This window comes from Malus sylvestris, chromosome 10 (assembly GCF_916048215.2).
Source record: "Malus sylvestris chromosome 10, drMalSylv7.2, whole genome shotgun sequence".
Lineage (NCBI taxonomy): Eukaryota > Viridiplantae > Streptophyta > Magnoliopsida > Rosales > Rosaceae > Malus > Malus sylvestris.
The window spans coordinates 20,862,920-21,006,661 of NC_062269.1; the positions used below are offsets into that span (position 1 = coordinate 20,862,920).

The following is a 143,742-nucleotide window of genomic DNA, read 5'->3' on the forward strand; positions in this document are numbered from 1 at the left end:
AAAATTTTAACCGTAACTCTTATTTCGGTTCTACTTGCACCCATGCGTTCGTAGTGACAAGTACTACGACAATTTGCTAAGAGAATGGTTCATACGTGTTACGAAATAATGATCAACGAAAGTCAACAATCTTGCCTCTCGAGGCATTCTCGTCAAATCACTCTTTTAAAATTAATAAAGTCGTAAAAATTAGGGACGGGTTGTTACAAATTATATTCATACAAAAATAAAATTGTGGACACATTATTGTTAAATAAGAATAGGGAAATTTTTATCCTAAAATTTGAACAATAAATAAATTATTTTTGTACATACATTATTTTTTGTATATTAGCTTCACAAATTATACACAGTAGGTAATTCATTTTTGCTAAAACTAAACAATAAATAAATTATTTTTGAAGATACATTAGTGTTGTAAAAATTAAATAATAGGTACATTATCTTTTCACAAATTTTATGGTATAAAATTATAGGTACATTATTTTATTGATAAATAATTTAAAAGATACACTATTTCACTAAAAATTATATATATTTAAATTGAAAATTGTTGTTAAGATTAAGAAAACTTTACAATATCAATTAGAAGTAGATTTTATGGAGTAACAGAAAAGATATCCGACACATCATTCAGCCAAATTAATTACAAACCGTGGAAATCCTAAATTCTCATATAACATGCAATTTAGAGTATTAGTGCCATTTTTTTTTTTTTGTAAAATTATTAATCCTCCTTAAAATTTGTATATGTTTAATTGTGCACATTAAACATGCAAAAAGGGGTACTTTATGTGTGACAACTCGTCCCGAATGTATATATTAGTTTGTCCTCGATAGCGTGGAAATGACGATTTTGCCCTTGAGCGTTGAGTTATGTGTGTGTAAATGGGCTATGGATTTTTTGACCAATTCATTTTCTTCCTAAGTAATTGGACCCAATTAGATTTTAGTTTTACTTGTTTTTGTTGGTAGCCCAAAGCTGGAACACACACAAACTTACCCTTGCGACTTTCATCCATATTCTGTACAATTGTACGGACAACTCTCAAACTTACCCTTGCGTGCACGGATCGACGTCGAGAAGGTTGTCTTTGTGTTCCCTGTGAGCCCAGGAGCTCATCCATATAGTTAGTTCGACGTGAAGACTTCAATTACTTGAGAACCAGAAAACCCCGATGAGGTGCATTGTTCATCGATCGTGATCGAGGAGGTTTTGTCGAGTTTAGAGGTGTTAGAGAGCCTTATAACTTCTTCACGAAGCTTGAGGAAGGATTTTGAAAGGTTTTGGACGTCGGGAAGTCCAAGTTCGTGGAGTTGCAGAGGTGGCTAGAGTATCGAAGTTTTCCCAGCGAGATTCCGTTAGTTTTAGGTCCCCAAAGTGGTAAGGAAGTGTTCCTCTAGTCCTAAGCTTCATTTTGATATAAATTTCATGGATTTTGGAGTTAAAATGAGTGAGAGATGATGGTTTGAAGTTTTTCCCAGTTTTTGGCGACGGCGACGGAATCCGGTGACTCACCGGAGAATAAGATGAATATTCCGTCAACTTTGACGGAATATTCCTAACAGTGATTAACGGCATCAGGTAAAAATAACGGCATATGCTTTTATTTAATAGAATATTCCCTAACGCTGTTAGGGAATCCGTTAGTGTGCCAGGCACGTGCTTGCGCGTGGGTGGCGCGTATGGCAGTGCCTTGGTCGGCACATGAGGGCGTCTGGGACGTCGAAATTTTTTTCTAAAAATATGGGGATGTTCGTGGGGTTGAGTAGGCCACGATGGTATATTCAAATACCTCAATTGAGCAATGTATGAGAAGTTATTAGCTAGTTTTGTTTATGTACTTAAAAATAACGTTTAAATAGTTGTTTCGCATATAGGTGAGACCTATCCTGAGGATGAGCGCAGTCAAGTAAGGCTCGGGGGTTATGACGCTTCCACATATTAGTGAGTGGGCTTTTGGTTTTCCGTATATATATTTGGTATTTTTCCCAGAAAAATTAATTAAATGGTTTGATACTTTGAAATGCCATGTCAAATGCCCTCTATGTTTAATTGTGTATTATTATGGTTATATATATATATATATATATATATATATATATATATATATATATATATATATTGTTGCTCGACGCTGTGGACGCTCAGGTAAGCTTCAGGTGAGTATATTGATGGTAGTGATGATAGTGAGTACATTAGTGCTAAGATATATTTCTAGCTTATTATTCTGCACCTCGGTGTTAGTGCTCTGCTTGAGGATAGGGCCTAGCCTTCACGTGATCGTTCACCTCCCTTACCACACGCTCACTTTGGATCCAAGGTAGGTGCCAGCCTGTCGTACAGACCACTTTAGGTGGTTCCGACTCGTAGGTAACTTGCGATACTTCGCATAGCCTTCACGTGACCGTAGCACTTAAGCGTATTTATTTACACCCAGCCTTTCGTACAGACCACTTTAGGTGGTTCCAACTTATGTGCAGAGAACTAGTTGATAAGTTATAAATCCAGCCATACAGGTCATGTTAGGTGACTCCAGCTGGCTTACCATTTCATATTAGTTTATTTCACCTGGCTTACTTATTTCTTGTTGAGATTTGACATGGTATATTTGTGGAATTGTTATTTCGAATTTGGTTTTGACATGGTTTTGAAAAGTTTTGTTTTTGCCCACTCACACTTTCTGTTTTACGCCCCTGCAGGTTTTAGGTAGGAATGCTCGTTGGTGGCTCACAAGGAATTGACAGTGGTTCTGACAGATCATCGCAAATGTAGGACCATCTTTGGTATTGTATAATTAGTATTCGTCTTGCTGGACTGCTTTTAGGCTACCTACGCTCTGGTTATGTGTAGTCACACTTATCTTATCTTATCTTATCTAGTGCTCTAGTTGGTTTGGCTTTTATTTATTCATATTTCTTTATATCTTATTCTTCCGCACTGCGCACATGGCTACGTCACCCTCACGTGACGACCGGCACGCCTTGATTTAGGTTGGGGTGTGTCAGTTTGGTATCAGAGCCTAGGTTTGGCGGTCCTGTATATCTTGTGAATATTTTAATTATCTTGGTGTCTTCTGTCAGAACTATGCCGCCTCGTAGAGAGCCACGTCATTCAACTGAGCCGTGTATAATCTGAAGTTGAATCATTTCATGGGTAATGAAGGATATGAAGGAGCAGAGTGGTGGCTCAATCATATTGAGAAGACTTTCCGAGTGATGCAGAGTCAGGGAAATCTTCCGAATGATAGGTGGGTTGAGACGACTACCTGGTTTTTAGGTCCGGAACCTGCATCTGGATGGAGACATGAGTTTTATCAGTTATCACCAGAGGAAGCTACTAATTGGGAAGTTTTTAAGCAGTTATTTCAGAAGAGATTCATTCCTCCAGAGTATATAGATCGCAAGAAGCAAGAATTCACGGACCTAAAACAGGGAAAAATGACAACTAATGAGTACTACAGAAGGTTTACTGATTTGTCTCGCTGTGATATGGAGGTAGCTGCTATCCGGTTAAGAGGCTTCGTTGTTTCAGGTTGGGTACTCAGAAGAAATGGCGTTTTATGGCCACCACGACTCCTTATGCTACTTACCAGGAGTTTTCTAAGATTTTATTACGGATTGAAGATTCAGAAAATATGCCTAGTGAGAGCGAGGAGGAAGAAGATAACCAGAAGAAGAAAGATGATAAAGATAAGGGTCAATCATCTCAGGGACCTCGTAAGACTCAAAGTTTTAAGAAGAGTGGCGCTAGTTCTAATTCTTCTAGCGGGGATATGAGTTCCACTGGTCAAATGAGAGGTGGTAGATTTTCTGGAGGTCCTCATTTTCAGAGACAGAGAGATTCTGGTGGTTTTGGTGGTTCTGGTAGTCCGTTTTGTCGTAGATGTAATAGTCGACATTTTGGGGAGTGCAGGCAGGGTAGTAGAGGATGTTTTACTTGTGGTCAATTGGGGCATCGGGCTATACATTGTCCTAAGAACCAGAAGAGGCCCCAGCAGCCTTCTTTATCACCACCAGTGCCAATCCAGCAAATTTCAGGACCTAGTGGTTATGCCCAGGTGGGCCGCGGAGGTTCTTATCATTACCAGGGCGATGTAGCTCCTTATTCTGCACGGCAGTATCAGTATCCGCAGGACCCATATCAGCAGAGTAGTTACTCTCAGTATCCTGGAGGTTATATGTCGTATCCTCTCTATTCAGCTGGTGGATCTCAATGGTATCCTGGAGGACAATCCCAGCACGTGGAGGTTTCTTCTAGTAGTGCAGGATCATCGAGGCAGCCTAATCAGCCAGGCCAGGGGCGTAATGTGCAAGGTCGTAGTGGTCAGACTAGCAGAGGTCGTGGAGGACGACAGCAGGCTCAGGGACGTATTCACCACATGACACTACAGGATGCTCAGACTAATCCTGATTTGATCATGGGTACGTTGAATATTCTTGGTCACTTTGCTAGAGTATTAATTGATTGTGGTGCTACACATTATGTTATTTCTCATATGTTCGCTCAAATGACACAACCTCATCCAACACCTTTTAGGTATGATTTAGAGTTTGTGATGCCTAGAGGGGAGAGATGTTATGTTTGTTATGTTTATCCATGATGTCCCGTGTTAGTGGAGGATGTTGTTATGCCAGCTAACCTCATCCCATTAGATATTGTAGATTTTGATGTGATTTTGGGCACAAATTGGTTACATTATAATCATGCCAATATAGATTGCTACATGAAGTTAGTTACTTTCCATATTCTTGGATTACCTGAGGTTACATTTGTGGGCGAGCGTAGTGGAGTGAGACATGGTATTATTTCTGCCATAAAGGCTAAAAGGTTGTTAGAGAAAGGTTGTCAGGGATATTTGGGTCATGTAGTGTTGAATGATAATGTTCCTAGCAGTGTGGAGAATGTTCGAGTGATCAGGCATTTCCCTGATGTATTCCCTGATGATTTACCTGGATTGCTGGCAGACCGAGACGTGGAGTTCACTATTGATTTACTTCCAGGTATTGATCCTATATCTCTAACTCCTTATCGAATGACTCCTGCTGAATTGAGGGAATTGAAGATTCAATTGCAGGAATTAGTTGATAAGGGTTTTATTCAGCCTAGAACTTCACCTTGGGGAGCTCCAGTTTTATTTGTGAGGAAGAAAGACAGGACTTTGAGGCTATGTATTGATTATAGGCAATTAAATAGGGTAACAATTAAAAACTGTTATCCATTGCCGCGTATAGATGATTTATTTGATCAGCTTCGAGGTGCCTGTGTGTTTTCTAAGATTGATTTGAGGTCTGGTTATTATCAATTGAAAATTAAAAGTGAGGATGTCCCTAAGACAACTTTTAGGACTCGATATGGTCATTATAAGTTTCTTGTGATGCCATTCAGGTTAACTAATGCACCTGCAGCTTTTATGGATTTGATGAATCGAGTATTCCAGCAATATTTAGACAGGTTTTTCATTGTTTTCATTGATGATATTCTGGTGTACTCTAAGTCTAAATTAGAGCATGTTCGACATCTCACTTTGGTGTTGAAGAAATTGAGGGAACACGAGTTGTATGCTAAGTTTAGCAAGTGCGAATTTTGGCTAGATCAAGTGGCATTTTTGGGACATGTTATATCTGCTCAAGGTATTCTCGTGGATCCTCAAAAGCTAGTAGCCTTTGAGAATTGGGAGCAACCACGAATCGTCACTGAGGTACGGAGTTTTCTTGGCGTAGCTGGTTATTATTGACGGTTTGTTAAAGATTTTTCAGTTATTGCTTTACTGCTGACAAAATTGACTAGAAAGGATGTTAAATTTGAGTGAGATGATAATTGTGAGTAGAGTTTTCAGCAGTTGAAATATTGTCTCACTCATGCACCTGTTTAGACGCTTCCTGATTATAGTGGTAATTTTGAGATCTACAGTGATGCTTCCTTGAATAGTCTGGGATGTGTTGATGCAGCATGGTAGGGTGATTGCTTATGCGTCACGATAGTTGAAGCCTTATGAGACAAATTATCCTACTCATGATCTTGAGTTAGCAACTATCGTCTTTTTTTTTTGAAGATTTGGAAACATTATCTTTATGGTGAAAAATGTAAGATCTTTACGGATCATAAAAGTCTTCAATATCTTTTTACTCAGAGGGATCTTAATCTTCAACAACGAATGCGGATTGAATTGCTCAGTGATTATGATTGCACAATTGATGATCACCCTGGTTGTGCAAATGTGGTGGCGAATGCACTTAGTAGGAAGCCTCAAGCGAGACTTAATGCTTTGTACGCTTGTCATGTTCCTCTTCTTGCGGATTTGAGGTCCACTTGAGTGAAGTTAGGGGTGGAAGATAGAGATGAAGCCTTACTTGCTAATTTTCAGGTCAGGCCAATATTAATTGATCGTGTGCTCGAGGCTCAGATGAATGATGAGGAAACCCCAAGAGTTAATTCAGGCAAGAAACGATGGGAAAAAGAAATATCTAAGGATTAAAGAATCGGACGACATGCTTATGAATGAGGGAAAAATGTATGTGTCGAACAATGCAGAGTTAAAGAAATAAATTTTGGATGGAGCGCACTGTTCAGCTTATGCAATGCATCCTAGAAGTACTAAAATGTATCATACCATTTGACCATTTTATTATTGGCCGGGTATGAAAAGAGAAATTGCTGAGTATGTGAGTAGGTGTGTTATTTGTCAGCAGGTCAAAGCTGAGAGGAAAAAGCTATTTGGATTGATGCAGCCATTTCCTATTCCATAATGGAAGTGGGAAGATATTACTATGGATTTTGTGAACAAGCTTCCTCGTACACAAAATGGTTATGATGGCATTTGGGTGATAGTTGATCGGCTTACTAAGTCAGCACATTTTATTCCAGTGAGGGAGAAATATTCTTTAAGCCGATTAGCTGAATTGTTCATATCGAATATTGTTAAGTATCATGGGGTTCCAGTTAGTATTATCTCGGATCGGGATCCCAGATTCACTTCTAAGTTCTAGGTAGCATTTCAAGAGGCCCTTGGTTCAAGGTTACTTTATAGTACGACATATCATCCTCAGACAGATGGGCAATCAGAGAGGACTATTCAGACGTTGGAGGATATGATGAGATCTTCTGTCTTACAGTTTGGCGACGCCTGGCAGTAACGGTTAGATTTAATGGAGTTTGCATATAATAACAATTATCATTCGAGTATTGGTATGTCACAATTTGAGGCACTTTATGGCAAGTCTTGTCGTACACCTTTGTGTTGGTCAGAGGTTGGTGAAAGAGTTTTAGTGGGCCCTGAGATTGTAAATGAGACTACTCAGAATATTCATGTAATTAAATCTAACCTGAAAGCGGTCCAGGATCGTCAAAAGAATCTAGCAGACAAGCATGCCACTGGCCTAGTGTATAAAATTGGTGATTAGGTGTTTTTTAAGTTATCACCGTGGAAAGATGTAGTGTGGTTCGGGTAAAAGGGTATGCTAAGTCCTAGGTACATCGGACTGTATCAGATCACCGAACGAGTCGGTGAAGTTGCTTCAGGCTTGAGTTGCCTCCAGAGTTATCTAAAGTGCACGATGTTTTTCATGTCTCTATGCTTCGTCATTATATCTTTGATCCATCACATGTGATACCTTCTCAACCATTGGAAATTAATCCAGATTTGACTTATGATGAGGAGCCAGTGACAATTTTGGATTGGAAAGATAAGGTTCTGAGGAATAAGATCGTGCGCTTAGTGAAAGTTTTGTGGAGGAATCACTCAGTGGAGGAAGCTACCTGGGAGACGGAAGAGCGTATGAAAGAGATGTATCCATGCTTATTTTGTGGTTATTAGTTGTTTGTATGTTAATGTGTGAAATTTCGAGGACGAAATTTTCTTAAAGGGGGTAGGTTGTGATAGCTCATCCCGAATGTATATATTAGTTTGTCCTCGATAGCGTGGAAATGACGATTTTGCCCTTAAGCATTGAGTTGTGTGTGTGTAAATGGGCTATGGATTTGGACCAATCCATTTTCTTCCTAAGTAATTGGACCCAATTAGATTTTAGTTTTACTTGTTTTTGTTGGTAGCCGTTGACTCTCTCTTTCTCTCTCTTCTCTCTTGGCTTTCATCCATATTCTGTACAACTGTATGGACAACTCTCAAACTTACCTTTGCATGCACGGATCGATGTCAAGAAGGTTGTCTTTGTGTTCCTTGTGAGCCCAGGAGCTCATCCATATAGTTAGTTCGACGTGAAGACTTCAATTACTCGAGAACCAGAAAACCCCGATGAGGTGCATTGTTCATCCATCGTGATTAATGAGGTTTTGTCGAGTTTGGAGGTGTTACAGAGCCTTAGAACTTCTTCACGAAGCTTAGGGAAGGATTTTGAAAGGTTTTGGACGTCGGGAAGTCCAAGTTCGTGGAGTTGTAGAGCTGGCCAGAGTATCAAAGTTTTCCCGGCGAGATTCTGTTGGTTTTAGGTCCCCAAAGTGGTAAGGAAGTGTTCCTCTAGTCCTAATCTTCATTTTGATATAAATTTCATGGATTTTGGTTTTAAAATGAGTGAGAAATGATTGTTTGAAGTTTTTCCCAGTTTCAGGCGACGACGACGGAATCCGGTGACTCACCGGAGAAGAAGATGAATATTCCGTCAACTTTAACGGAATATCCTAACGGTGTCAAGTAAAAATAACGGCATATGCTTTTATTTAATGGAATATTCCCTAATGCCGTTAGGGAATCTGTCAGTGTGCCAGGCACGTGCCTGCGCGTGGGCTGCGCATCTGGCGGTGCCTTGGCCAGCGTGTGACGGCGCGTGGGACGTCGAAATTTTTTTCTAAAAATATAGGGATGTTCGTGGGGTTGAGTAGGCCATGATGGTATATTCAAATACCCCAATTGAGCAATGTATGAGAAGTTATTAGCTAGTTTTGTTTATGTGCTTAAAAATAACGTTTAAATAGTTGTTTCGCATATAAGTGAGACCTATCTAGAGGACGAGCGCAGTTAAGCAAGGCTCGGGGGTTACGACCCTTCCACATATCATTGAGTGGGATTTTGGTTTTCAGTATATACATACATATATATATATATATATATTTGGTATTTTTCCCAGAAAAATTAATTAAATGGTTTGATACTTTGAAATGCCATGTCAAATGCTCTCTATGTTTAATTGTATATATATATATATATATATATATATATATAGTTGCTCGACGCTGTGGACGCTCATATAAGCTTCAGGTGAGTATATTGATGGTAGTGATGATAGTAAGTACATTAGTGCTGAGATATATTTCTAGCTTATTATCCTGCACCCCAGTGTTAGTGTCCGCCCGAGAACAGGGCCTAGCCTTCACGTGATCGTTCACCTCCAACACCACACACTCACCTTGGATCCAAGGCAGGTGTTAGCCTGTCGTACAGACCACTTTAGGTGGTTTTGACTCGTAGGTGACATGCGATACTTCGCATAGTAGTGTACTAGTTTATGAGTTATAAATCTAGCCGTATAGGTCATGTTAGGTGACTCCGGCTGGCTTACCATTTCATATTAGTTTATTTCATCTGGCTTACTTTTTTCTTGTTGAGATTTGACATGGTATATTTGTGGAATTATTATTTTGAATTTGGTTTTGAGATATAAACATGTATGCTATTTTCTGGGAATTATACAGGTTTTACGACGAGGGGTTACTACTTTTGATAAGTGAAATGGTTTTGAAAAGCTTTGTTTTGCCCACTCACACTTTCTGTTTTGCGCCCCTCCAGGATTTAGGTAGTAGTGCTCGTTGGTGGCTCACGAGGAATTAACGGTGGTTATGACAAATCATCGCAAATGTAAGACCATCTTTGGTATTGTATAATTAGTATTCGTCTTGCTAGACTGCACTTAGGCTACCTACGCTCTGGTTATGTGTAGTCACACTTATCTTATCTTATATAGTGCTCTAGTTGGTTTGGTTTTTATTTATTCGTATTTCTTTATATCTTATTCTTCTGCATTGCGCACATGGCTACGTCACCCTCACGTGACTGCCAGAACGCTTCGATTTAGGTTAGGGTGTGTCATTATGTCACATCCCAGTCCACATAGCAAGATATTGTCAGCTTTGGGTCACGCCCTCACGAATTTGTTCTTGGGTTTCGGCACAAGAACTTCCCAAGAGGTCACCCATCTTAGGATTGCTCTCACCCAAACTCATTTAACTTTGGAGTTCTTATGGGATCCGGAGCCAGTGAATTCCCAAAACGCGTCTTGCAAATGGGAGGTGAGCATGTACCTATAAGGCATAGAGGATCATCTCCCCTAGGTGATGTGGGATCTCACAATCCACCCCCCTTAGGGGCCCGACGTCTTTGTCAGCACATTTCCGGCCAAGGATTGGCTCTGATACCAAATTGTCACATCCCAATCCGCATAGCAAGATATTGTCCGCTTTGGGCCACGCCCTCACGGATTTGTTCTTAGGTTTCGGCACGAGAACTTCCTAGGGGGTCACCCATCCTAGGATTTCTCTTGCCCAAACTCGCTTAACTTCGAAGTTCTTATGGGATCCAGAGCCAGTGAGTTCCCAAAACGCGTCTTGCAAATGGGAAGTGGATGTGGGATTTCACACTTTAGGTATTTGGAAAATGAAAATGTGTAAAGTCAAATATAATTAATGAATTTTCTTATGTGGAGTCTAGTTATTGAGTTTTATTCAAGTAAAAAACTTATGTCGGGTTTTATATGAAAAAAGTTGAGTTTGAAGGGTTAAAGTTATATTTTCAGTTCTTTTTATTCTTGAATAAAATCCAGTTTTCTCTAAAAAATTGTAACTTTTATTTTGTAGCAGTCTGTATTCCGTTAGGAGTGTGATTGTGTAAATCCTACTAGATTGTGTGTAAGATTCTATGAGATCTTTAGATGTTTCTTTATTTGTGTTACTTAGATAACAAGATTCTCTCTTCCTTATCACTGTAAATAAAGATACAAATATGTGAGAAATCAAACCATAGAATTCTCAAACTTTCTCCTCTCTCTCTCTCTCTCCCACCAGCCCTCTCCCATTTTTTACCCTTAGTAAAATAGGCTTAGAATGCATTATCAACACACTTTCGTTACTGTGCTAAGGAACTAAAGAATTTTGGACAACAATCTTCAACGTCATTCAACGACTTTTATTGTTTCCATCCAATTCAGGTTCTTCTAAAGAACATAGTTGATATTTTATGAGCATAGCTTGAAAACATTCACCATGATAAAACCCCAAATTTGTTTTTGCTTTATATATTGCATGTGAGACCATGATTTTCGATGGTCGGAGCAAAGTGGATCGAAATATGAATACCTCAGAAGTCAGGTCATGGACTCAACAGCCTCCGCTACAAAGCTGAATAAATTCTATCCATGATCCAGTGGGCGAGACTTCACTGAGATTGACCATGCTTCTGCAAGATACGAAAACCTAATCCAGCAAGCAATCAACGAGTTTCCTATATTTTGGAGTCCTTATAATCTAAGGATTGGCATGCCAAGTAATCACACTCCTAAGAGAATGCAAATTCTATCCCTGATACCCTCTGGATTCTCCAGGTTTAATAAGGATTATACTATCCTAAAAGGTCATCTCCTAGACTGGTATAAATACATCATTCTAGGGTTCATCTCCGGCAATGCAATTATCCCATATTTATTTTCTTGCCTATTGCTTGAGTCTTATATTGCTTACTAACTTGACCTTCAAGAGAGCCTTTAACTGGCATAACCCTTTCCCTGGTTTTTGGCTTACTAAAAAAATCAATTATTATTTACTCTTTTACAGTTTACTTGAATTTGTGCATATTTAAACATAATTAAGGATATAAAATGAAGTTAGCGCTAACAAAATTATAATTAATTTTTCAAATCACATGGCATCAACCCAACATTCTTTGGGGATGCTCAGATCTGTCTTAACGTCGATTATTTGATATTACAATTGTTTCTTATATCCTTATTTCTGTTAACTACAGTGAAACAAGTGACGGAGATGAAACAGAGATGGATGAAGAAAAATGTGTAGTATGATATAACATATGAGTTTAGATAACAAAAAGTTGGCACTTTGTTTGTTGTTTTCATTTTTATTAATTATTTTATCGTCACCTATAAATGATCACGTGCTAGTTCCGTAAAAGGATGTTGTAAGAGTTGGAATGTAATTTTCATACACCTGTTAGATTTTAGGGAACTTTAACGAAAAGCTCCCGGTATTATTTACTTTAACAAAAAATCATATTTTTACATTAAAAAGTCAATATGGTACTATTCACTTTACCCTTTATTTTGTCCTTATTGTTAAAACTCAAAGTTTTCAAACCTTTTTTATTAGTTTTTCTTATATTTTAATCGTCTCCCATCTCATTCCCTTTTTATTTTTCTAATTTCCCAAAAAAAATAGAGGGAAAAAAAAACACAGCCCCCCCCCCTCAAAAAAAAAATTAACGGGGCCAAGTGTAGGTGTGTGTATATATGTATATATGCAGTGTCCAGTAGGGATGCTCATCCTCCGGTTGGTACATGGGATCGTTGCTGTAAACGACATAGTTTTGCCCATTATTAGCACCTTGAAACACAACATCCGACCTCGGTGGTTTTGCCCCAGATCATAGCGACGTAGTGACCACACTCCTCTTTGACACATTTGTTTAATAAATGTGGAATATGACATCATTCTCTTTTATTATCTACAGTTTAAATTACAAAAATACCCTTAAATCTAATGACCATTTTTTCTTTCTAAAATACTAAAACATACAGAAATCAATATGCAAATAAACAAACTGTCATTCGAAAAACAGATTCAGTAATTGGTTTCCTGGTTTCAACAAATATGCCTAACGTGGAAAGACTCGCACATTCTTAGTGCCATAATTCTTCTCTCTCTCTCTCTCTCTCTCTCTCGTTGTGTGTCTGTTTTTCTTAAAAGACATCGGCTGGGATATGTCAGTTTATTTTGATTGTTTAGCAACAAACCTTATCCCAAATTTGAAATACAAAGACCCAGATTAACTTGTTTTTTTTTATTTTTTAGTTATTATTTCATGAATCTCTTAGGTGAGCAAGAATTTATGTCGGCACTATCGCCTCCCAGTTTATAACATAAAATCTTGCATAGCTAAGATAGATTAAAGAAAACTTAGGAAAGGACCAAGAATTTGTAGATTAAGAATTTACTCTGCACTTTCTGTCAAACTGCATACATTTTGGGGGTTTAATGATAAAATTCTCGTTATGGTAGTTAATGATGAGGACAACAAAGATGTGCTTGCGTTATTGTATATAGCTTGAGAGTGTGCTCCAAATGAGAGGGATTTCAAGGAAGTAGGAAGTACTCGAAGAAACATTCCATATTTTATTTGGTTTTGACTTGACCAAATGATACGCAAGCATATAGTTTTTTGGGACATTTTTACCCATACTTCTGAAGTGTTGTGGTGTTCTTGGAGATAGTTCTCCATCTTCAAGATTTTTTTTTTTTTTTTTTTTTTGAGGTTGAATTGATTGAATTTTAAATTTGATGTATAGGTTCTTCACATCTTCATTCCGTAATAGAGAAACCGTTATCCTTTATGTGGAATGAATGATATATGCATATACAAGTTGAAGTCATTTTCCTCTTAAAGCACCTTAAGTGGTTAAAGAGCCTTAGGGTTGGTCTGGATTTTTGGTGCTTTTAAAAAAAATAGTTTATTAAAAATTTTGGAATATTAAATGTATTTGGTAAAACAAAAAAAAAAACGTTTTTTTTTTTCAAAACATAGTAATCAATGCTCATTTAATGAAATTTCCAAGTGACAAGTATACCCTCACATGCTTTACAAAATTACAACTTTTGCCCCTACATTATTGTCTTTGACAATTATTATGTCACATTAAATATCATATATGTTTTAGTCATTTAATATATTCAAGGTAATTTATATAAAAGTTTACCAAACACTCAGACACTACTTTTTATTATTATTATTAAAAGCACTTTTACAACAAAAAAAAAGTTTACCAAACGCTCAATAACTTTATTTTACAGCTATTTATTCTTACATCACAGCAAAAATAATTTTTTATAAAAAAAAACACAACAATACCAAACTATCCCTTAGTAGAAAAATAAATGTTTAACCACTTGCTATAATAACGGGTAAAATGGCACCAGCACGTGAGTTTATCGCTACTTTCAAGAAAAAAGACTCAATGTACCATATGTTTGATAGAAACACAATGAGAATCAAGGAACCTTCCCCTTGACATTGTTCCCTCCCCAAATCATGTCGGTACTATGTTGTTATAAATTGATTCTATTAAAAATTCTACTAAAAAAGTATACAAAACTGATTTTACATGTATTTGAAACTGATTCTGCAAAAAATGTCGAAAATGAGTTAAACTGATTCTGCAAAAATGGTCAATGATTGATTGAACTGATTCTACAAAAATGGTCGAAGACGGGGTTGGCCTAATTCTGCAAAAAATGGTCGATGAAAGGTTGAATTGATTCTACAAAAATGGTCGAGGACTGATTCTGCAAAAATGGTCAAGGACGGGTTGAACTAATTATGCAAAAATGGTCCACGATGGGTTGAATTGATTCTGCAAAATGATCGAGGAAATGGTCGACGACGGATTGAACTAGTTCTGCAAAAATGGTCGATGACGGGTTGAACTAATTCTGTAAAAATGGTTAAAGACGGGTTGAACTGATTCTGCAAAACTAATCTATGACTGGTTAATTTGATTCTGCAAAAATTGTCGAAAACTGATTGAACTGATTCTGCAAAAGTGATCGATGACGTGTTTGTCACTAAGGCATGAAAAAGAGCTTAACATAGATCTAACATCTCTAAGGCACAATCTCTTTGGTAAAGAAGTCAAATCACTGCAAGCAAGTTACTTAAAACCAAGGTATTAAATATCGGTAATATCGGAAATATCGGTAGTCCGAAAACACGGAAATATCGATGGAAATATCGGGATAATATTGATATCGATAAAAATTACATGGAAACCACGGAAATTGTAAGAAAAACTTGGAAATTTTTATTGAAACTTTGCAGGATGTTTATTTAGTCAATCATCTATTAGTTTATCACAAAAAATTGGAAGGAAATGCATTGCATGATGGATTTAACATTATCAAGTTGATTATATAGCGAGCTGACAAACATTGTGAGTGTAGAAAATATGTAGTAATTAATGAAAGAAGTTTAAACACACCATAATTATTTATATATAATGAATTAGTACAATAGTTTACACTTTATACATTGCATGGTAAGATACATGAGTGACTTAGTACCACATAGAGTTCCTATGAGGTTCAAAATTTTCACTATCTTCATCATCTCTATGTGTAGAATGAGTGTATTGTGAAGAGTAGTTATCAAATGATAAATCCCCAAAATAGTTTTGCATGTAATTGTTAACATGCCACCCATATGGATCCGAGATTGGTTGACATTGTCCATAAGCAAAATCATTTGAAGATTGAGTCTCGGATTGTTTCCATGAGTTGCTCGATTCCATCCCAACAGGAATGGGATATGAAGGGTAGGGAAATGGTTGGTTATGAGTATTACCATAGTTACTACTTCCCACTTAATTACTTAAAAAAATTAACATGTAATTGTTAACATTACTTAATTACTTAAAAAAATTAACATGCAAGTATTAATTACTTAAAAAAATTAACATACGAGTCCACACAAATTTATTTGTTGTTGTATAAATTACAATAATATAAATATAAGTTTGTAAACTTACCTTAAATATGGAACCCTTTGTGTTCAAGCTTTGGAATTGATCTGGAATGGCTTTGAAAGGGGTAAGGGAAGAAGAAGAAACGAAAATACTCTGAATGGCTCTGATACTCCACCTCTGAGAATGTGAAAGAATAGAATAATTATACAACATTACTTAATTACTTAAAAAAATTAACATGTAATTGTTAACATTACTTAATTACTTACAAAAATTAACATGCAAGTATTAATTACTTAAAAAAATTAACATACGAGTCCACACAAATTTATTTGTTGTTGTATAAATTACAATAATATAAATATAAGTTTGTAAACTTACCTTAAATATGGAACCCTTTGTGTTCAAGCTTTGGAATGGATTTGGAATGGCTTTGAAAATGGTAAAGGAAGAAGAAGAAACGAAAATGCTCTGAATGCCTCTGATACTCCACCTCTAATAAGGTGAAAGAATATAACAGACAATGGCACACTGTTTTGCATGTGAAAGAATATCACAGACTCACAGTGGCATACGGTTTCATTATGAAAGCACTATTATTTGTTGTCCATGGTCTGAAATTGTAAAAAGTTATTGTAAAATCAGTCAGGTGAGTCAGATGAGATGACCCAACCACACACACACACAGACATGCCACCACACACGCACACTTACCTCATACGCCATACAGTCTCTCTCTCTCGAACCTTCTCTCTTCTAAGTCTTCTCTGAGCTCCCTTCTCCCCCTTCTCCATTCTCTCACACACACAGATCTCCCACACACACGCACAGAAACCCAAGGTCTCTCGATCCTTCTCCCACACACACACACACACAGACCCAAGGTTTCTCGATCATTCTCCCACACACACGCACAGAGACCCACATCGCCTTCTGCTTCTCCCTTGTCGGCGCCGTCTCTCTCCTTTCTCTCTGCACCGAGGGTCCGAGACCCACATACACACACGCACACCCATCATCATCATCATCAGCAACCTCGTCTTTCTCCCTCTCTTTCTCGTCTTTGCACCGAGGGTCTAAGACCCACATACACACACGCACACCCATCATCATCATCAGCAACCTCGTCTTTCTCCCTTTCCCTCTCCTTATATGTGAAATTTAAGTTCAAAATCGTGTTTTTGCAAGGTTTTTGGGACGAAATCGGCTCGGGAATAGGCACACCCATCTCCAGCCAGGCCGTGGGTGTCGACGAAGTTTCCGAACACCTCCGACCGTTTCACGGCAAACGGAATATATAAAAACGTTCATCTCGTCTTCTATTTCATTTTCATACCTAGATCGAAGTCTAAGGTCCTGTTTTACAGTCGGCCCGAGCTGTAGAAGCTCCGGCGTTCTTCTCCAAGTGCCCAGTTCCAAATCTATCGCGATAATTTCGAAAATATCGCGATATTATCACGAAAACCATTTGGATAGTTAAAAAAATATCGGTACCCTTAAAAACCGATAATATCGGCGATATATCGCCGATATTATCGGCATTTTGTTCCTTGCTTAAAACAAACAAATCAATTAATTAAGTATGTTGGTACGGTCAACAATGGCACACCTGAAACACCACACACTAATTTAAGATGGACTCAAGGACTGCACAAGGCCCCTTAAAGGCCGCGTTAAACTGACACCAAGTCTACTACTGTGGATGCAAATTTCCGCCTTCTTCTTCTTGGACAAAATTGCACCTGCAAAACAATTAACACCTTAGGTCAAGGCCAATAGCCTCATGCGCCCACAATGAATGGGGGGGGCTTTGGCCGAAGAACCTCCGATGCCAAAGTTAGAATTTAGAGAGAAAGAGTATTTAGAGAATTTTGGGATTTTTGCCAAAGTGTTGGAATTGATTTTTGGTGAGAATAGGTGCCTATTTATAGGGTTAGGCCTTGCCCAATTTTGAATAAAGGTAACCGGCCACTAAAGGGTTTTTTTGGGGTTCAATTTCATGTTTAATTAGCCAATTTATTGGCTAATTAAATATGAAATGAATAAAAGGGTGGTTATAAAAATAAATGACTATTTTAATAAGGACAATGAGAAAGGTGAGGATGGGAATGGTGGCCAGCTTTGACTATTAATTTGGGTGATTTTATTGACTATTAAGGATGATTTTAGGAGATATGGTAGGTATATATTATTTAGCTAATTGATTAGCTAAATAATGAAATAGAAAATACTAGGTTTTGGGAAATACCTTATAGAAAGGATTTGATGAAAGAGGTTTTTAATTGTTACCTTTTTTGGGCACTTTTGACTTGATTGAAAGATGATTGCCCACTGCTCGCGCGTAGGAATCCCGGTATGCCTCAAGGGTATTTTTGTCCTCCTTTGTCCAAAAAACCACGTGGCGCCTAGTGAATATTTTTGGCTCCACAAATGCCCCCACACCTGTTGGGCTGCTCGTAGAAAAGGGCAGCAGGTGTAGAGATCTTCTTGCTTTAAGAAACTTAGGACTGCTTCCTATTTTGATGTAGATTCTCTCTTTAATAGGAAATTAGATCCTTATAGGAAAGGGAAATAAATTTCTCTCAAAGCCTATTTAAGTCCACCTTAAGTGGGTTATTAAATCAACTTTGGAGAGTGATTTATTCTACCCTACAAGAGAGAGATAGCTTAGAGGATATTTGTTCCCCCTCCTCTAGCAGTCTTCTACATCTTGCCCATGCAAAGGACCGTCTTTCGTTGCTTTCTTCGTCTTCTTCGTGCCGCACTGAGGTAAGAAAAAATTAATTTTCCTTGTCTTCTTCTTGGATGGTGCTACCGCGGGGCAGCCGTCGGGGTGGTGCAGCACGTCGGCTAGCATAGGCCAGGAGTCGGCTCGGCATGGGCCGATGAGGTATTGTGGCAGGGACCACTGCTTTAAGATGCTTGACTTGGCTAGAACCAATGGCAGTTTATGTGGCTGGGGCCGCAGATTATGGCGCTGGGGCGCAGTACTAGGTGAGTCACATGGCTCATGTCCTTTTAGGCTTTTGGACATGACGCGAGCTAGGCAGGTGATTGAAAGAAATGAAAAGGTTGCGAGCCTCATGAGCTGCTGGAATGTTGGGTTGAACTCCCTTGCTGGGTACCACGAATGGCGTTGGCTACTTTAGCTCTCTTCGTCAGGAGAAACATGGGCTGCTCTCAAAATAAGAGGTGAATAGGATCAAGGCGGATGCATTGGCTCGTCCAATCACCGTTGTGGATCCTGCTGCAAGTGAAGGTGGGAAAAGGGATCTTCCCTGCCTGCTCAAGAGATGCCGGCTGAGAAAAAACCAAAGACTTCTTTCGCTGTTTATGCAAAGGATGAAAAGTTGATTGCTGCTTATAATCAAGGGATCCACTTCAAGAGAATCGTCGATAGGCTTGAACCCCAAGTGTTAGAACTTCAAAGTGTACTGAAGATCAACGAAAGTTTGAAGAAAGAAGTAGATGAGCTGCAACGCGTCCATGTTGGTATTGGTGAAGTAGTTGGAGAAGTTGGTGCCCAGGCTGGAGCAGTCTAGGGTGATGCCGCTACTAAGAGCTTCGTGGCTGCTGAAGGTGTGGCGACCGAATAGTCGTGGGATGTCCAGGCTGCTAAAGTGTAGTCATCTAGGTAGCCTTTAAGATTTTCTTTGTTTTTCCTTGTAGCTCTTGTTTTGCTTGAACTCCTTCGGCCTTTGCTAGTTGTTTATAAACATGTTTTCCTTAACCTTTCTTCATTTTTGCTTCTTTTGTTCATGCCCTAACCTTTAGACTTGATAGACCAGTGTCAAACATGCTACTTTTTTATAAGCAGACAAACTCGCGTAGCCTATGCAGCCGTAGGTGTTGGTGTAGAACTTTGCAAAGTTGTTAGCCATTGGGTTGGCAGCCGGATGCCTTACTTATAGAAGCAGACAAGTCCTCGTAACCACTAAGTTGTTAACCTTGACTTTCTCCAATTCTGTAGGTTGCGTAGCAAGTATCACAACACTTTAGAACTTGGTGTAGGTTGATATGCGCTTGGCAGAGGTGAAGTTTATCGACTACGTAGCATGTTGGCAGTGGATAAAACTTCGTATATGCGTGCTAGCTTGTTTAACCTTTCACAAGAATGTGCTCTTGTATAAGTCTAGTGCGGTTTTACTGCTCGAAGGGCAAGCCGTAGGCAGTCTTCCGGAATCCGTAGGCTACCTTAGTGCACTCGGTAGCAGCTTTAAGATTTCAGGGCAGCCGTCCATCGGATGTACTGCGTAATGTGCCATCTCCGTCTTTAGGGCCCGGTTCCCCACGGATTAAGCCAAGAGACCCAAAATCCTTCAGTTAGCTAAGCCTTGAAAAAGACCATTGCGGCTACTTCTAGGAATCCCGGCGCAAGCCATCGTGCATCTAGTTATACTAAGACAGCCCGGCTCATCCACGTTTGGATATTCGGAGTGTAAGAGTTTATCCTCCCGTTCTTGGAGAGCTGACCCATATGGGTGTCGGGGAATTGGTTTACCCTCTCGCGTTGGAGAGCAATTAGTTTACCCTCTCTCACTAGAGAGCATGGTTGGTCCCTCGGGGGGCGCAATTCCTGTTGTAAGTCCCTAAGAAGGGAGCGGTCTTCTTTTGAAGTGCAGAAGTGATCAGTTGTTGTAAGCATGCAGCCAAGCCAAGTCGTGATTACTTCTGAATTCCTCATTGAAAAACGAGTTAAACGAACGAGAACTTAGATGTAAGGTAATAACTGCATAACAACTGGATAATCCTCGGCTGGTGAGGTAGTGCCTGTCGAGCTGCTTAAGTCTTCTGGCAGTGATGAAGGTTTTTCTTATGACCAGATCTCCAGGCTGGAACTGCCGGATCTTGGCCCTTTTGTTGTAGCTGGAGAGGAGCTGATGTTGGTAGGCTGCGATGCGAGTGATAGTCTGTTCGCACCTCTCTTCTTCCAGATCTAAGCTTATGGCCATCTCTTTTCGGTTGCTCGTCTTTTGGTTGTGTGATATGCCCATAAACATCCTTGAAGTTCGTCTGGCCATTTTCTTTTCTTATTGGTGAAGTAGTCGGTTGCCACGATCATCATGCCTTTGCCCCTAGTAGTCTGGCTGGTGATTAGCTAGGACTCAGAATGAATTGAAAGCTTTTTCACCACCAAGTCTTTTGTCATTCGAAGGCTTGCTAGTGGGGCTTCGTACTCTGCTTTGTTATTAGATGCTTTGAAGCTTAGAGTGATTGCCTGCTTGAGCATTGAAACGTTTGGGGTGGCAAGAACCACGGCTGCTCACGAGCCTTCGTAGTTGGATGCGCCGTCGACATGCAAACGCCAGAAATCTCCACTGAGGGAGCAAGTGTGGCTAAAGTGTGCTCGGCTACCTTCGGGGCGTCGTTGGGCCGAGTTGTTTCGTTCGTCAGAAAACTTGCATCTGCCAGGGTCTACGCCTTTATCGTTGCTGGTTTGGATTCGGCGGAATAGTGCGTCATGATGATGACTGCTTGCGTTTGAAGGTAAAACTTGTGCTTCCGGGTTGCAACAATTATCGCCAAAGTTAGCTTTTGAATTTTTAATAGCATCGAGAAGAGCTTTTGAACTGTCGAATACAGGTAGTCGGGCCCCCATCTCTTCTCGTATGATGGTAGAGCTTATTGCTACTTTAGATACCGTCAAACATGTGAATAAGTCCTCCGCTGCTTCTAGGGAGGTGATGTCGGGTACTTCTTCAAGTCCTTAAATGTGCATTGGTGAGCCTCATCCCAAAGTGCATGCTTCTCTGCCAAAGTAAAAGAGTCTGCCAGAGTTAGATCTTCTTTCATGATCAATTTTTCGAATAGCGGGTGGTCTGCTAGAAGTCCTTTTTGGAAGGCTGCTCTAGTTATCGAGTCGTTGCATCCGACTATTTTTGCCTTATCTACTTTGAATCTCCTCACATAGTCGCAAAACAACTCCTTTGGGTTCTTCTTGACGTCGAACAAATGGTCAGACTTCTTTTTTATCGAGCGATAGGATGAATATTCTTTGGTGAAAACCAAAGAAAGTTCGTAGAAATTCCGGATGGATTGTGGCGGCAGGGTGTAGAACCAATCTTGCGCCTCACCTTGTAGAGTGGTGGCGAATATCTTGCACATGAGATCATCGTTGTTTCGATAAAGGATCATTGAGCTTCGGTATCGTTTTATGTGTCTCTCCGGGTCTTCATCCCCTTTGAAAGATATGAAATGTGGCATGCTGAACTCGCGTGGAGGCTCCTCCTGCTCGATCTCGTCCGTGAAGGGTGACCTGCTTATGTTGGTCATGTTCCGTCGTAGTGCCTCGTCAGTGACCTCGTTGCGTTGTAAATCATGCAATCGCTTGGTCAAGAGTCTCTCTACTTCTTCCTGAATTTTCCTTTGTTGGGGTAGCTGAGCTCTCGGCTGCCCCTAGCCATGACTTGCTGGTCTAGGCTTCTCTTCCATGTGTTTGGCTCGTCTATGCCGCGGATGCAATGCATGTGGTGCGTTCCTAGCAGGTGAGCGAGTTCTTCGCAGGCTGCTGGTTGAACTTGAGCTGGATTGAGTGACTGCTTCTCTCCGTCCGTCGTGCTGCTTACTCTGATGTGAGGTGGAGGATGCTCCTTGTGGGCTTAGCCGCGAATGGATACTTTGCCCGGAAGGTTGCTTATGTTGATTATCAGAGTATGACCCCAACCGTGAATGTATGCTCATCCGTGGGCCTAGTCGAGAGTGCATGCTCCTCCGCGCGCTAAGACGGGAATGTACACTGGCCAAACGTTCGGCTCATGGCTGGTCGAGTGGCTGCTTACCGGGACGCTGCTGGAAAGGTCCGTCTGCCCTTGTCCTATTTCGGGATACCTCATCCAGGGCACGTTGGATCCCGATGCGTTGCAAAAGTTGATTCACCAAGGTTGTCTGTTGTGCAAGGGTGCTCGTCAACTCTATGACTTGTTGAGACAAGTGTTGTTCGCCATTTGGATTTGAAGAGCTTGGAATGAATGCGCCTCCTTGGACAGTGGAAGGGTGGTAGACTCCGAGCGCGAGATTTGAGTTGGGAAATGTCAAATCCGCGAAAAAATGTGGTGAGAATGCCCCCGACTCGATGGTAGGTCAGGATGGTTGAGATAGTCTTGGGCCGACTTGGGTTGCTTGGAAAGCCACGGGAGCAGGCTGGGCCACGAGAGCAGGCTGGGCCGTGAGAGTGGGCTGCTCGACTGGAGCTGGCTGGGCCACGAGAGTGGGCTGCTCGTCGGGAGCAGGCTGGGTCACGAAAGCAGGCTGCTCGGCAGGAGCAGGTTGGGCCGTGAGAGTAAGCTGCTCGACAGGAGCAGACTGGGCCACGGGAGTGGGATGCTCGACTGAAGCAGGCTGGACCACGGGAGTGGGCTGCTCGTCGAGAGCAGGATTGTCATGAGAGCAGGCTGCTTGGCAGGAGAAGGCCGGGCCGCGATAGCAGGTTGCTTGGAGGGAGCAGGCTGGGCCACGGGAGTGGGCTGCTCAACGGAAGCAGGCTGCTTAGTATGTGATGCATGCGAATGCGAGGCTTGGGCCCGGGCCCGTGCAAACTTGGATGGCACGACTTGGGCCGTGGCCTTGGTGCCGTAAGCCTTGGACGGCATGGCTCGAGCTGTGGTGAAGGCACCATGGACCTCGCCATGGGTGGCTGCCGAGGTAGCCACCGTGGTGGTTCCCATGGTGGAAACTCGTGGTGGTGGTGCTGCTCCACTTATTGTCGCATTTAGCCTCACGGATCTCCGCAATCTCATTTCTTGAACATTAGAATTTTCACTTGTGGAATTTTCTAAATTTCTAACCATTATATTTTGCTTATACGTTTTATCAAAGAACCTTTGCAAGTAAAAAATTCTAATAATAAGAACGTATGAAAAATATTCAAATGGACTAGAAAATAAAGAAAAAACCTTTTTGTGCGAGAGTCTTCTACGAGTATGGATTTCAACTCTCAATGAAAGCACCAATTTGTGGATGCAAATTTCCGCCTTCTTCTTCTTGGACAAAATTGCACCTACAAAACAATTAACACCTTAGGTCAAGGCCAAGAGCCTCACACGCCCACAATGAATGGGGGGGCTTTGGCCGAAGAACCTTCGATGCCAAAGTTAGAATTTAGAGAGAAAGAGTATTTAGAGAATTTTGGGATTTTTGCCAAAGTGTTGGAATTGATTTTTGGTGAGAATAGGTGCCTATTTATAGGGTTAGGCCTTGCCCAATTTTGAATAAAGGTAACCGGCCACTAAAGGGTTTTTTTGGGGTTCAATTTCATGTTTAATTAGCCAATTTATTGGCTAATTAAATATGAAAAGAATAAATGGGTGGTTATAAAAATAAATGACTATTTTAATAAGGAAAATGGGAAAGGTGAGGATGGGAATGGTGGCCGGCTTTGACTGTTAATTTGGGTGATTTTATTGACTATTAAGGATGATTTTAGGAGATATGGTAGGTATATATTATTTAGCTAATTGATTAGCTAAATAATGAAATAAATACTAGGTTTTGGGAAATACCTTATAGAAAGGATTTGATGAAAGAGGTTTTTAATTGTTACCTTTTTTGGGCACTTTTGATTTGATTGAAAGATGATTGCCCACTGCTCGCGCGTAGGAATTCCGGTATGCCTCAAGGGTATTTTTGTCCTCTTTTGTCCAAAAAACCACGTGGCGCCTAGTGAATATTTTTGGCTCCACAACTACCACGATCGCAGGGAGAATTATAACGCCAACAAAGATGAATTAAGTTAACAGTAATAGTGGATGTGTTGAATAATTTGCGTGTTCTATAATTTACAAGACAACAACAACAAAAATTTCTCCAATTCTTATGAATATTAGTGGGTAAATTACACAAATTTCCGTAATTACTCTATGAACTTAAATCACTGTCAATTTGTCTCTAAACTATTTTTTTTTTAAATTTTGAAACTTTGAACTTTTTAATTAACCAATTTATCCCTCATTTACAAATTTCTACACATTTCATCTAACAATTTACGTGTTGGTCACATTTTATCAAATTTATCGTATAGTATGTGTCTCAACCAGTCAAGGCGCGATTTTCTATTCCACAATCTCTATACCCTTATTAGAGATTTTTTTTTTCGTCCAAGCGATATTGGATGTGAAATGCCTCTAGAAGTGGCCCAGTGGCTAAGGACAAATTCCACGTCTGTATTCTACGGGATCCATCTTGAGTTCGATTTCTGACGTTGGTAAATCACACAATAGTGGTCAGGAGAGAGGATTGCTGTGACAAGGCCACCATCAGATAAATGACCCTTATTAGAGTAAATACCTACCTATCAATTCAAAGCTAGCCAATGAGTCAGATTTCATAAGATCATAAGAACATCTATAAATTAATCTTTTTATGAAAACACACCATATTCCCTTTCATATTTTTTTTCTTTATTCACGACCTTTCATATAAACAATCTAGTAAGGACGCTCCCCAATCCAGTTTCCAGGAGGATCATAGCTACAAATAACAAAAATCATACCATTCTTACACTTAGCCCTAGCACATCCAACACGAGTTGAATTGCGCCAAACCACTTGGGTATAATGCCCACACACCTTCCCAGCAGTGCATGAGTTAGAGTCGTAATCATAGTCGGGCTTCTCAGTCACCCAAAATTTCACAGCTTGTCCGCCTGTCATTTCTGATCCCCAGCCTTCAGCCAAGTTCTCACCGTAAGGCCCTTGCGAATGCACCATTTCACACGTCTCAATCTTCGAATCAGCGTACTTTTGGGCATAGGCCGCAACGGTTTCGTTCCATTTGATCGGACCAACACCAACCTCTGCCCTAGCTTTGTTGTGCTCGTCTATGAAGTCTTGGTGGGGTTCTTTGGCTGGTCTGGCTTGAGAGACATAGGTAGTACTTAAGATTAGTACTATGGAGCTTATGCGTAGGAAAAGCTTGATAATCCCCATTGTTTCTATCACTTTGTAAGGCTCAGATGTTTTCGAGATTAATTGAGTATGTGAATACAACATGTGGGACATGGAAATTGTGCATATTTATAGCTAGAGAGATCATAGGGCTAAAATTTCTTAATTAAATGGTGTTAAAAAGGCATAACAACATCTCCAGCGGATAGATGTAAATTTGAGAATGTAAATGGGGTGTTCTACTCTATTGGGAGAGAAGTAAATTTGAAATCCAATTTAATTTTCTCTTTTGATTTGCGGGAAACACCAAAAAAAATGTAATAAAATATGTATACATAGATTTTTATTTATATTTTTTGACCATATGTATATTTTGCATCTCTCCATTGTAGAATTTTAAGGCCAACCAAAAATACAAATACACATTTAAAAGTATTTTGCATCTTCTAGTGGATATGCCCTAATAAATGGTAAGGAACAGAATCTCAACATTCAATGCTGTTTATGATATTCCTTAGATTTGGTCAAAAATAATGAAACGAAAGCAATTTCATGCCTAATATTAGGGGATTTTTGGGTTCAATTTGAATCCGGTGTCTCATTATTTTCTTTTTGTCATTGAGAATCAAATTTGTTTCTTTTAAGTAATTTAATACAGTAAAATGATAACTAAAAAGAATGAGGTGAGTAAAAGGGATAAATGGGAATAGGGCCACTTTTCTGAAAGAAAAAAAAAATATGCTAGTTGCCTTTCTCTCGTCTTTTTCTTTGTACCTTCCCCGCTCACTGTTTGTCACTTGGACTTTACCTTCCACAATAAAAAATTGCCAAAGGTCCCTAAACCCTAGTTAATTAGTTGGCCTTAGTTCTAATTAATAACATGAGATGGATCGTAGACCTTATAATATATAGATCGTTTAATTAGCCTATATACATATATCTTTTATTGTAATACTCTTAGACATGTTTCCCAAGAGGCTAATGCATGGTTTGAAGATGTGATGATATATATATACATATACATATACATATACATATATAATATATGTGTGCGTGTGTGCGTGTGTGTGTATTGTGATGAGTCGATATTATACTATATATTTTACCCTAATCTTAGTTATAGTTTATTAGTTATAGTTTATTAGTTATTTTGGTAGAATTTTGATACTTTGTTATATATTTTCAATGTAGGACATTCGACTTCCTCTTGAGCAAAAAGTAACCAAACAGATGAATTTTGGAGTGATTCCAACTGAAAGATGTTCGTGAGTCTTTCAAGATGATCGTGTCAAAATTTCATATTTTTCTACTTAGCCGTTTGACCGTGGCAAAGAAATGAATGCCCAGCGTGCAGCTTTCCCATATTGACGTTTCTAGACGTTTTGGGTATTTTGAAGGTCAAGATGGCATATTTGTAGGGACGTCTTCAGCTTTCAAAAGAGACATTTTGGGACCAAATCAGAGTAGGAGTTGATGACCTTTTCTAGTAAGGATTTTATTTTGTAGTAGTATAAATAAGGCTTTTTAGCCATAAGGGAGAGGAGGGGGAGAACGCACGCATTTTGGCTTTAGAGAGCTTTTGAAGATTCAAGTTTATTTTCAAGATGTTTTCTATCCATGTTTTTAATAATATTTTCTTTTAAGGTTGTTAGTAACTAGTTTCGTTTGCTAGGGCGAGGCCACGAGCCTTAGCAAGAATAGGTAGATTCTTTTCAATTTGCTTATGATATTATGCATGCAAGTTTTGAATTATTAATCACCGTGTTAAAACTATCTAATTGTCTTGATGATTGGCCACCATTAGGATATTTAGAAAAGTAATTTGATGCAATTTTGGCGGAGGGTTGTCCCTGGAATTGGCGCTGACTTCTTGTGGTTAATATGTGTAACTTCTTAGAGAGTTGTCACATCATTCCAACCTGAATTGCATTTGTGCATACAGTGGGATATCTCTGCGACAACCAAGCTGTTAACGAAAATCAGCTGACCGGGGACAAAGGCACATTGAGTGGGTGATATAATCTGGGAAAGAATGAATTTCAATCTATTTGTCAAAACCTTTGCAACGATTTTGTACAAAACATTGCAGAGGCTTATAGGACGTAACTGAGACATCTCTATAGGGTCCTTCACTTTAAGGATAAGAGTAACGTGGGTGAAATTAATCTTACGCAAAATACATCCAGAATGTAGCATAGATCGAATACCATTGCATACATCTGAACCCACCACATCCCAGTGATTCTAATAGAACCTCGGGGACATGTCATCTGGCCCCGGGGCCTTGGTTGAGTGCATTTGAAAGACCGCCGATTTTATCTCCTCATCATATACCGAACGTATTAAATCCTCATTCATCTCCTCGGAAACCACTGGTAGTATATTAGTCAGGACCTCTTCCATGCCATCCCCTCCCTGAGACTCAAACAACTTTGAAGAATAATCCACCACTACTCTCTCCATCCCACTTTTGGACTATTGTCGCACTCCATGTTCATCATTGAGACCAAATAACCAGTTCCTCCACTGCCTACGGTTAGCACGTTGGTGAAAATACTTCATGTTTCTATCACCAAGTTTTAACCAATTAGCCCTTGCACATTGACACCAAAACAATTCCTCTTGTTCCAGGAGCATGTTAAGCTTGGACATGAGAGCTTTTTTCTGCCCAATTATCTCATCCGTAAACGGTAAGCCCAAAAAGCTCGTTAATTTATCTTCAATTTCCTTAATTTCTTGAAGACCATGACGCACATTTTGTTTTGCCCATTTCGAAAGCAACATTCTCGTCGCTTTTATCTTCTCAGTAACTTGGAATAATGGTAATCCCGAAACCTCAATAGCCCACCCTTGAGCCACTACATCTCGACACCCTTCCACGTAATTCCATCCGTCCTCATAACGAAACTACTTCTTCCAACTATGCTTGTGTTTACAGTCCCAAATTATTAAAATAGGAACATGGTCAAAGGTAGATTTGTTCAGATGCGAGACCATATGATTTCTGAATAAATCCATCCATGATTGAGTTGCTAGGGCTCTATCCAATCGGACCTTGATTCCACCATCCTTTGTTGTGAACCATGTAAATTTATTGCCACTGAAACCTAGATCCCGAAACTAACACCAAGTAACCACCTCTCGAAACCCATCCATTTGTCTCTCACTGCACACATTACCTCCTTCCTGCTCAGTTGCTAAGAGGATTTCATTAAAGTCTCCCAAGCAAAGCCAAGGGCCATCTGACACCCCACATAACCGATCAAGAAGCTACCACGACTTATAGCGATCTTGAACCCCTGGAAAACCATAAAAACACGTCAAACGCCAATAACCATTCTCACTAATGCCACCCACATCTAGGTCGATGTAATTATTAGAGTATGAACGAAGTCCTAGATTAGCCTCTTCCTTCCAAAAGACACACAAACCTCCGGACGTGCCCCAACTAGCAACTGAAAAACTTTTAACAAATTGAAACTTAGCTCTTAGCCTTTCCATACAAACTACACTACTCTTAGTTTCGCAAAGAAAAACAATCTTGGGATCTTTATTAAAAATTAGACACTGAAGCACCTGAACTGCACGGGAGTTCCCCAAGTCCCCTGCAGTTCCAACTCAAGCAACTCATTGATGACGACAGGACTGATCCTCATCCATTGCCGCCGATAACATAGATGAAACTTCATTGGGAACCATTCTACGTCGAGATAATGGTCCCTCACTAACATTCTCGTCTTCACGGATACATCTCTTGCCCAAAAGGGTATTAGCACTACCGTTTGAAGACGTCTCTCTACTCACACCAACCCTCGTATTTTCACTTCGTCTCTTGCATGCACAACGCTGCTTCTTTTTTCGCCTTGAATTTTGTTCAATAATAGGCAACAAACTAAATGGATCCGAGCCTAAGGGACTAGCTTCCATAATTCTGTTAGGCACCAAAATACTCGGCCCACTTGCTTGTTGGTTTGTAGGATTTTGGCCAAAGTTCAGCTGGGAAGCATTGGTTGGTCCCCCCAAGGAAATCTCCCCATTAACTAAATAATTATAGGCACTAACATCCCCACTAATATGCTGAGAGTGACGGACGTTCATCCCAAAATTGGTGGAGTCGTTGACCATTGGGACGCCAAATAAATGAGGCACATGTGAGGGTGTTGACCCCTGCCCATCTAAACCACATCCTCACTTCTGCGCACACAAATCTGAAGTCTTCATTCTGGGTGAATCAATACCTAGATTAAAGTAATTGGGGGGCTTAGTCAATCCTTTTAAATCCCGCTCGGAATCCTCAGTGTCAACTATCTCATTCAAATCGGGCAAATTGAATCTTTCATTATTTCTTGCCATACTAGCTTCACCATCGATTCCACCGTCATCCATCACAGACCTCTATCCTTCGTCGTTCTCTGTCTCCAACGTAGACAATGTGATTGGTACCTTCGGTGATTCATTGCCTTCCGCAAACAGGGGAGCATTCATTGGCCACCGCTGAGGAGAATCTAACCCAAATCGTTTACCTTTTAGCTTTCGATAATATGCACTTAACACATCCTCTTGAAACCAACGACCATAGGGTTTTGCCAAATCGTCATCATTCTTCCCTTTAAACCTAGCACATCGATCCTCTGTGTGATCCACCATGCCACAGAGGAAGCAAGTACATGGTAGTTTCTCGTAACGCACCCCCACTTCCAACACTTGATCTTCTATCATCAACCTTAAGCTACGACGTAATGGCTTGAAGATGTCAATTGCAATACAAACCTACAAGATACTCCCAGTCACCTCTCCTCTCCTACTCTATTCAGTCACCACGTAGGTCCCCAAACTATTCCCTATTAGTTGACCCATTTGCCGAGACATATACTGGAAGGGCAAACCCTTAATATGCACCCAAAACTCTTGGTAGCTTAACGGAATCATTGAGGGATGAGTAAGATCATCGGCTTCAACCAGCACCAAAATGGCTCCATCGAATAACCATGGCCCTCCCCGTAGCACCGTTGTTCTATCTCGTACATTGTCGAACCCAAAGGAGAGTAGATCTTGCTCCAATTCTACAATCGTAACCATCACCTTCAGTCTCTACAGAAATTGCATCTATTTTTTAAATCTCTCTTTGTTATAGTATTTCTGCATTGGAACTCTTCCAACTAAGAACACTTTGGAAGAACATAACAACAGACCAACAATAGTCAATTTCTGCAATCAAATCAGAAACCTGGAACCCTCACCGCCTTTGGCCACCTATAGAAATCTCTCTCCTAGAGCAAGCCCTAGAGAAAAAAAAATTAATATCCCTAATTGATTTAAATAGGAATTACTTACTTGAATAGAGTCAATCTTCAATTGGGAATGTATTAAAAGTAGGATTTGGGTAATTAATCCTTATCTTTAATGCTTTGACTTTTACTTATCATGGGTAGGTGAGCTGTGGGCATTCATATTCAGCTGCTTGGACCTTCAAGGTGTTGAGCTGCGCGTGGGAATATATGAGAAATCTGCCCATTTAATGAGGCAAATCTTGTTTTTTTCAAGTAAAAGTTCATGTGTCGTCTCTAGACTTTCTGGAATTCTTTTAGGCTCCACAAAGAGTTGTTTATTTTCTGAACAATATAATGGCCATTAGATTGAATTACATACATGATCAAAGGCCATTATTTAACTACCAAAAAGTACCAATTTGGGATACATCTTTCTGCATAAGTTCTAATCGGTGGCAGCCAAATAAACCAAGTGATGGCTGCCAATTATTCAAACGGTGCTGCAACTTGAATTTCAAATTCAACGGTTACCAACGTAACCATCTCACCATTCCAGTTTCGTTCCTCCCCAATTTTAATCATGTTTCGAAAAACATTCCTACAAGAAAAACTTTAATAGTGCATAACTTGCCACTAAACCATGATAAGTAGCACTAACACTTAAAACTTATCATATGCTAGGCTTCAAGTATAATTTTCTGCCATAAATTTATATTCAAAGTTCTTATAGTTAATATACACCATTAGATTCATTTAGCGGCCTATGTTTTTCCTCTTTTTCTCCGACTCCTTTTCCTCTATGATTTCACCTATTACTCCCAAGTGTTGGTCGGGACCATTTGTAGGTGAAGTAGACAGGATCAAGAGCAGGTAGTGACAGTAGCACGGAAGGAATGAGAAAGGAGTATGGGAGAAGCAGAAGTGTAGGATTTAGGATTACGTTTTCTAGCTAGGTTTTCTTTTCCTTTTCGGTTTTTTAATCCCTTCAATTGAATAAAAATTTCTTAAGCGTTGAATTGATCATGTGGTTGTCCAACACCTTAACTGCCACATGATATAATTGGTATAAGAATAATTGTGATATGCACCCTAGTGCGGGTTTAATCTCCACCGATTTCGCTCATTCTTTATGTTATTTAACAATTTAACCTACTAACATTAAGATAAAATTGTAATACAAATGATTAGGTGCTTGATTAATTTGATAACTTTAACGTTGTGGTTTTCCATCCAAAAGGACATGTTGATAAGGCGTGATTATGTGAATTGTCCCAAAAGAATAGAGTGAGATGGCCTCACCCTAGCTATATTTGTGGGAAACGTTCACATGACTGACAAATGTATTAAATTTCCTTTATCACAAAAATTCTTAGGTGTTTTGAAGTACCGGATATTCTGAGTGTTTTAACCATTAAATCTTTATTTTATTTTTTTTAAACAAAAATCTAACAATTATAACACTCAAAGTATCACACTCAGAAGCACCTAAGAAAGTCCCATGGCAATGGCAAAATGGTTGGCACCATCAGAAATGGCATCAAATCATTCAAAAAGTTTCTCCAAAACAAGAAAGTAAAAAAAACTAAAAACTAAAAACTAGCAAAACCATTTTGGAAATGCAAGTTGTCACCTCTGGTGCTGGAAATTCTTACATGTCAGTGATGTTACTATATGTATATCAGACAAGGATTGTCTGCCCTCCACTTTCGGTGTCTTCTCTGTGCCCTTCTGTTTGTGTGGTCACGGTTAAACCACGTCAACATTTTATATTACTATTTATTTTTGTCTTATTATATCTATAAAAAATAATATAAAATGTTGACGTGGCTTAACCGTAACCACACAAAACAGGAGGACACCGAAAATGGAAGGCAGACAATCCTTGTCCATGTATATCCACATGTGCGTATAGAAAGATGATTCTTAAATACGTGATGTACTTACTCTGCCGATTTTGACATCTTTCAATAGAAAGAAAACTAATTTCACGCCCGATGAGATGCCAACATTGTGGTCGATACTCGATAGACTAGTTCAATTAGCCATTTATTTCGAGCACGATGTATTTTGGTTCGAGAAACTACCGGATCTCGTTCGGACGCCTTACTTGTAAATTTTAATATTTTATTAGTAATAAAATGCTACCGTTTTTGCTTAAAAATAGAAATAAATCTAATTTTTCTTCGTTAATACTTTAAAGAATGGTTCTCATAGAATATTCAGCTGTACATGACCATCAACAAAAATCAATGCTCAACCAAAAATTCATCAAAAATAATTAATAAATTGGAGGCAGATTATCTGCCCTCCCACTTCTCATACCCTCCTGTTTTGTGTGATCACGGTTAAACCACGTCAACATTTTATATTATTTTTTTTATAAAGATAATAAGAAAAAAAGAAATAGTAATATAAAATATTAACGTAGCTTAACCGTGATCACACAAACAAGAGGGCACGGAAGTGGGAGGGCAGAGAATCTGCCTCCTAATAAATTAAACACATTTGCCAACCAATAATTGACACTGCATGAACAAAAGAACGAACCAAGATTCTCTCCTGAGCATTTCCCTAGGGATCCCGCAATCTTGTCCGTTCATTTTATATCGTGCGGTCAGTTTTCGTTAGGTACTATTCATTTAAATTTTAAATGATTTCTGACCGCATGATACACGATGAACGGACATGATTGCGGGATCCCTAGGATTCCTAGGGAATGCTCAGGAGAGAATCCTGGTTCCAAAAGAACTACGTACTCCACATGTATAACAAAATCAGCATTCTTGCGCTTTGAGCATTATCTCGGATTATCCCATTCTCTCCATCTCCTCCCCAAGTTTTGGTACTAGTTTCCAGTTTCTGTACGAATCATGCAATCTCTCTCTCTCTCTCTCTCTCTCTCTCTCTCTCTCTCTCTCTCTCTCTCTCTACATACATACATACATACATATATATATATATCCTTTTTGAGAACTGTTTATTCATTTTTTTTCCAGAAGTTCATTTTTCTGAATGTACATTTTTATTATTTCGTTTGGAAAAAATTATATTATTTTCCTCATCATTACTTCGCATTTGGAGGAGGAATGATCATATTCATATACAGTTGATTTCTACTTAAAAAAATTTCTTCTTCTTTTTAAAAATTTTAGGGAAGACTTGCGGTCTAAAACAGTGCATTAATTTGTCAATTAATTAAGAATATAAACTGTTAGGTAAGTGAGGAACCAGAGGATGTCAACTACAAATTATATCTTAATCTTCTGTGATTATTTCCATGTTCCTTCATGAGATTCCTAGGGCAATTCATACAATTCGCCCTAAATTATGACTGAATGCAAATACCAATATCAACTTCATTTCTATAAATTGTTGCAGCAGATTGTTAAGATCTCACTCCACATTAATTTCAAGACGAAACTTAGTAGCTATGCCTCCTTCTTTGCAAAAGATTTCTCAATCTGTCGAAAGGTAATTTACTGGTTCTTAATTATTTGTTATGGCTTAATTAATTTTATGAGATATTATTTTTTTTCTTAATTTCCTTTTTCGTTTTCTCGATGAAAATGTAGTCGCAGTGCGGATGAAAAGTACGCTGATGTGAACTGAAATGTTCCAATGGAGGTGAATTCTCACAAGGCCATCTCACTCCCTATCGAAACATTGAGCTCAGCCCATCTGCTGGAGTCTTGAATTATGGACAGGTAACAATGGTACATTTTGCATGCTTTGTTGCTAGCTAGGTAGCTTATTCAGCCAAATTCCTTTATTATCGTGGAGAAATGTTATCTTGTTAAACTGTGAATATTGACCATTCGTTAAGTAGATTCTTGCCAACATGCCTCACTCAGATTCACTTTGCGACAACATAATATTATTAGACCATCTCCAAATGAGATGTTAAATCCTAAGTGAAGTGTCACACAATCAAATGTGAAAGTAGGAAGAAATTTCAACCGATATGGATTGACATATAAACCTTTTGATGTCAACTTTGACATATGAAAAAGTTGATGTCAATTAATTTTTTTTAATTATTTTATTGTGTGGGTCTTATAAATCCACCAATTGCAAATCTTGAAAAAGTTCAACATTGCCACCAGCCATTAATTAACATTTGACATTTGTTTTTTTTTGACATCTCCATTGAAAATGCTCTTATGTTATTATGCTATGGAACTTTTGGTGACATAAATATGTACATTGCGGTTTTGTCAGGGTTTATTCGAAGGTCTTAAGGCGTACAGGACAGAAGATGATCGATTTCTGCTCTTTAGGCCTGAAGAGAATGCTTTAAGAATGCAGATGGGAGCAGAGAGAATGTTAATGCCATCACCATCTACTCAACAATTCCTGGATGCTGTGAAGCAAACAGTCCTTGCCAATAAGCGTTGGGTATTCACGTTTTCACTTTAGACCTTACACTCTTGAATTCACAACTCGACTAGTTTACATGTTCAACATAATTACAAAGAAGTATTCCCAATGCTGAAATCTGTTCTTGATCACTCGGATATGTACATGTATAGATACCACCTCTAGGGAAAGGAACGCTGTATGTTAGGCCGTTGCTCATTGGAAGCGGACCTGTTCTTGGCGTGGCACCGGCAGCAGAATACACATTCCTCGTATTTGCTGCTCCAGTCGGTATTTATCACAAGGTGTGAGTTGAGCAAAACTAGCTAGAACTGACTAATTGCATACACAATCATGATAAAGGGTACTCAGTTTTTTGGTTTCTGTGCATTCGATAGGGCCCGGCAGGCCTGAACTTGTATGTCGAGGATCAACTGCATAGAGCTACTCCTGGTGGAACTGGAGGTGTCAAGTCCATCACCAACTATTCGCCGGTAAGCATAACTTCTTTGTTTTCTTGGTCAAAATATAAAAAATTTCGATGTTTCAAGCGCAGCAGCATGTACCAAAGCAAGTCACAGCTTGCAAGTAATATATCATCCACACATAGAACTAAAATAATGAATTTGCTCCCACTAATCTTGAGGTATACGCATTCATGAGCAACATTTTCCTCAAAACCACAAGAGGTGATTACATTGTCAAACTTCAAATAACATTGGCGGGATGTCTGCTTTATTGTCAAAGAAACCTTCTGGTTGTTCATGTATACCTCCACTTCAAGATCTCCATTTAAAAATGTTGTTTTCACATCCATATGATGTACTGTAGATCAAAATGAGCAAATAAAGCCATGACTATTCTCGATGAATCCTTCTTTGAAATCGGAGAGAAGGTCTCATGGTAATCAATGCATTCCTTTTTAAACCCTTAGCTACAAGTCTAACTTTATATCGTTTAATACTACCTGATGCATTTCTTTTAGTCTTATAGACTCATTTATATCCAACAGTTGAATGTTCATTAGGTAGTTAAACGAGCAGTAGATATCCTTTTTTCGTACAAGACTCATTGGACTCATTAGTTTCCTCAGTTTATATATTAGAAGCAAATTCACTCCCACTGAGCTCATGATCCACAACAAATATAGCATTTCTAGCTTCAATAATCCTAAGATGGAGGGAGACTTGAATTTCTGATCATGCTCCTTATCATGTCCATAAGTGTGTGGTTCCGTCTTTCGGCTACACCAGTTTGTTGTGGTGTGCCAGGCATTGTATATTATGCAATAACACCTTCTGCTTCAAGGAACTTAGCAAATTGACCCTGCATTTGTCCCCTTTCTGTGTACCTTCCATAAAATAGGGTACAAGTTGATTGTGTTCAAACTGTTTGCTTTTGGGGTTTGTTCTGTAGGCTTACCTAGCACAACAACAAGCAAGGGCCAAAGGGTTTTCTGATGTCCTATTCCTGGATTCCGTGACCGGAAAATACATAGAGGAGCTGACAGCATGTAATATTTTCATTCTGAAGGTAATGTTAATGAATGTTACTGCGCTTTTCCTCCACAATTCCAATTCGAAGGCGTAAAACTGCTTTGTTGTTGCAGGGTAATGTTCTTGCAACTCCAGCAGTTCATGGAACTATTCTTCCTGGAATCACTCGTAAAAGCATCATCGCCATTGCCCTCGATTTTGGATACCAGGTTATATTATGACTCTTCATTCTTCATCAAGAAAGCCTATCGATAAGCTCTTCATTCGTATAGTGTTTGTATAACAAGATTTAATAAGAGTATGCATGGTTTTCTTGAATCAGGTAGAGGAACGTGTAATTCCGGTGGAGGATTTGCTTGAAGCTGACGAAGCTTTCTGCACAGGAACTGCTGTTGTTGTCACCCCAATTGGTGCTGCAACTTATCAAGGCAAAAGGTAGAGAGATAATTGAACTTCTTTCTCTCTTTTCTCTTGTTTTTTGGTTTTCTGGTTTAATGTCCGGATGCCACGTCGTTGCGTTTGCAGGGTTGAGTACAACACAGGAAAAGGAACACTCTTTCACAAACTGCGTGAAACCCTAACAGGAATCCAAACAGGGCGTCTGGAAGACAAGAAGGGATGGACCATGGAGATCAATTGAGTTTTCTCCTCCGTCTAGAGATCCAGCGTTCCAAATCCGAAAAGTTAATTTGCTCTTCTTTTCATTTATTCAAATTTTTTGCTTGGTTCAACCTTGTTGAATAATTTGATGGTGCAAGCAGAACTAAACTTTGCTCATCCTGCCCCTATTTTAATAAAATTCCGGAAAAGACTAGCTTTGCATCATCTCATCGTAATAATCCGGCAAACGGAGCACGTCCAAAGCGGGCTTAATGGGATGGAATAACTTTCGGGTGGTTAGAAAGACTTCTTAAAACAGAATATATAAGACAAGCAAATATAGAAAATTACCCTTTATTTATAGGAGGAGATTTAAATGGACACGTGGGCAGGGAGACAGGCAACTATGGAGGTTTTCATGGTGGCCATGGTTTTGGGGAGAGAAACGAGGATGGGGAAACTATCTTGGATTTTGCAATGGCATATGATCTTTTCTTAGCCAACACCTTCTTTAAGAAGAGAGAAGAACATGTGATCACCTACAAGAGTGGGTCGTCAAAAACACAAATAGATTTTCTTCTAATGAGGAAAGGGGATCGTATAACTTGTAAGGATTGCAAAGTTATACCGGGAGAGAGCTTGGCTAATCAACATCGCTTGTTGGTGATGGATGTACATATCAAAAGAGTGAGAAAAAAGAACAAGACTTGGAAGTGCCCAAGGACTAGATGGTGGAATCTAAAAGAAGAAAAACAAGCCATTTTCAAAGAGAAAGTAATCACCCAGTGTGTGTGGGATAGAGAGGGGGAAGCTAGCCAAAGGTGGGATTCTATGGCTAGTTGTATCCGAAAAGTAGCAAAAGAGGTATTAGGAGAGTCCAAGGGCTTTGCTCCACACCAAAAGGAATCTTGGTGGTGGAATGAGGAGGTACAAACAAAGGTGAAGGCTAAGAATGAATGTTGTAAAGCCTTATACAAGGATAGGACCGATGAAAATGGTGAAAGGTATAGAAAAGCGAAGCAAGAGGCGAATAAAGTTGTGAGAGAAGCTAAGTTAGCGGCTTATGACGATATGTATAAGCGACTAGATACCAAAGAAGGAGAGTTGGATATCTATAAACTAGCTAGAGCAAGGGAAAAGAAGACAAGGGACCTAAACCAAGTGAGGTGCATCAAGGATGAGGATGGAAAGGTTCTTGCTACAGAGAACGCGGTCAAAGACAGATGGAGAGGTTATTTTCATAATCTTTTCAATGAAGGACATGAAAGGAGTGCTTCTTTAGGGGAGTTGAGTAACTCAGAAGAGTGTAGAAACTACTCCTTTTATCGTCGAATCCGGAAGGAAGAAGTGGTTGTAGTTTTGAAGAAGATGAAGCATAGAAAAGCAGTAGGCCCAGACGATATACCGATCGAAGTGTGGAAAGTTTTGGGAGAGACATGTATAACATGGCTCACTGACCTTTTCAATAGGATTTTGAAAACGAAGAAGATGCCATATGAGTGGCGAACGAGCACTTTGGTGCCTATCTACAAGAATAAGGGCGACGTACAAAATTGCATGAACTATAGGGGTATTAAGCTAATGGGTCATACAATGAAGCTCTGGGAAAGAGTCATTGAGCATAGATTGAGGCAAGAGACACGGGTTTCGGACAACCAATTCGGGTTCATGCCAGGGCGCTCAACCATGGAGGCAATCTATCTCTTACGAAGATTGATGGAAAGATATAGAGATGGAAAAAAGGATTTACACATGGTCTTTATAGATTTGGAAAAAGCGTATGATAGGGTCCCAAGAGACATTCTTTGGAGGATTTTAGAGAATAAAGGAGTACGAGTAGTATATATCCAAGCTATAAAAGATATGTATGAATGAGCAAAGACTGCCGTAAGAACTCATGAAGGACAAACCAAAAGCTTTCCCATAACTGTAGGATTACATCAAGGCTCATCCTTAAGTCCTAACCTTTTTGCGTTGGTAATGGATGAGTTAATAGGACATATTCAAGATGATATTCCTTGGTGTATGCTTTTCGCAGACGATATAGTGTTGATAGATGAAACTCAAGAAGGGGTAAATGCAAAGCTTAACCTTTGGAGAGAAGTGTTGGAATCTAAAGGTCTTCGCCTAAGCCGATCAAAGACAGAGTATATGGAGTGTAAGTTCAGTGCAAATGGAGGCCAAAACGAGTTAGGGGTGAGGATCGGAGATCAAGAAATACCAAAGAGCGACCGTTTTCTTTACCTAGGATCTATCTTGCAAAAGAACGGAGAATTAGATGGAGATCTCAACCATATAATACAAGCTGGATGGATGAAGTGGAAGAGTGCATCCGGCGTGTTGTGTGACCGCCGTATGCCACTGAAGCTCAAGGGAAAATTTTATAGGACGACAATAAGGCTGGCGATGCTGTATGACACAAAATGTTGGGCGGTGAAGCATCAACACGTACACAAAATGGGTGTAGCGGAGATGAGGATGCTTCGTTAGATGTGTGGGCACACGAAAAATGATAAGATTAGGAATGAGGATATCCGGGGTAAAGTAGAAGTAGCCGAAATTGAAGAAAAGATGAGAGAAAATCAGTTACGGTGGTTTGGACATGTGCAAAGAATGCCTACTGACGCTCCGATTAGAAAATGCGACTATGGGACAGAGGTTCAGGGCCGAATGGGTAGAGGAAGACCTAGAAAAACTTTAGAAGAGACTCTAAGAAAAGACTTAGAGTACTTGGATCTAACAGAGGACATGACACAGGACCGAGCACAATGGCGTTCTAAGATTCATATAGCCGACCCCACTCAGTGACTTGGATTTTCCAAGTTTCCAACCGAGAAGTTTTCCTCACTCGGGAAATTAAGGGAACACTACCTCAACCTACATGCTCCACTCACAAAGCTTCAACATACAAGCTTCAACAAAAGAAAAATTCAAAGAACTTAGCGAAGAAGGCTTTGGTGTATTTAACACAATACGTTGAAATGAAGCAAAGCTTATTTATTGATATCCCCGATAAGTTACAAATATGTACATATACATGAGTCAAAATAAACAAACAAGAGGGAGCCTTCACAAAGGTTGCTTAGGAGAAGTCTCAGCAGTCGGTAGAGCCCCAAAAAGAGAAGGCACCGGAGAGGGATCATTCGGAGCCTCAGTACTGGACAGAACCCTAGAAGGATGAGGCATCAGAGGTTGATCATTTGGAGCTTCATTACGCGGTACAGCCCCAGAAGACGAAGACAATAAATGCCTTTGGAACAAACCCACAAACCTCTGATGATCAAGTAAAACCTGACCATCAGATTCCTTCATCTGGTCAAGCTTCCTCTTCATGTTTGTAGCATAGTCATGTGCGAGCCGGTGCAACTGTTTATTCTCATGCTTGAGCCCTCTAATCTCCTGTTTGAGACTCATCACTTCAGCCGCCAATGATTCAACTTGGCGGGTTCGAGCAAATAGGCGTTGGGCCATATTAGACACAGAACCTGCACACTGAACACTGAGAGCCAGAGAATCTTTAACAGCCAACTCATCAGACCGTTTGGAAAGTAGTCTATTATCTTTGGGAGTGAGAAGGTTCCTGGCCACCACCGCAGCGGTCATATCATTCTTCATCACGGAATCCCCAATGGTAAGAGGACCAGTAGGGGAGACGAAGGATGGGCGCCATATGTTGTCTGGAGAAGGCGTGGTTGCCTCTTCAACAAGGTTCAAGTCAAAACGACGGTCGGAGGGGCCAGACATTTTCAAAGGTGTTGAAGAGAGAAGAGGTCGGACAAATCAAGATCTTAGAAGTGCAAGAATGGAGCTTCTACGGGTGGAGATTCAAGTGTGCTTTGGAACTTAATGCCAGCCTCTATAAAAATCTGCACTCGACGGAGCTTCAAAAATCGAAGAGGCGCCTGCTCAGAAATCGAAGAGGCGTTTGCTTTCTCAAAAGCTGGGCTGCTCAAAGACCACGAAGGCCGATCTCAGAAATCGAAGAGGCGTTTGCTTTTTCAAAAGCTGGGCTACTCAGAGACCACGAGGGCCGATATCAGAAATCAAAGAGGCACCTACTTTTTCAGCCTTGTCAGCATCTGTCACACGCACACTCAGCTTTGCGAAAATTATGGGCATTCTATCGAAAATTTCTGGTGAAGTAGAAAGCATATGAATCTTACTGTTCAATCACCCACTTTCCACACGCAACATTAGCTCATGGGTACCACAGATAACTTTGCCAAAGTTCTCTGACAAAGTTGAGACACGTGAAACTTGCAGCTCCCACTACATCGCTCTGACCAAGAAGGGTAAAAGAATAGCAAAGAAACAGCACTAACAAAGTTTAGACACATAAATTTTGAAGGTCTAGCTACCATATTATTACCCACAAGGGTAAATGAACAGTACCACTGCTGGATAATTGGAAAGTCCCTGTGTGTCAACCTCTTTGCTCCGTGGCAAGGTAGACTAGCAAACATGCCCAACCTTTACCCACATTCGAGAAAACACTCCCAACAAGATTGCTTGCTCCAAAATCGAAGAGGCACCGCCCTCCGAATCTCGAGAGCCAGACTCCCAACATGATTACTTTCTCAAAAATCGAAGAGACACCGCTCTCCAAATCTCGAGAGCCAGATCCCCAGCAGGATTGCTTTCTCAAAAATCGAAGAGGCATCGTTCTCCGAATCTCGAGAGCCAGATCCCCGACAGGATTGCTTGTTCGAAAACCGAAGAGGCACCACTTTCTCAACTTCGAGAGCCAGACCTCCTTGGATAAAGCTTGTCTGTAATTTTCACACGCAAAATCAGCTTTCCAGATACCACAGACCACTTTTTCAAAGTGCTCTGACAGAGTTAAAACATGTGAAGCTGGCAGCTCCCACTACCGTGCTATGACCAAGCAGGGTAAAGTAATAGCATTACTACTTGTTGTTAGGGAGACTCCTATATATGTCAACCTCCATCCCTAACGAACAGGCAGACCTGCAAAAATGCTCAACCCTTCCTCATATCTGAGAGGGCACTCCCAACAAAGCCTTTCGAAATATTCAGCTTTCTTTCCCCCCGATAATACCTCTGCAAACAAGCTATACTAGAGCAAGAATATCTCATATCATCAGGGTTAAAAGCAAGAGTATCTCATATCATGCTTTTTCCCTATCTTTTCCTTTGGCCTTATTCTTACCTACAAGACAAGGAGAAAGAGAGCAATCAGTCAGCACTTGGAATCAAGCTTCCAGTCAGGAACTGACTGCCTGGAACCCCTTACCTGATTACTTACCTGGCATTGCTCTTGAGTACTCATCTTCAACATCTTATGCTTCCAGGGAAGATACCGCATCTGCCTGAGGAACAGATAGGGCAAGTAAGAAGGATACAAGGAAGCATGTGGAGACAAGCGTGACAGCACACGTGCCGATACATCCACTACTTTGTCAAAAGCAAAAGTATCCCATATCAGCAGGGTCGAACGTACTCTAGATTTGATGGACTTGTTTTGACCCTCAAATTCTTCAGTCGGCCTTATACTCTGGAGGAAACCAGAAAACCCTCCAGCCCAGTTCAAGAATCAGCCTGTGGAAAGTTACTTCTTCAAAAGCAAAAGTATCTCATATCATCTCTTCTCATTTTTCTTCTCTTTATCCTTCATGCTGCCTGCAAGATAGGGAGAATGAGAACAATCAGCCGGAACTTGAAATCAAACTTCTGATCTGGGACTGATTGCTTGGAGCTCTGATTGCTTACCTTGTCTGTCGTCTCATTCAGCAGATCCCCTAGCTCGGCGACTTGGGGCACTCCTACTACATGGTTTATATCGCGCTTGACCAAGCCTGAAACTACAAGTAAGCTTCAAGTGAAATTGATACATTACCTTGTGCATCTCCACCAGTTAAAGATACCACCCCTGGATGGAGGAAGAGTACTTCCAGAGAAGATGCCACATCTACCTATGAGACAGATAAGGCAAGTGAAGACGATACCACACTTCGGTACTTAGAAGTTTCGTGATTACGATATCATTCTCCCACAATATTTCCTAATGTCATTTGTACTAAATCATTCACTTGTACTCACTAAAGGAGAGCTTGAACCTATGTACTTGTGTAAACCCTTCGCAATTAATGAGAACTCCTATATTCCGTAGACGTAGCCAATCTGGGTGAAGCACGTACATCTTGTGTTTGCTTTCCTGTCTCTATCCATTTATATACTTATCCACACTAATGACCGGAGCAATCTAGCCAAGATCACAAAAAGCGACCGTTTTCGCTACCTAGGATTTATCTTGCAAAAGAACGGAGAATTAGATGGAGATCTCAACCATAGAATACAAGCTGGATGGATGAAGTGGAAGAGTCCATCCGGCGTGTTGTGGGACCGTCGTAGGCCACTGAAGCTCAAGGGAAAATTTTATAGGACGGCAATAAGGCCAGCGATGCTGTATGGCACAGAATGTTGGGCGGTGAAGCATCAACACGTACACAAAATTGGTGTAGCGGAGATGAGGATGCTTCGTGGGATGTGTGGGCACACGAGAAAGGATAAGATTGGGAATGAGGATATCCAAGGTAAAGTAGGAGTAGCCGAAATTGACGGAAAGATGAGAGAAAATCGGTTACGGTGGTTTGGACATGTGCAAAGAATGCCTACTAACGCTCCGGTTCGAATATGTGACTACGGGACAGAGGTTCAGGGCCGAAAGGGTAGAGGAAGACCTAGGAAAACTTTGGAAGAGACCCTAAGAAAAGACTTAGAGTACTTGGATCTAACGGAGGACATGACACAAAACCGAGCGCAATGGCGTTCTAGGATTCATATAGCCGACCCCACTGAGTGGGAAAAGGCTTTGTTGTTGTTGTTATTGTTGTACCCTTTACTCCCACTCTCGCGCTTTGGGTGGCAAAGCCATCAAAGCCATGGCCGGAATTTTCCTCGTGTTCTAACCAAAGTTGCCTCCTGTGGATGCAACATTATGTGGTTTTCAAAAAGGTAGCATTGAGAATAAGATGGGATTGTGCTCTCAAAGTTGAAATTTCAGATGAAAAATAAGAGAAAAATCTCAACATGAAAATAATTCATTAATTTCTACTTCTAATGATGTTTAGCTGCTCTATAAATAAGTCATTCCAAGTATCTGTTAATCCTGGCAAGCACCAGTGCATGCAATCGTCGTGCTTCTTTCCACCGGCAGTGGATGGATGGGCATCTGCTCTGAACTCGCTCATGTGGGTTATGTCCAAAATCTGGAAACTTGATCCTTTAAGGGCCTTGTAGAGGTGTTGATTCACCAAGCGTGCCTCCACGTTTGTACCATTATTCTTCACTGAGAAGAGTTCTTCAGCCTGGAAAAAACCATAATGTTATACAAGAGCTTAATTGAAACAACACAAAGAAAGTAGAAGGGGTTTGTGCTAGGGTACAAATCATAACATTCATTTTGCTCAAAAGTAAATACAGACATAAGATCCATTCGGGTGATTATAGCATCATGCAACTCACCTGCTCTACCGATAAAGGCTTTAGCCGGTTACAAGAGCCACCTTGGTCCCAGTCACCCCCTTCAAAATGTCTAGGTGATTGAGTACGAAACAATTTGACTGCACCTGGTTTCGTTCTGTTCTCCACAAGCATTACCTACAATGAACGAATCCATCAAAAACATGATCACCAGAATACTCCTCTATATTTCTCATGGAACATAAAATTAAACAAATTATGAAGCTTTTATCTTAAAAAAAAATTGTGTACCATGTGGTTCAAAACCATATCAAGGCCAACATTAGGGAGCACTGGAGGAACCACAGGCTGACCCTTTTCAAAAAAAAGCATGGGCGACTTTGTCGGGTCAAACTTTGAAGGAGCCCACCACCTGTTTATTCATAAGAACCAAAAAATCAAATGAATAGTCAGCAAACTTAATGACTAACTTTTCACATTTAGAATTTTACTGCTTCTGGTATTTAAATGGCTGCTTTTTATAGTCCTCTTGAAGACAGACAAATTAGGGTTGGTTTCTGTTCCTGTTGTGCTTGGTGTTTACTTGGAGAATCAATTAGATCATAGAAATTTTAATTCCTGATCACCTCGTGGGAAAATCAACAGGCTTCACGGAATATTTCAAATTGCTTGATCTCTTCTATCTTAGTAATGTTTTCCTACATCAAAATTCTTCTCACTCGCCATCGATATAAGTAAATTGTATCATGATTATCAATACCAGGCTAAATGATACACATTACTTACTGTAATCACATTATGAAATTAAAAAGAAGTAATTTTAATCACGTAGTAAATGTATCCGCCACATTTACAAAAATCTTGAATAAAAAAAAAAGAAGAAGAATAAAAAGAATTACCAGTGCCCTGTGTTAAAGATCAGAATGTCATGAAAGCTTAGAGCTTCTGCCCATGTCCCATCTGGAATGTCAACATCAACTCTATAGCCCTCCTTATATCCAAGAGATTCCAGCTCCCCACCGTTAGCATCGGCTGACCACCTGCATCAAACAAAAGCATAAATAGCCGAAGTGCACAAATAAACAGACAAACATCAGAGCTTCACATGTGTGAGACGTCATTCAGTTCCCCATCGATTCATCTAATTAAACAAACGCTTAACCATCACATAGTTGCAGACGTAGCTTACCTACCATAATGTGCCAAAAGATTTGTTCGATGGTATGCAAGGGTGAGATTATACTGAAGAAATGTAAACCCGCGATCAGCACCAGCTGGCCGCCACTTCTTTACTTCACTTGACACTCGTTTCAGAGAACAGAAAAGCGAAACAAACATATTGCGGTTCAATGAATCACCAACGAACCCTGCACTGTAGAACATCCATAAGGTTTCCATACATACAACCTAGGATTCAATATATATATATATATATAGCTCTACCACAAAGTCCTTCAAATCATCCTATCTATCGCATTTGATGCGGCGTTTAAACTAAGTACCAAATGCCGGTCTATCAGATATCCAAAAAAAACTAAAACTTTGGGTCCATTAGAATCAAGCAGCTAAGAAAACAGAGGCCTGCATTCAATCAAGTAATGTAAATTTCAAAATTCAGGATTTCAGTTTGTTTATCTCTTGCCCTAGCTTCAAATGCCAGATTTCTCACTCTTTCTCAACAACCAAACAGACAATAACTTCACATGACAACTAAATAACTTGAAACATATATAAATAAGAGAGAGATGGAGAGAGAGAGAGAGAGAGAGAGAGAGTACCAATGCTGGTGTGTCTGTACATCTTCAGAAACCTAACCGGATCGAACGGCGGTAGATCACAACCCTTGGGCTTCCATCTCCACTTGAGTAGTTCCCGACCGTTGGATTTGCCGCTGGAAATGCAATTCCATCCCTTGAATATCTCCTTGCAGGTATTGTCGTACCTCGGAGGGGAATCCGGGTCGTGGATCCATTTTCCGTCGGAGTAGTCACACGACCCGCCCCGACGACTCGGGTCGGATCCGTCAGTCTTTTGGAATTCGAAGCTCGCGTTATGGGGCCGCGGAGGAACGGAGGTGTTTCGAATGGAGGAGAGGACGAGGAAGATGGAGACAAAGCAGACGAGGGAGAGGAGAGGGAAGAGTGGGACTTTCCTCGTCTGGTTTTGCTGTTGAGAGTGTTGCTCTCTGGAGGCCATGCTTTCACTCTCGTGGATGATTTTTGGCGGAGGTTTTTAGCCCCAACTGCAACTTATAAAATCACTTCTCAAGCAAGAAAGACAACATTATAAAAGCACTTTGTTGTTCGGTTTTTTCTTGGCCGGCTTCTTGCAAAAGCACTTTTGCTTACACTTCGAAGCACTTCTATTAAAATGTTTGTAGTGCTTTAAAAAAAGACACTTAGAAATACTTCTTGTAATGTCGCAAGCAATTTTGAAGGTCTGAAAGCGTTTTTAATTATTTTAAAATCATTCTAAATCCTCGTAAAAGAAATGTCAAACAATCCTTTATTGACGATTTTACATTACTTTTTTTTTTTTGGTGCCAAAAATGGGGTAAAAAAAATAAGACGAATTGGGAGTTATATGAATGAAAATTTTAATTTTCAAAGGTAAAGTACAACTAAGTTTTATTTTAGACAGCAAATGAATAACTAGGTTAAAAAGATAAACTGACTCGATTGTTAAAAATAAAAAGACAAATCCGTACGCTAATAAGTTTTAAGGTATTACCATTTATACACCTATTTTTACTTCCCACATACCTTTCTCAATTTTCGACCGTCAAATTGAATGAATTGAAAATCAAAAGAGTATAAATAAAAATTAGTGGGTGAATAACACTATTCTAAGTTTTATTCACCAAATAATATGGTAGTTTCTCAAAGTGAAATGATTTTCACACCCTTTCTCAACCCCTGCACGATGCTCTTAATTTCTGTTCCTTGATTATCCTTTGATTTATTCAATCCAAATGTGTAGATATATATGCCCTCTTCAAATTTAAGTAGAGTCTGGATGTGGTGAATCTGGACATGAGTTTTTTTGGAAAATCATTGGATGCCATTCATTCATGAAACATTAAATTGATCACGAAGAGATTAGTCTGTGTTTTATAAATGTGATCTAGAGTACTAACATATCTTTTATTGCAACAACAAGAAGGAGCAGCATTGTTGAGGAAAATAAATACATCATGTCAAAGAATACATAGTGAGGATGAAAGCCAACGCATGTGAACTCACTTCCCCGACACAGATCGATCGGAAGGTCATGTGTCATACCCGAGCGCACAATTTGGCTCTGTACTTCCATTCAATATAAACTTACCCTTCGGGCGCTGAAGACGTTTCGTACTCGGTGTTTTTACCAAGTGGCTGATAGAGCAAAGATGCAATTTTGTGATTCTTAACGGTATGACTTGAGGTGGAAAACTTGGCACGTCGGTGTGTAAGACCTCTTTAGTGAAGCCTGTTCAAACTTCTTTGAGGCTACTTCGTTCTCTTCTAAGCTTGTTTGAACAAAGTACCTTATCCACCATGACGAGCTTCGCAATTTCGCCTTTAAAACAAAATCGTTGCGTCATTCTACTAGATTTAAGTTTTGTATGAAAGGAGGTTAAACTTGCCACAACCATACAGTGATACAACAAAAGCAAGAAAATGAAATTGAGAATCACAAAAGGTGTTGCACCAACAATTGTCATCAACGTGTATGAGAAGTCGCAATATTATTAAACAAAAATAACTTACTGGACGGCCAAATTTGGATGGCTCTGCAACTTTAGCTTTATGCTGACTTGGATAACCTATAAAAGGAAATGACACGTATGTAAAAAATCAAAGAGAACAATAACTGTCATGTATAATTTTGCATAATCGATCAAGGGCCGGGCCAACTAAAACATTATGTTTAGATTTTGGTCAGGAAGACAATACTCATGCACCTCTATCAATTAAGTTGAAGTATTAGCTTCTACTAATTGATTGTGAATAGCGATCCAGACAGGCACCATCATTATATCTCATTTGGGGTGTGGTGGGGGTTCAGTGAGAAATTTTTACCCGTAAATATAACAATACCATCAGCAGATACCCTCGCCAACTCTGGAAGAGTTCTGTTGAGGTACTTCGGAGACAAGTAATCTAATGCATCCGATGCAATTACAAGAGAAAACGATTTTGGCCGGTATGGCAAAGGAAACTTTATATCAGCAGCGCGCACAATGCCTTTGCTCACGAGACTCTTGCAACCTGCATCAGCATCTTCTAAGTCATATGGCTCCACACCCCAGGCTTCAGTATCCTCCTCTTTCAGTAATTTAGATACCACTGAACAGGTTTCAGGGCCCACATGCAACACCTTACGCATGCTATCACCATATGCTTTCTTTAGTATAGGTATTGCTCTCTGAACTTCAAACGTACACGAAACACCACCTGCATGTAAATATAGAGATTTTCAGAATGTAAAATAGTTTTTCTATCTGGAAAAATATGCTAACAGTACAACACAAAAATTCAGAGAACTAACTCTCACAGCAAAGACTTTCTAGTACTTACAAAAATAAATAAAAAAGAAAAACAGTAAGAATTTCTCGTGCATAACATTTACATAGTCTGAAACAACTGAGATTGTGAATGCAATTTGTCTGAACGATTCAAAAGATTAATTCTGTACAGCCTTGTGCCTGTAGGAGCAAAACCTAATACAGGAATCTAAGGAATTATATCTAGAATACCACAGCATTGGATATGCTCGATAATAACACAGTTCAAAGACGTTTTCTGCGAAAGTTTTTTTGAGTGATGGAAGGTAGACAAAAGAATGGATCATAAAATATACCTTCAAGTTTAATTACAGCCTCCTTAGTGCTCCGGCCACCTGTCATTCAAAACCATAATTATTGAGAACAAAATGGAATGTAAAAAGTACAGGGTTGGTTTCTCTCAGACTGACTTAGTCAATTGAGCTGAGCTTTTTTAGAAGGAAAAGGAAATTGCTTTTTCAATAAACCTTACTTACAAGTAGAAGTCAAAACAACTACTAACCTGACCCGCTAAAAGTGTAGAAGACGAGAAGAATTGCACCCTGAAATTTAAAAGTTAGTCAGTATTTTAGTAAGAAACTAGACCTGTTTGTGTAATTGGGTTTAGTGACAGTATTACTACTAGGATTCAAAGATGCGTGGACACATTTTAGTCATCTGTTTGTGAATGTTTTTTCTGGATATGCTAGGATTACACCATGGTCTTAAAAACTAAGATGAACTGAAAGAACAATGGTGATAGAAAGTACCACAAGCACAAGTCCTATGGACAGTAGAGGTGAAGAGCGTGCTTTGGATTGCACCGCACCCACAAATGGTATACTTCCACCGTCACCAATGCGTCTAGAAGGATTTACTGGCCTCCTCGACATGACTTTGAAAACTTTAGACTAAAAATCCTGCAAAAGGTTGCAAAATTTGAAACAAAACTTTCATTAGCAGTGTTTCCAAATGCCTTCTGCCGAAACATTTTTCTAACCGTTTTCTACTCATTGATCTCAACTTATTCACATAATCCAACTAAACGGGCACAATAAGATCTACTGGCTTCCATATTATCCACAACCCATTACTCAATTCAGTATTATCAATCAAATAGTTGCATAATTTTAGCAAAATTCCACAGAAACATGCATGTTTCAGCTCAAATACTTGCAAATAACACCAACCATTAATCCAATCAGCTACGAAATTAGCAAGAACTCAAAAACACAACATAATAATGCAATCTTCAACCCAAATAACAAAAAACAATTCAATTTCGATCGAATAAGCAATGAATTAAGCTACTCTGTGGATGAAATCAGTCGGTTGCATTCAAAGAAACGGATCTAGAATCCGAAAAAGAAAAGCAAAAAGCAATGATGCGAGAAGTAAATGGAGAGAAACCTGGGGAAAATTCAGCCGGAAAATCTGGATTAGGAGATCTAGAGCGCGATTCAGATCTGAGAGCTGGTTTTTTCTCTCTTAAGCTTGCAGGGACCTACACACTGCAAGTCCATCTCCACTAAATAAAAGTAAATTTAATGGACGAAAATAAAAGTAATTTAATAAACACCGACGCTATTTGTGCAAGTGGAATTGCATTTTATTCTCAGTTTGCCTTTAATTTTTGCTATAACAAAGTGATATTTATTTGTACAAATATTAATTAAATAATCTATTTTTTATTTATTGAATTTCAAGGAGGAATGAAAAGGAGTAACACAAAATAAGCATTTCATATTGAAGGGAGGTTTTCAACCGGTGTTTAAAATATTGGTATAAGTGGAAATATTGATAAACAAATTTGTGGAAATATCGATGGATATTGTGTAAACAATAAGTATGTGATATGTGAAATGAAAAACTTCCTTATAATGACTAGTAATAAAATAAAGCATTTCACTAGAAACAATAATTAATTGAAATTTTTGTCATAAAAGCAGAACAAGTTTTATTGGAGTAAATTGATACCATAAAGAAAGAAATTAAAACATAAAGAATGCATAGGCTCATGGATATTTCCTACAAACTTTTTGCAAATTGACTGCAAACAATGGATGTTTCCTAAAAATATAAAAAAAAAATCAAGGAAATTGACTAACTTCCGAAAATATCGTGAATATGAGGTAAAGTTACTTCACCCCCTCTTTCCATATCGTTCCCTAAATTTTTGGATATTTCCATGAAAATATCGAGTATATCCAGAATATTTCAAACACTGTTTCCAACTAGGTTACCTTAGTTGAAGCTAGCGATTTTTTACCAAGCATGCCTTCAGTAATTGAACATGCGTGTGTTTGTAACGTCACAATATGTTATGTATAGTTTTATTACCCAGAGTAATTTTTAAGGAAAACTAATAAAAATGATTTGAAAACTTTGAGTTTTAACGATAAGGACAAAATAAATAGTAAAGTGAATAGTATCGAGAGTTTTTTTGTTAAAGTTTCCTAATTTTTATTGTGCGAATTTTGAATTAGGGAACTTTAACAATTCAATTTTAATTCAAAATTCAAAATTCCTTTTTCATAATAAAAATTCGCACAATACTTTTTAAAATTCCTTTTTAAAAGAAAAAGGAATTTTGAATTGTTCCCTAATTTAAATAATCTTTAGATTAATTTTAATACTTTTTTTTAATTCCTTTTTCTTTTTCATAATTTTTAATCTAATTTCTGTTAAAGTTAAAACCTTTTCTTTTTCTTTTAATTCCTTTTTCTTTTTCATAATTTTTAGATTAATTTTAATACTTTTTTTTCTGAATAATGTGAATGAATAATGAAAACTAATGAGGGCAAGGTTAAAAGTTTTAAAGTAAGTAATAAAACAATAAAAGAAAAGAAAAATTAATGATAAGAGCTTTAAAATTTTGAATTTTAACGAAAAATTATGTAATAACTTTCAATCAACATCGTCCCAACCAAAATAACCTAATGAGTTTCCAGTTTTATTCTTGGCAATTTTTAATTGTTCCGTTTGTTAGTCTTCCATTTTTGCTGCTGCAATGGAATCTTCACCATAAAAGAAATAAATTTATCTTCTTCTTTTTTCGTCAAAAGATCTAGAGAGGGCTCAAAATTGAAATTTGTTCCCTTTGTAAGTTTTCAATTCATCTTCTTCTTTTTCATTTGAAAAAGGAAAAAAATTGTTCTGCTCGGACTTCGAAGGAATCGTCTAGGTCGCCTGAGACGAGCAATGGCCTACTCCTCCCCCTCCTCCTTATGGGTTTCTTACTTTTGGCTTATACTTTGGTGGTGTTTCAGATAACTCTCAACCTCTTGGGAATGATGGTTCTTGTCAGCTAATTGAATTTAGGAATTAATTTATTCAAACAAAGAACCTCAGATCAAATTTGTTTCTCATAATTGATACTAGCATAACTGAACTTTAGCAAACAAAATAATTTTGGACAGATTTTCAAATTTATAGAGATGAGAGAGAGAGAGAGAGAGAGAGAGAGTTTAATGCCATTGTTGGACTGAGTTAAAGTTCTTGGCTTATTATTTCAATCACAAAATAAAAAGCCACGTGGTTGATTTTAATTTATTACGAACATCACCAGTAATTGTGAGGTGTGTGTTCTCTCCTCTTAATCTCTCCCCTTATTTTCTCTCTTATTTAAATGGTTACGATTAAATCATGTCAACATAATTTAATTTATATACTAATTTTGAAAATGAACCAAAATAACCCACATTATTTCTGGAAGGGAACAAAATAAACAATATTTCTGAAACTACAACAAAATAACGAACACTATTTCTCAAACTGAACCAAAAGAACCCACACTATTTCTTGAACTACAGCAAAATTACGCACTATTTCTGAAAACTAAACTAAAATAGCAGACACTATTTCTAGAAGGGAACAAAATAAACACTATTTCTGGAACTATAGCAAAATAATCATACTATTTCTTAAACGGAACCAATATAATCACACTATTTCTGGAAATTAAGCAAAATAACCACACTATTTTTTAAACTACAACAAAATAACCCACAATATTTCTGAAATTGAACCAAAATAGCCCACACTATTTTTTAAACTAAAACAAAATAATCGACACTATTTTTGGAACTACAATAGTGATAATATCAATGATTGGTTTAAAAAATAGTCACTGTTTAGTTCTACAAATAGTTAGTGTTTAATTATAAAAATAGTGGTTGTGCCAGTGCTCAGTTCTAAAAATAGTGGTTGTGTTCAGTTTTAGAAATAATGTTCAGTTTGAAGATTTTACATTTTAGAGACTTTTCATTTGTTTATAATTGATAACTTTGTTTCTTTATGAAAATATTTTAGCTATTTGATCTTTTCTTTTTTTTTCCCCTTGAAAAATTCTCAAGGTATCAAATTTGTATAGTTAACCCAAGAAAAGTAAAGGTGACAAAAGTTGAAGGGGTTACTTATAGTTTAGAGAAAAGTGTACTAGGTACAAAAACATAGAGAATAAAAAAGAATTAAATTCAAACAAAAGTCAAAACACATTGGGAAAAAAAAAAAAGAAAAAGAAGTTAGGCATTGTCCCCAACCATGACTAAACAAGTGCGTTCGCTTCCAAAAACTTCCATTATAAGTAGTATTTGAATAAGTAATATTTTTAGTTTTTGGAAATTGTGTAGAGGAAAATGGGAATGGTGGATGTCTTCCAAAAACTTCCATTATAAGTAATATTTGAAAAAGTAATATTTTTAGTTTTTGGAAATTGTGTAGAGGAAAAATGAAAGTGAGAATGGTGGATGTCAGAGAAAGAAAATAGAAGTGGGGAGGGTGGACACTAATTCATCACTTTCATGTTTAATAAGGTAACGGGTTTGGCTAGTTTTCGTTGGGGTAAGTTTGGAAAAAAAAATATTTATTGTGTTGGGCTTTTAATTCAACCCGTGAGTATTTATGTTTGTATGGCCTATTATATAAATAGTTTTGTCCTAATGATTAATTTTTAAGCTTTTTTGGGTAAATAATAGTTTAGGGTGGTTTTTGATTAAATTAAAGTTAGTCCAAGCTCTTTTCATTAAAACTCCCTAAAAGAAATAATTGCCTCATTGTTATTTTTTTTATCACAAACGATATTTTACATTAATTTACATTAATAGGAAGAAAAAAGGTTTGAACCTAAGACGCAATGAGTTAAAAAGAAAGACATTAATCATTAAGGCAATTAGCTAATTGCACCACCTATGTTTATCTTTTTGCCACTTAATAGTATGGTTCAGTGATATTTTTCTTCACTTGTAAGTGAGAGATCTTAGGTTCAAATCTTGTAGATGCTGAGTTCAAAATAAATTTTCTCATCCTTTAGTGTAAATATATCATTGTATAAAAAAATAAGCCCAAAAATAAACCTTGATAAGCATAAAGATAATAGGCCATTCAAAAATCATTTTTACAAAAGTATTAAGAAGAATGTCAATGACAATTCCCTATTTGCCTTTTTCACTCATTGAGATTGAGGGCATGTTTACATACCTGTAACCGGAACCAAAGGACGGAGTTCAGGGCCGGTCCTGAGAATTTGGGGGCCCTAGGCGATTTTTCGAAATGGGGCCCTAATATTCTTTGATTTCCGGTTCTTTGTACAATGATATGTATAAAAAAAGAATTCGCTAAATACATAAATATTCTATTTCCATATCCAATATCATTAAAAATTAATATAAAAAGAAGATAAATATACAAACATTACTTAAACATTAAACGGCTCATGTTTTTAGACTCAAATGTACTAAATGTTTGTAGTCAAGAGTCTAAGATTGTGAGTGAAGAACAATAAAACTTGATGATCAAGGGAGTAAAGAACAATAAAACTTGATTGATGAGTATAATAAATTCAACAACGCCAATTGCTTCTCTTGTGCTTTTTTGGTAAAATCAACATCACACTAACGAATCGAATATTAAAACAATCCATTGAATAAAAAATTATTGAAAAGAAAAATATAAATTCAAAGTTTTGATTACCTTAAAGTACAATCTTTAAGACCATGTGATAGTTGGTCTAAAAATTCAATAGAAATGGGGAGATTGGGAAGTTGAAGAAAAACAGATTGCAAAGGGACTCGAGTTTTTGTTTGGACCCAAATCTACACCATAGGCCCGTGTAATCAAAGTCGTTGAGTAAGCATAGTTCTCAACCGTCGGATGGAAGAGTGGAGATAATTTTTGTTATTGTTAAAGGATAATATTATGGTTTTTATCATAATAATTATCTTTTAATATGAATTATCTTGGCATATTCTTAAACAGGATGGATATGATGCAAATTATATCCCCAAGCAAGCGGTACAGTTCAAATTGATTTGGGATATTTGGTGTGTGGTGTTGGTGACAGATTGACAAGTAGTCAGAAATGAATTTAAAATGGTTTGAAATTCATTAAATGGGATCAGGATGCATGGATGGGCGATGGAATTATGACAAGAAAAGAAAGTCTAGCTAGGCTAGGCTTTTAATTACGATGGGATAAGTCAAGATGGGCTTTTATTATCTTTGAAGAATCGGCCATCTGAAGATAGGCTTTAGCACCTATGTCGCGGATCAGTCATTTTTACGAGTTTGAGTTTCAGTCGGTTTCTGCTTATTATCCAGGCCGTGCCAAACAGAAAATACGTTCCTATAAATAAAAACGCCGTGCAACAGAAAAGAAGTCTCCAACTCAACACACAAACTGCCCTGTGTAAACCCTCGCTTTACGCGAAACCTCTCAACAACCTTGAGATTTTTATTTTTTTTTTCCGCCGACACATCTTCAGTTTGGATAAACAGCACTGTGAAGGCAACCGGTGACATCTTTAGTTTGGATAAACAGCACTGCATCGAGGCCAACTAGTTATCTATCCAAGTCTTGGGCGAGAAGGATTTTTGAATCCTTATTGGTAGAGGTCATCTCATTAGCCTTCTCGGCGAAATGAGGTGTTACAGGTTATTCATTCGGCATATTGAAAGCCGAATTTGATATTGAACTTCACATAACTAGCAACCTTGTCTTCAGGCTCTAGAACCCGAAGGCCGAGACGTGTTCATTCCTCAGTTGTAATCGTGAGATCAAGAAGTCAACAGAGCGCTCAACACAACATCCACATATTTTACTTACCGGCCAAGCTTGGCCGTCGAGTTAGCATGCCCCGCACATAACCGAAAGGCGTATTTAGCTTATTAATTACTCGGCATGTGCACCACGTAGGCTTGGTAGTTTTTAGGGTCAACATTTTGGCACGACCAGTGGGACACATTGTTAAAACTACGAAGTTCACATGATATATCAAGATCACAATTATGATGAGATTCGGTGCCTATTCAAGAAAATTGTAGAGTAACAAAAACTCCTTGACCGGATCCTTGAAGCAAATGAAGAAAGGCAAAAATCTTTCTCTTAAATGATAAAGGTGAAGGTTCATCACAGCTTACAAGATCAATGGTTAAATGAAGATAGAGCTCGATTTTATGAGTGGCTCGATAAAAAAATGCCATTTGGATTCAAACCAATTTCATTTGAAGAATGGTTGGATCAAAAGGTCGGGGGACAAGTTTTCGCTCCAACCATAACCAACATTCGACCTAAGAAGATTGTCGAGACGGCCGAAGAAGAACCTAGGCCACCTGTTTTTTCGATTGAGATTGAAATTGTGGTAGGCCTAGAAACAAAAGTTTAAGTTTCTAAACCACAAATTGACTTAGAAAATGATTCATCAGAAGAGTGTTCCAATGATGAACAAGGCCGATACACAGCTTCGAACAAAAAAGCCTCATCAATTGATATGGTAATTGGAGACATGGTCTTAGATGCTGAAACCATGCCAATTGAAATGGTTATTGGTGATAAAGCCAATATAGAGAAATCTTATTCGGCTAAGTTGTTCGAGTTAAGAGCCGAAATTGGCGAAGTTATTATGCCTGGGGGCATAATAATTGTTCAACACATTTAATGGCTGAAAATAAAAAAAATTTCGCCATGTCAAAAGTATTTGGAGATTATTCTTTATTCGGCCTAAAGCGAAATCAAATTGAAAATTTTAATATGAAAAGATCTCAACTAGGAACAAAACATCATTGGCCTCCTCTTTCTCATGGATCGGCCACTTTATTCCCATATATTAGATTTCAGTTTTCTTTTTATATATTCTTATCCATCTGGCTGTTTGAGCCGATGATGCATAAGAAAATAGGGGGCAACAAGCATCCTGACCTCGTAGCTCGTACTAAAAAAAAAAAGCTTTCGGCTGTCGAGGCTGAGGGGTAAGCAAACAAGCAAGGTGGTGGGTTTCAAAGGCTGAGAATCAAGGAGTTGTTATGGTCTAGTGATGTTTTTTGCAATTTGGCTGGAATCCCCACTTCTAGATTGGCCGAATAGACGATTGGCAGATTGAGGTCAGCTTTGAAGTCCATACCCTTAAAATATTGTCTTGGTGGTAAAAACTTGGTAGTTCAGCTGTCAAATTGAAGAATCAGGGTATTTAATTGAAGATAGACTCCGGTGGAATATATAAAAAAAGGGCCTTGGTTTTAACATTTGTTGGCATTTGTTTGAAATTTCAAGTCAAACAATGTCATTTCAAACCTTGGTTTTAACAAAGTCATTTGTTAAAAGGAAAAAGACCATCCTTATTAGATGGTAGGCCTTCACGTGGCTCTATTAATATATATATACACAGCAGTATCATATCAGGCAGTCAGGCTACCTATATATATATATTTATTTATAGTAGAATCACATCAGGCAACTTTGTTACCAAATTTAAATTTCCAAGGAATGGATGGCTGAATGACTTGTCGAATGGTTGTCCCTTTTCTGACTGCAAGTTCTGAGTACCATGAGAACCGAAGGGCGAGAGTCCCCGAGCCTTTGACCCCATTTGGTTTGTCTCGACTAAGATTTTCTCGGTGTCATTTGCAAGTTCTGAGTCTTTTGACCATGTGAGTTGGATAGTCGAAGTGTTTACAAGGTTATTTATTAAAGTTGCCGAGCCTTGTTCAAAATTTTGGTATCCGAAAAAGACCACAGCATTGGCGAAACAAAGATGTTATTACTGAGGAACAAAGTCTCTTTTCCAGCGACATGACAAGATTTTGTTGGCTATGACACCATTAATTTTCTTAACCATTTGGCTTATAAGTCAATGCCAAGAAAATAGTAAAAGGGTGCCGCTGTCGATGGTCGCATGCTACGGTTAGGATGTGGGTACAAGCTCCAAAAACATTTAATCAAGAAGATGCTAGTGAGTCGTGGTGATTTTTTTTTTGGGATGTCGACTGGAATCCTCACAATGGAAATTTGGCCAAATAAGTCATGATTGCTGGTTTGGGGCTTAACATATATATACATATATATATATAGGCAGGCCGAGCTGCCAGGAAAGACTTTTCTCGACCCGACCTCAATGTTTCCCAATCCCAATTCTTCCCGACCTCATCCCACTTTACCCTTGACCCCAATCCCATTTTTTCTCGACCTTGATTCATGATTGTTTATCACTTCTCTTCGACCATGGGTTGTTCTTTGGTCAAAAGAAGCCGTGACCATGTTCCCTCGGCAAGTTACTAAGAATCAAGTGAACAGTGGCAGGGAATGTCGGTTGAAGTACTTCTGATTAGCTGGAGAGACTTAATTTCCTTAACCATTTGGGTTATGAGCTGAAGTTCAAGGAAACTGGGGGACAATGTTTGAACCTAAATTTACACCATCGGCCCGTGTCATCAAAGCCGTTGAGTCAGCATAGTTCTCAACCATCGGATGGAAAAATGGAGATAATTTTTGTTATTGTTAAAGGATAATATTATGGTTTTTATCATAATAATTATCTTTTAATATGAATTATCTTGGCATATTCTTAAAATGGATAGGATGCAAATTATATCCCCAAGCAAGTGGTACAATTCAAATTGATTTGGGATATCTGGCATGTGGTGGTGGTGACAGATTGACAAGTAGTCAGAAATGAATTTAAAATGGTTTGAAATTCATTAAATGGGATCAGGATGGTTGGATAGGTGATGGAATTATGACAAGAAAAGAAAGCCTAGCTAGGCTAGGCTTTTAATTACGATGGGATAAGTCAAGATGGGCTTTTATTATCTTTGAAGAATCAGCCATCTGAAGATAGGCTTTAGCACCTATGTCATGGATCAGTCATTTTTATGAGTTTGAGTTTCAGTCGGTTTTTGCTTATTATCCCGGCCGTGCCAAACAGAAAATATGTTCCTATAAATACAAATGCCGTGCAACGGAAAAGAAGTCTCCAACTCAACAAACAAACTGTTATGCGCAAACCCTCGCTTTACGCGAAACCTCTCAACAACCTTGAGATTTTTGTTTTCTTTTTCCACCGACACATCTTCAGTGTGGATAAACAGCACTGTGAAGGCAACCGGTGACATCTTCAGTTTGGATAAATATCACTGTTGCAGTAGAATCAGCCGACCGCAGAGCACCTTCAGTTTGGATAAACAGCATTGTATCGAGGCTAACCGGTTATCTATCCAAGTCTCGGTTGAGAAGGATTTTTTAATCCTTATGGGCAGAGGTCATCTCATTAGCCTTCTTGGCAAAGTGAGGTGTTACATGTTATTACATTTAGCATATTGAAAGCCGAATTTGATATTGAACTTCCCAGAACTAGCAGCCTTATCTTCAGGCTCTATAACTCGAAGGCCGAAACGTGTTCCTTCCTCGGCCGTAGTCTCGAGGTCAAGAAGTCAGCAAAGTGCTCAACGCCACATCCACATATTTTACTCACTAGCCGAACTTGGCCGTCGAGTTGGCACGCCCCGCACATAATCGAAGGACGTAGTTAACTTATTAATTACTCGGCCTGTGCACCACGTAGGTTTGGTAGTTTTTAAGGTCAACATTTTTATAACTTTATATATATTTGGACAAAAGGATTGACTGTAAATTTGAAAAACAAGAAAATTTTAGTGACTAAAAAAGGCATCTCTGTGTTTTGAACTCAACACTCCAAAGAAAAAGAAAGTCGAACATTTCCACTGCACCAACAAATGAATTATGATATCTCTTACTTTTTTTGTATTTATATGTTATTTACAGGATATAAAAAAAATTTGGGGGCCCCTTCGAAGTGGGGGCCCTAGGCGGGTGCCTACTTGGGCTACCCTTAGGGCCGGCCCTGACGGAGTTGGATTTTGATTACGAAGATCACGATTACAAGTTACTATTTTGTTTACTAAACATTAGGGAATAAAAAAAGGGAAATAAACAAAAATGGGCCACTTTCTTGTTCTTGGGACCAAAATAAGACAAACTGGCCATGCACACTTAGGGAATAAAAAAAGGGAAATAAACAAAAATGGGCCATTTTCTTGTTCTTGGGACCAAAATAGGACAAACTGGTCATGCACACTTCATGCACACCATGCACACCATGCACACCATGCACAAAAGTGAAATGATAAAAATACCCATAATTAAATAGTAAAAACTTACAGCTAATGGCGTTATTTCTCTTAGCATATTTATAGAGAGGGATGTCGGGAGAGAGTTTTGAGCTTTAGGTTTTTGGGTTGAGCATATGTGTGAACTTTGATTTCAAAGAGGGGGAATCGAGGGAGAGCTGAGAAGAGTGAGCTCTGGATTTTTGGGTTGAGCTCAAAACTATGAGCTCTGATTTTGAACACAGGGATGTCCAAAGCGAGCTAAGAAGAGTGAGGTCGGAGTTTTGGGGTTTGAGCTTAGATCTGTGAGTTATGTGTGTTATTCTTCCATAACCAAACACAACAAAGTCTTTCATACTTAAAGATAACACGTTTGTATTGTATTTCCCAATTTGGCCGAAAAGTTTCCATTTTTTCCAACCATTAAAGTTACGACATATATATTTCGACACCCCATGTATCGGCTCAGTTTGGGAGGCTACTAAGGTAGGGTGTTTAATTCCAAGTTCCTGTACCAAGTTTAATGGAATATATGAGTTGTTTATAACATTGAATTAATATCTAGAAGTTTAATAAGAGTTTGTGTTTCATGTTAGGGGCTATAGGTTGTGGAAAAAGCTTGATTTTTGACGTGGTAAAATACTGGGTATGTTCCAACTTCTGTTTCAAGTGTCCAATTCCAGAAATTTGGAGAAAAAAAAAACTCCGTTATGTGCAAATGGTGTGCATGGGTGTAACTTAATATGACAAGCGGGAATGTTCACAAGTTTTGATGCACGTATCTTATATATAATTTCAAGTTTGTGCAACATAACATGGGAGAAGTACATTTAATGATTTGTCACAGTGGGAGGTGGGTTACATACGATAATAAAAAGGAGTACGTAGGCGGTGAAGAGAAAGGAGTTGCCAGAAGCTTGGTGACGAGCGACCTTGCAGGGAACTTGTTGCAATCCCTGAGACCACATGATTTTTCCGATGTAGTGGTAATTTTTTATTAAAGTTAATTATGATATGTGATCGTTGGGGATTGTGTTCTAATTGTACATGTGCTTGTTATGGATTATGTTCTAATTGTATATGTGATCGTTGTGGATTAGGTATCTCATCTTTGTGGATTATGTTATAATTTTATATGTGACCACATGATCCTTTTGATGTCATGATAATTATTCACATGTATCCAACCGTCACTCTAACCTTATATATTTCATCATTGTGGATTATGCTGTACCATGGTGAGCGTCGATGATACCTCAAATGATGAGAGTCGGAGAGATAAGAAGGAAATGTGTCATATAGTTGATCATACCAGTGCCTTCCTTCTTTTCCTGAATGTGAAATAAACAAATTGGCAAATTAACCAAATTATTGGCATGTATAGTGAACTATAAATGAATAAGAATATCATAACCCACACAAAAGCCTTTGAATTTGTAGAAGATCCTTCTTGGAAAGCTGAAATTGCATCTTCAATGCGGTGTATCACATTCAACAAAGAAAAATTAAATTGAATCAATAGCATGTAGATTAATTCAATAAAATAAAATTAATCATAAAAGGAATGATTAAAATAGTAGTACTCCCCTAATTGGAGACCAAATTCTCTTTAGCGCAACGTTAAGAGTATGTTGATAATATATTGTAGGCCTAATTTATTGAACAATTATAGATGACATAGAGGGGGATGGTCGGCAGTATAGAGAGAGAATAGAGAGATGCGTAACTATGAGGTGTGTAAATTCCTTAACCTTATAGGATTACAACTCTAATATGATAATATCTAGTCTAAGAGATATGGTAGAATCACATAAGGATATCCTAGATATGTTAGGATTTACACAATCACATTACTAATCTAACAGGACTGCAACAATGACATATTTCGTAATAAATTATTATTATTGAAGGGAAGGGAAGAATTTGAAACTATTACAATTATTTAGGAGAAAATTTCGAACCTAGGACGTGGAAACCCAACACCTTATGTACTAGGATATTGAAACACATTAAACTATATAATTAATTTACTTAAAAAATACAAATCCGCCTAGTCCGCCTAAGACCTAGGCGTTAGGACTCAACCTGTCGCTTGATTAGAGCCTAGCATCGTTTAGAATTTTGCAAGATTGTGACAACAATGAATATAAGACTCCAAATCAAGGCTGCATGTTTGAGCATCTCCTCCATGAATGATGGTGCATGTTTATCATTAATTTATACTGAAAATATGAGTATATCCCTTGGAATTCAATTTTCATTAACTAAAACCCCCAATTGTAAAATTTTCTAATAAAAACCCAATGACCAGGCTCCAACTAAGCAATATCCATAATTAAGTATGACTTGGCAAAATTGGTATTTTTGGATGTCTAAATTACCCCTAATATTATTGACTTTGGGCTTATTACTTGTTATCTAGATTTATTTTAGCAGTTTTTGAACTTTAATCCCTCAAGAAGATTAAAATTTAAAAAAAAACCTAGTGTTAGATTAAATATTGATTTTAGTCCCTAATGTTCCCTTAATTCAAAATAATTAATGTGCATTTTATTTAATGTCTCCCATTAAATATTTAAATGTTTTGAAATGTTTTGAAATATTTATGCAGATTTGGAAAAGAAAAATTTGAGTGTCATGATTTCAATGCATATTAATAACAAAAATTACATGACATTAGAGTTTTGTTTCCTTATATAGTTGTTTTCATATTTATGTAAAAATAAGTATTTTTTTCCTTTTCAAGTAATTGTAACAAGTAAATTAGCATTTTTTTTACAAATATACAAATGTTATTTTATTCAAAATTACCAATATTTTACATATATAAAATAACAATATAAGTTCCAGGTAAAATAATACATGCAAAATAATTTACCTACGTAATAAATAAATAAATACTGTTTGATTCAAAAGTTATTTAAGCTATTTGCACACACACACACACACACACACACACACACACACACACACACACACATATATATATATATATATAATATCAAAATGTGCCTATGACACACCCCGATCCTAGAATCAAGGCGTGCTGGCCGTCACATGAGTGTGACGTAACCAAAGGTGCGATGCGGAAGCAAAAGATAAGAGAAATACAAATAAACAAAAATCAAATACTAGCAATAATATCCAACTGGCATGCTAGAGTGAGTTTAAGTGTAAAACACACAAATTCAGAGCATAAGTACTAGATGCAGTCAAGTAGGACCATAACTAAGACCTAGTTTGGGAGTGAGGTGCTTAAAAAAAAAACACCCATGAAAAAAAGCTGTGAGGGTTTTAGGTGTTTGGTAAACTGAAAAAAAGGGCTTATTTTGGAAGCTGCTGTGAGAATAAGCTGAAATCAAAGGAAAAAGCTGAAGCTGCTATTTGCAGCTTTGGAAAACTGGCTTTTTTTCAAAGTACACGGAGCTACAGTGCTTTTTTAATGAAAATACCTACTATTAGACTGCTTTTTTTTTTTCAAAAGTAATTTTACAAAAAAGTTTACCAAACACTCTGCTGATTTATTTCACAGCCGCTTATTCTCACAGCACATCCGCTTATTCTCACAACAGTTTTTTTTCAAAGCACAGCAATATCAAACCAGCCCTAAGTTACAACACCCGCATGTGAGTCCTACATTTATGTAGTCTGTCAGTACGCCATGGGAATCCTCGTGGGCCACCAACGCTGCTATCTAGAACTTGGAGGGGCGCAAAACAAAATTGAGTGGGTCAGTAAAACCAAAGTTTTCCAAGACATTTCAGTTAAAACATTTCTAACCCCTCACTGTAAAACCTATATACTTTCCCAGAAAATAACATGACACACCCCGTCCCGAAGGAGGGCATGCTGGCCGTCACGTGAGAGTGACGTAACCATTTACACAGTTCGGAAGCTTTAAAGATACCATCAATATCCATAAAACAACCTGAAACACATCGGACCTTATGTGATCACTGAGAGTTGGTGAAGTTACTTACAGGCTTGAGTTGCTTCCAGAGTTGTCGAAAGGGCACACCCCAATCCTAGAATCAAGGCGTGCTGGCCGTCGCGCCTTGATTCTAGGATCGGGGTGTGTCAGCCTAACTTATGTAATAATACATGCAAAATAATTTACCTACAAAATAAATGAATGTTGATTGATTGCAAACAACACATAATAATAACAAATGTGCCTAGTATATGTAATAATACATGCAAAATTATTTACCTACAAAATAAAATGATGTTTTTAGCCAATTGATTCAAAGTTAATTAATTACCTTTATTCTACTTAAAAATATAGGTAATTTATTTTACACAGATATAATAACAACAAAATGTGCCTAACGTATACATGCAAAATAATTTACCTAAAATGATTGTCAAACAAATAAAAGAAACAGAACAGATGATAGTAAGACAAGTATAAAGTAGATACTTTTGTAATAATAAAGCACTTATTTGCTATAATTATGGTGGTAATTAAATCCATCAACATAATTAGGTGTTGTGGCACAATTGTAAATATTTTGAAAATAATAGGTATTTATTTGTTTACATGGCAATTTATTTCAAATTTGGGTTTTATTTGGATGTTTAAAATGAGATGGGTTTTTGTTAAAGAAATAAGTGTTGTATGAGTTTATATCTAAAGAACCCTAATTTATATCATGATTGCATTGTTTAATTATTTCACGTATTGTACGATTTAAGCGCTGAGAAAGCATATGATTATGAGTTTCATTCTTGCTAACGTTCTCTCTCTAGATGGAATATTTAACACGTCAGCTACAACAGAGAATGTGGGGTCATTGTTGTCACATTATTCGAGATTGTTTTTTGTTGGGAAGCAATTTACCCTAGTACCCCGTTTATCACAAATTCCTGCCTCTGTAATAGAATAAATAAAAGGTGTTTGGAATATTCTCATTATAAACTAAGCGGGGCTGATGTTTTTACAAGAAATCTCTAGCTAACCAACCTCCTTGTGAAATATTCTCATATACATACGGCTCTAAAAAGGTCATTTTTTCGTAACACAAGGTTCCTTTTGGTATGCAGACGGGACGAAACGGAATGAGATGAGACAGGACGAGATAGAACGAAGAGGGAGCAAAGATGTTCTCGGATGGAAACAAGGAGGAAAAAGAAGGAGACGGAGATGTTATAATTTTGTGTTTCACAAATGTGGAATGAGTAGTTTTAGGGGGTGAGGTGGAACGAAAATTCACCCAAAACTCGTCTTGTGGAACAGCACGTTCCACCCGTTTTAGGCGCACCAAACATGGACGGAACACCTCGTCCCACGTACCAAATAGTACCTTTAATACTGTTTCTAGGTTAATTTACTGAAGGCGGCAACAAACTTACAATAATGTTAAATTAGATAAGACTAGCATATAATTATTTTTATCTTATTGTGAGTATGTAGTCCCACATACAGTCGTACTCAAGATTTTCTCGGATTCCTTTGTATTTATTTAATATTAAAATGAATAAAAACAAAGTGGAAAAGAGACGGGAGATTGAATCATGTTTAGGTTGTCCCATTAATTAACAATTTAATCCCCATTAATCTTTAAGAGCCAGCAACATCAAACATGTGATTAGCGTAAGACACCAAAAAGAATGACGATGCTTCTCTCTCTCTCTCTCTCTCTCTCTCTCTCAGCCAGCAGCTGCATGCAGGTTTTGCTTACGTGGACCCACCAAATAGACGACGAAGAAATGAAGATGATAACGACGCAAATCTGCTGAGAAGTTGAGACTTGAGATCAAGGCCGCATATTCCGTATCAAATATGGTATGTATAAGATTCGAATCTAAATCCTAAATCCTCACTTATATATAAGCAAACAAGGATATGTCATTAACTCGGAGGACTAATAAGAATTCCACGACCGAAGGGCTCTTAATGGCACGCTTTATCAATCAAATGCCTAATTGATTTCATAGGCGGGGCAACAAGTCTCAACCTCATCAATAAGAGAATGTTATATGTATCACAACCAGCTACGATCACATTCAACTCTACTAGCATAAAAGAACACGCCGTTCTTGAATTCTCATTCATCTTCTAATTATAATTCATACATCAAATTACTTAACATGTTGATTCATTCGTCTTCTAGCACTTGACTCACACCAAATTGGTGTGACAAACCTAACATGTCAATTCATTCTTGCTTGCAGAGTCATCAAAATAATTCTCATCCCCACGCCCTCTTTTACTATATATTTTTCTTTTAGCATTTCAATTACAGAAGAGCATTTTAGACATAACCGTTTAACCTAAAATAAGAAATATATTTAATAAAATACCTTTATGCAATGAGTCAACTTTAGATATAACCGGCTCTTTTTTTTCTTACAAAAAATCTAAATAAGGAAAATTTGAGTCAAACTTTAACCTCAAGTGTAGGAGTAAAATGCTTTCAACCATCGGAGCTGCAAGCCTACAATCCACACCCAAACCACCTGAAAAACCATTATCCTCAATTTCTTGTTTAAACTGTTGCTTGTTATTTTTATGTAAATTAATTAATAGTTATTTGATAAAAGTAAAATAAAATACAAAACGTGAAAAGAAAAGAAAAAAATTATCAAAGTGGATGAAAATGGTGACGCTAAGACTGTAGTGGTATATATTCCCTGTTCCCACTGTTTTTCTGGAAACTCCTCTCTCTCTCTCTCTCTCTTCTTTCTCTCTCTAAATTGTTGAGTCCGCTTTCGGTCGAAGAAACTCTAGCAATTGGCAATGGAGGTTCTTCTCTGAGAGGGAGCGATATCGGAGCTCTGTTTTTTCCAAATTCGGAAGCTTTGGAGGAGGAGGAGGTAGCTCTTGAATCGGTTGATTGCGAGCTGAGGAAGAAGAAAAGCTTGCAGCTTTAATGGCGGTGGAGTACGAGTGCTGCACCAGCGGATTCTTCATTCACATAGTGGTCATCGTGCTGCTGGTGCTGTTCGCGGGGCTAATGTCCGGCCTCACCTTGGGCCTCATGTCCATGAGCCTCGTCGATCTCGAGGTCCTCGCCAAGTCCGGGACGCCGAAGGATCGCAACCACGCCGGTATGGCTTTTGATTTTCATTTTGTCTTGAGTTTTTGTTATGTTTCGTTTGGAATTCTCTGCTCTGTTTGGCTGCTGGGAAAGTGCCAGAAAAGGAGGAAAGAAAATGGTGTGGGACCCTATTTGATGTTGATTTCTACTAGTTTTAGAATAATCTGGATTGGTGTTTTTGTTCGATTTCGATTCGAGGTTAAGTTGATTGTAAGGAGCTGCAAATGATTGTTTTGAATTGGATTGTTCCGCTGTGGAAGTATTTTGCCCAATAATGTTTTGGTAATTCCACTTCCACTTGTTGAAATATGAAACTTGCGTTCTCCATTTGCATGAAAAGTGGTGTTTTGAGAGGAGAAAGGGCGTGTCAGTGTTGGAATTAATGAATGAAAAGTGTTTTGGTGAGAACTAGGGCCCGTTTAGGATTGTTTCTCGCAGGGGTAAAAGCGCTTTCTGACGGCCGAAAGTGCCATCCCTCATGATGATTAATACTGGGGTTCTTTTTTGTTTAATGTCTTGGCTTTTCATGACTCTGAAATTTAGTCGAAAGATAAGCATGCACCTACGGGAAAAGAACGATTTTGTGCGAGGGGTTTTAACTTTGTAAATATAAATTCCGTTGTACTAGCTTCGTTTGACATTGATGTGTACAATGCGGTTTAACTAATCATTTCGTCTCTCTATGTATTTTGTTTGTAATTGCAGCGAAGATATTACCAGTTGTCAAAAAACAGCATCTGTTGCTTTGCACCCTGCTGATTTGCAATGCTGCTGCGATGGAGGTACATGTTATTGATGTTTATTGGAAAAGATACGAATTTTGGTAAAATAATAATGAAAGGAAAGACGATATTGTAATCTCTGTTCCTTCTCTCAGGCACTCCCCATTTTTCTTGATGGTTTGGTGACAGCTTGGGGTGCAATCCTCATTTCGGTGACACTGATTCTTCTGTTTGGTGAGGTAAGTGATATATGCCATTTTGTTTGTATCGTAGGATGGCCTATAACATAGATAGTTATTTATTTATGATCTGAACTAACTGGCTCTTTGAGGCAACACTGAGAGGGCATATTCACAACCCTAGATTGATGTTCATTGGTCTGATCGAGAAAAATTACTTTGAGAACACAAAGTTACCTTTAATATCCCTGTGTTGATATACCATGTTACATTTATTTCTGAAGTCAGCGATGATATCAAACATGGCACGTGCGTGCCACTAACTTCTGTTCATCTGTGTCTGCAGATTATACCACAATCTGTTTGTTCCCGATATGGTTTGGCTATTGGTGCAACAGTGGCACCATTTGTCCGTGTTCTTGTTTGGGTCTGCTTTCCGGTTGCATATCCTATTAGCAAGGTATGATAGATTTAGCACTTACTTTTTTCTCTGCAATTTCTTATGCCACGGCATGAGTTCAACTCTTTGACTATTATGTTCTATGTGGTTTCCAGCTATTAGACTATCTGTTGGGCCATGGACATGTAGCTCTATTTCGCAGAGCTGAGTTGAAAACGCTTGTAGATATGCATGGTAATGAGGTACGTCTGACAGCTCTCTTAAATTGAATTGTCAACCGTCACATAACTTCATCATTCTTCAGTAATTCTTTCGTTGGGTTTGTTCTTCTCACTTCTGTTATTAGAGTACTTACTACCTGCCTCATAACCATATATGACTGTATTGCTCTAGGCTGGAAAAGGTGGAGAGTTGACACATGATGAAACAACCATTATTGCCGGAGCACTTGAACTCTCTGAGAAAACAGCTAGAGATGCCATGACTCCCATAGCTGAAACTTTTGCAATCGATATCAATGCCAAGCTTGACAGGTTTATTATGCTTTACACATTATAGCAGAAAAGTCAACTTTCGTTGGTAGTATAACAATGTTTTGATTTGCAACCCTAAATGCTGCTTATCACACAGGAATTTGATGAATCTAATATTGGAGAAAGGGCATAGCAGAGTACCGGTTTATTATGAGGAGCCTACGAATATTATTGGACTCATCCTGGTAAATTTTTAACCATGCCCTTTTCTATACCTCCCAAGTTCCCAACTTGCTGGTTAAAACCAGTGTAAATCAGAACTTACTTGGCTTAATTATCTCTGTCAACTTTGAGTTTGAAATTCTCTGCGCATAGGCAATTTCTAGGACATGTTGAAAAGCTGTGCTATGAAACTTAAAACAGGTTACTAAATTAATTGTAATCCAAATTCATGTTGAGTTAATTAGTGCTTAAATTTTGAGCATGATAAACAAGTTAATGTATCTTGTTTTCTGCTTTCATTCCATTTGATTTATCTTGGTATTAGGTCGCTATATTTTTCTTTGTAACATACTTCTCTTAACTATTTAAATTCAAAATTTAGGTAAAAAATTTGTTAACGGTGAACCCAGAAGATGAAGTGCCTGTAAAGAATGTCACTATACGCAAGATTCCAAGGTATTTTGCGTTGGTTGAGGTCATTTTTGTTGTAATATTAATTGCGGTACAAATTTACGATGATTTACATAAATGGGTGTTGTACTCTCATTTGTTTGATAGGGTTCCAGAAACGTTGCCCTTATATGACATATTGAACGAGTTCCAGAAAGGTCACAGTCACATGGCTATTGTTGTAAGAAGGTGCAATAAGAACACGGAGCAGACTAATGGCAATCCGGATGACAGTAAGTACCTGCTTCCTACTGTAGAATGCCTTGGAAAAAATTTCCATTGGCAAAAATTTTCCACCTGACACCTTTAGACTCTATGATTGGACTTTATTTTTTTATTTTTTGTGAGAGACTGATTATAACCGTTCTCTGTATCTCTCTCAATAGATCCAGTGAAAGAAGTGAAAGTCGACATTGACGGTGAAAAGCCTCTTCATGAGAAGTTGAAGAGCAAAAGATCACTACAGAAGTGGAAGAGCTTTACAAATACAAACAGTGCAAATAATTCATACAGGAGTGGGTCCAGAAGCAAGAAATGGACAAAGGAGATATATTCAGACATTCTGCAGATTGATAGTGAGCCACTCCCCAAGCTCCCTGAAGAGGAAGAGGCTGTTGGCATCATAACAATGGAAGATGTTATCGAAGAACTTTTACAGGTACTAGCTCTCGCTTTAAGCACCATTAGGAGAGTCCAAGGGCTTTGCCCCACACCAAAAGGAATCTTGGTGGTGGAATGAGGAGGTACAAACAAAGGTGAAGGCTAAGAAGGAATGTTGTAAAGACTTATACAAGGAGAGGACCGATGAAAATGGTGAAAGGTATAGAAAAGCGAAGCAAGAGGCGAAGAAAGCTGTCAGAGAAGCTAAGTTAGCGGCTTACGACGATATGTATAAACGACTAGATACCAAAGAAGGAGAGTTGGATATCTATAAACTATCTAGAGCAAGGGAAAAGAAGACAAGGGACCTAAACCAAGTGAGGTGCATCAAGGATGAGGATGGAAAGGTTCTTGCTACAGAGAACGCGGTTAAAGACAGATGGAGAGGTTATTTTCATAATCTTTTCAATGAAGGACATGAAATGAGTGCTTCTTTAGGGGAGTTGAGTAACTCAGAAGAGTGTAGAAACTACTCTTTTTATCGTCGAATCCGGAAGGAAGAAGTGGTTGTAGCTTTGAAGAAGATGAAGCATAAAAAAGCAATAGGCCCAGACAATATACCAATCGAAGTGTGGAAACTTTTGGGAGAGACAGGTATAACATGGCTCACTGACCTTTTCAATAGGATTTTGAAAACGAAGAAGATGCCAAATGAGTGGCGAACGAGCACTTTGGTGCCTATCTACAAGAATAAGGGCGACGTACAAAATTGCATAAACTATAGGGGTATTAAGCTAATGAGTCATACAATGAAGCTCTGGGAGAGAGTCATTGAGCATAGATTGAGGCAAGAGACACGGGTTTCGGACAACCAATTCGGGTTCATGCCAGGGCGCTCAACCATGGAGGCAATCTATCTCTTACGAAGATTGATGGAAAGATATAGAGATGGGAAAAAGGATTTACACATGGTCTTTATAGATTTGGAAAAAGCGTATGATAGGGTCCCAAGAGACATTCTTTGGAGGATTTTAGAGAAGAAAGAAGTACGAGTAGCATATATCCAAGCTATAAAGGATATGTATGAAGGAGCAAAGACTGCCGTAAGAACTCATGAAGGACAAACCGAAAGCTTTCCCATAACTGTAGGATTACATCAAGGCTCATCCTTAAGTCCTTACCTTTTTGCGTTGGTAATGGATGAGTTAACAAGACATATTCAAGATGATATTCCTTGGTGTATGCTTTTCGCAGACGATATAGTGTTGATAGATGAAACTCAGGAAGGGGTAAATGCAAAGCTTAACCTTTGGAGAGAAGTGTTGGAATCTAAAGGTCTTCGCCTAAGCCGATCAAAGACAGAATATATGGAGTGCAAGTTCAGTGCAAATGGAGGCCAAAACGAGTTAGGGGTGAGGATCGGAGATCAAGAAATACCAAAGAGCGACCGTTTTCGTTACCTAGGATCTATCTTGCAAAAGAACGGAGAATTAGATGGAGATCTCAACCATAGAATACAAGCTGGATGGATGAAGTGGAAGAGTGCATCCGGCGTGTTGTGTGACCGCCGTATGCCACTGAAGCTCAAGGGAAAATTTTATAGGACGGCAATAAGGCCGGCGATGCTGTATGGCACAGAATGTTGGGCGGTGAAACATCAACACGTACACAAAATGAGTGTAGCGGAGATGAGGATGCTTCGTTGGATGTGTGGGCACACGAGAAAGGATAAGATTAGGAATGAGGATATCCGGGGTAAAGTAGGAGTAGCCGAAATTGAAGGAAAGATGAGAGAAAATCGGTTACGGTGGTTTGGACATGTGCAAAGAAGGCCTACTGATGCTCCGATTAGAAGATGCGACTATGGGACAGAGGTTCAGGGCCGAAGGGGTAGAGGAAGACCTAGGAAAACTTTGGAAGAGACTCTAAGAAAAGACTTAGAGTACTTGGATCTAACGAAGGACATGACACAGGATCGAGCACAATGGCGTTCTAAGATTCATATAGCCGATCCCACTCAGTGACTTGGATTTTCCAAGTCTCCAACCGAGAAGTTTTCCTCACTCGGGAAATTAAGGGAACACTACCCCAACCTACATGCTCCACTCAGAAAGCTTCAACATACAAGCTTCAACAAAAGAAAATTCAAAGACCTTAGCGAAGAAGGCTTTGGTGTATTTAACACAATACGTTGAAATGAAGGAAAGCTTATTTATTGATATCCCCGATAAGCTACAAATATGTACATATACATGAGTCAAAATAAACACACAAGAGGGAGCCTTCACAAAGGTTGCTTAGGAGAAGTCTCAGCAGTCGGTAGAGCCCCAGAAAGAGAAGGCACCGGAGGGGGATCATTTGGAGCCTCAGTACTGGACACAACCCTAGAAGGAGGAGGCATCAGAGGTTGATCATTCGGAGCTTCATTACGCGGTACAGCCCCAGAAGACGAAGGCAATAAATGCCTTTGGAACAAACCCACAAATCTCTGATGATCAAGTAAAACCTGACCATCAGTTTCCTTCATTTGGTCAAGCTTCCTCTTCATGTTTGTAGCATAGTCATGTGCGAGCCGGTGCAACTGTTTATTCTCATGCTTGAGCCCTCTAATCTCCTGTTTGAGACTCATCACTTCAGCCGCCAATGATTCAACTTGGCGGGTTCGAGCAAATAGGCGTTGGGCCATATTAGACACAGAACCTGCACACTGAACACTGAGAGCCAGCGAATCCTTAACAGCTAACTCATCAGATCGTTTGGAAAATAGTCTGTTATCTTTGGGAGTGAGAAGGTTCCTGGCCACCACCGCAGCGGTCATATCATTCTTCATCACGGAATCCCCAACGGTAAGAGGACCAGTAGGGGAGACGAAGGATGGGCGCCATATGTTGTCTGGAGAAGGCGGGGCTACCTCTTCAACAAGGTTCAAGTCAAAACGACGGTCGGAGGGGCCAGACATTTTCAAAGGTGTTGAAGAGAGAAGAGGTCGGACAAATCAAGATCTTAGAAGTGCAAGAATGAAGCTTCTACTGGTGGAGATTCAAGTGTGCTTTGGAACTTAATGCCAGCCCCTATAAAAATCTGCACTCGACGGAGCTTCAGAAATCGAAGAGGCGCCTGCTCAGAAATCGAAGAGGCGTTTGCTTTCTCAAAAGTTGGGCTGCTCAAAGACCACGAAGGCCGATCTCAGAAATCGAAGAGGCGCTCGCTTTCTCAAAAGCTGGGCTCCCCAGAGACCACGAGGGCCGATCTCAGAAATCAAAGAGGCACCTACTTTTCCAGCCTTGTCAGCACCTGTCACACGCACACTCAGCTTTGCGGAAATTATGGGCATTCTGTCGAAGACTTCTGGGGAAGTAGAAAACACATGAATCTTACTGTTCAATCACCCACTTCCCACACGCAACAATAGCTCATGGGTACCACAGATAATTTTGCCAAAGTTCTCTGCCAAAGTTGAGCACGTGAAGCTTGCAGCTCCCACTACATCGCTCTGACCAAGAAGGGTAAAAGAATAGCAAAGAAACAGCACTAACAAAGTTTAGACCCATAAATTTTGAAGGTCTAGCTACCATATTATTACCCACAAGGGTAAAGGAACAGTACCACTGCTGGATAATTGGAAAGTCCCTGTGTGTCAACCTCTATGCTTCGTGGTAAGGTAGACTAGCAAACATGCCCAACCTTTACTCACAGTCGAGAAAACACTCCCAATAAGATTGCTTGCTCCAAAATCGAAGAGGCACCGTCCTCCGAATCTCGAGAGCCAGACTCCCAACATGACTACTTTCTTAAAAATCGAAGAGAGGGTAAAGGAACAGTACCATTGCTGGATAATTGGAAAGTCCCTGTGTGTCAACCTCTGTGCTTCGTGGCAAGGTAGACTAGCAAACATGCCCAACCTTTACTCACATTCGAGAAAACACTCCCAACAAGATTGCTTGCTCCAAAATCGAAGAGGCACCGCCCTCCGAATCTCGAGAGCCAGACTCTCAACATGATTACTTTCTCAAAAATCGAAGAGACACTACTCCCCGAATCTTCGAGAGCCAAACCCCCAACATGATTGCTTTCTCAAAAATCGATGAGGCATCGTTCTCCGAATCAATCGAAGAAGGGCTCGCTTTCTCAAAAGCTGGGCTGCTCAGAGACCACGAGGGCCGATCTCAGAAATCGAAGAGGCACCTACTTTTCTAGCCTTGTCAGCACCTGTCACACGCACACTCAGCTTTGCAGAAATTATGGGCATTCTGTCGAAGACTTCTGGTGAAGTAGAAAACACATGAATCTTACTGTTCAATCACCCACTTCCCACACGCAACAATAGCTCATGGGTACCACAGATAATTTTGCCAAAGTTCTCTGCCAAAGTTGAGCACGTGAAGCTTGCAGCTCCCACTACATCGCTCTGACCAAGAAAGGTAAAAGAATAGCAAAGAAACAGCACTAACAAAGTTTAGACACATAAATTTTGAAGGTCTAGCTACCATATTATTACCCACAAGGGTAAAGGAACAGTACCACTGCTGGATAATTGGAAAGTCCCTGTGTGTCAACCTCTATGCTTCGTGGCAAGGTAGACTAGCAAACATGCCCAACCTTTACTCACATTCGAGAAAACACTCCCAACAAGATTGCTTGCTCCAAAATCGAAGAGGCACCGTCCTCCGAATCTCGAGAGCCAGACTCCCAACATGACTACTTTCTCAAACGCGAAGAGAGGGTCAAGGAACAGTACCATTGCTGGATAATTGGAAAGTCCCTGTGTGTCAACCTTTGTGCTTCGTGGCAAGGTAGACTAGCAAACATGCCAAACCTTTACTCACATTCGAGACAACACTCCCAACAGGATTGCTTGCTCCAAAATCGAAGAGGCACCGCCCTCCGAATCTCGAGAGCCAGACTCCCAACATGATTACTTCCTCAAAAATCGAAGAGACTGCTCTCCGAATCTCGAGAGCCAGACCCCCAGCATGATTGCTTTCTCAAAAATCGAAGAGGCATCGTTCTCCGAATCTCGAGAGCCAGATACCACAGACCACTTTTTCAAAGTGCTCTGACAGAGTTAAAACATGTGAAACTGGCAGCTCCCACTACCGTGCTATGACCAAGCAGGGTAAAGGAATAGCATTACTACTTGTTGTTAGGGAGACTCCTATATATGTCGACCTCCATCCCCAACGGACAGGCAGACCTGCAAAAATGCTCAACCCTTCATCATATCTGAGAGGGCACTCCCAACGAAGCCTTTCGAAATATTCAGCTTTCTTTCCCCCCGATAATACCTCTGCAAACAAGCTATACTAGAGCAAGAATATCTCATATCATCAGGGTTAAAAGCAAGAGTATCCCATATCATGCTTTTTCTCTGTCTTTTCCTTTGGCCTTGTTTTTACCTGCAAGACAAGGAGAAAGAGAGCAATCAGTCAGCACTTGGAATCAAGCTTCCAGCCAAGAACTGACTGCCTGGAACCCCTTACCTGATTACTTACCTGGCATTGCTCTCGAGTACTCATCTTCAACATCTTATGTTTCCAGGGAAGATTCCGCATCTGCTTGAGGAACAGATAGGGCAAGTGCGAAGGATACAAGGAAGCATGTGGAGACAAGCGTAACAACACACGTGCCGATACATCCATTACTCTGTCAAAAGCAAAAGTATCCCATATCAGCAGGGTGGAACGTACTCTAGATTTGATGGACTTGTTTTGACCCTCAAATTCTTCAGTCGGCCTTATACTCTGGAGGAAACCAGAAAACCCTCCAGCTCAGTTCAAGAATAAGCCTGTGGAAAGTTACTTCTTCAAAAGCAAAAGTATCTCATATCATCTCTTCTCATTTTTCTTCTCTTTATCCTTCATGCTGCTGCAAGATGGGGAGAAGGTGAACAATCAGTCGGAGCTCTGATTGCTTACCTTGTCTGTCACCTCTTTCAGCAGACCCCCTAGCTCGGCGACTTGGGGGACTCCTACTACATGGTTTGTATCGCGCTTGACCAAGCCTGAAACTACAAGTAAGCTTCAAGTGAAATTGATACATTACCTTGTGCATCTCCACCAGTTGAAGATACCACCCCTGGATGGAGGAAGAGTACTTCCAGAGAAGATGCCACATCTACCTATGAGACAGATAAGGCAAGTCAAGACGACACCACACTCCGATACTTAGAAGTTTTGTGATTACGAGATCATTCTCCCACAATATTTCCTAATGTCATTTGTACTAAATCATTCACTTGTACTCACTAAAGGAGAGCTTGAACCTATGTACTTGTGTAAACCCTTCACAATTAATGAGAACTCTTCTATTCCGTGGACGTAGCCAATCTGGGTGAACCACGTACATCTTGTGTTTGCTTTCCTATCTCTATCCATTTATATACTTATCCACACTAATGACCGGAGCAATCTAGCGAAGATCACAAAAAGCGACCGTTTTCGCTACCTAGGATCTATCTTGCAAGAGAACGGAGAATTAGATGAAGATCTCAACCATGGAATACGAGCTGGATGGATGAAGTGTAAGAGTGCATCCGGCGTGTTGTGTGACCGTCGTAGGCCACTGAAGCTCAAGGGAAAATTTTATAGGACGGCAATAAGGCCAGCAATGTTGTATGGCACAGAATGTTGGGCGGTGAAGCATCAACACGTACACAAAATGGGTGTAGCGGAGATGAGGATGCTTCGTGGGATGTGTGGGCACACGAGAAAGGATAAGATTGGGAATGAGGATATCCGAGGTAAAGTAGGAGTAGCCGAAATTGTAGGAAAGATGAGAGAAAATCGGCTCCGGTGATTTGGACATGTGCAAAGAAGGCCGACTGACGCTCCGGTTCGAAGATGTGACTACGGGACAGAGGTTCAGGGCCGAAGGGGTAGAGGAAGACCTAGGAAAACTTTGGAAGAGACTCTAAGAAAAGACTTAGAGTACTTGGATCTAACGGAGGACATGACACAAAACTGAGCGCAATGGCGTTCTAGGATTCATATAGCCGACCCCACTTAGTGGGAAAAGGCTTTGTTGTTGTTGTTGTTGTTGTATCCACATTTTCTCTTACGAGGCTTCATATCCTGACATCAATATTTGTTATGTAGGAGGAGATTTTCGATGAGACTGACCATCAGTTTGAGGACTCATAACACTGGCATTTCTCGGAAGCGGGTTGTCTCCGTGCCGTACATATTACAACGGAAGATTAGTTAATTTTTTTGTCATTTGTGTCTGTAAGTGCTGAAACAGGTTTGTTAGAAAACTCTACTAAAACTGTATTAAAAAGTCATATGGTTGAGAAGTTATTAGACGAATGTCAACTCTCTCCAGGCAAAGTTCTGAATATTTTGAGTTTATGATGGTCGTCTTTTGAGTGACCAGGCTTTTCAGATGCTCTGGTAGGCAACACAGGCGCATCGCTTTGTAGGGTTTACAGGGATTCGAGAAAAACATGCACCAATTCCGTACAAGCTAGAGAATTCTTCTCAGATAAAGCGCCTCTAAGTATGGTATTTATTTTTTTTTTCGTCCTTCCTCTTCTTCTCTTTAGATTTTTCCTTGGATTTGTGCTTGTTCGGGCTACCAGACTTCACCTTTTTTGATTTCTTCCTCTCATCGTCATTCTCCTCTTCGGAAGGATAACATAAGTTATGTGAAGGCCTCTCTGGTCCATACGCACGGTGTTCTTGTACACTGGGCCTCTGCAGCAGCTCTTCATTGGAGTCCGAAGAACGGGGAAGATAAGGACCCGTTTCATCCGTCCTTGACCCAACAGCACCTCTGCCACGCTTGACTCTGTCATAGCATGCAAAATCATGCTAATTAGTCATATATTCTCTCCTACACGAGGGGTGGCGAGGAGCGAGAGCGACAGAGAGAGGGTTACCTTGAATGTAAAAATTCTTCGAGTTCTTCTCCTCCTAAACCATTCTCTTGCCTTGAATGGTAGCTCTCGTATTCTCTTTTCCTTGACGAGCAAGAAGGACCGGCACTGTCATCTGCGACGGCATGTCCCTTACCACTGGGTGTTGGAGTATCTCCGCGACACCTGCTCTCATCCTTGTTCCCTTTCAGCCTATTGTCCAATTCCTTCTCTTTCTGCCGGAGTCCCCACATTTCATTCACTTCAACAGCTCGATTTGCTGGAGAAAACAAACAACAATAGAACTTGAGGGCTCAATGACAGCGGTCACCAAACAAATAAAACATGGGTGTGGATAGAACCTCGTACATGCTAATAAAAACAGAATTATGAAATCACAGTAGAGAGAGAATAATGTTTGTACCGAAATTCTAATACAGCAGTATAGGAACCGACCTTGTTGCACACCACGAACAGTAGCACTGAGGAACCGTGAATTTGGTCGGAACCTTGTTTTAGGCTGTTGAAGATAAGCATGCACACCTTCCTTGTCAGCTTGACGCCACAATTCAGCGGCTTCTCTCATAAGAATTGCAGCTATTCTGTTCTCCGTCTCTAAATCCATCTAACCCTTTTAAGCAAAGAATCTTGATCAATACAGCTTCGGAATCACAGTGAACTTTAACATAAATGTGAAAAAGAGTAGAAAAGTGAGAAGCAATAAAATTTGCTTGACTATTAGTTGTAAACTTGAGAGAGACACAAGTAAACTTTCTGAACGAGGAGAGCCATTCACAAACAAAAGGAGAAATACACAATCATGTCAACAACCTATTGCTACATAACCAAGGTACACTTTCTGAATGAGGGGCGGTGTCTGTTGCATTGGGACAGCTGACAGTGAGTATAAATCATCTTTGATGGCAAACAAAATGAAACAAGACAGAGTTGATAAAAAATTGCAGGCGTCTTGCAGGCAGACTGCTACAATTGTATCTGATATGCATTTCCAGCATTTCAACGAAAAGCAAAACCGAAGCATGCGGGGCGATAATGAAGAACCATCTGTTCTCGTTACATGGAGAACATGGCATTAAAAAGTTTGTAGAATTCTTCTGGCCGCTACTCTAATTGCATCGCGGGAACCATATTACTAGGATAAAGACTAATTTAAAAGCTCATAACTCTACATATTCTTGACGATATTCCAAGCGGGAAGACAAAATTAAAAACAAAAGTAAAATTTCAAGTTAAACGATATTCGATCTGAATTGTAAAATTTCATGTTCAACTAACAAATTGAGAGTGTAGAGCATTGATGAAAAACCATCTACTCTCCTTGAGAAAAGCCATTGAGAAAATTAAAACATCAATCTTTTGGACTTTCTGGTATCATAAACTAGTTCAAAAACTTAGTTCTGGACACCTCTCTCTGATATCATAATGACTACAAAGAAAATTGAAAGAAGCTAATTCAAACCTTCCTCAAACACAGATTTACGATAAGCAAACTGGGGACTTCCCAGGAATACGAGCTGGGATTCCCAGAGCTTAACTAAAGAATCAAGCAGGTATATAGCAAATGAAAGCATATTCTGGAAATATCTACTCTAAACTGCTAGTGCAGACCAAGTCACGAACTGTAAGTTATCGCTGTAATGTAAAGTGAAGACACAGCTGAAGCAGATTACCGAATGGAAACCCTGTCGTTATGGCACTTTATTAGCTCCTCAAACTTTCTTTTGGATGTCCTAAACCTGATACAACCAGTCTTGCATTAATTCAGGGAAACTGTTTATACTTGAATCTAACGGACGACATGACATAAAATCAAGCGCACTTGTGTTCTAAGATTCATATAGCCGACCCCATTTAGCGGGGTAAGGCTTTGTTGATGTTGTTGTACGGAACCAAACTAAAAATTATGCAGAAACATTCAAACTAGAACCAAACCCACACAGAAATTCTCATCGAAACACGCAGACGAACCAGAATTACAAAACTTTCCACAAAACCAAACAGAATTAGAGACAATCCAATGTCAAATTTGAAAAATTACAGAATTCCACAACAGACTAATCAAAGTCACAAAATTAGACAGAAAATCAAGCCTAAAAAAAGGCTTTTGAAAGACATACATGAAAAAACCTCGTCTTTATGTTCTTAATCAAAGTGGTGGCCATCAGAAATTAAAGTCAATCGAAATTGCGAACTTGAATGTATGCTAACGAAACCCTAGAATCTCATTCCTACTCTTTCCAATAATTTCGTCTCAAGAATCTCAATATTCAAGCGAAATGCTCAAAGAAAATTATTTAAAAAAAAATAGTGTCGGCGTTTTACCCCGGTGACGGCGCTCCTCCGCCGTTAGTAGCGTCTCGGTCCGCTGCTTCCGGCGGTGAAGGGAATCGAAGTCAGGTGAGAGAGAGAGGAGAGAGGAGAGGAGAGAGGAATCCTTTTCCCTAAACGCAAGAAGGAAAGCTAAGAGCAACTCCACCTTGGAGCTCTCAGGCAATCCAAATCCACTACTCAAACCACATTGTGAACAATAACTGCTTAATGAATAGTAATTGTTTTTTGCATCTCTATTGTTGCACTTGAATAGCCTTAGCAATAGACAATAAAATATTATTAATTTTTTTTTTTTTACAAAATAATACTAAATAAATTTATTTTTAATTTTGGATAAGATATTTTAAATCGTTCTCGTTTCGCCACGTGTCATTTACCCAAAACGACTATTATTGATCATAAATTTCGATAAGATTTTTATCCAATGTCATCGTGCCACATATTGTTATCTTTTCATAATCTTTGAGGATAGATTTCGATAAGATTTTAAATCGTTCTCTTTGCGCTACGTGTCATTATTCGAAAAGATAATTATTCGTACTTTTCGAAATAGTTATTCGTACTTGCATCCGTAGTCATTATGTTGAAAAAAATTGGATTGAAACTTTGAGAGAAAGATAGGAATGTGATTGAAAGTAGTTGAGAATATATGAAATTGTGGTGTAAGGTAGATGATAATGAGAAGATATTTATAGAAAAGTAGAAACATTTTTTTTTTAAATTTTCAGATATTTTTTTCGGATTTTTTACAATTTTTAAATTTTTTTTATTCAAATAATTAATCTCTGCCGTTGGATTTAAAAAAAAATTGAATTCCAACACTCCAGATTGTGTCACGTGTCACAACGGTAACTTTTCTTAATTTTAAAACTATTTTTTTTTAAATTTATAAAGCAGATTAATATCAATCGTTGATCTCAAATTGAACGCTTGATATTAAATCAGTTTTTTTTTTATTACGGTTAGAAATCGGACGGCTCGTATTAAAGAGCCGTGGGATCGAACGGACTGTGGGAAGCCAACGATCACTGCTCGTAGGTCATTCACTCTGACAATGTGTCGGCTGACGCGTCCCACGCATGCGTGAGGGGCATGCGCCTGACATCACACCCCTCGTGCTGAAGGGCTGGCAATCACGGCTTGGCCCTCAGGCTCCCACCCTCACTCGGGCTGCCCAACGCTGGAGCCGAACCCACCGGCCCTCGGGCCCTTTCCTCTCGCCTGTCCCCGAGCAAGGTCCAACGGTGGACTTGCTCTAAATCTTGTATTAGGACCAAAATACCCATACGTTCTCAAACGAGACTCTTCTGATTGTTAGCGCCGGCGAGACGTAACCAGAAATATCCAACTCGAAGCTCACACTTGTCTGCGATTCTTCAAAATCCAAAAATGTCTTCTTCTTCGCTGTTGCAGACTTCGATCTCGTCCTCTTCCTCCGCTTTCTTCGCCAACCACAACTTCACATTCAATTCCAGGTATCAATTTTCCCGCTTTCGTGTCCTTTTTCCCTCCAATTTTCTCAGCCGCCAAACACATTTTATCTCTCACAGCTCACGTTGTTGTCACTGTTTTGCAGAGCTCGGAGTGTCTCGCTTCCAGCAAAACACGTTGGCATCTGCAAATGCGTCGCCACTCCGCAGGCAGAGAAGACCGGTCTCTCTCGCTCTCTCTCTCTCTCTCTCTCTCTCTCTCTCTGTTTCCTTTTTCTCTGAATTTATTGATTCAATTTAGTTTTTAACCTAACAAGTCTCTCTTTTTTGAATGTTTAATGTGAAGAATACAAAACCCAGGTGTCCCGGAATGCCAACATAGCCAAACTTCAAGCTGGGTATCTCTTTCCAGAGGTTTGTGATGATCTTTCACTTGCTGGGTTTACTGGGTTTGGGGTTTAGTGTTGAGTTTCCTAGCTGGGTCTCTCAAATATGGCATTGCCCTTTTCATTTGCTTGTTCAAATGTTACCGTATCGATTTACCTAATCAGCATCTCTAATATGATCCTGAATAAAATGTTGGGTTTTTACATAATCAAGAAAAGCTAGTCATTGAGTTACTCCAGTGGCTAAATGTTAATGCTTTTTGTGGTTTTTACGTATTTTTTGGCATATGCTGCTGTACTCTATTCATATATCGATTGCTGTTTCCCGGTTGATTTGTGATTTTACATTACATTGATTGTATAGGTTGCTAGAAGAAGAGTGGCGCACTTGAAGAAGTACCCTGATGCACAAGTGATTAGCCTTGGGATTGGTGACACCACTGAGCCCATTCCAGAAGTTATAACCTCTGCAATGGCAAAGGTACCTTTTATTGTTATTTGTTTATTATTGTGGTATCCCAGCCTGGTGGAAGAAAAGAAGGGAACTATAAAGTCCCGATTAACTGAATGGATCCTGAATTAATCACCTAGGCGCAGGTTTATCAATAACCCCGGCACTGTTTATAAGGGTGTGGGGCGAGAAAGTTAGGGTTTGATTAACTTGTCTTTAGAAAAACTAGATAGAATGCATTCACTCTGGTGTTCTTTAATTATTGAAATTCTCCTATTGCTTTCACTGTTCCATTAATAAGAGCAAAGTTGTTTTTCGGTTGATTGTATGTATGGTTGCAACAGAAACAGCATACATGTTTGTAAATGTGTAAAATTATTCAAATGCTGATCAAGGAATGGAGCTAACAGAATATAATCATAACGCTACTTTCAAACTACCACAACAGGACCACCACAAATAAATATTTCCTCCTTAAATGGTTGTTGATGTTAGTTTCTTTTGTGTTCCTATTTCTATGTAAAACTTTCCTGCTTACTTTTGTTTCTTTGAGGGAGATTAACTTCAACATAACCAACCTGAACGTTAATGTGAAAGTACTCAAAGAATAAACCCCGCCCCCTCTCCTTTTTTTTAGATTCTTGACTTTTTATTATTATATGATTCATTTAGCTTTTGTTCTGCTAGCCAACTAATCCAAGTTCGTTGTTAGCGTAAACTGAGCTTGTTTTGGTTGAAGCAATCAAGTAGCCAACCTTTTGATTGAGGCAAACCAAGTAATATAGTATAGTGGCTGGCAATTATTCTCAGATCACATACAGTAGATTATCTTGTTCTCATATGTTATCCTTTGAAAATATAGGCTCTTAATCCACATCAAGAAAAGTTATTTTCTGTGAAAAGTCAATATATTTATTTTTGTGGTATATTAGCCAGGCATTATGAGCATCTTTATGTCAAGAATTTATACCCATTCTAATTATGCATTATAAGTGTATTACCTTGAAAAAAAAATGACAATGTGTAGCACGTTCATCAGTTTTTATGTCTTTCTAAATCCATATTGTTTCTGATTTGCAGAGAGCACATGCTTTGTCTACCCTAGAGGGTTACAGTGGTTATGGACCTGAACAAGGTGAAAAGGTATTTGGCCTTCTCATTAGGTTTGCTAGTTGACGAGTTTTTAAGTTCTTCTATGCAAATATATCCTCCCATATAAATAACATATAAATATTAGTGATAATGAAGACTAAGACAAATTGTTAATCTGTTCAGCCACTAAGAGCTGCAATTGCTTCTGCATTTTATGACAACCTTGGCATAGAGGAAGATGACATCTTTGTTTCTGATGGTGCAAAATGTGACATATCCCGCCTTCAGGTTTCATACTTTCTACGTATCGTGATTTTTATTTTTCCTATGTACCTTGCTTTTATATTTTTCATGTGCTTATACGGGGTTTGCCTTGTTTCTACCGTGGTAGGTTGTTTTTGGGTCTAATGTCACAATAGCAGTGCAAGATCCATCTTATCCGGTAATTCTTGTTCTTATTCTTTAGTTGCCTGTTTATCTTGTCCTGTCTCATCTCTCTTGCTATTATTGTTATGTTCGGTAGGATTTTTTTCATGTTTTTAATGTACAGGATTACATTCTGTTTAAAGATTTATGGACAAAGATTGGGAAAAAGAAAGATCTATCTTCTGTTAATGTTGTGTAAGTGTTCAAGTACTGTTTAAAAATTAGGAGAATATTCTTTTCTTATTTGCAGGCTTATGTAGACTCAAGTGTTATTATGGGCCAGACTGGACAGTATCAGAAAGATGTTGAGAAGTTCGGAAATATTGAGTACATGAGGTGTACTCCTGAGAATGGATTCTTTCCTGATTTACGCACTGTTTCTCGAACAGATATCATATTTTTCTGCTCACCAAACAACCCTACTGGTTCTGCTGCAACAAGGGAGCAACTGACACAACTGGTACAGTTTGCTAAGGATAATGGGTCAATCATAGTATATGATTCAGCATACGCCCTGTATATGTCAGATGACAATCCTCGCTCAATCTTTGAAATCCCTGGAGCCAAAGAGGTAATCTATAATTTGCATATTCTCAAGGCTCTTGATTCTTTGTTTTATTGAAATCTAGTTCATGTTAGACTCTTATATCTATACAACAACAACAACAAAGCCTTTTCCCACTAAGTGGGGTCGGCTATATGAATCCTAGAACGCCATTGCGCTCGGTTTTGTGTCATGTCCTCCGTTAGATCCAAGTACTCTAAGTCTTTTCTTAGAGTCTCTTCCAAAGTTGTCCTAGGTCTTCCTCTACCCCTTCGGCCCTGAACCTCTGTCCCGTAGTCACATCTTCGAACCGGAGCGTCAGTCGGCCTTCTTTGCACATGTTCAAAATCACCGGAGCCGATTTTCTCTCATATTTCCTACAATTTCGGCTACTCCTACTTTACCTCGGATATCCTCATTCCCAATCTTATCCTTTCTCGTGTGCCCACACATCCCACGAAGCATCCTCATCTCCGCTACACCCATTTTGTGTACGTGTTGATGCTTCACCACCCAACATTCTGTGCCATACAACATCGCTAGCCTTATTGCCGTCCTATAAAATTTTCCCTTGAGCTTCGGTGGCCTACGACGGTCACACAACACGCCGGATGCACTCTTTCCATCCAGCTCGTATTCTATGGTTGAGATCTCCATCTAATTCTCCGTTCTCTTGCAAGATAGATCCTAGGTAGCGAAAACGATTGCTTTTTGTGATCTTCGCTAGATTGCTCCGGTCATTAGTGTGGATAAGTATATAAATGGATAGAGATAGGAAAGCAAACACAAGATGTACGTGGTTCACCCAGATTGGCTACGTCCACGGAATAGAAGAGTTCTCATTAATTGTGAAGGGTTTACACAAGTACATAGGTTCAAGCTCTCATTTAGTGAGTACAAGTGAATGATTTAGTACAAATGACATTAGGAAATATTGTGGGAGAATGATCTCGTAGTCACGAAACTTCTAAGTATCGGAGTGTGGTGTCGTCTTGACTTGCCTTATCTGTCTCATAGGTAGATGTGGCATCTTCTCTGGAAGTACTCTTCCTCCATCCAGGGGTGGTATCTTTAACTGGTGGAGATGCACAAGATAATGTATCAATTTCACTTGAAGCTTACTTGTAGTTTCAGGCTTGGTCAAGCGCGATACAAACCATGTAGTAGGAGTCCCCCAAGTCGCCGAGCTAGGGGGTCTGCTGAAAGAGGTGACAGACAAGGTAAGCAATCAGAGCTCCGACTGATTGTTCACCTTCTCCCCATCTTGCAGCAGCATGAAGGATAAAGAGAAGAAAAATGAGAAGAGATGATATGAGATACTTTTGCTTTTGAAGAAGTAACTTTCCACAGGCTTATTCTTGAACTGAGCTAGAGGGTTTTCTGGTTTCCTCCAGAGTATAAGGCCGACTGAAGAATTTGAGGGTCAAAACAAGTCCATCAAATCTAGAGTACGTTCCACCCTGCTGATATGGGATACTTTTGCTTTTGACAGAGTAATGAATGTATCGGCACGTGTGCTGTTACGCTTGTCTCCACATGCTTCCTTGTATCCTTCGCACTTGCCCTATCTGTTCCTCAAGCAGATGCGGAATCTTCCCTGGAAACATAAGATGTTGAAGATGAGTACTCGAGAGCAATGCCAGGTAAGTAATCAGGTAAGGGGTTCCAGGCAGTCAGTTCCTGGCTGGAAGCTTGATTCCAAGTGCTGACTGATTGCTCTCTTTCTCCTTGTCTTGCAGGTAAAAACAAGGCCAAAAGAAAAGACAGGGAAAAAGCATGATATGGGATACTCTTGCTTTTAACCCTGATGATATGAGATATTCTTGCTCTAGTATAGCTTGTTTGCAGAGGTATTATCGGGGGGAAAGAAAGCTGAATATTTCGAAAGGCTTCGTTGGGAGTGCCCTCTCAGATATGATGAAGGGTTGAGCATTTTTGCAGGTCTGCCTGTCCGTTGGGGATGGAGGTCGACATATATAGGAGTCTCCCTAACAACAAGTAGTAATGCTATTCCTTTACCCTGCTTGGTCATAGCACAGTAGTGGGAGCTGCCAGTTTCACATGTTTTAACTCTGTCAGAGCACTTTGAAAAAGTGGTCTGTGGTATCTGGCTCTCGAGATTCGGAGAACGATGCCTCTTCGATTTTTGAGAAAGCAATCATGCTGGGGGTATGACTCTCGAGATTCGGAGAGCAGTGTCTCTTCGATTTTTGAGGAAGTAATCATGTTGGGAGTCTGGCTCTCGAGATTCGGAGGGCGGTGCCTCTTCGATTTTGGAGCAAGCAATCTTGTTGGGAGTGTTGTCTCGAATGTGAGTAAAGGTTGGGCATGTTTGCTAGTCTACCTTGCCACGAAGCACAAAGGTTGACACACAGGGACTTTCCAATTATCCAGCAATGGTACTGTTCCTTTACCCTCTCTTCGATTTTGAGAAAGTAGTCATGTTGGGAGTCTGGCTCTCGAGATTCGGAGGACGGTGCCTCTTCGATTTTGGAGCAAGCAATCTTATTGGGAGTGTTTTCTCGAATGTGAGTAAAGGTTGGGCATGTTTGCTAGTCTACCTTGCCACGAAGCACAAAGGTTGACACACAGGGACTTTCCAATTATCCAGCAGTGGTACTGTTCCTTTACAGTTGTGGGTAATAATATGGTAGCTAGACCTTCAAAATTTATGTGTCTAAACTTTTGTTAGTGCTGTTTCTTTGCTATTCTTTTACCTTTCTTGGTCAGAGCGATGTAGTGGGAGCTGCAAGCTTCACGTGCTCAACTTTGGCAGAGAACTTTGGCAAAGTTATTTGTGGTACCCATGAGCTATTGTTGCGTGTGGGAAGTGGGTGATTGAACAGTAAGATTCATGTGCTTTCTACTTCACCAGAAGTCTTCGACAGAATGCCCATAATTTCTGCAAAGCTGAGTGTGCGTGTGACAGGTGCTGACAAGGCTAGAAAAGTAGGTGCCTCTTCGATTTCTGAGATCGGCCCTCGTGGTCTTTGAGCAGCCCAGCTTTTGAGAAAGCGAGCGCCTCTTCGATTGATTCGGAGAACGATGCCTCATCGATTTTTGAGAAAGCAATCATGCTGGGGGTCTGGCTCTCGAGATTCGGGGAGCAGTGTCTCTTCGATTTTTGAGAAAGTAATCATGTTGGGAGTCTGGCTCTCGAGATTCGGAGGGCGGTGCCTCTTCGATTTTGGAGTAAGCAATCTTGTTGGGAGTGTTTTCTCGAATGTGAGTAAAGGTTGGGCATGTTTGCTAGTCTACCTTGCCACGAAGCACAGAGGTTGACACACATGGACTTTCCAATTATCCAGCAATGGTACTGTTCCTTTACCCTCTCTTCGATTTTTAAGAAAGTAGTCATGTTGGGAGTCTGGCTCTCGAGATTCGGAGGACGGTGCCTCTTCGATTTTGGAGCAAGCAATCTTATTGGGAGTGTTTTCTCGAATGTGAGTAAAGGTTGGGCATGTTTGCTAGTCTACCTTGCCACGAAGCACAGAGGTTGACACACAGGGACTTTCCAATTATCCAGCAGTGGTACTGTTCCTTTACCCTTGTGGGTAATAATATGGTAGCTAGACCTTCAAAATTTATGGGTCTAAACTTTGTTAGTGCTGTTTCTTTGCTATTCTTTTACCCTTCTTGGTCAGAGCGATGTAGTGGGAGCTGCAAGCTTCACGTGCTCAACTTTGGCAGAGAACTTTGGCAAAGTTATCTGTGGTACCCATGAGCTATTGTTGCGTGTGGGAAGTGGGTGATTGAACAGTAAGATTCATGTGTTTTCTACTTCCCCAGAAGTCTTTGACAGAATGCCCATAATTTCCGCAAAACTGAGTGTGCGTGTGACAGGTGCTGACAAGGCTGGAAAAGGCTGGAAAAGTAGGTGCCTCTTCGATTTCTGAGATCGGCCCTCGTGGTCTCTGGGGAGCCCAGCTTTTGAGAAAGCGAGCGCCTCTTCGATTTTTGAGATCGGCCTTCGTGGTCTTTGAGCAGCCCAACTTTTGAGAAAGCAAACACCTCTTCGATTTCTGAGATCAACCCTCGTGATCTCTAAGCAGCCCAGCTTTTGAGAAAGCAAACGCCTCTTCGATTTCTAAGCAGGCGCCTCTTCGATTTCTGAAGCTTCGTCGAGTGCAGATTTTTATAGGGGCTGGCATTAAGTTCCAAAGCACACTTGAATCTCCACCAGTAGAAGCTTCATTCTTGCACTTCTAAGATCTTGATTTGTCCGACCTCTTCTCTCTTCAACACCTTTGAAAATGTCTGGCCCCTCCGACCGTCGTTTTGACTTGAACCTTGTTGAAGAGGCAGCCCCGCCTTCTCCAGACAACATATGGCGCCCATCCTTCGTCTCCCCTACTGGTCCTCTTACCGTTGGGGATTCCGTGATGAAGAATGATATGACCGCTGCGGTGGTGGCCAGGAACCTTCTCACTCCCAAAGATAACAGACTACTTTCCAAACGGTCTGATGAGTTAGCTGTTAAGGATTCGCTGGCTCTCAGTGTTCAGTGTGCAGGTTCTGTGTCTAATATGGCCCAACGCCTATTTGCTCGAACCCGCCAAGTTGAATCATTGGCGGCTGAAGTGATGAGTCTCAAACAGGAGATTAGAGGGCTCAAGCATGAGAATAAACAGTTGCACCGGCTCGCACATGACTATGCTACAAACATGAAGAGGAAGCTTGACCAGATGAAGGAAACTGATGGTCAGGTTTTACTTGATCATCAGAGATTTGTGGGTTTGTTCCAAAGGCATTTATTGCCTTCGTCTTCTGGGGCTGTACCGCGTAATGAAGCTCCAAATGATCAACCTCTGATGCCTCCTCCTTCTAGGGTTCTGTCCAGTACTGAGGCTCCAAATGATCCCCCTCCGGTGCCTTCTCTTTCTGGGGCTCTACCGACTGCTGAGACTTCTCCAAAACAACCTTTGTGAAGGCTCCCTCTTGTGTGCTTATTTTGACTCATGTATATGTACATATTTGTAGCTTATCGGGGATATCAATAAATAAGTTTTCCTTCATTTCAACGTATTGTGTTAAATACACCAAAGCCTTCTTCGCTAAGTTCTTTGAATTTTCTTTTGTTAAAGCTTGTATGTTGAAGCTTTCTGAGTGGAGCATGTAGGTTGGGGTAGTGTTCCCTTAATTTCCCGAGTGAGGAAAACTTCTCAGTTGGAGACTTGGAAAATCCAAGTCACTGAGTGGGATCGGCTATATGAATCTTAGAACGCCATTGTGCTCGATCCTGTGTCATGTCCTTCGTTAGATCTAAGTACTCTAGGTCTTTTCTTAGAGTCTCTTCCAAAGTTTTCCTAGGTCTTCCTCTACCCCTTCGGCCCTGAACCTCTGTCCCATAGTCGCATCTTCTAATCGGAACGTCGGTAGGCCTTCTTTGCACATGTCCAAACCACCGTAACCGATTTTCTCTCATCTTTCCTTCAATTTCGGCTACTCCTACTTTACCCCGGATATCCTCATTCCTAATCTTATCCTTTCTCGTGTGCCCACACATCCAACGAAGCATCCTCATCTCCGCTACACCCATTTTGTGTACGTGTTGATGTTTCACCGCCCAACATTCTGTGCCATACAGCATCGCCGGCCTTATTGCCGTCCTATAAAATTTTCCCTTGAGCTTCAGTGGCATACGGCGGTCACACAACACGCCGGATGCACTCTTCCACTTCATCCATCCAGCTTGTATTCTATGGTTGAGATCTCCATCTAATTCTCCGTTCTTTTGCAAGATAGATCCTAGGTAACGAAAACGGTCGCTCTTTGGTATTTCTTGATCTCCGATCCTCACCCCTAACTCGTTTTGGCCTCCATTTGCACTGAACTTGCACTCCATATATTCTGTCTTTGATCGGCTTAGGCGAAGACCTTTAGATTCCAACACTTCTCTCCAAAGGTTAAGCTTTGCATTTACCCCTTCCTGAGTTTCATCTATCAACACTATATCGTCTGCGAAAAGCATACACCAAGGAATATCATCTTGAATATGTCGTGTTAACTCATCCATTACCAACGCAAAAAGGTAAGGACTTAAGGATGAGCCTTGATGTAATCCTACAGTTATGGGAAAGCTTTCGGTTTGTCCTTCATGAGTTCTTACGGCAGTCTTTGCTCCTTCATACATATCCTTTATAGCTTGGATATATGCTACTCGTACTCCTTTCTTCTCTAAAATCCTCCAAAGAATGTCTCTTGGGACCCTATCATACGCTTTTTCCAAATCTATAAAGACCATGTGTAAATCCTTTTTCCCATCTCTATATCTTTCCATCAATCTTCGTAAGAGATAGATTGCCTCCATGGTTGAGCGCCCTGGCATGAACCCGAATTGGTTGTCCGAAACCCGTGTCTCTTGCCTCAATCTATGCTCAATGACTCTCTCCCAGAGCTTCATTGTATGACTCATTAGCTTAATACCCCTATAGTTCATGCAATTTTGTACGTCGCCCTTATTCTTGTAGATAGGCACCAAAGTGCTCATTCGCCACTCATTTGGCATCTTCTTCGTTTTCAAAATCCTATTGAAAAGGTCAGTGAGCCATGTTATACCTGTCTCTCCCAAAAGTTTCCACACTTCGATTGGTATATCGTCTGGGCCTATTGCTTTTTTATGCTTCATCTTCTTCAAAGCTACAACCACTTCTTCCTTCCGGATTCGACGATAAAAAGAGTAGTTTCTACACTCTTCTGAGTTACTCAACTCCCCTAAAGAAGCACTCATTTCATGTCCTTCATTGAAAAGATTATGAAAATAACCTCTCCATCTGTCTTTAACCGCGTTCTCTGTAGCAAGAACCTTTCCATCCTCATCCTTGATGCACCTCACTTGGTTTAGGTCCCTTGTCTTCTTTTCCCTTGCTCTAGATAGTTTATAGATATCCAACTCTCCTTCTTTGGTATCTAGTCGTTTATACATATCGTCGTAAGCCGCTAACTTAGCTTCTCTGACAGCTTTCTTCGCCTCTTGCTTCGCTTTTCTATACCTTTCACCATTTTCATCAGTCCTCTCCTTGTATAAGGCTTTACAACATTCCTTCTTAGCCTTCACCTTTGTTTGTACCTCCTCATTCCACCACCAAGATTCCTTTTGGTGTGGGGCAAAGCCCTTGGACTCTCCTAATACCTCTTTTGCTACTTTTCGGATACAACTAGCCATGGAATCCCACATTTGGCTAGCTTCCCCCTCTCTATCCCACACACATTGGGTGATTACCTTCTCTTTGAAAATGGCTTGTTTTTCTTCTTTTAGATTCCACCATCTAGTCCTTGGGCACTTCCAAGTCTTGTTCTTTTGTCTTACTCTTTTGATATGTACATCCATCACCAACAAGCGATGTTGATTAGCCACGCTCTCTCCTGGTATAACTTTGCAATCCTTACAAGTTATACGATCCCCTTTCCTCATTAGAAGAAAATCTATTTGTGTTTTTGACGACCCACTCTTGTAGGTGATCACATGTTCTTCTCTCTTCTTAAAGAAGGTGTTGGCTAAGAAGAGATCATATGCCATTGCAAAATCCAAGATAGCTTCCCCATCCTCGTTTCTCTCCCCAAAACCATGGCCACCATGAAAACCTCCATAGTTGCCTGTCTCCCTGCCCACGTGTCCATTTAAATCTCCTCCTATAAATAACTTCTCCGTCTGAGCAATTCCTTGCACCAAGTCTCCAAGATCTTCCCAAAATTTCTCCTTCGAACTCGTATCCAACCCTACTTGAGGTGCGTACGCACTAATCACATTGATAAGTTCTTGTCCTATTACAATCTTGATTGCCATGATTCTATCTCCTACCCTCTTGACATCTACAACATCTTGTACCAAGGTCTTGTCCACGATGATGCCAACACCGTTTCTCGTTCTATTTGTGCCCGAATACCAAAGTTTAAACCCTGAGTTTTCTAGATCCTTTGCCTTACTACCAACCCACTTAGTTTCTTGTAGGCACATAATATTTATCCTTCTCCTCACCATAACTTCCACTACTTCCATAGATTTTCCCGTTAAGGTTCCTATATTCCACGTTCCTAAACGCATTTTGCTCTCTTGAACTCTACCCTTCTGTCCTAGCTTCTTCACCCTCCCCCGTCTAATAGGATCAAAGTACTTCTTTTGTGTGTCCCGGGTAAAGTTGATAGGAGCATATGCTCCCAAACAACTTTGAGTGGAGTCGTTCGAAAAGAAGTTTCTATGGCCCCCTTGCTCATTTAACACTGCATCCGGGTGCCGATGGAGATACAGCGACCCTTGCTCACTTATCACTGTGCTCAGGCCACACAGCGCGCCACTTACGGGTGACGCCCTAGTTTTAGCGCGATTTTGTTCTGGATTCATTTTCATAAGGATTCGACGTGATCATGGAGTGCCGGCTGTCGACTACCTGACGCCCTCCCCCTCCTCCTTTATCCGGGCTTGGGACCGGCCATGTAAGACATAGGCGGAGTTTAGACTCTTATATCTATGAATATGCAAAATCTAATACATGTATTGTGTTTCTGTTTGGCCATTGCAGGTTGCACTTGAGACATCATCGTTCAGTAAGTATGCTGGATTCACAGGAGTTCGTTTGGGGTGGACTGTTGTTCCAAAGCAGTTGCTCTTTTCAGATGGATTCCTTGTTGCCAAGGACTTCAACCGCATCGTTAGTACTTGCTTTAATGGTGCATCCAATATATCACAAGCTGGTGGTCTTGCTTGCCTTTCACCAGAAGGCCTTAAGGTGTGTTCTTATGTGTCTTGATTCATTGGTAAAGTTTCAAATTTGAAATCCGCCTGCATTTGTTACAAGCTATGGTTACATTTGTTTGATATCTACTTCGTGTAGGCCATGCGCGAGGTGATTGGTTTCTACAAAGAAAACACAGAAATAATAGTGGAGACATTTGAATCTCTTGGCTTTAAGGTGTACGGAGGGAAGAACGCACCCTATGTGTGGGTGCACTTCCCTGGCCGAAGCTCATGGGATGTATTCAGCGAGATTCTTGAGAAGACTCATGTGGTCACCACACCTGGGAGTGGTTTTGGATTTGGGGGTGAAGGTTTCATCAGGGTTAGTGCGTTTGGCCACAGGAGTAATGTATTAGAAGCCTGCAAAAGATTCAAGCAATTATACAAGTAATCGAGAGATTAGCATCCGCCTCGTCAGATTAGCATCCGCTGTCTACTATATTTAGTCCGAAGATAAAATCGACAGTGGCCTCCGTTTATGTTCAATGTTGTGTGCTAATAAGTAGAAAACTCAAGTTCAATGTCATATTGGTTTATGGATTCTCTTAGGAATGCAAAGCATGTTTTAGCTATCGCAGTAACACTATGTTTGGATGAAGAAATTTAAGATTACTGAAATTTTAAAAGGGTTTTTATCACAAATGGTCCCTGACATTGATCAAACACATCATTTTGGTCCCTGACATTAAAAATCAATAGAAATGGTCCCTGACATTGATCAAACACATCACAAATGGTCATTCCGTTAAAAACTTTTTGGGCAATTTTCAAAGCTTCGTAACTCAATCGTTTCTTAACCAAATTCGACCCATGATATATCAAAATGAAGATAGGAAAGTGTAGAACAAGATTATACCTATTTGGAAGGCCAATGGCTGCCGGAGATGGCCGGAAAATAGCCTCAAATGTGACTGGTTCGCGAAAAAATTGGAAAACTCGCCTGAAATGAGGTAAACTTTAAACATTCATAACTTCTTCAATACTCAACAAAATTGAGTGATTCAAAAATAAAAATCATACTTCTCAACGAGACAAAGAGAATGGTACCTTTATTGATTGCTAATTTACTGTGGTTTGACCGGAAAATGGCTCGAACTTGGATAACCATTTTCGAGTTAGCCAATTTCGAGTCGTTTTCCGGCTAAACTACGACGCGTTAGCCATCAAGAAAGATACCATTCTCTTATTCTCGTCGAGAAGTATGATTTTCGTTTTTGAATCACTCGATTTCGTTGATTATTGAAGAAGTTATGAATGTTTAAAGTTTACCCCATTTCAGGCGAGTTTTCCAGTTTTTTTGTTGACCAGTCACATTTGAGGCTATTTTTCAGCCATCTCCAGCAACCACTGGGCTTCCAAATAGGCCTAATCTTGTCCTACACGTTCCTATCTTCATTTTGATATATCATGGGTCAAATTTGGTTAAGAAACGATTGAGTTACGAAGCTTTGAAAATTGCCCAAAAAGTTTTTAACGGAAGGACCATTTGTGATGTGTTTGATCAATGTCAGGGACCATTTCTATTGATTTTCAATGTCAGGGACCAAAATGATGTGTTTGATCAATGTCAGGGACTATTTGTGATAAAAACCCATTTTAAAATGATGGAAATTGAAATTATGGGATTTTATTTTCTAGAATTTGTGAATTTTCTTGTTTGGAGAACAATGAAATTGAATATGTTATTTTTAAACTCTCAATTATGGAAATTGAAAAATGACACTTATTTATATGGAATTTAAATTTAAGAATTGAAAGTCCTGAATTCCAAGTTTTTTTTTTCACGCCGAATTTCTAAATTTATATGTTTATGAATCAAAATAAGGGAATTAGTGCATGTTAATTTATAAATTGATTTTTGTGGATGCAAATATCTTCCTCCTTGTTTTTGGACAAAATTGTACCTACAAAACAAATAACACCTTAGGTCAAGGCCAAGAGCCTCACGCGCCCACGATGAATTTTGGGGGGGGGGTGGTGGGACTTTGGCCGAAGAACCTCTGATGCCAAAGTTAGAATTTTGAAGGAAAAGTGTTTGGAGAATTTAGAGAATTGGAATTGAGTTTTGGAGAAAATGAGGGTGTTTATATAAGGGTGTGGCCGGCCCATTTGGGAGGAGATAGACCAACCACTTGGATGATTTTTTGGGTGAGATTAATGATTTGTACCTAATTAATAAATTAATTGAATAATAGATCAATTAATTAGCTAATTAATATAATTTGAAAGGAAAGATTTGGGGTTACCTTGTGGAGAATATTTGATGAGGATCAATGAAATAGGTTTTGAATAAATACCTATTTTGGGCACTTTTGATTTGATTGAGGGATGATTGTCCACTGCTCGCGCATAGGAGTTCCGGTGTTTCTCGAGGGTAATTTTGTCTTTTTAACCCTAGAATCCATGTGTCACCTCTATATTCTTCTTAATTATTTTTGGCTCCACAAATGCCCCCACACCTGTTGGGTTGCTCGTAGGAAAGGGTAGCAGGTGTAGAGATCTTGCTTTAGAAAACATAGGATCGCTTCCTATTTTGATGTAGATTCCCACTTTAATTGGAAATTAGATCCTTCTAGGAAAGGGAAATAAATCACTTATAAAGTCTATTTAAGTCTACCTTAAGTAAATGATTAAATCAACTTCAGAGAGCAATTTATTCTACCCTACAAGAGAAAGAAAGTTAGAGGATATTTGTTCCTCCTCCCCTAGCAATCTTCTACACTTGGGCGTGCAAATGATCGTCATTCATTGCTTTCTTTGTCTTCTTTGCACCGGACCGAGGTAAGAAAAATTTAATTTTCCTTGTCTTTTTTTTGGATAGTGCTGTCGTAGGGCAGCTGTCTGGATGGTGCGACACATCAGCTGGTAGGGGCCAGGAGTCGGCTCGGTATGGGCCGATGAGTGTTGTGGCTGAGACCACTACTTGGGCTGCTCGTCTTGGCTAAAACCAAGGGCAGCCGTGCGGCTGGGGCTGCGAATTGTGACGCTGGGGAGCAGTGTTAGGTGAGTCGCATGGATCATGTCTTTTGGGCTCTTGGACCTGTCACGGGCCAGGCTGGCGATTGAGAGCATTGAGGAGATCATGGGACTCGTGGGTTGCTGGAATGCTGGGCATGCAGGCTTCCTGCCTGTTAATTTGAAAGAAAAATGAGGCAAAAGCCAACATGGATTGAGCTCCCCTGCTAAGTACTGTGAATGGCGTTGGCTACTTAGTTATCTTCGTCGACAGAAAGGTGGGCCACTCGTCCGATTGCTGTTATGGATCTCGTTGCAAGTGAAGGTGGGAAAATAGATCTTCTCGCTTGCTCAAGAGATGTCGATTGAGAAAAAAACCAAAGACTTCTTCCGTTGTTCGTGAGGGTTCGTTGGCTGCCCCTAGGCTTGCATTAACTTGACTTCTTCCAAGGGGATGAAAGATATGGCTGCTAGATCTGAGCTAGTGAAACTTGCCTTGCCAAAGATGGCTAGTTCAATTGCTGATAAGGTTGCTCAGCGTAGATGTTTCGTCGTGTCCTCAGTGCCGAAACCAGTGCCAATGCGTTTGTTGGGAGCTAAGTTTGGTTCACCTTTGGAGAGGCTTGCTAATATGATGAGCGATAAGGTAGACTTTACTACTAAAGTGGTGCCAAGGCTTACTCCTCATGCTGCTGAGACTGATTCGTCTGCTGGGAAGGAAGAGATTGCTCGCGTGGGTAGCTGTGAGAAATTCATTAAGCCTGCTGAAATCTGTGCGCTTTTGAAACCATATCTGCTTGAAGACATATATTCTAGTGCCAAGTTTGTTGATGGCGTTAGAGGGGTTGTTTGCCCAAGTTCCTTTGTGAAGCATACGACCTAGTATAGGAAGACTGTCATACTTGCCATGATGCAAAAGATGACTATTCTAGTAGTTGAGTCTATGCTTCTTGACCAAAAGGATACCAAGGCTGCCAAGGAGGTGGCAGCCGAAGCTTATTCTTTTGCTGAAAAGATCAAGAGATTGGAATTTGAGCTCGTCACTTTGAAGGGGTTTAATATCTCTGCCCCCACTTCTCTGCAGTTTGAGACCGCTTGCTGATGCGAAAATTACTTAACACACAAATTAAACCCTCTTGTATCAATTGTAGTAAAGAATTTAAGTAGGGATCGTTCTGGACTGGGGATTAGGATGGCTTGTTAATAACCTCTAAACTGACTTAAAAACATATAAACAAAGTTAAAAACACTAAACTAGACTTAAAGAATTCAAAACAAACTCAAAGAACTCAAAACAAGCTAAAAATGCTCAAATCTGCCTAAAAACACAAATTGGGCAGATTTAGACTCTAAACACACTTTTGGACGAATTTTGGTTTTAACTTGGTTCGAAATACTTAAAAACACAAACTAAATCAATTTCTAACTAATATGACCGAACAAGGTAAATAGGGTTTTGGTTTTGATGAATTTGAAAACAAAACAAGTAAATTAAAGAACTAATGAAATCTGCACGAATTTGAGTAAATTGAATGGATGGAAGGCTAACTAAGAGGTTATTCTCCACACATGACACACTTGCAAACAAAACGATTTCCAGTTGCTTTTCAATAAACTACGAATTCTCAACGCCCCAGATTAACTGTGAATTGCACTAATTAACCCTCAGATTTTCCTAATTTCATTGAATTGGATATTGCATACAACAACCCAAAGCATTCTCCACAAGTTCCCTACATGAATTGCATAATAGAGATACAAGCAAGAATCATTAAGTTATATGAAAATCATAAGCATTGACGAAACACTTGTAACTATGAATTGCATGAAACTTATGCCAATAATTTACTTAACACGGTTGTGACGAGCAACCTTCACTACTTGTGAATATAAGTTCATAAGGATTAGGTGAAACTCCCTTATATCCTAGCATCAGATATATGCATGAAAATTAAGCGTGCACTCTCAACCAACACACATAAATCAGTTTTAATTCAAATGGATAAGTAAATTGAATTCACAACTTATGAATCACAACTGAAAGTAATCAAATCATATTGCAAGCATGAACATGGTTTCTAATTCCCCCTAGCTAAGGGGGGTTTAGTTACTCATAATTGCAACAAAATCAGAAAATAACAAAGTAGACATTGAAAGCAAGAACGAAGTACACCTAAAACGCTCTAAAGTTTCAAGCTTGAAACGCCAAGGACCTTCGTTTTCACCACCTTGTTGCAGCACAAGTGTCTAAGGATGTGTATGGATATATGAAAAGGTTATGAATGTATTTAGGATTGGTGAATGTCTCGGCCAAGGGAAGGGAGTGTATGGAGTTGTGTTTTGAGATATATGCATGGATGAATGGATGGTGCTCACGGCCAAGGAATGAAAGTGTAAGTGTATGGAGTTATGAGATGTGAATGTAGTGTCTTTGGATGGATTTTTCTCTCCCTAGTTATGGTGAAGGGTGGATGTATTTATAGGCTAGAGAGATGACCACCATCTAATTAAAGTGGTAGTGGTGTATGTTGTGGTAATGAGTGGATGTAATGGGTGTAGTGGGTGAGTGTTGTGGTAATGAGTGGATGTAATGGGTGTAGTGGATAAAGCTCACGGCAAGGGGATGGAAGGGAATGGATTTATGAGATGTCATGTTTTGTTGTGGTGTGGTTTGTGTATGTTTAAGGAGAAGGGATGGTTGAATGTTAAAGGAGAAAAGACCCCCATTTCCTTGCGGCAAAATTGTCTCCCTTGCACGTGTGTGTATGAATGATGTCTCCACACTTTGCATGTGTCTCTCTGCCCTCTAAGTTGTCTCCATGCACTTTGCATGTGTGTGTATGCCCTATTTTCTTCCATGTGCCGTGCTTTATGTTGTATCTCCACATGTACTAGCTGTTACACTCACACACACACACATGCTCTTCATCATTTCAGCCACAAATCAACCCATTTTCTGCCTTCCAAGCTGTCCGTGCATTCCTCCATCTTTTCATGTGTGTTTGCTGTCATCTAATAATCATTTCCACATGTACAAGCTGTTACACTTGCACACACATGCTCTTCATCATTTCAGCTACCAATCAATACCTTTTCTGCCCATGCCATGCCTTTCTTTCCCATGTGTGTGTTGTCCATGTACTCATCATTTCCACTCCTTCATTCTTTATTTTCTGCTGCCCATGCCGCGTGTTCCTTGCTGTTTTCTCTCTTTATTCCACATGTACCAGTTGTTACTCTTGCACACACATGCTCTTCATCATTTTAGCTACCAATCAACACCTTTTCTGCCCATGCCGTGTTCCTCTTTGCATGTGTGTGTGTTGTCCATGTTTCTTCCATGTGCCGTGTTCATCTTCATCATTTCAGCTAGCAATCAACACATTTTCTGTCATCACATGGCAGCTATGATGTTTGTAGTTGTAGGTCAACACACTTGCACACACATGCTGATTTCTAGCCTTCTAATCTTCAAAAACGTCCATCCTCATGTCTCCATGCTTGCACTATCCAATCTTGGCCCAAAAATGCTCCAAAATGCTCCAAATAGCACCTTGTTGCCAACTTTGTTATTTGAACCTACAAACACACGAAAATAGCTTAAAGTACTAAAATAACTAGAATTAAGCTAAGTAAATGCCAAGAAACAAGCTAACTAAGTTGCATAAATATGCTCTTATCACTTGCTAAGAGATCGTTGACTTGAAGACTAGGCTTGACGCTATCTAACTTAAGTATGAAAGTGCAGAGAAGGAGATCGAATGTCACACACCTCATATTCAAGATCTTAAGCGTGCCGTTTCTGAGCTTTGTTCCGCTGCTTATGCAAAGGATGAAGAGTTGATTGCTGCTTATAACCAAGTGATCCACTTCAAGAAGGTCGTTGATAGGCTTAAACCCCAAGTGTTGGAACTCTAAGGTGCATTAAAGATCAACAAAAGTTTGAAGAAATAAGTGGATGAGCTGCATCACTTATGTGTTAGTTTATTCGAGGAGATCGGGCAGCTGAAATATGAGAAGGCTGGGCTCAAGGCTCCGCTTGTTTAGAGTCAGGCCGATTTTTACAAGTTGGGTTATCTAGATCATCTCTTTGGTAGGCCGTCTGACTTCGAGTTTGCTGGGAGAGACTTCGAAACCTTTTCTATTTCTCCGAAAGACTTGCTTGCCTTTACTTTTGAGGCCTCCATTGGTGAAGTAGTCAGAGATGTTGGTGCCTAGGCTGGTGCAACCGGGGATGAAACGCTGGATGATGCCACTGCTGAGAATGTCGCAGCTGCTGAAGGCGTGGCGATTGAGTAGTCGTGAAGTGTCCAAGCTGCTGAAGAATAGTCTTCTAGGCAGTCTTTAGGATTTTCTTTGTTTCCCTCCTTGCTTTCTGCTTTGCTTGAACTTCTTCGGTCTTTGTTAGTTGTTTATCAATTTTACTAGAAAATTTAATAAACTTGCTTCCTTTGCTTTTCTCCATCTTCGCTTCTTTTATTCATGCCTTAACCTTTCGACTTTATAGACTAGTGGTAGGCGTGTTACTTTTCTATAAGCAAACATTCCTGGGTAGCTGATGCGGCCGTATGTGTTGGTGTAGAACTTTGCAAAGTTTGTTAGCCATAGGGTCAGTAGTCGGACGCCTTACTTACAAAAGCAGACAAGTCCGCATGACCACTAGGTTGTTAACCTTGGCTTTCTCCAGTTCCGTAGGTTACGTAGCAAGTATCACAACACTTTAGGACTTGGTGTAAGTCGTTCCGCGCTTGGTAGAGGTGAAGCTTATCGAGTACGTAGCATGTCGGCAATGAATAAAGCCTCGTATATGCACACTAGCTTGTTTAACCTTTCACAAGAATGTGCGATTGTATAAGTCTAGAGTGGCTTTACTGCTCAAAGGGCAAGCCGTAAGCAGTCTTTCAAGAAATCGTAGGCTACCTTAGTGCACTTGGTAGCAGCTTTAAGGTTTCAGGGTAGCTGTAATGTGCATCATCCGTCTCTAAGGCCCAGTTCCCCACGGATTAGGCCAAGAGACCCAAAATCCTTTAGTTAGCTAAGCTTTGAAAAAGATCATTGTTACTATTTCTAGGAATCTCGGTGCAAGCCATCATGCACGTAGTTATACCAGGGTAGCTCGGCTTATCCACGTCTGGATATTTAGAGTGTAAGTTTATCCCCACGCCTTGGAGAGCAGACCCATGTGGATGTTGGGGAATTGGTTCACCCTCTCGCACTGAAGATCATGGTTGGTCCTTCAGGGGGCGCAAAGAATGGCGCAATCTTCTTTTGAAGTGCATGAGTGTTTAGTTGTTGTAAGCATGCAGCCGATCCAAGTTGTAAATTACTTCTGAATTCCTCATTGAAAAACGAGCGAAATGAACGAGAACTTAACTGTAAGGTAAAAACTACATAACAACTTGATAGTCCTCGGCTTGCGAGGTGGTGTCCGTCGAGCTGCTTGAGTCTTCGGGCTTTGATGTGGTAGGAGGTCACATATGGACTTCCTCAGATTGCAGGTGTTCCACTGCTTTTTGATCTTTTTGTCGTTCATGGTAGCAAGGGTGTAACTACCCTTGCCACTTACTTTGCTGATCTTGTACGGACCTTCCCATATGGGATCCATCTTTTTGGAGCCTTTTCTACGGGCAATGATGAAGGCTTTTCTTAGGATTAGATCTCCGGGTTAGAACTACCAGATCTTGGCCCTTTTGTTGTAGTTGGAGAGGAACTGCTGCTGGTAGGTTGTGATGCAGGTGATAGTCTGCTTGCGCTTCCCCTTTGCCAGATCTAAGCTTGTGAGATGTGGTCTAATGTAGAATATTCGGGCAAGAATGCGGTTATATATGTAGTAGTGTGCTGCCTTTATTTGGGGCTTTCTAGACTCCAACCTTTCCGTGGGGAGTGTGCCATTGACTAGGTAGCCTATAATAGAACTTTGCCAGTTTGAAGTTGTACTAACCTGTGACATTTCAGCTGCCGGCTTTGCCTCTATGCTTGGTTTGTCTAGATATTCCACCGGGATAGAGCGTTTGAGTTGGTGGTCGAGGGCAGAGCCTGACACACCCCGTCCCGAAGGAGGGCGTGCTGGCCGTCACGTGAGAGTGACGTAACCATTTACACAGTTCGGAAGCTCTTAAAATACAATTACTAAATGGAAACCCCCGAGGGTGAGTCCTACTTTTGTGAATTCTATCAGAACGCTGTTGGGTTCCTCGTGGCAACCAAAGCTCTGCTAACTTAAACCTGGAGGGGTGAAAAACAAAATTGAGTGGGTCAGTAAAACCAAAGCTTTTCAAAAACATTTCGCCAAAATTAATTCTAACCCCTCTCCGTAAAACCTGTATACTTTCCCAGAAAATAGTATATATAAACATATATATAAGCAAATATCTCAAATCACTATCCTTTAACACTTTTCAGAAAAATATGTCATGCCAAGTGTCCAAAAACATAATATAGATGCATCAATATAAATCAGGTGAAAATAAATCAACCGGAGACCCTGAAGTGGTCCTGTACGGCTGATTCTAAAGCTCAACATCTAATCCAATCGGAGTCACCTCGGTGACCTGTACGGTTCAACTCTGCACGTCACTCGAAACTACATATAGTAGTCTGTACGATGACAGGTGTATAAATACGCTCTAGTGCTTCTCTCATCAATCATCAGCGCGCATAACTAAGGTCACCCACTAGTCGGAATCACATCTAGTGATCTGTACGACTAGCATGTCGGAACCCTCACATGGTCTGTACGACATCCACCTACTTGGATCCAAGACGAGCGTGCGGTGTGGTGAATAACAATATAAGCACTATCACCTAGGTGCAGGTCATGAGCTTTCAATGCAATCCATGATAAATAACTCAGCTGAAAATAAATAAACTCACCTGAGCGTCCACCGCGTCATTTCACATATATATATATCAATTATCAAACTAAATATCTCAACAGTTTCATGCATGGCAATTAGATTCATAATTTTCACATAAACGTATTTTCTGGGAAAAACAGTTGTATATAGGTAAATACGAAATCAAAACTGCCCACTCACCTGGAGTTCGCCCTACAACTCTCTAGCACAATACGCCAAGGCGTCATGACGATCGGTGCCTAAAACAATAATCAAATCCAACCTCAGAATTCATATCGAGAGAATATATAACTTGTATAAAACACGTCACTACGTAGTTCGATCCGGAAGATCCGCCACTCATATTTTAAATCCATAACTTCCAGAGGTCCACAATATATCTCTAGGATAACATCCTAAAATTTCATTACCATCCAACGGTCGGATCTCCGTCAATTAACAAAACTAAGTGACGGTTAACATTCGATATTATGGACTTACAACTCCAATTCCGGAAGATCCGTAAATCGGATTCCTAATCCGTAAGTTCCTATAATCCTCAAATATTACGTATTACAACGTATCAAAGTTTGGTGATGATCCAACGGTCAGATCATCAATTCACATTTTTACCTAAATACGAAAACTATAAAACGTTATTTAAACACCTAACCAACAATCCTTAATAACTTCTCATACGGCGCTCAATTTGGGTATATGAATATACCACATTGACCTACTCGACGTCACGGACGTCAAAAAATTTTTAAAATAATTTTTTACTGTAGCACGCGCCCCCACGCGCCAAGGAAGGCACAGGTCCACGCGCGCCCACTCGCACCTTCTTTCTCGCGAGTTCGCCAGACTGGTTTTTTCGGTGGCCGGAAAACTGGGGAATTTTCAAATGCTTCGTTCTCCTTCGTTTCTCAACCATTTTCTTCGTATAATATATCAATTTAAAGCCCTCAACATGTAGAATCACATTATACTACTTTTAAGCTTCAAAAACAACTAAATCTCACCGGAAAAATCCAAGCAAAACCGGCCAAACTTAACCCTCGTGATCCCGACATCCAAATCCTTCCAACGAAGCACTCCGAGCTTCCTTGGGACCTCACTAAGCTCACTATGAGCTTGGATTGTCCTAAAAATCAACCATCAAAAAGTTCATGAATAGTGCCAAACTCGGACGTCGAGTTTTCAACGTGAAAACGAAGGATTCCTTACCTGAAAATGGTGTCTTTGAGTTCGTAGAGTCTTTACGAGCACAATGGTGCCCTTGGCACCTTCGATCCGTGAAGTTTCAGGGTTTTGTGGTGAGGTCCGTACAGTTTGAGAGGGAGAGAGTGAGAAACTGAGAGAGTAGTGAGGGAGGAGAGAGAAAGAAGGCACGGGGGAATGAGGGAGGTCTTGAGCGAGTGTGTGGTCCAACCACAACCATACATGCCAAATTTAATCCCTACCCACACAAAATACAATCCAAATTTAATCCAAACTTATAAAATTAATCCAAATAACGTCACACCCACGTACCTTAATACCCGTTAAGGGTAAATTCGTCTTTTCACGTCCTCGATGAATAAAATCTTGGGACGGGCTGTGACAGAGCCTAGGTCGGCTAGTGCGTCCACATGGGCGTTGTCTGCCCGCAGAACTTGAGTGAGGGTGTAAGTTTAAAATGCCTTAAGTTGCTTGCATACTTTCTCTAAGTAATGCGTTACCATTGGATGTTTTGCCGTGTACTCCCTAGCGATCTGCTGGTGATTAGCTGGGAATTGGAATGAATTGCAAGCTTTTTCACCGCCAAGTCTTTTGTCATTCAAAGGCCTGCTAGTAGGGCTTCGTACTCTACTTCGTTGTTGGATGCCTTGAAGCCTAAAGTAATCACCTGCTTAAGCATCGAACCGTCTAGGGTAACAAGAACCATGCTTGCTCCTGAGCCTTTGTAGTTGGATGCATCGTCGACGTGTAAATGCCAGAAGTCTTCATCGGGCGAAGCAGGCGTGGCTAGGGCATGCTCGACTACCTCTAGAACGTCGTTGGGTCGCTCTGTTACGTCAGCTAGGCTAAGAGTAAAGGCGCCGTAGGGAGCCGTGGAGCTGGGGCCATGTTACACATAGCAGGAGATGCTCAACTGCCTGTATTGGGCCGCTCTAAAGCTGAATTATGGAATAAGGGTCAGTTGAGGTCTTGTGACGCGTAGTAGAAGGTGGTGCTTAACTTGCCAGTACATGTTACTCCTAAGTAGAATCTTCTGCGGTGACGAAGGCAAAACTTGCTTCCGAGTGTCATTCTAGTGTTCGTTTGCCCTTGGCGTGCCTTTTGAGCTGAGTTGTTGCGTTCGTAAAAAAAATTTACACCACCAGTGTCTGAGGGTTTATTGGATTGGGCGGAATAGTGCGTCATGAGGATGACTTCGTGTGTCTAAAGGTATAACTTAAGCTTCTGGGTTGCAACAATTGTCGCCAAAGTTAGCTTTTGAATTTCTAGTAGCTGGTTTCCGCATCGAGGAGAGCTTTTGAACTATGGAATATAGGTAGTTGGGCCCCCATCTCTTCCCGTATGAGGGTAGAGCTTATTGCTGCTTCAAATGCGGCTGCTTGTCCAATCAGACCTTGAATCTCTTTTAGAGTAGTGGCAGACTTCATATTTAAGATCGCTCGAATTTGTCTTGAATGTGCATCGGCGAACCTCATCCCAAAGTGCATGTATTTCTTTCAAAGCGAAAGAGTCTGCCAAAGTTAGATCTTCTTTCATGATCAATTCTCTGAACAACGGGTGATCTATTGGGAGTTCTTTTTGGAAGGTTACTCTAACTATCGAGTCTTTGCATCCGACTATCTTTGCCTTCTTTGCTTTGAACCTCTTCATATAGTTGGAAGCAAATCCTTTGGGTTCTTCTTAACGTTGAACAAGTGGTAGGACTTTTTCTTGATCGAGCGATAAGATAAATATTCTTTGGTGAAAACCAAAGAAAATTCGTTGAAACTCAGAATGGATTGTGGCGGTAGGGTGTAGAACCAATCTTCTGCCTCGCCTTGTAGAGTGGTGGTGAATATCTTGCACATGAGATCGTTGTTGTTTCGATAGAGGATTATTGCATTTTGGTAGTGCTTTAGGTGTCTCTCCAGGTCTCCATCCCTTTTGAAGGATGTGAAATGTAGCATGTTGAACTTGCATGGAGGCTCTGCCTGCTCGATCTTGTCCATGAAGGGTGACCTGCTTATGTTGGTTATGTCCCATCATAGTGCCTCGTTAGTGACCTTGTTGCGTTGGAAATCGTGTAATCGCTCGGTCATGAGCCTTTTTACTTCCTCCTGAATTTGCCTTTGTTGAGGGTAACAAAGCACTTGACTGCCCCCAGTCGTGACCTACTGATCTATGCTGCTATTCTACGTGCTCAACTCGTCTATGCCGTAGTTACGATGCATATGGTTCATTCCTAGCAGGCGAAGGAATTCTTTGCAGGCTGCTGGTTAAGCTTGAGCCAGACTAAGTGACTGCTTCTCTCCGTCCTTCGTGCTGCCTACTCTGATATGAGGTGAAGGGTGCTCCTTACGGGCCTAGTCGTGAATGAACACTTCACCTGGAAAATTGCTCATGTTGACTATCAGAGTGTGGCCTCAATCGTGAATGTATGATTGTCAGTGGGCCTAGTTGAGAGTGCATGCTCATCCGCGCGCTAAGACGGAATTATACACTATCTCGAGGCCCAATCGGAAGTGTACACTGCTCGAACACTTAGTTTGTGGCTAGTCGAGTGGCTGCTTGTTGGGACGCTGCTGGAAAGGTTCTTCGTCTGCCCTTGTCTTACTTCGGGACACCTCGTCTGGGGCAAGTTGCATCTCGGTGCGCTACAAAAGCTGATTCACCAAGGTCGTCTGCTATGAGAGGGCGCTCGTCAATTCTATGATTTGTCGAGACAAGTGTTGTTCTCCATTTAGGTTGGAAGAACTTGGAAGGAATGCGTCTCCTTAAGCAGTGGAAGTATGGTAGATTCCGGGCGAGAGATTTAAGTTGAGAAATGTCAAATCCACGAAGAAGTGTGGTGAAAATACCCCTGGTTCAATCGTAGGCCTATAAATTTGAAGCCGGAATGGTTAAACTAATCTTGGATCGATTTAGGCTGCTTGGAAGGCCACGGGAATAGGCTGGGCCGCTAAAGTAGGTTGGGTCACTGGAGTGGGCTACTTGGCATGTGGCGCACGTAAGTGCAAGGCTAAGGCTTGGCTTGGCAACGCATTGGGTTCGCGTTGGGCTTAAATGGCACGACTTGGGCTGTGGTTGTAGTGTCGTGGGCCTTACGGATGGTGGCTACCATGGTGGTGCCTCATGGGGATTGTGCCGCTCGACTCATCGTTGTGTTGAGCCTCATAGATTGCCGCAGTCCTAATCCTTGAACGTTGAAATTTTCGTTCGTTGAGGTTTCCGAATCTCTTGCCATTGTACTTTTCTTTTACGTTTTGTCGAAGAATTTTTAGGTGTGGCCGGCCCCTTTGGGAGGAGATGGACCGGCCACTTGGATGATTTTTTTGGGTGAGATTAATGATTTGTAGCTAATTAATAAATTAATTGACTAATAAATCAATTAATTAGCTAATTAATATAATTTGAAAGGAAATATTTGGGGGTTACCTTGTGGAGAATATTTGATGAGGATGGATGAAATATGTTTTGAATAAATACCTATTTTGGGCACCTTTGATTTGATTGAGGGATGGTTGTCCACTGCTTGAGCGTAGGAGTTTCGGTGTTCCTCGAGGGTAATTTTGTCATTTTCATCCTAGAATCCACGTGTCACCTCTATGTTCTTCTTGATTATTTTTTGCTCCACAATTTTTATCCAAATTTCAAGTTTATTTCTCTCATCCAAACATAGTGTAATTGAATAATTTTGCATAATTTTTATTTCGTTTCGGTAATTCTTTTAGCCGTTTTTATAGGTGCAACTGCCCTGGCTTTATGTAATGTTTCAACAAGATTAGATGCCCGGTCTACGGTTTGCATAAATAAAATTGCTGATAGTTCATCCTTTACCAGTTGTTCAAGATCAACCATTTGGAGGTTTCGGGTTTGAAACATGCTACTGGTGTGAAAGCCAGACTTGTGGTCAGGAAATGTTGAAATGCCTCTGTGAGTTTTTCCGGCCCCCGGAAAGGATGGATAATCATGGCTTACCACTAGTTGTCCCTTCAAAAAAAAAAAAAAAAAACTATTTGGTACGAAAGCTAAAGAGAGAATGTTGTTATTGTAACAATGTTAGTTTTTACGTTGTGCAACGTCATATTAGATATTATTTGTGACGATGAGAAAAAAATCAACGAATTTTCAGGATAATGTGTGTAGCCGATGATTCTATGTGCCGTTTCGGAGTATGTCCATGAAAACCAGAAGAGATTGGATTGCTTGCAGCCAAGGATGATTCCAACTCTGGGATCTCAGCTTGCTGCTGCAAACATGAAATTAAGTATAAAAAAATTTAGGGCCAATGTTGAAAAACAACACGATTCAGAAGCCTAAAGTCTAAAAAAATTCCCATGCACCAAATAATTGGAGAGTAGGGTCCCACATTATCCAATATGTTTATTGAATTTGGTCCACTCTCAATTTACTGGGAGCCAACTTTGACATCGAGAAGGCATTGAGGGGGTTGTAGGTGGCAATTAATTGAAAAATTGATCGCAAACAATTTATTTATTTATTTACAAACAATAATAGAATACTCTACACTAAATTTATTTAAGGAAAAATTAGTATTCGGTCCCTAATTACTAATGTTTATTGATTGAAATCTTATTAGTTTTCAGATTTTGATCCAAGTCCATAGCATTAATGTAATAATGAATTTACATGTCAGTTACATAATTTTTTGAAATAAAAATTAATAATTGATTTAGGATTTAGGATTTAGGATTTAGGATTTTAATACTCACACCTTTATTAAACTCTAACTAATTTTCAATTCAAAACATTTCCATAATAAATAAAAAAATTAGAATAAGTTTGTACCATTAGTTTTTTTATAGAAATGTTTTCAATTTCTTATATGTACCCATTCATGTAATTTTTCAAATCTTTTCATCTTAAAAATGTAACCATTCTTAAATATATCAATTTGTTATATGTAAAATGTACCTTTTTTTTATATATAAAATCTATTCAATTTTTTTCTAATCCATTTTTAAACTTGTATGAGTACATTATTTTTCTTTGATTTGAGAAAGTGTCCGTATCAAGTTTAAATGAAGAAATTTACTAATGTTATTAAGGCTAATATATATATATATATATTGTGGTTTTGAAGAATGTAGGTTTTGGTATAATAATTTTTTATATTTTAATATTTTTAATCCCACAAATTATGGATTTTTATTTAAAATCTCATTAATATAAACAACTATAAATTTCAATTTTTAATTTAAAAAATATAGTAACATACAATAAATAAATTATCACATTAATTTCAGGAACTTCGATTGAAAATTGAAAACCAACAAGGTTTCAGTCAAAGAATATTGATAGTTAGGGACTGCATCTAAAGTCTCCCTTCATTTAAATTCTAGGACAGTGTTTGAATCCAATATTACGCCACCGACTCATGCACCAAGGCCATAGAGTGAACAAGTTCTAGACCGTTGAATGATTGTTAAGATAACATTCAACCATCGTTGATAGATAATATTGTGATTTATAATCATAATAATTACGTATTAAGAGTTCATTGGAATTATTTTCCTGTGTACGATAAATGGGATGCAAACCATATTCCTAACCTGGAAGCAAAACCCAAGTGTTGATCCAATTAAAAGTCGTAAGCTGCAAGGAGTTCAAATATGCATGCACTTGTGCATTATCTGAACCTGGTATTAAATGATCAGTACGTAGCATCCTTAGCTTTTGATTCTTCACTCAATAATGGGATAAAGATGGGTTAGTGTTTTTTTTTTGTCGAACGATAAATTTTATTAAATTAATCACGAGAGATAAGCTGAAATTATGCTGACAGTTTTAGATATGAATCCCTATCTTTCAAGAAAGTTCAAAGACGTCTTATTTTTGAAAAATTCTTAGGTGGACGGCTAAAGGATATGGCACCCAAAATGATTGGTCACATCAAGTCATTTTAGCAGAGTTTTAAGTCTAGCAGGATGATGTTCCACAAAGTTGGAATTGCAATTGGACTCTACACGGGTGTCAGGCTGCGCTAAGCAAATATATGTCCCTAAATATTTAAGGTTGCAAAAATTGAAAAAAATAACCTTCAACTTGTTGTGGTCTATATTTAACGGGAGAGGGGGCCGGCAACACATAGAAAATAGAGAGAGATATGTTTGTAGGGTTGTGTAGAGAATTGTTATTTACCATACGCAGTGTCTTTATTTATAGTAATAAGAGGGAGAAGAAATCCTTCTCTTTCAAGGAATACAAGTCCTAATAGAGTAGAATAATTAGAATAAAATCTAATATAGGATTTATACAATCATACTTAAATAAAAAGTTTATAACACTCCCCTTGCGTGTGTAAATACTCAAGTAGATTCGGCATCATGTAGAATTGAGGAAGTCGACTCGTTGATACTGATTCTGGGAACACGCTAGTCTCAATAAGGTAGGAACTTGTATGAGGAACTAAGTCTCACAAAAAACCCCAAGGCTATGGTAAAAACCCGAGTAGGGACAAAATCCATAGTCTTAGGAAAAATGCGTGAGTAATGCAAAGTCAAATGAAACGTCTATGGGACATCATAAGGGATATGATCAACCCAAGGTGGGTGCCTTGTCAAAACCTCGTTAGGTAGCAAAAACCCAGTGGAAAAAATGCTCCTAATCATAAGGAAAAAGAGTACATTAAGATCAAGCAAGTATCCTTTAAGAAAATCCTCCCGAGTTTGACACAATTCCAAAGAGAACTAACAATATTATAACTCAGAAAATTTACGCATACCAATTCCTTGAACAAGCTTCTGAAACGTCGTTTTGGGTAGTGATTTGGTGAAAAAGTTGGCCAGATTGTCTTATGAACGGATTTGCGTGACTTCAATCTTCTAATGCTCTTGTTGTTGATATGAGAAGAACTTCTATGTAATGTGCTTGGTGTTGTCTTCTTTGATGTAACCTTTCTTGAGCTATTCGATGCATGATGCGTTGTCTTCATAGATCGTCGTCATGATGTTAAACGACATGGTAAAGATTGCAGGAGCTTCGAATATGGCCCACAACTGCTCTCAGCCAGAAGCATTCCCGAGTTGCTTTGTGTAAGGCGAGAATTTCAGTATGGTTAGACGAAATGACAACTAAGGTCTGTTTAGTTGACCTCTAAGAGATTGTTGTGCCTCCAACGGTAGAGACATAACCAGTTTGAGAAATGCGCCTTGTGCAAATCAAATAAGTATCATACGTCGGCATAACCAACAAGGCAAGAATCGACTCAAGATAAGAGGGTGCGACATTACTCGAGGATCCATAGGGATAGAACAAGCCCATATTCGTGGGACCCTTAAGGTGACGAAAGATGTCTTTAACATTAGTCTAGTGCCTGCATGTTGGTGTATTACTGTATCTTGCCAAAAGATTAACAACGAATGAGATGTCGGGTCTAGTGCATTGAGCTAAGTACAATAAAGCACCCATCGCAGTTAGATAAGGAACTTTAGGCTCCAAAATCTCTTCATCATCCTCATTCGGACGGAAGAGATCTCATTTTGCATCTAGCGATCGAACGACCATAGGAGTACTCGAAAGCTTCGCTTTATCATCGTTAAAGCGGCTCAACACATTCTGGGTGTAGTTTGATTAATGTACTAAGATTCCATCCGAACGGTGCTCTATCTTGAGACCGAGACAGTGTTGAGTCTTTTCTAGATCTTTCATTTCAAATTCTGACTTCAAGTGCGTGGCAGTTCTCGCGAGCTCTTTAAGAGTTCCAATGAGATTCATATTATCAACATATACTGCAACAATCATAAAGCCGGAATGTGACTTCCTAATGAACACACAAGGGCATAGTTCATTGTTTACATATCCCTGACTAGTCAAATACTCACGTAAATGGTTATACCACATTCTTCTGAATTACTTCAAACCGTAGCATGTACACCTCAGCCGAATTGAGAGCGTGTTCCGGGGTTTGGAAATATTTGATCCAGTCAATGTAAGTCCTTCGAGAACTTTCATATAAATTTTCATATCAAGATCCCTAAAGAGATACGCATTTACTACGTCCATCAACTGCATACTCAGTTTTTTAGAAACTATCAAACTAATAAGGTAGTGGAAAGTAATCACAACCATAACGGGTGAATAAGTTTCATCATAGTCAATCCATGGGCATTGTGAAAAGCCTTGCGCAACAAGACAAGCTTTGTAACACACAATTTCGTTCTTCTCATTACGCTTCCGAATGAAACCCACTTGTAGCCAACGGGCTTCACATGTGGAAGAGTAAGAGCTACATGTCCAAACACCTTACGTTTTGCAAGTGAGTCAAGTTCGACTTGGATTGCTTGTTTCCAATTTGACCAATCAGTTCTACGTCGACATACATTAGCGGAACGGGGTTCAATGTCATCCTTCAACATGAACTCAGTAGCTACTGCATATGTTAATACATCGTTGACAATCATCTCATTTCTACACCAAATATCATCTAAGCTAGCATAATGGACCAAAATCTCTTGATTTTTGGGAGGTGGATTCGTCTCTTCAGGACGTTTCTGTAATCTATAATTTCCTCATAAGTTAGATAGAATGAGTAGGCGACAGTCAGATTCACGGTAAGCTCTTAAGGGGCTTGTGTCATGGGTTTCCTCTTTCGGGGGTGTGAATCCTTTAAACCAAGTAGCCTGCCACGCTTTTGTGTAGGGGCAGATGATTGGCTAGCCGCTAATGTACGTGGATCGCCAAAGTTGACATCCCGGGCCTCCAAGAGGGAAGTCCGTCGTACATCTAGTACATCCATCTTTGCAGTAACATTCACAGCTAGAATATGTGATCTTGTCACTAACGCGAGATCGGTGAAAGCATCTAGCATACTCTAAGCTACACTCTGAAGATCTAATATGCGTTGTACTTCAGTTTTAGACTGAGCGGTGCAATGATCTAAATGAGACAAAGTGGGAGTCGTCCACAATAATTTGCGTCATTCTTTAGGAACGTTGACGTTCTTATCTCCCCCTAACGACGGGAAAATTGTCTCATAGAAGTGATAATTCGCGAAACGAGTGGTAAACAGATCACATGTCAAAGGTTCTAAGTAACGAATGATTGAAGGAGAATCATATTTGACATAGATTCTTATGCTTCGCTAAGGCCCCATTTTTGTACTTAAGGATGGTGAAATCGGCACATAGATTGCACAACCAAAAACGCACAAATGTGGTTCGTATCCGGTATCCAACTGAAGGGTGCTATATGGTTGGTTGAACATCACTTGGTTGACAAATCGACAACATATTCAATTCGGTTGAACATCACTGGAGCAGTAGAATTAGTGGGACTAGGAGTACATTCAATTTGTTTAAACATCACTACTTGTAGTTCGATTGGTTATCTATCCCGTCTCAGCCAGTGAAGAGTTTACGATTATTTCGCCGGAAGAGGTCGCTTCATTAGATTTTCCAGTGATGTAAGGTGTTGTATGATTTGTTATTCATAAGTGCATTTCAGGGTTTGACATTCAGACGGCTGAACCACTTTTACTGTAAAGATGCTCATTTCTTTTGAGTATCTTTGTCCTTACAACTTGATTCATGTTCTTCGGACTTATATATTCACAAATATAGTTGAAGTGGCCGAACCGAGTGTAGAAGATTGAATTTTGTAGTCGAAGACATAACCTTCTCTTCATTTTTCAGAACCCAAGGCTGAGTGTGTTTCTCAACCGAAGTCACTTGATGCAAAAGTCAACAACGCATTTCATCACCACTTCATCCATTTATCTCGACCGAAGTCACTCGATGCAAAAGTCAACAACCATCCATAGATGGACGTAGTTAGCTCACTAATTACTTAGCCTGCGAGTCACGTAAGTCTTGTAGTTTTAGGGTCAAGGAGATGAGAGAGATTAAACTCAGGACGCGGTGGGTTGAGATAAAGTCCCTACCCACCACTTGTAGACGTCAAACATAATGAGGAGGGAATGATTGCACCTTTTGATGTAATATTGTTGAAGCATGACCAAAAGGAAAACATTCATCAAGGTGGTTGGTTGTCGTCTACGATGCATGGACACGGGGAAAAGCCAGCGTATCCTGTATTTGACATGCAGGGATACGGATACGCACAGGATACGCATGGATACGGGCCCAATATGTATCAGAATGAATGGATATGTTGTTTATTGATGAGATGCGCGTATCATACTGTCAAGATACGCATATCATACTTTTCAGATACATTTCAAACTAAATTAGAGGATTATCAGAAGAAAAAAAAAATCCAAAAATCCGCATAGAATCGTGACCGATTCAAATTAGCTAAACTGAAACGATTGTTTAATTAAAAACCAAAACGATTTCGAACCTCAAAAATCAGATTTGTCGCCTGCAACTGTTCCGTTCGTCCGTCGTCTCTATCGTCTCCGTTTGCAATTGCTCCTTCGTCTCCATTGTCCCTATCTGCAACTGCTGGTGAGAGCTTTCGACTTCATTTTCACTTTGTTAATTTTGAAGCTCAATTTGATTCCCAGAACCCATCTCTGAAACTGAAAGGAAAGCCTGTTTTTCTGTTTTCAACATCGAAGCTAAAAGATTGTTTTGCTTTGACTAATTCAATGACTTTTAGCTTATTTGTTGTGTTATGTAAATTGGAAAAGCTAAAAGCCCTTTTTGCTTTTTGTATATAATATTATTATTATATTTTGTATGCTTATTTTAACTTATCTTTCTGTTTAGAGTTTATTGAAATAAATTTAAGTTTGAGTAATAAATTTGAATGCTTATTTTATAATATTTTAGATATATTTATTTATATATATTTTTTTTAATTGCCGTATTCCTGACGGATCATATCTTCGTTTTTTGAAATTTGATGTATTCCCGTGTCGTGTCGTATCGTATCTCCGTATCAGTGTCCGTATCCATGCATCCTTGGTTGTCCTCTTTGCATGTACATGAGAGAGAACAAAATTGCACTCATTTTTCTTTTTATCTAGTGATCTGTAGCTTTGTGATCTCCAAATTCCTAAACTGGCATTGCAGTTTCCGACAGCATGCTCCCAATCCTCCTCGCCACTCCACAAGTGGAGAATACTGGTCTCTCTCTCTCTCTCAATTTTATTCATTTATTTTGTTTTCGAACAAAATAAAATATTGAAATTTTTGTTTCTGTAATGTGAAGCTTACAAAACTCAGGTGTCCCGCAATGCGAACATAGCGAAACTTGAAGCTGGTTATCTCTTTCCAGAGGTTTGTGGTGTTGTGATGTTGTGATGTTCTTTCACTTTCAAATGTGGCGTTGCCCATTTGATTTGCTTGTACAACTGTTAATGCCTTGGGAGTGTGGTTTTATGTGGTTTTGGATTTATGGCTGTCGTAGTAAATATTTGATTGCTTTTTCGGGTTAAGTTGTGATTATATATATCGTTTTGTTATGTAGATTGCTAGGAGAAGGGCTGAGCACTTGCAGAAGTACCCTGATGCACAAGTAATTAGCCTTGGGACTGGTAACACCACTCAGCCCATTCCAGAAGTTATAACCTCTGCAATGGCAAAGGTACCTTTTATTGTTTCTTGTATATTATTGTGGTATCCCAGCCTGGTGGAAGAAAAGAAGGGAACTATAAAGTCCCGATTAACTGCATAGATCCTGATTTAACCACCTTGGCACATAGTTTATCAATAACCCCGGCACTGTTACAAGGGTGTGGAACGAGTGAGTAGGGTTTGATTAACTTGTTATTTAGAAAAAAAAACTAGATAAAATGCATTCACTCTGGTGTTCTTTAATTATTGAAATTCTCTTATTGCTTTCACTGTTCTGTTAATAAGAGCAAAGTTGTTTTTCGGTTGATTGTATGTGTGGCTGCGACAGAAACAGCATACATATATCTGTAATGGTGTAAAATTATTCAAATGCTGATCAAGGAATGGAGCTAACAGAATATAATCATCCCTCTACTTCAAATTGCCACCACCGGACCACCACAAATAAATATTTCCTCCTTAAATGGTTGTTGATGTTACTTTCTTTCATGTTCCTATTTCTATCTAAAACTTGCCTGTTTACTTTGTTTCTTGAGGGAGATTAACTTCAACCTAACCAACCTGAACGTTAATTTGAAAGTACTTAAACAATAAACATGGGTTTGCCTCTACTTCTATGTTTTTCAGACTAAAAAAAAAAAAAAAAAGTTATTTTCCTCTCAAAAAGTTGCTCTCTTTTCTGGACAAAATATTTAGTCCAACTGCTTTATCTTGTCTATAGCCTTTCAGGGTTGCTTTGTTGGGGTTGGCTGCTAGAGCCCTTGCTTATTCTGACATGGCTTATATCGCCTGGCTATAACAACTTTCCCATTTGACTTTGTCCTCGTGGTCCAGTTTATGAAGAATTCTTGTAGCGTCTGATGCAAACTTAACAACTTGAGCAAACAGTGGTTGATCATTCGGATGAAACAGGCTTCTTCATAAAGATTGACTCTAAACAATCTCCAAATTTCCTGCATATACATGATGAGTTAAATATTGTTGAAGATGTGATAATAAATCAATAGTAAAGCCATACATATCTTCACATACAACTGATCATATGTCGTACCATCTCAACTAATTAACCACATGCCGTGCCATCTCTGAATCAGAGATTTGACAAGTTATGGTTGGTTAAGATGGTACAATATTTAGATTTCAACATCTGGTCAACAGTTAGCTACTAATCACAGTGTTATTATCCCAGCTGGGTTCTATCACAAAAACCTTGTTCCAATTAGACGTGTAACCATATAAAAGTTGTGTAATCAATGAAAAAAAAAGAGACTAGAATATAAAGTTCTTCTATAAATAGCTTTTGAAACAGCTTTTGACTACCTGTTTAACTAGCTTTTGAGTTCGCACTTTTGAAACAGGATGACCCCCTTGAGAATGAGAATGTCAAGAATAAAATTCTATCATTGTTGTCTAACATTAGGTTGATACTGATCAGGCACATCATGCATATTGGGGAGAACACGGATTCATTATCCAGAAAGATGTTACTGCATTTGTGTGTGCATCACTATGATTTTGTTGAGAATATATCAATAATTTGTCGGTACATTTGGTTGGTCGCAGTTAATATTGATTAATATCTCTCTTACACGGATGAATCTCGACTTACATCGCTAGCTAGCCCTAACTGTGCAACGCCATTTTAATACCAAAATCGATCGTTGGGGTTTTCTTCAAGATCTATCCATGACCAGTCCCTAGGAACGTATGTAGTTACCAATGGCAAGTACTCGTCCATGTTCTTGCCAGCTGACAGTTGTATAATTAGTTGAATACTTATTACGTATTACTTGCACCACAAGTTATTTGACTTCAAATCTTGAGTTTGTGTCATAAGCGGGATACTAACCGAGTCTTATTTCTTTTCTATGCCTTGTAGGCTAAGGACTTGGCATATTTCTTAGTGAATGCCAACAATCCATAATTAATCCTTTGAATAAAAGCTGATTCCAACTAATTTATATTGAACTGCCCTGTTTACAAACTTACAGAATGAAAGCAAATTAATCTACAAATGAAACTTTAGATTGATCGTAAATGTAAAGAACCAACTGAAAACATATACGTCTAACTGTAAAACAAGGCTGATGAATTACTTGGGAAGTGATTGAGCAAATAAAGAGCGTCGGGCTGGAAACCAAGCTCATCGGACTCAGTTTCTATGTTGTTTGCTTGAGAAGGAGATCAATTGGGATGATACTTCAACTGATAATCTCTTTTTTTAGATTCTTGACCTTTTATTATTATATGATTCATTTAGCTTTTGTTCTGCTAGCCAACTAAGCCAAGTCCATTGTTAGAGTAAACTGAGCTTGTTTTTGGTTGAGACAGTCAAGAAGACAACCTTTTGATTGAGGCAAACCAATCCTATACGCATTCTAAAACATGCATTACATGTGTATTACCTTGAAAAAAAAAGAAGAAGATGTCGTTAGCATATGGTTGTTGGTCAGTTTTTATATGTCTTTCTAAATCCATATTGTTTCTAATTTGCAGAGAGCACACGCTTTGTCTACCCTAGAGGGTTACAGTGGTTAAGGAACTGAACTAGGTGAAAAGGTATTTTGGCTTCCCATTAGATTTGCTAGTTGACGAGGTTATAAGTTATTCTGTGCAAATATATCCTCCCATATATAATATTAGGGATGATGAAGACTAAAGGCATATTGTTAATCTGTTCAGCCACTAAGAGCTTCAATTGCCTCAGCATTTTATGACAACCTTGGCATCGAGGAAGATGACATCTTTGTTTCTGACGGTGCAAAATGTGACATATCCCACCTTCAGGTTATTTTACTTTTTATTTATCGTGATTTTTTTTTTCTCAAAATTTTCATGTTCATTGTTTGATTAGTATGACCATACTTGTAGTGGGTTCAGCTTGTTTTTTTCTCTGTTGTAGGTTGTTTTTGGGTCTAATGTTACAATGGCAGTGCAAGATCCATCTTATCCGGTAGTTTTTGTTTTCAGTCTTAGTTGCCTGTTTATCTTGTTCAGTTAACGCGAAGCGAACTGTTCAGATACCGCTTTAAATTAAGTAGAAGCTTCTTTTCTTTTCTGCAGGCTTATGTAGCCTTGAGTGTTATCATGGGCCAGACTGGACAGTATCAGAAAGATGTTGAAAAGTTTAGAAATATCGAGTACATGAGGTGTACTCCTGAGAATGGTTTCTTTCCTGTTTATGCGCTGTTTCTCGAACAGATGTCATATTTTTCTGCTCTCCAAACAACCCTACTGGTTCTGCTGCAACAAGGGAGCAACTGACTCAACTTGTACAGTTTGCTAAGGAGAACGGGTCAATCATAGTATACGATTCAGCATATGCCATGTATATGTCAGATGACAATCCACGGTCAATCTTTGAAATCCCTGGAGCTAAAGAGGTAATATGCAATCTATAGTTTGCATATTTGCAATGCTCTTGATCCTTTCTTTTATTGAAAATTTATGTGCAGCTGCCGGCTATATCGATCACTTTTTTGTTAGAGATTAATGCTACTACGAATAGTTTGCATATGTGCGTTGTAGATCTGAAATTTCCTTAGCCTGTCATTGCACCTTTCATAAGTGATCCCCGTTGTTCTCTGTTTCTGTGAGGCGACTGCAGATTGCAATTGAGACATCATCGTTCAGTAAGTATGCAGGATTCACAGGAGTTCGTTTGGGGTGGACTGTTGTTCCATAGCAGTTGCTCTTTTCAGATGGATTCCCTGTTGCCAAGGACTTCAACCGCATTGTTTGTACTTGCTTCAATGGTGCACCCAACATATCCCAAGCTGGCGGTCTTGCTTGCCTTTCGCCAGAAGGCCTTAAGGTCCGTTCTTATGTGTCTTGATTCTTTGCTAAAGTTTCAAGGTTGAAATCCGCATGCATATGTTTTTACAAGCAGTGCTTACAATAGTTTGATTTCAACTCCGTGTAGGCTATGCGTGAGGTGATTGGTTACTACAAGAAAAATGCTGAAATAATTGTGGAGACGTTCGAGTCTCTTGGTTTTAAGGTGTATGGAGGGAAGAATGCACCCTATGTATGGGTGCACTTCCCTGGCCGAAGCTCATGGGATGTATTCAGTGAGATTCTTGAGAAGACTCATGTGGTCACCATGCCTGGAAGTGGTTTCGGACCTGGGGGTGAAGGTTTCGTCAGGGTTAGCGCGTTTGGTCACCGGAAGAATGTATTAGAAGCTTGTGAAAGATTCAAGCAATTATACAATATTTGATCCGAATATAAAATCGAGACTTGCCTCCGTTTATGTTCAATGTTGAACGAGGAGTATGAGGTTAAAATCTCATGTACGTAAGTAGCAAACTTAGGGGGTGTATTCAATTAGGATTTTGAGGGATTTTAATTCTTTTAATGAATCTATGGGTATTCAATCAGGAATTTAAGTGATTCTCTGAAATTCAACGTGTATTCAATCAGGATTTTAAGATAGTTTATGAAAATCCTTAGAAATCCGGGTGTATTCAATTAGAATTTTAAAGAAGTTTATAACATTCCAGGTGTATTCAATTAGAATTTGATTTTAAAGAATTTGAGAAAGTTGAGGAATTAGAGGGAATTGGAGAGATTTCGTAGTGTATTTTGAGCATCCACAAATCTCACCTCTCCCCAAGAGATTTCGAAGGAATTGAATCAAAATTTTACATGGAATCTCTACAAATCAATTAAACTCCATAAAAATCCATGGATTTATAAATCCATTAAAATCTCTCAAATTCTCAATTGAATACACCCTCCTTAAGTTCCATTTCCTATTGATTTGTGGAAAAATGAAATTTTATTTTCGTGAACCATCAATTGACACAACTATTAACTTCTAATTAGTGGAATCAAGATAGATGTGTCTATGCTAACAGTTCTCTTCTTTAAAATCGGTACAATTGGTGGCGAACCACGGTTATCCATTCCGTCTCTTTCGTGCCCGAAGGAGGAAGCTAACTGGAATTGCATCTTACCCGTCACCTCAAATAGGTTAGTTTCTTTGCAAAAACATCAAATGATCTTTTTTTTTTTTTTTTTTTTTTTTCCTGATATGGTTAGGGAAGTGAATTTGTTCTTGGAAGAATCCTATACCAATTGTCACCGTGCTCTGTATGCTACTAGCGAAAACGCTCGATCTGCACCCACGCACCTCAAAAGACCATACGAAATTGCTCGGGATATGTGAAAGCATCTACTATACGAGGAATATGAATGAACCCCGTTCTTGAAATACCTTTTTTTAGCTTCTAGAAAACACATTGTCAAGTTACTTGTAATGGTTTTGAAATTATGTCAATTTATATTTTTTGTTTGTTTGAATGTCTAATTCCCATTAAATTGATGAGGTTTTTCTCGTACTAACTATGTCATCAATTTTAATAAATAATTATATAATCAATCAAGGCCGAAGATACAATTTAATATAATTTCAATATCTTAAGGTGCATTAAAACTTTATATATCTTTTTTTTAAATCATTACAAACTCGATGTGAACCGTAGTTAGTCTTAAAAGCATACGGTTGTGGGTTTTTAGTCTTCTAGCAAATAAATAAAACATATTATACGGGTATTGTACGATACACATGTACACACAAAATTTTTATACACAATTTATCATTGTTAAAAAATATACACTGATATGAATTGTTACCCATGTTGTGGATTATCCTAGTGGTTTTCAACCCATTACATTCTGAGTTCAACCTTTTTTAATCACTTATAGTAAAAAAATAAAATAAAATGTGCATTTTTACATATTACTAAATAAAAGAAAATTTAATTTAAAATTTTTGTAATAGGCCTCTCTCATTGTATTATCATAGGAAAATTGACACTTATAAAATAAACACACATACTTTTTACATACTATACTAGTATATAGGTGTCACGACACTTTCATACCTATCATAAGGATTCGACGTAACTGTGGAGTGCCGGCTGTCGACTACCTGACGCCCTTCCCCTCCTCCTTTATCCGGGCTTGGGACACTTTCATACCTAATCTTTTAAAAATGACAATGTCATACATCATCTTAAACATTTGTGCCAATGTCATACCTCCGTTAGTTTTTCTGTTAAGTGCTGATGTGGCTAGAGGCGGGGTCCATTCACTTATCCAGCTAGATTAAAAAATTATTAAATATATTTTTAATAATTAAAATTTAAAAATTTAATTTATTTTTATTTTTATATTAAATCTCTCTCTCTCTCTCCTCTCTCTCTTCTCTGCATCCCAGAACCCATTCCCATCTCCCCCCCCCCACTCCGACCCCTTCCCATTCCCCTTCCGTGCAACCCCCCAACCTTCCCCACCCATGCCAACATCTCCCTCTCTCTCAGCTCACTCATTCTTTCTCCCCCTCTCTCTCTCACAGACTATACCTCTCTCCTAGATCTACACTCACGCACCCATTTACACACCCACACCCATCGACGACGGTACCAAAACCATCATTGGCGTCAACCCTCTCTCCTTTCGTCTCCGTGAAGCTCCGGGGCATCCAGAGGACACCCAACCCAGGTTTGGTGAGCCATGGGTGTGCAAGCCCAAGTCTCGGGTGGGGACGAACTGGGTTTTGATTTTTAGTTTTTTTTTTTTTCATTTCGTTTCTGGGCAGCAGGGGAAGAAGATGGGGGAGGAGAGAGAGGGGGTGGGGTGGGGACGAATTGGGTTTTGAATTTTTATTTTTTTTCGTTTCGTTTCTGGGCTGCAGGGGAAGAAGATGGGGGAGGAGAGATAGGGGGTGGGGTGGGGACGAATTGGGTTTTGAATTTTTTATTTTTTTCGTTTCGTTTCTGGGCAGCAGGGGAAGAAGATGGGGGAGGAGAGAAAGGGGGTGGGGTGGAGACGAATTGGGTTTTGAATTTTTTTTTTCACTTTTCTTTGTTATTTTAATATTTAAAATATATTAAATGATTTTTTTTAATATTTTTTTAATTTTTTAATAGAAAGTGGGGTTTGGATCAAGCCACGTCAGCATTTAACTGACAAATTAATGGTCAGGCTAACGAAAGGTATAAAATTGACCAAATTCTAAAGATGAGGTATGACATTGTCAATTTTAAAAGATGAGGTATAAAAGTGTCATGAGACCAATAGTTGAGGTAGTTTTGTGTAATTTACCTAAATTTTTTTTTTGTTTTTGAAATAGAAGGAGAGAGGAAGAGAGTGATAGAGAATGTGGGAGAGGGAAGTTTTTTTTGTTTTTTTGTTTTTTTTTAATTAGAGATATGTTAGGATTAGGTGAGGCTTTGAAAAAAAAAAACAGCAAAATTTGGTTGTATGAAATTACATTTCTGCCCCATATTTCTTATTCATGTTTTGTTTTAATTAGAGGGTTAAATTGGTAATTTCATAGGATTTTGGTTGACAATGAGTGTTTTATTAATTAGTAGAGATGAGTCCCGTAATTTATGGTTAGTTTGGCGGGTAAAACCCCCTTACGTTTGAAATATAACAGTAACACTCTTAGAAGTTTTAGTTACCCCTTTAGGGCAAATTTGCCCTTGTTATTAATTATATTTTTTAAAAATAAAAAACCCCTTGAATAAATAGAATAAAAATCCAAATAAAAATCTTACATTAAACAATAAAAAAGAATAAAAAGAAAATTAAAGAAACATTGTTATCTTTCTTCCTCTACCATGGACTCAAATTTTCTCCAGAATTTGGCATAAAAAAGTTCAAGGTTTCCAACGACAACTTGCATTTCGTGAGGAAGATTCTTAGGAATTTGGCGGTTTTCATATTTTTTATGGCGGAGTGTGAGGCCAAGCTTGTGGAGAGGCTAATTGATAAAAAAATTGAGACGAAGGAGTAGCTTCTTGTGAGGACGGCTAGGGAGGAGGTGAAGCATGTTAAGAATTTTCATTATGTTGTGGCAAAAAAGCGGAAGGGAGGCCCTAAACCCTATGTTGATTCTTAAAAAGGTTTTTCATTTATTTTTTAAATTAATTAAAAATGAGTGCAAATTTGTCTTTAAAAAAATATTTTAAGGTGATGTCAGCCTTAAAGGGGTTAGGTGAAAGTAAACTAGAACCTCAAAGGGTGTTAGTGTTATATTTCAAACGTGAGGGTGTTTTGTAAAAACATGATAAACCTGAGGGAGTGTTAGTGTAATTAACCCCTAGTTTGGCATTACTTTGCTTTTTAAAAATACTGATTCTACTGTGTTGTGAGAATAAACAGTTGTAAAATAAAGTTGTTGAATGTTTTGTAAACACTTTATTTTATTTTGTAAAAGTGCTTTTAAAAAAAAAAAAGTGTCTGGGTATTTGGTAAACTTTTATATAAATTGATGTGAATATGTTAAATGACTAAAAATTTGTTTAATGTGATAAATAACTGTTGATAAGAATAATGTAAGAGCAATGATTATAATTTTGTAAAATATATGAGAGTATACTTGTTATTTGAAAATTAATTAATTAGACACTGATTACTATGCTTTGCGGAAGACATTGCTTCTATTTTTCTATTATCATTGACAACAGTTATTTATTTATTTTTAGAAGAACTTTTTTTGTTTTACTAAACACGTTTGATGTAACATCCCACATCACCCAGGGGAGTGGATCATGTAAGCCTTATATGTATATTCTCATTTCTACCTAGCATAAGGCATTTTGAGAGCTCACTAGCTTTGAGTTCCGTAGGAACTTTGAAGTTAAGCGAGAATGGACCAAAGCATTCTTAGGATGGGTGACCCATTGGGAAATTTTACTCGCGTGAGTTCCCAGAAACAAAACCATGAGGGCGTGGTCAGGGCCCAAAGCGGACAATATTGTACTACGGTGGATCCGAGGTTGGGATGTGGTGGGGGCCCGGGTTGATCTTGTAAGTCTTATATGTATATTCTTATCTCTACCTAACACGAGGCCTTTTGGGAGCTTACTGGTTACGGGTTCCATCGGAACTCTGAAATTAAGCGAGTTTGCGCGAGAGCATCCCATGATGGGTGACCCACTGAAAAGTTCTCGTGTGAGTTCCCAGAAACAATACCGTGAGGGCGTGGTCGGGGCCCAAAACGAACAATATCGTGCTACAGCGAAATTGAGCCCGGGATGTGACATTTGATGTTCCAATTTTTTTATTCAAAATGTTTTCCTTTTTAAAACACCACAATCTCATCACTCAGTACTAAAAAAAAAAAAACCACAATCTCAAACCAGCCCTTATTAAGGTCATCTCCAATGAAAAAAACTAAATGTCCAAGAGCCAAAAATGACCTGATTTGTCAAAAAAATTTCTCTCCAATTGATGACTGGGTTATAATTCTATGGAGCCTACCATACTATTATTTGGCCAAATGTAGCTCTCCTCTTAGCCCCTTTTTTGGGGCACAGCTTCTCAGTTATAATAATTGATTTAAACTCAATGACTAAATTTGAAAATATCCAACGGTAGTTTAATTATTAACCAATAAATTTAAAATATAAAGTTAAAACTAATAAATTATTGAGGGGATTATGTTTAGCCAATTCAGTTAGAGATTGTATATGAATATGACCTGAAACTGATCATTTAAAAATAATTTTTTGTAGAACTATAATTCTGAACAAAATTATATTTAGCTATTTCGGTTGGAGGCTATACAAGACAAACCATTGTGATTTTGAGACAAACCTTTGAGTTTTAATTTAATTTGAAAATACAATTTCCACGTGCTATATTTTGAGTGGTTGCGGTTGACGCTGACCTGGAGTCGTAGGGATATGAAAGGTTATTCTTCACTGCCAAGCCCGCCTCTCCATTTCCCCCTCTTCTTCCTCTGCTTCTCTTTTGCTGCTGCTTCTTCCTCCTTTTGCTTCTCTTGCTTTATTTCTTCTGATTTTCTCTCTCTCTCTCTCTCTCTCTCTCTCTCTCTCTCTCTCTTCAACATCCCAGAACAGTCTTGGAGTTGGTGGCTTTTCCTCTGTTGGGTTTTCCTTCAGTAATTCAAAGGGCCAAAAGGTATTCCCCTTTTCAGATTCTTCTCTCCCAATTTCCTTAGGGTTAATTTCGATTTTCTTATGCTATTTGCAGTGGTGCTGTATAGGGATTAACTATTTGATTTCACAGATTCATTATAAATTCGTATTTGTTAACTTGGTTGCTTGATTCTAATGTCAATTTCGTTACAGCAGAAATGAAATTTCTCTTCTAATTTCAGCATGGAATTTTTGCTTTTGTTTTTATTTTTGTCGTCTTGATTGTGGTTATCTGATTGATTAATACTCCATGATATATTGAGCAATATCGCGCGGCTTAAAGAATTTCGGATGTGTTAACGGGTATTGTTGTAGTCTGAATAATTATAATCAAATTCCATTGCTCCTAAGCTAAGGTCAGAATTTGTAGCATATAAGGGAAGGTTTTGCAGATACTTGCTAACTATTCGAAGCTGGATATCGAGGTCTTTAAGCTTAACATCTTTTTGTATTTTTAGCATCTGCTTGGAAAGGGTTTCGACTTTACTGTCTGTCTGTATGTGTTATTACTCGTCACTGATTGACAAGAACTAGGATTAAAGAAAATCATCCTTTAAAGTTTAAACTGAAAGGGGCAGGTTATAAATTACAGCTGAGATGAGTCTCTTTAATTAAACATTTTCTTTTTCACTTCAGGGGTTCACCATGAACAACCTCTCTTCTTTGAGAGCCCTGGACTCCAGTCCACTCGCCAGCCCCCGCTCCTTTGGCCCCCACCACCGCAGGCCGATTCTCCTCCAGCGCTTGAGAAATGCCGTCGTATGCTCGGTGAAGCCCTCAATTGCCACCCCATCGCCTCTAAGTGTTGACGGGTCCCCCAACCAGGGGATTAATCGAATTGAGTCACTGACCCAGGTCTCCGGGGTGTTGGGCTGCCAATGGGGTGATGAAGGTAAAGGAAAACTTGTCGACATCTTGGCCCAGCACTTTGACATCGTTGCTCGTTGTCAGGTAACAGAAAATCTTGCACTTGTGTGGTCACATTTTGCTGTTTTCTCATGAGTTTTATTATCTTCTCAGGGTGGAGCTAATGCTGGACACACCATTTACAATGCAGAGGGAAAGAAGTTTGCACTTCACCTTGTTCCCTCGGGTATTCTTAATGAAGAAACTCTTTGTGTTATTGGGAACGGAGTTGTGGTGCATCTTCCAGGGCTCTTTAAAGAGATTGATGGCCTTCAATCTAATGGAGTCTCCTGCAAGGGAAGAATATTGGTCTCTGATCGTGCTCACCTGTTATTTGATTTTCACCAAGTAGTGGATGGACTTCGAGAATCTGAGCTTGCTAAATCTTTCATTGGCACTACCAAGAGAGGTATTGGACCTTGTTACTCTAACAAGGTTATCCGAAATGGAATTCGAGTGAGTGACTTGAGGCACATGGATACTTTTCCTCAGAAGCTAGATCTTCTATTATCAGACGTTGCATCAAGATTCCGAGGTTTTGAGTATGGCCCCCATGTGCTCAAAGAAGAGGTTGAAAAGTACAAGAGATTTGCTGAGAGATTGGAACCCTTCATTGCTGATACTGTGCTTGTTGTGAATGAAGCCATCTCTGAGAAGAAAAATATTTTGGTCGAAGGGGGTCAAGCAACAATGTTGGATATTGACTTTGGAACTTACCCCTATGTAACATCCTCTAGCCCGTCAGCCGGTGGGATTTGCACTGGTCTCGGAATTGCTCCCAGAGTTTTAGGTGATCTGGTTGGAGTGGTAAGTAGATGTTACTCTTGTAGTTGCAGAATTTCATTTTCATTTGACTGGTGTAGTCATTGTCACCCTTGGCCTGAATATAGTTTTATTTTTTCGGGTTACAGTATATAGGTTTTTTACATTATTGTTTCTAGTTATTTTCTTCTTGCCTATATATTTTGCTTCACTAATGGAATTGTACAAAGGCCAATTGAGGTGGTGGTGTATGTTGCTAACTTGAATTTTGTCTCTGCAGGTGAAAGCGTACACTACAAGAGTTGGTTCCGGTCCTTTTCCCACAGAAATCTTGGGTCATGGGGGTGACCTCCTTAGGTTTGCTGGTCAGGAGTTTGGCACAACTACTGGCCGCCCTCGTCGTTGTGGTTGGCTTGATATAGCAGCACTGAAGTATTGCTGTCAGATTAATGGCTTTTCTTCTCTCAATCTCACCAAACTTGATGTTTTGTCTGATCTTCCCGAAATTCAGTTGGGTGTTGCCTACAAACAGATTGATGGTACCCCTATCAAATCGTTCCCTGCAGACCTTCGTGATCTTGAGCAACTAAAGGCATGTCGTCCCCTCTCCCCTCTATTTAGATGTTACGTTTTTACTGAATTTTCGTCGCCTGCTTATATTTTGATTTCTAATGTTCATGTTTAATCTTGTTGTTAGTTACTGCTTTTCTATGTTCAGGTGGAATACGAAGTATTGCCCGGATGGAAGACAGATATTTCTTCTGTCAGAAACTACTCCGACCTTCCAAAGGCCGCACGTCAGTACGTGGAAAGGATAGAAGAACTGGTTGGTGTACCCGTCCATTACATTGGCGTCGGGCCTGGGCGTGATGCACTCATTTACAAATAATCTTCACAATATTTCCTTGAGATTCCAGATGATTTTCAGACCATCACAAGAAGTAATATGAAGCTTCAATTCTCGGAGGAATTTATTCCCTTCTATGTTGGGAGATTTTCAATTTTACTTTCCAGATTAGAACTAGTTTTTCAAGGGTATAAGCTTGATGTAACACCGTATCCACCCGAGGCCACGCGAAATCCATGTCGTGTTTAACCATTGGGGGATTTTTGTTTCAGTTGCATTGCTTGTCCATGTTTCGAAGTCTGTTACCTCTTGTTATCTACTCAGATTCACAACAGTGACCCTCTGGGAGAGCGGAGCGGGAGCAGCAGGCTTGTTTTTGCTATGCTTGACACCGGGGCAAAGGGCTTTTCGCGCAATTGGTTAAAAGCATTAACCCTTGTATTTTTTGAAGCGAAATTTCCTACACGAGGAAATACCTCCATAGATTCGTTGACCGCAATCCTCACGTTCGTTGAATTAAGGGGCGTCCACGAATTGTCTTTCTCCAAAGCCTCGTCTAGGGGGTACCTGCAAAAGATACTTCGACGCTCAAGTCAGTTATATTTTCTAAGGCAAAATAGGGGAAGAGTGAGTTTTTCAATCGCATGAGGCCATGAAATTATATTCTCTAAGGCAAGCTAAAACTTTAAGCACTTGTTAAGGCCAAATTTGTGGAAGTCAATTTTTCTAAGGCCAAATTTACCGAAGGTAAATTTACCAAAGCCTCCATTTCGTTCGCCTAACTTATGAATGCTCTACTAGCTTTCTTTACGTAATTCGTGAAAGTACTCTTCGCACAATGACATTCTTCGCATATGAAAGCCAACTTACACTTTGGCATAACCTTCGCATAACTTACGAACAACACTCCTTGCGTAATTCATCATTTTGGTCCCTGAGATTTCAAATCGATAAAAGTGGTCCCTGAGATTGTCTACCATCCATCATTTTGGTCTTTCAGTTAAAAACTCCGTTAAGTGTTCTGGAGCTCTTGACCGGAGGTTTGGGCAATTTTCAAAGATTCGTAACTCAATCGTTTCTTAACCAAATTCGACCCGTAATATATCAAAATGAAGATAGGAAAATGTAGAATAAGCTTATACCTATTTAGAAGCCCAATGGTTGCGGAAAATTGCCGGAAAATACCCTTAAAGTTGACTGGTCCGAGTGAAACTTGAAAACTCGCCGGAAACCAGGTGAACTTTAAACGTTCATAACTTCTTCAATACGCAACGAAATAAAGTGATTCAAAAACAAAAATCATAGTTCTCGATGAGAAGAAGGGAATGGTACCTTTTTTGACTATTAAATTGTCGTGGTTTGGCCAAAAAACGGCTCGAAAGTGGCTAACTTGAGACCAAGATAACCACTTTTGAGCCGTTTTCCGGCTAAACCATGGTGAGTTATCCATCGAAAAAGGTACCATTATTTTTGTCTCATCGAGAATTATGATTTTCGTTTATGAATCACTTGATTTCGTTGAGTATTGAAGAAGTTATGAACGTTTAAAGTTTACCCAGTTTCCAGCGAGTTTTCAAGTTTTCACTCGGACCAGTCAACTTTGAGGCTATTTTCCGGAAATCTTCGGCAACTATTCGACTTAGAAATAGGTATAATCTTATTCTAAACTTTCCTATCTTCATTTTGATATATTATGGGTCGAATTTGGTTAAGAAACGATTGAGTTACGAAACTTTAAAAATTGCCCAAACTTCCAGCCAAGAGCTCTGGGACACTTAACAGAGTTTTTAACGGAATGACCAAAATGATGGATGGTGGACAATCTCAGGGACCATTTTTATCGATTTGGAATCTCAGGGACCAAAGTGATGAGTTATGCAAATCTCAAGGACCATTTTGGCAATTTACCCTTTATTATATAAATCTCTATCCCATATGCATACATACATATATATATATATATATATATAGGATGCACATAAACAATGAAATATTTCTGAACCAGGATTCCAAACACTGAAATATTTTCAAAACAATTTTAAAACAAATGAGGCGAAATATCTAATGATAATAACGATGATGGCAATTGAACCAAAGGTAATGATGATTAGAATTGAATGAACTGTTAATTGAATAATTGGAAACTTGATGTGGAGGATAACCAGGATTAAAGATGCCATGAAACCAACTGTTATAAATGAGTACAAATGATTGATCTGTGTTTACTTTAAACTAGCGGTACTTGATGAATTGACTGTGTGTAAGAAATTATACCATTCAAAATTAGTTGTTATGAAAATATTATTCATAATGAAAATAATGAATCCAAAGTAATGATGCATATATAAATTGAAAATAAGTTTTATTACAAAACTTACACTGAGACTTACAATTAATTTACTGATGATTGAGTCAGCAAATAAGAAATGACTGATGAAAAGGATATTGGTGCACGCATGCATCCTTGACATTTGAAAATTAAAAGTGTTCGCAATTTTGATTTCTTTGGGTACAGTGTGAACTCATAGAAAGTTTTTACTAAGAAATTGTGGAAATTCCAAACTCTTTTTTTTTCTTCTTCCGGAGTCCACTTCTTATCTACTTGGAAAAAGGTTTTGGATGACTTGCTTTTACTATTGATGAATAATGACTTGCTTTCACTATTGATGAACAGTGAAATTTATTGGAATAATTGTTGCTTTCACTGTAGAATATGGATGATTGAATGACTCCGAACTTTATCAGAATCATTGGTGGGAATGTGTTGGCTGATTGAATAATTCCATGCTTTGTTGGAATTATTGGTGCAAATATTGTCTGAATGCTTCACATGGTGACTTTGGAAAGATAACTGAATTTTCACATGGTAATTGTCTTAGTGTTCACATGGTGACTGAAGTTTTCACACGACTTTATGCAAATGGGTCCTAGGAATCCTGGTAGTTGACCCACTTAGCTGACTGTGTTTTTTGACTTGTTGACTTGGTTGGTTGCTGTGAGGACACATCTGAAGATTCGGAGTCTGAAACTTCTTATTTTTTAGTGTGGAGCATCGCTGCTTTTGCAAGTAATTGTTGTGCTAAATCTTTGAGTTGAGTGGCTTTATTCTTCTCTGAGCCTGATGATTGGGAAGACTTGACTGTTCCTTTAGGGTGCGTTTGGTACGTGGGAGGGGACGGGACGGAACGGGACGAGGCGTTCCGTCCCGCGTTTGGTGCGCCAAAAATGGGTGGAACGGGCTGTTCCACGGGACAGATTTTGGGTGTTTTTGCATTCCACCTCCCCCCCTGGAACGGGTTTGTTCCACGTATGTGGAACACAATGTTTTACCATTTTAAGACAAATATACCCCATGTCTTTTTCAAAAATTACACCTTCGTTCCGTCCCGTCCCGTCCCGTTCCGTCCCGTCCCGTCCCGTTCCGTCCCGTTCCGTCCCGTCTCGTTCCGTTCCGTCTGCGTACCAAACGCACCCTTAAGGGATGAGGATGGACTAATGTCCGATAATGACTGTTCCAGGATGATTGGCAGTGATGGCTGTGCTGGAATGATTGGAGGTGGAGTAATGGGAAATTTGGTGAGGACCTGATTGATGGTCTTTTGATGGTTAAATTTATCCCACCACTTAACTGATCTGATTCTGTAGACTTCACCTGTTTTGACTTCATAATTCTACTTCATAATTGCCCCTGCTTCAATTCTAATCATCATTGCCCTTGCTTCAATTCTAATCATCGTTATTATCATTAGATATTCTGCCCCATTTGGTATCAGAGATTATGTTCATCATTCAAGTTCTCATTTATAGTTGATCTTATTTGTTAACTTTCTAAGTAGGATTGTTTGCTCTCAACCCAAACAGTAAGGCGTGTTCCAAACAATAAGTCCATATGATTGGCAATATCAGATTGCATGAGCGGAGAGAGAGTTTAGCAAATAAGCGAGGAAGGTAAAGCCAATAAGATTTCTATATATTAAAAACCCTACATTTTGAGCATTATGAGTAGGTTATTTAGATCTAATTCAATGGCCAGCACTAGCTCCAGATCTAGTTTAAGTAAAATTCTAGACATAGTAAATGAAGAACAAAAATTAGAATTTCAAATAGATGACAATGTTGACTTTGGAGATTGGAATATCCCCAAGGTTTCTAGTAAAAACATTTACAAAAAGAAATGATCAGTAGCCTTTTTTAGAAGTGAATATCACGTTAAAACAGTTGAAAAAGCTTATGCTCTTAGTAAAGAACATGAAACTTATCAATTATTCACACCAGAACAAATTAAAACTCATAGAAAAGATGGTTACAATTACATTCACATAGGTCTAGTCCAAATAGCAGTCAAGCCCTTAACAAGAAAAGGCCTCAATACCTCTATTTTGTTATGTCTCCAAAATGATAGTGTTCTTGGAATGATTGAGTCAAGTCTTTACAACGGGCCAATTCATTTTGATTGTTTTCCAAATCTCACAATAAGTCTTTCAGATCCCCACATGTTGAAAACACTCACAATAAACATAAAAACTTCAGGGTACCAAGTACTTAAAGGAGTCCAACCATTAGCTTTAATTTTTAGTGAAACTACAAAGTCACAGGAACAAACATGAATTTCCAAGCCTTAGTTAAAAGTCCTAGAGACCACACACTCTTGATACAAACCAATCAAGAAATGCAAACATCAAAATACCTAGAACTATCAAATAGTTAGATATTAGTCTACCTTCATATTGGTGTTTAATTAATGAAAGAAAACCAGTAAGCATACAAAATAGCTTAGTCAACCTAGACAACATAGAACATTATTTTGACGGAACAGTTAAAATCAACTTTAACCCTCTAGCCAGAAAATCTAGTGTCCACTTACACGAGTTAACCCAGTCACACAAATCTTTATAACCAAGTAGGAATTCTTTTTCTGGATCCACATTAGCCGATATGGTGGGTCGAGATCAAGATTTAATTAATTCCTTAGTCAATAGAAAATTAAAAGTAGTAGAAACTAGCTCAATAGTCACCCAACAAGAATTAATCAATGACTTGATTAACATAAAACTAAAATCAATTACTTGGTGTGGAGGATAACCAGGATTCCCAGGACCCATTGGTATCAAAACAAATAAGATCAACTGACAAGTAGGAATCACTAGCTCCAGATCCAGTTTAAGTAGAATTCCAGACATAGTAAATGAAGAACAAAAATAAGAATTTCAAACACATGACAGTGTCGACTTTGGAGATTGGAATCTGCCAACATCCATTTATATGGGAATATGCTGCAATAAACAGATAAGATCAGACAATATTCGCACCAATGATTCTGAGCCATCTAAGCATTTGGTATCATCTTTGTAAGATGATAACTCAATTACTAATTATCATTAGATATTCCGCCCCATTCAGTTCATACCATATCATCCCTATATTTGTAGTCATCTAAGTATTTATCTTCATAATGAAATGTTTTTACTAGAAAGTTAAGAGTTCATTCAATTCCATAAGTAAGAGAATTTCTTTAGAATATCATGAACAAAATATTTAATTAATACAATCATTTCTCAATTGTTTATATTGATGATGTTCTCATTTATTCCAAATTGATAGATAAGCATTGGAAACACTTAAATATGTTTGCTAGGATAATTAAGTCAAATGGATTAGTTGTCTCAGCAACCAAAATTAAGTTATTCCATACCAAAATTAGGTTTTTAGGATACAATATCCACCAGTCAACCATTCAACCAATAAATAGAGTAATTTAGTTTGCAGATAAGTTCCCAGATGAAATCACTGACAAAACACAATTACAGAGATTTCTAGAATCTTTAAATTACGTTGCAGAATTTTATCCACATTTTAGGCAACAATGCAAACCTTTGTTTGATCGTCTAAAAGAAAATCCCTCACCATGGTCAAATACTCATACTTCCATAGTCAAATAGATCAAGTCACATGTTAAGGCGTTGCCCTGTCTTGGCATTCCAACTCCTAATTCATTCAAGATTGTTGAAACTGATGCCTCTGAAATTGGTTACGGAGGTATTCTTAAATGCCAATTTCTTCCGGATCTCCTGAACAAATTGTTTGTTTCTTATTCAGGAGTATGGAATCCAGCACAAAGTAATTATAGTACTATTAATAAATAAATATTATCTATAGTATTATGCATTAGCAAATTTGAAGATGATTTATTAAGTTAAAAGTTTTTAGTCAGAGTCGGTTGCAAATCTGCAAAACATGTTTTACAAAAAGATGTTCAAAACATTGCATCAAAACAGATTTTTGCACGATGGCAAGCTATATTAAGTATTTTTGATTTTGAAATTGAATACAACAAAGGTAGTCAAAATTGCATCCCTGATTTCCTAACCAGAGAATTTCTGCAGGGGAATAATGATAGCAAGAAGACTTAGCCATTACCAACCGTTTCAAAATTCGATGGAAGAAATAATAAGTCCATAGGATTGGCATCCCTATAGTCAATTAACAGTTCATACCATTTCATACCTAGACAACATAAGTAAGAGAACTGTAAATGAAATGTTAATTTCTACATCTTTGTAATATTGACTGAATACTTAGATGAGAATTTGGTATCATTACCAAATACTTAGAAAGGGCTAGAGTCTACAAACCAAATAAAATCAACTGTAGTTCTCTTACCACTGATTGGCACACCGACACTTACACACACACACACACACATACATATGTGCATATCTCTACGCACCAACATGCATATCTCTGCACACTTTTTCATACATTTATATATATATATATATATATCTCTCTCTCTCTCTCTCTCTCTCTCTCTCTCTCTCTCTATGCACACGCATATATACATATTTATGTGTCATTACCTTGGGTTCAACATGTTTCATAATTTCCTGCCTAGTTAAGTTTTGTCATCACGTGCGCTTCTCCAACTTTGGAACATGTGCTCCGGAACAAGCTTTCTTCTTTCGCTCTCGTTGTCAAATCGTCGTCTCCCGCCACCTAGATTGTAACTACACACTAAAATATATATGAGAAAAGGACACCTTCCTTACACTTCTTATCCTATCCATTGGGTTATCTACAACCTTTGTCCTCTTAATTGGAGTTTTATCCATCCTCCGTAGGGTTGAAAATTTATGTCCAAACTTCATATGCACTCATTTCTCTTCTTATAAATTACACTTCTCCTTTCCCCATGATTACCCAGCTTTTCTTTAGTTCCTTCGCTTAGTTCTCTAACAAGCCTGTGATTTCTCTTTTAAGTGTGGCCTCTTGGCTTACATGTAATTTTTCTATTTCGAACTCCTCCCTGTGGGACTATCAAATATTTAAAAAATTCCACTTACGTTTAGGGGTCCAAATTCCTCTTCTTATCTTCTTGAATTAATTGTAGCTGACAAATCTCACATTTTTTTTCTCCATGTTGAGACATACGCATTGGTCTAAATATGGTGGGTTTCCACCACACTTTGAGATCGTCAAGGCTCGTGACCAATATCATGTTCTAGATGACACCTCAGCCCATTTCCTGCTAGAGCTGACATGTATTGGGGTTCCGGTATCCCAACCGCCACCGTTTTGTCTCCAGACCACTTAGGGGCCATTAGTTTAATGCTCCACCCCATGATCCATCTTATCCTATTCTTCACAAATACTCACCCTATGTAGCTGAACCTAAACTCTTACTTAATTATGTCGAACTTCCTGGCCTTGGGTCTAAAGCTAGGCGTATCCTTAGATTTTAGAGATTTTCTCTATCTTTTCGACTTGATCACCATTAAGGGTGAAATTCTTTAATTTTAAACTTAGGTATCGCAAGAAATTCTTGTCATTGGATCCCTTGAGAGCCAGAGATTGGAAGAACCGTCCTCTTCTGATTTTGGGGAATTGGAAGGTTACCAAGCTATCTCAACTGTTTATCCCTTTTACTTTTGGTCCTAAACCTGGTATATAAATTTACTTTTGCTATCAGCTTTTCCATAAATATGTAAACATAACTTACCATGAGCTTCTTTCCCAGCTTTATTGGATGACCCAAAATAGATAATCTCGTAAGGCCAAAATTGTTGGCTAAAAAGGTTTGTGCGAGGAAGGTATAAAGCTCTAGAGAAGTTGTTGACATTCTTACTCAAATCACTTATCTATATGACTTTATCATTTACTTCCCATACTGTTTGTTTGACCGGTTCTTATCCTTAGACCCTCTACTGAAATCTTTCTTCACTATTGATATTGAGCATCAGTTCAACGTAGACACTTCCATTCTTGTGACAGACTCTCGAATAGAGGGTTCAGAAGAAGGAGACGAAAAAGAAGAAGACGAGGAGACAGGGCAAATGGAAACGGACTCTGACCTAGATTATTCTCGTGCTATGGCTTCACCGCTTCCTGACGTTCCCCCGCCTAGCTATGCTACATCACTTCCTTGTAACCTTCCAGTGCCCAGAAGTGCGGGCAGGTCGAAAAAACGTCCTTTGATGGATAGGCCCAAAAAGTCTAGGCGTGGTTCGCCGATTATCTTCAGCACGATCTTAATACCCATGCAATGGCAGTTGGTCACTCCTACCTTCAACTCGATTAGTGGCAACATGTCCAATAATTCATCTCAAGTTTGGAGGCCTAAGTTCACAAAATGAGACAGGAGTTTCGTCACTCTTGGCGATAATCTTAGGACAATGCAAATGCTGCTAATGTTGTAGCGAGAAGCTTGACTCATCCTAATGACGCTAGTCGTTTTGAGGCAATGCTCGATGACGATCTCGACTCCTATAAGTCTCATTGTCTTCTGAAGGTATTCTCTCATTCTTGGTATATCTTATCATTCCTGTAAGCTTTAACCTTACCATTGTTTTCAGATGGTTGCACTCTAGAAGGAAAAATCAGACAGACTAGCTGCCAGGTTGGAATCCCTTAGCTTTAATTAGCTGCAGGTCAGGGAGCATCAAGTTAAACTTCACGAATATAAGGAAAAGATCATATATTTAGAGGGAGCTCGAGTTACTATGACGTCTAAAGTGTACCATGCGAAGGAAGAGTTGGTCGAGGTAAAACTAGTAAGGGCCATTAAGCGCGAGATGAACACGGAACAGATACGTAAAGAGATGGCTTCTAGTTTCAGATTTGGTTGGGTACAAAGCCAGTAGCGTCCTAAACATCGATTTTTAGTCGATCAGACGTGTACGATAACCATATGGGGATTTAGCCTGGTGGATATGAGTGGTACGAAGGGATGGATCCTAAGGATTGAAGGCCCTTAGATGAACCTGTTTCTTCTGGTCTTATCCCAGGCAGCGGATTTGTCACTAATAATGGACCCATTTCGGGTTCAGGCTGTGGAGGCTTTCGGTCTGGCCCTTATTTTGGCGCTCAGTAGCTAATGTGATTGCACGATCTATTCTAATAGGCTAAAAGCCCATTTGTGTTTGTACTTATGTTGTCCATACTTTTACTTATTTTATCTGTTATATCTTAGTATAATTTTCGCTCACAAGTTGTGCCTTGGCCCTTTCGTTGCCCAGGCAATTTCTCGCCATTCCTTTCGGTATTTAGATTTAAATAAATGAGAGCAATCTCTTTTATCCTTAAATTTGAGTTTTTATACGAGGGATTAACTTATCCTTGTAAGATGCGATCATCTTAGATTTTGAATTCTTGTTTCTAGTAATCTTGAAATGTCTCTATATAAAGAGGTGTTGAGGGTAAGTAGGTAGTACCTGAGTTTCATGGCTAATAATCGAAGAGTGAAACTCCATTTCTTGCTCTATGCTGATGTTCCAAAAAATGGGAGCCCTCATGCACGAAGGGGTTCCAAGGGCTCTACGAATGTTATCGAGTTATGTTCTAGTTCTTCTTCTCATTCGCCAGGGAGGGCTTTTCACTTTTTTGAAGTTCCTAACACCTTTCGTGAATCCAAGTACCGGTCTCGAACAAGGTCGGGTGATGCAAAATGGTCTATTGACTCCGTTTTTTATGGAAAGATTTCTCCGATGATGACTTAAGCAACTCGGGCTACTGACTCTGTTGCTAATAGAAGGGTATCTCTGAGGAGGAGTTATGCAACTTAGGCTCCTAATTCTATCGCTCATTCTCCAGACCCTTATGCAAGAGATGAAGCAGGTCCTTTTCGCGCACCTCCCCATATCCATCCGCGTTGCCCCCGGTGCTTTGACTACTCCCTGTTATTGGAAGAACGTGAAATTTTGAGGGGATACTTGCAGCATGGCGAACACTAGGTGGATCGTCTCAAAGGGGAATTGATGGTTGCCGATCGTACCATGTTCGCTGCTCACTCAAATGGCATACATAATGGTTTCAAACAAGGCCTACGCTATTTTCGCTCCAAGGCTAAGGCGACATTGCCTTCCATAAACCTAACCCGTTATAGTAGATTGAATCTTTCAGGTAATAAGTTGGGCCCTTATGTCTAACTGCTATTAGAATATCTAGTAGTGATGTTGCCCTTGTTTTCACCTTCGACTAGGATGACCAAATGACTAGTAAGTTCATTTCTTCTTTCGTTCTCATCTTTTATTGGATTATGTATCCAACATCCAAGAGTTTTTCCTGTTGTTAATAAAAGATATTCCCCTGTACAGTTGGGAAAAATAATGTCCCACTACTTGAACTTTTATTTTTGCACACATAATGCCCTTTTTTTCCTCTGCAAACACACGACATATTCGAGGAGGAGAATTGTTCTTTGCAAAAATTTATTAATTCGCCCTTTTGTTATCGTTCTTAAAACATTCGACCTTGAATTCTTCTCTTAATCAGGTCTTTACCCATTCGATCTTGGTTAGGTCTTCACCGATTCGACCTTGAATTTTTGACCTTGGTTGGGTCTTCACCCTTTTGATCTTGGATTTTCTTTTCCTACTCAATCTTAGGTTTTTTGATCCTTATTGGTTCTTTGCCCATTTGATCTTGGGTTTTCGATCTTGAGTCGATCATCAATCCTTAGCCTCATATTTTTGGCCTAAGGTGTTTGGCTCTCGATCTTTGGTTTATGCTCTCAGCCTTAGACTTTAGTTGAAGATTTGAACGAAGTGCAAACTTTATTTATCATACAATAATGAGATGTCAATAGACATCTAGGGATATGCCCTTTGACATGCAATGAAGACAAAAAAGGATTCACCCTTCAACATTGTTGGAAACAGAAATTTAAATGCGGAAAACATAAACATGAAAAGCTAAATGTGGTACTTTCTGAAATGATTTATGTTCCAAGGGCATGGCACATACCGACCTGTTTCAACATGCCTGAGTTTATAAGCTCATTTTCCAAAGGTTTTGGTCACCTCATATGGTCATTCCCATATGCGTCCAAGCTTTCCTGCATTCAAAAGTTTGGTGCTTTCCATAACCTTTCTCAATACCCATTCACCTATCTTGAACCTTTTCGACTTAACCCATTTTTTTAAGTAAGTGACAACTTGGTTATGGTAGTTCGCAAGCCGTGGTGCGACAATCTCTCATTGTTCCTCAACTAAGTCGAGGTTATGGGCTAGCTGTTGATCATTCTTGACAATTTTCCACAACTAATGTTTTAACCATAAGTAGACTGACTTCTATAGGGATAACCACTTCAGTGCCATAAGCGAGAGAGAATGGGCTTTCACCTGTTAGCTTTTGTTTTGTGGTGCAATAAGCCTACAGTACATTGGGGAGTTCCTAGTGCCATTTTCCTTTGAGTTGTTCTAACTTTTTCTTAAAGTAATTGAAAATCGTTTGATTTGTCTTCTCTACTTCGCCATTGCCCTAGGGATAACTTATGGAAGAGAATTGTAATGCGATCTCTTTCTTTGTGCAATAACTTCTAAATATTCGATTATCGAATTGTGTCCCATTATCTGTCACAATCGCCCTTGGTATGCCAAACTAGCATATAATGTTCCGCCATACAAATCTTACAATGTCATCTTATGTAACAGAAACGGACGCTTCTGCTTCTACCTACTTAGTGAAGTAGTATGTGGCGAGAAGGACGAACCTGTTATTCCCGGACATCCTCGGCAGCGGGCCTACAATGTCCATGCCCCACTTTGTGAATGGCTAGGGTCATACAATTGGATTGAGTTCTTCAGCGGGTTGTCTAACAACCGGGGTATACTTCTAGCATTTATCACACCTCCTTACATACTACTTTGTGTCTCGAGCCATGTATGGCCAGAAGTAGCCTTGAGTTATGCTCTATGTGCTAAGCTTCTTTTTCCGACGTGATTCCCACACATTCCTTCATGTAATTCACTTAGGACCTATTTAGATTGCCTTGGATTTAAGCACCTGAGGTAAGGTCTTGCGAATGACCTTCTATAAAGTGTGTCATTGACAATTGCGTATCTTATTACTTTCATTCGGAGATTTCTTGCTTCTACCTGATTTTATGGCTGGATTCCTTTCATCAGGTAGTTTAAAATAGACATCACCCAACAATCCTCATCTTCAGCTTGAGCTCGCTCTAGCAACGGGTCATCAAGTCTCACCCTTTGCCCGTCTATCTACATCACATCTGGTTCCACTATCCTGATACTCGGATAGTGCAAACATTCTACTTTGGTTACCCATAGGTTCTCTTGCGCTCTTCAGACTTAATATTAGATGATATTTTATTAGAAGAAATTTCAAAAGCAAAATTAAGAATAATGCCACCAGATATGCAAAATGAGATCTTGAGCAAAGCATCACAGTCCATGAAGGAGTTACAATTACAATTACAATGTACTTTGTATCAGTCCATTTTTGATCTAAAACCAGGGATGTATATTATTACAAAGATGTATCCACCATGCCTTTGTGATAGTACATAGAATTGTATTCGTAAACCAGAGGTTAACATAGCTGTGGCTAGGATTAACATGAGAGATTTTAGACCATGGCATTTTAGTTATGAGCATCAGAAAAAGCATAATGTGGTAGAAGTTACTCATGCCTTACTATTAGAGTTTGGCTATCTTGATAAAATATTCATTAACTATATTTTCCGATTAGAATCATTTCCTGAAAAACTTATAAAGTAGCAGAAGATTATCTAGAAAATTGGAAAGAAATTTGCATAAGTTTTATTAATAGCCCTCCAGATTGATATGTACATATGCATAAGGAGAAAGCTAGACATATAGCCATGATTAATGAAGAACCCTTTAGACTATTCCCCATCTCTCCACACAAGTGGACTCCTTCATACAAAAATATTCTAAAATTTCGAGGGATCCAAATGTTTGCCTTAGATGAGTTTGAAGACTTTAGGTATGATATGGTATTAGTAGCAGAAGAAGAAGAAATGTATATTTACAACAAGACAATGATCAGTCATCAGCCCTATTAGAAGCCTCAAAATTTCAAAGAAGAAACAACAAAAATGTACTACAGGGTGAAAGAAGATAGAGAAAGAGATGCAAAGCTGGTAGAAGGAGATGAACAGTATTGGAACAATTTGACAGAAGAAGAGCTGCATAACATCGACAACATGATGGAAGCATAAGGAGCTGGTAGCAAAATAACATAAGTTGAATAGCATCATGTAAAATAATGTATTTCTATAAGAAAATGTCAACATCATTGTGGACCCCGCTATAATAATAAAAATGGCATAAGAGTAAATAAAGAAAACAGTTTGATCCATTATGAATTTTTCATACACAAAATGTCCTTTTGATTAAGAATGAATAGTGTCAAGCGCTTTTCGTTAAAACTGCCTTTAGTTTTTGGTTCAATCCATCTGGGCCTAACATAATCATTTTTTTATTTAACATGTTTTTGAATTTTTAATCCCAATTGCGCAAAAAAAAAAAAAAAAAAAAAAAGAAAAAGAAACTTTTGCTAATTATTTTTAATTTTCTAGTACATTTAACCATCCTAAAATTCAATATGGAAATTTTATTTGAACCCATGTAACTTCTTTTTACACCCAACTTACTCTTTAAACCCTTGTTATTTTTAATTAAAGAATTAATATCTCTTTAAACCCAAAATTATTATCTAAATTACCCTCCCAAATTCAATTTAAAATGTAGATTTATTTTTACACCCATTTAGAAAATAAAATCCCAAACTAAATAATTTGGTGAAGTTTCTACTTGTTTATGAATCTTGTTAAAACCTAACACTTTTAAATTTCTTGTTTTCTTGATATTCATCTCCCCTTGATTTTATTTGCATGTAGGAATAATAGATTTTCTTGAGTTTAGGAAGATACATCAAAAGTTGTGTTTTTAAAGAAACTCGAGATCAAAAATCTTTTCGGTCATTTCTCTCCCCTCCCACCTTGAGCTCTTTGAAATAGCGCTTTTAGTCCCTTGTCTCCTCCTTGTTTTTGGCTCTTTAGTGACAGAGCTTTTTGAAAATTTTCTCTGAATTTTCCTACCAATTGCTTCACTGCATCTTATTTAAAATTTTCATTAAGTTTCAGATTTCCAACTGGAGCCTTCTTACAGCACTATTGCATCTCCTATGTGTGCATCTTATTTGATCTTTTTCATATAATCTTCCTAGTAAAACAAAGGCCTCAATTTTCATGGGCTAACAACTTATTCTTGGAAGGTCAGAGAGCACGGTAACTAATGCTTGCTTAATATGGGAGGACAAACTAGCACGACAACAAATTGTAATGCCCAAGAAATAGTTTTTACTTTCTAATATGCCAAACAATTTATTAATACTTCTACCCATAGAAAGGGTTTAGCATCCAAGAAATTTGGTGTTTGCAATAGCTATTAGAGTTTGAGTCGGAATGAATGTAGGATAAACAAGGAGTGATGGTAGGTTTAATT

At 39.1% G+C, this 143,742-nt stretch overlaps 8 protein-coding genes and 2 pseudogenes across 14 annotated transcripts; 5 read left to right on the forward strand and 5 right to left on the reverse strand.

The window, feature by feature from the left end:
* Positions 1 to 25,074: 25,074 nt before the first annotated feature.
* LOC126587374 (pathogenesis-related protein 1A-like) lies at positions 25,075 to 25,632 on the reverse strand. Its single transcript, XM_050252412.1, has one exon. It carries the CDS (start codon positions 25,614 to 25,616, stop codon positions 25,116 to 25,118), a length of 501 nt encoding a protein of 166 aa, XP_050108369.1. The 5' UTR covers positions 25,617 to 25,632; the 3' UTR covers positions 25,075 to 25,115.
* An 8,249-nt stretch (positions 25,633 to 33,881) lies between these two features.
* Positions 33,882 to 37,521, forward strand: LOC126586698 (branched-chain-amino-acid aminotransferase 2, chloroplastic-like; annotated as a pseudogene).
* Positions 37,522 to 39,992: 2,471 nt separating this feature from the next.
* Positions 39,993 to 75,888, reverse strand: LOC126586701 (uncharacterized). 4 transcript variants are annotated; one of them, XR_007610875.1, is made up of 3 exons: positions 74,608 to 74,791; positions 72,835 to 74,389; positions 39,993 to 40,167 (listed from the first exon to the last, which is right to left on the reverse strand). XR_007610875.1 is itself a non-coding variant. In XM_050251632.1 (3 exons), the coding sequence occupies exon 3, from the start codon at positions 73,704 to 73,706 to the stop codon at positions 73,032 to 73,034; it is 675 nt and encodes a 224-aa protein (XP_050107589.1). In that variant the 5' UTR covers positions 73,707 to 74,389; positions 74,608 to 74,649; positions 75,564 to 75,888; the 3' UTR covers positions 72,767 to 73,031. The 4 variants fall into 4 exon arrangements, 3 of the variants coding, with proteins under 3 accessions (XP_050107589.1, XP_050107590.1, XP_050107588.1); XM_050251632.1 differs by lacking the exon at positions 39,993 to 40,167 and adding an exon at positions 75,564 to 75,888 and having other exon boundaries at positions 72,767 to 74,389; positions 74,608 to 74,649; XM_050251633.1 differs by lacking the exons at positions 39,993 to 40,167; positions 74,608 to 74,791 and adding an exon at positions 75,305 to 75,446 and having other exon boundaries at positions 72,767 to 74,389.
* LOC126586697 (protein trichome birefringence-like 13) lies at positions 44,295 to 47,085 on the reverse strand. The gene is made up of 6 exons (XM_050251624.1): positions 46,518 to 47,085; positions 45,929 to 46,106; positions 45,639 to 45,779; positions 45,031 to 45,151; positions 44,782 to 44,916; positions 44,295 to 44,624 (listed from the first exon to the last, which is right to left on the reverse strand). Exons 1-6 carry the CDS (start codon positions 46,933 to 46,935, stop codon positions 44,361 to 44,363), a joined length of 1,257 nt encoding a protein of 418 aa, XP_050107581.1. The 5' UTR covers positions 46,936 to 47,085; the 3' UTR covers positions 44,295 to 44,360.
* LOC126586699 (probable pectin methylesterase CGR2) lies at positions 47,823 to 50,841 on the reverse strand. Its single transcript, XM_050251625.1, has 7 exons — positions 50,675 to 50,841; positions 50,035 to 50,184; positions 49,788 to 49,827; positions 49,582 to 49,620; positions 48,801 to 49,175; positions 48,489 to 48,544; positions 47,823 to 48,297 (listed from the first exon to the last, which is right to left on the reverse strand). Exons 2-7 carry the CDS (start codon positions 50,155 to 50,157, stop codon positions 48,145 to 48,147), a joined length of 786 nt encoding a protein of 261 aa, XP_050107582.1. The 5' UTR covers positions 50,158 to 50,184; positions 50,675 to 50,841; the 3' UTR covers positions 47,823 to 48,144.
* Positions 67,253 to 78,093, forward strand: LOC126586695 (DUF21 domain-containing protein At2g14520-like). The gene is made up of 11 exons (XM_050251623.1): positions 67,253 to 67,711; positions 68,407 to 68,483; positions 68,579 to 68,662; positions 68,949 to 69,062; positions 69,158 to 69,244; positions 69,396 to 69,535; positions 69,633 to 69,720; positions 70,080 to 70,153; positions 70,256 to 70,380; positions 70,534 to 70,805; positions 77,842 to 78,093. Exons 1-11 carry the CDS (start codon positions 67,534 to 67,536, stop codon positions 77,884 to 77,886), a joined length of 1,284 nt encoding a protein of 427 aa, XP_050107580.1. The 5' UTR covers positions 67,253 to 67,533; the 3' UTR covers positions 77,887 to 78,093.
* LOC126586700 (uncharacterized) lies at positions 77,988 to 81,133 on the reverse strand. Of its 4 annotated transcripts, XM_050251628.1 has the most exons (6): positions 80,943 to 81,133; positions 80,291 to 80,356; positions 79,454 to 79,476; positions 79,056 to 79,246; positions 78,624 to 78,879; positions 77,988 to 78,532 (listed from the first exon to the last, which is right to left on the reverse strand). In XM_050251628.1, exons 4-6 carry the CDS (start codon positions 79,222 to 79,224, stop codon positions 78,238 to 78,240), a joined length of 720 nt encoding a protein of 239 aa, XP_050107585.1. In that variant the 5' UTR covers positions 79,225 to 79,246; positions 79,454 to 79,476; positions 80,291 to 80,356; positions 80,943 to 81,133; the 3' UTR covers positions 77,988 to 78,237. The 4 variants fall into 4 exon arrangements, with proteins under 4 accessions (XP_050107585.1, XP_050107586.1, XP_050107584.1 ...); XM_050251629.1 differs by lacking the exon at positions 79,454 to 79,476 and having other exon boundaries at positions 79,056 to 79,224; XM_050251627.1 differs by lacking the exon at positions 79,454 to 79,476 and having other exon boundaries at positions 79,056 to 79,230; positions 80,943 to 81,132.
* A 948-nt stretch (positions 81,134 to 82,081) lies between these two features.
* On the forward strand, positions 82,082 to 94,640 carry LOC126586694 (LL-diaminopimelate aminotransferase, chloroplastic-like). Its single transcript, XM_050251622.1, has 10 exons — positions 82,082 to 82,426; positions 82,528 to 82,604; positions 82,728 to 82,795; positions 83,132 to 83,248; positions 84,299 to 84,361; positions 84,494 to 84,598; positions 84,702 to 84,752; positions 84,987 to 85,307; positions 93,800 to 94,006; positions 94,112 to 94,640. Exons 1-10 carry the CDS (start codon positions 82,341 to 82,343, stop codon positions 94,403 to 94,405), a joined length of 1,389 nt encoding a protein of 462 aa, XP_050107579.1. The 5' UTR covers positions 82,082 to 82,340; the 3' UTR covers positions 94,406 to 94,640.
* A 21,323-nt stretch (positions 94,641 to 115,963) lies between these two features.
* Positions 115,964 to 121,249, forward strand: LOC126586702 (LL-diaminopimelate aminotransferase, chloroplastic-like; annotated as a pseudogene).
* Positions 121,250 to 126,222: 4,973 nt separating this feature from the next.
* LOC126586693 (adenylosuccinate synthetase 2, chloroplastic-like) lies at positions 126,223 to 129,229 on the forward strand. The gene is made up of 5 exons (XM_050251621.1): positions 126,223 to 126,445; positions 127,099 to 127,413; positions 127,483 to 128,175; positions 128,411 to 128,722; positions 128,849 to 129,229. Exons 2-5 carry the CDS (start codon positions 127,108 to 127,110, stop codon positions 129,017 to 129,019), a joined length of 1,482 nt encoding a protein of 493 aa, XP_050107578.1. The 5' UTR covers positions 126,223 to 126,445; positions 127,099 to 127,107; the 3' UTR covers positions 129,020 to 129,229.
* The last annotated feature ends 14,513 nt before the right edge of the window (positions 129,230 to 143,742 follow it).

Coding starts and splice junctions, on each gene's coding strand:
- LOC126586695 (XM_050251623.1), top strand. CDS start 67,534: ATGGCGGTGGAGTACGAGTGCTGCACCAGCGGATTCTTCATTCACATA. Junction 67,712..68,406: donor GAAGGATCGCAACCACGCCG/GTATGGCTTTTG, acceptor TTGTAATTGCAG/CGAAGATATTACCAGTTGTC. Junction 69,536..69,632: donor ATCAATGCCAAGCTTGACAG/GTTTATTATGCT, acceptor CTTATCACACAG/GAATTTGATGAATCTAATAT.
- LOC126586693 (XM_050251621.1), top strand. CDS start 127,108: ATGAACAACCTCTCTTCTTTGAGAGCCCTGGACTCCAGTCCACTCGCC. Junction 127,414..127,482: donor ACATCGTTGCTCGTTGTCAG/GTAACAGAAAAT, acceptor TTATCTTCTCAG/GGTGGAGCTAATGCTGGACA. Junction 128,723..128,848: donor GTGATCTTGAGCAACTAAAG/GCATGTCGTCCC, acceptor TTCTATGTTCAG/GTGGAATACGAAGTATTGCC.
- LOC126586699 (XM_050251625.1), bottom strand. CDS start 50,157: ATGTCGAGGAGGCCAGTAAATCCTTCTAGACGCATTGGTGACGGTGGA. Junction 49,621..49,787: donor CTACACTTTTAGCGGGTCAG/GTTAGTAGTTGT, acceptor TTTGAATGACAG/GTGGCCGGAGCACTAAGGAG. Junction 48,298..48,488: donor CATCCAAATTTGGCCGTCCA/GTAAGTTATTTT, acceptor TTTGTTTTAAAG/GCGAAATTGCGAAGCTCGTC.
- LOC126586694 (XM_050251622.1), top strand. CDS start 82,341: ATGTCTTCTTCTTCGCTGTTGCAGACTTCGATCTCGTCCTCTTCCTCC. Junction 82,796..83,131: donor CTGGGTATCTCTTTCCAGAG/GTTTGTGATGAT, acceptor TTGATTGTATAG/GTTGCTAGAAGAAGAGTGGC. Junction 85,308..93,799: donor AAATCCCTGGAGCCAAAGAG/GTAATCTATAAT, acceptor TGGCCATTGCAG/GTTGCACTTGAGACATCATC.
- LOC126586700 (XM_050251630.1), bottom strand. CDS start 79,224: ATGGATTTAGAGACGGAGAACAGAATAGCTGCAATTCTTATGAGAGAA. Junction 78,880..79,055: donor TGTTCGTGGTGTGCAACAAG/GTCGGTTCCTAT, acceptor TGTTTTCTCCAG/CAAATCGAGCTGTTGAAGTG. Junction 78,533..78,623: donor GAAGAATTTTTACATTCAAG/GTAACCCTCTCT, acceptor ATGCTATGACAG/AGTCAAGCGTGGCAGAGGTG.
- LOC126586697 (XM_050251624.1), bottom strand. CDS start 46,935: ATGGCCTCCAGAGAGCAACACTCTCAACAGCAAAACCAGACGAGGAAA. Junction 45,780..45,928: donor CTTTTGGCACATTATGGTAG/GTAAGCTACGTC, acceptor TGTTTGATGCAG/GTGGTCAGCCGATGCTAACG. Junction 44,625..44,781: donor AGCCTTTATCGGTAGAGCAG/GTGAGTTGCATG, acceptor GGTTTTTTCCAG/GCTGAAGAACTCTTCTCAGT.
- LOC126587374 (XM_050252412.1), bottom strand. CDS start 25,616: ATGGGGATTATCAAGCTTTTCCTACGCATAAGCTCCATAGTACTAATC.
- LOC126586701 (XM_050251632.1), bottom strand. CDS start 73,706: ATGTCTGGCCCCTCCGACCGTCGTTTTGACTTGAACCTTGTTGAAGAG.